The following is a 116,689-nucleotide window of genomic DNA, read 5'->3' as shown; positions in this document are numbered from 1 at the left end:
TAGCCTAGAGGAATATTCTATTCCAGAGTTTTTTTTTAAATCTAGGAGTACTTTCTGATTTCACTGTTTATCAGGAAACAGAAACTCGCATTTAAAAAAAAAAACAATGAATTCAGTTTTTGAGTGTGTTCTTCTGTAACTGCAGATGAAACTGAGCTGTCAAACTGATTTAAACAGAAAAGTTTTTCAAGGAGCCTACAGTGAAACAATTAATTGCGAAAATCCAGGAGTAAGTAACAGCCCATTGAATCACTGGAGATTTGATGGGTCAACCTATGTAAGTTCCCTTGATTCAGTTAGCCTAGTCTATTTGTGATGTACTACTGGATTTCAGTCAACAGATTTCTGTGGTTCAAGCATTTGATAAGCAATCTTTAATGAGTATTATTTAACCATTATTTTAGTTCTGGTTGAAACAATTTCGTTAAAAATCTACAACAAACTTACACTGTGTAAAAAGTTTAGTGCCATTCCACTTGTAGCTTAGAACAAAAAAGTGACAGTTTTATAGCCTTCCATACGGAAGCATCCATAGAAAGTAGCCAGCTATTTTCTTCCAAAGTACTGTAGCAGGTTAGAAGGCAAAGAAACATTTCTTTTAAAGATGGAATGTCCATCCCTTGTGATGGATACAATGTATATGGATTTGTAGTAATGTTTGAATATTGCTGCATGTTCCTGGATTGAACATAAATGTGGTTTAGGGTAAATACATAAGCTCTGCAAACAATTTCAGTTTTTAATTCTTTTGCTTCTTAATTATAACTGTGCATTAATTTATGTGTGATAACTTTCTGATGGTGCAACATTTTGTTTGGCTCAAGGGTGGGTAGGTGTGGCTTTCTGAATACTTTTGTTTCTTCATGCCAGTGGCTGAAATATGAGGAGGTGCTGATACGTATTGAGCCTTTCCAAGAAAAAATGGAGCTAGGAAGCTATAGATTGCAGGGTGTATTGTCCAATTTGTCTGTATTCCATGGTGCAAAAATCAACTGCCTATGATTTTAACTTATCTTTCATGTTCAGGTCCAAAGTTAACAGGGCAGCACCTCCAGAAAAGTTCAGTGTGGAAGAGCATAGGACCATAATCAAGTTCCTGTTTCTCCAAGGGAAAGGTGCAAAGCAGATCCATGATGAAATGTCACAAACTATGGGTGACAAGTGGCCCTTCATATGCAACAGTTAAACGTTGGGTAGTCAATTTTAAAACTGGCCATTTCGGTGTTGAAAATGAGAAACCCAGTGGAAGGCCTGTTTCTGTCTCTGCGTCTGCAAATGTGAAAGCCATCCATGACATGATCATGGAGGACCGCCAAATATCAGCCAAAAGTATTGCTATATATCTGAGAATATCACTTGAGAGAGTTGGTGCCATTATCCACAACGACTTGGAAATGAGAAAGCTGGCAGCAAAGTGGATCCCCAAACTTTTGACAACCGGACAAAAGAGGAAACGTGTGGAGTCATTGGTGGCTGTTTTGGAGCATTTTGCAAGAAATGAGTCAGATTTCCTGGATGAACTGGTAACTGGTGATGAGACATGGATCTACTGTTATGATCCTGAGACAAAGGAACAGTCTAAGGAATGGAGGCACAGTGGTTCCCCCGGGCCAAAGAAGTTCCGAGTGCAAAGGTCAGTGCAGAAGCAAATGGCAACGATTTTTTGGGATAAGAAGGGAGTTCTGCTGGTGGACTACCTCCAACACGGTTCAACCATCAATGCAAAATATTACTGAAACACCTAAAGGAACAACGATTTGGGAGTGTTCTGGAGGCAACTAATGCTGCAAATGAGTGATTACACCAGCAATCGGAAGAATTTTATTTGCAGGGACTTAAGCTGCAGGACAAATATCACACGTGCATTGACTTCCTGGTGGAATATGTAGAATAGTGTGGCAGTTACAGCTTTCTAGCTCAATTTTTTCTGGGAAAGGCTGAATACTTATCAGCACCTCCTTGTATTGGTGTGCATCTCTGTGCATGCAACAGAGATGCACAGAAGCAGCAGCAGCAAATTGCCACTGATTACAGACTCCTTTTGCTGAGTTTGGGGTATACCCATCTCCATCACATTGCATATCAATTGCATAAACTCCAGAAATTGCCTTTAATAGATATGAGTTCATTAATTGTGCAGTAAACAATACTTGCACGCTTTTTATTTAATTATTTGATTAATACAAGTTAGATTATCTATGAAGACTGTTTGCTGACAGTGCAATCCAATACAAGTCTACTTAGAAATAAAGCCTGCTGAGTGTATATAGGATTGCCATCTCAATCTGGATTTGAAAGGACAGCAGCTGGTGCATAAACAGGGAATTCTGTTGATACATATTTACTTCTAAAGTTTTTAGCCTACTTTTTTTAACATAGTGCTCATGGTAACTTACAATAATAATAATTAAAAAAACCCTAGCAAATTACAGCAGGACACTAAAAGTCTACAAAATCATGAAGAACAGTCGGATCCTTATTAGAGGCAATGATCTGTCAGGACCTGTTGAAATAGCACCCATTGCAGAGTTTCATTTATATTAAATATATTGTTTTACATTTCAATTTGTATCCCATGCCTAAAAAGTATGAGTTTCATCAACACATCTAAATATTACAAAATATATGCAAAACATTTATTTCATGAAGACTGATACCATGCTGATAAAAAAATATAGTCCCTAACTTCAAACTGTAAACAGAAAAGTAAAATCAGACCTATCCCCCTGTAAGTGTTGTTGGAATGGCACATACATATATATCTACAGATATGTAGTCTTTCTGGAGTGTAGAAAATGCAAATCTACAAAATGGGTAGCTTGTACAATAGTTTTGTATGAAAGCTGGCAGACACACGGTTTAAAGCACAGTCCTTCCCTCCTGTACCCAGTGCTGATGACATGAGAATGCTGCGTCTCTAATGGCTCTCTGCCAAGAGAGAGAGAGAGAGAGAGAGAGAGAGAGAGAGAACCACAGGCTCCTCCACTGTAGTGGCCACTGATGCTCCCAGAGGGGCCCAAAGCTACAGCCAGTAAAAAGCTCTGTAAAGATTTTCTTAGAGAATGCAAATGTGTGTTAGCAAATTGCTACAGTATGTTGGAATAGAGCCTGTATTCTGTGAATAGTAGCAGGACGGGCATGGACCATTAAAAGTTACATATTCTTATCACATATTTTCATTCTTTTCCAGTTAAATCAGTGGTATTTAAAAGTGTTTAGCTGTGGTTTGTATCATTCCTTAAGTATCTCAGAATAAACCAGAAGATCCAGCAATAGCATCGCCATGAGGTTCAGGTGCCAAGATAAATGAGCCTGATTAGTTTCTCTCAATTTTAATTCAAATCTATTCTAGAACTGTATGAAATGCCAGAAGACACGTTACATAATAAACATGGAATAACTGTGCACTGTTAGCCTATCTACATGAATTTGTACCAAAGCAGTGATATAGTATAATTTTACACAACTTAAGTACCACGTCACTCAAGTGCAGTTCCTTCCCTACTACATCTATCCTGCAGGCTTTCAGCAGTCACTGTAAGTGATCAGGCAAGTACCCCAGTTTGGTGAAGCAGGGTTTTTTTAAACATCTTTTCTTTCCCAGCTATCTGGTTCCTGAATATTTTTGTGTACTTGCCAAATGCACTACATGGACTCATCTGAAGTCAGTTTTCAATAGAGAAGGGGATGTCGCTTTTCAGAGACAACATATAATAATGTCGTCTAAGCTATTATAATGTTTCAATATAAGATAATTGCTCCCTGAATCCTTTTATGGACATTCGTACACTGATGTTTAATCATCATAAATCTATAAATCATAGTACAGTATATCACTTATTCCACATATGTTCAGAAGTCAGTATTCTCCAATGTAACTTGGCTATAGTGTTTCTGGATATATGAAATGTACAAACAATGGAATCCTACCTGTGGATGGCAATTATGCAAAAATATAAGTGGAAAAGATCTTTTCTCCTCTGGAAGGTGTACAACATTTACTAAAATAAAAACAATTTAGAATCTTTAGAATCTCGTCTAAGGGGTTTCATAATTGTAAGTGTACTCCTTACATCCTTTATAATATAAATGCCAGTGAAACTATTTATTTATTTATTAATTATAGACCCTCTATAATATAGTATATTTTACTCTATCAGATTTCACAGCAGCTTACAGCAAAATCAGTGTGAAAATACCAATGGTTAAAGTAGCAGGTGAAACATTCAATCTATTGGTGCCTATGTTTTTTAATTTGGAGAACAGTAATGATATTTGTCAGCCTATTTGCGACACAAAAAACAGGACTGGTGGCAGGAGGAGCCCATACATAGCCCTGACCTCTGTTGTTGGATTGAACATGGAAGTGTGATGGTTTGAAGAGGGAGAGGCTGCTCTATCGGTCACAACTACAGTTGTGGAGGAGAGAAGAAACTACCTATGTGCCATAGCTTCTCTCCTCTTTGGCCAGTTGATAGCCCATATTCAGCATGAAGACAGAGGGGATGGGCTTGCAAAATTTCCTCCTTGCATGGGGACTCCACACATTCTCATAATGGTTGAGTGGGCTTGCAAGTAAATCTGTTAAATCGATGTGATTTACACTGTGACAAAACTATCATTGACTGCAGTAGCTCTTCTCTAAACATGACTACATTTGGACCTCACCAAGAGTCTGATGATAAAAGTATCGTGAAAGCTATACAAGTGATTAATGGTTTCTCACCGTTAAACTGTAGTGATTGCCCAAATTGGTTTTATTTGTTTAATTTATTAAAGGGTTCAGCTTGTTGGTACTGATGTATCTATTACAGTTCAGATCTTTTAACTAAGGGGGATACTGAAGAGCACAATCTCTTGCAAAACCATTGGTCAATGGTTTTGCAAACATTGTTTGAACTTCCCACTTACAGTTACCAATTCTTGAAGAAGAGTACCAGACTAGACCCTCTTCAAATTAGAGGCATGTGGTGGCATTGGAACCCGTGCAGTTCACCACTGGCTGCAGGTTCTGTGTACTATAAGAATAATCAAGTGCTTAAATGCTTAACAAACATGCCCATCACATGTGTTAAGAATAAAATGTAAGTCTGGATTTTATTTACTTGTAATCATTTTTAAGAAACATTGAATTTTGTTTGTTTACATACAGTTTACAATGGCACATGTTTATTTTTAATAAATACATACAATTGAGATATTTATTGCATATAATATTTTGAAAGATGTTTTATTTGTTTTGCACCTTTGGGATATATTGTTACATTTCTGTGTACAGAATATTTGGGTGGTTCTGTTAATAGTAATTTTATGATTCCCAAGTGACCAGTTTTCTGTGCCTTTTTATTATTGGATGCATGATTTCCTATTTATTATTGTATGGAAGTAATGAAGAGGTGTATTTTTGTATGCTGCTGGAAACAATGGTTGATTTTATTGTACATTTATGAGAAATGCCTTTCTTAAAGGGCACTCATGTCATCTTCCTTCTGAAATAAACAGATGCATAAAGTCCACATGAGAATTTCTGAATTTTTGAAAACTTACAAAGTAAAGGAATAAAACGTTAGTAGAGCAATCAGCACAACCAATAGAAGAAGGGTAAGCTGCATTTAAAAAAAAAAAGAAGTTTTGGGAGTTGATCAGTTGCTTTAAAAAAAGGAAGCTGAGTGAACTGCTCTCGAGAGAATTCCAGAACATCACATTTGTCATGGAGAAGATCCCTCTTCTTCTTCAGGCTATTCTAGTATTTATATGATATGGAACCTGGAGCAGGACGTCTTCAGAAGATCTCAAACACCTTGGGGCTAGGGGAGAGTGACACATCATGTCTGATTGTTGAATCTGGAACTGTAAACTACAGAGTCTGTTGGCCAATCTGCTCTAATTAAGAGACAACAAGATGAAAAAAAAACACTTTCCTGGTCTCTTATTTCCTTATACAGTACTTCATTATTTCTATGCCATACTGGATCTTTTGCCCAAACTGAGCGTAGTAGGATCTCCTTATCCGCAAGATTAGTATCCTCTGATTCACTTATCTATGGTCTGAAAATATTAAAAACATGAAAAGAAAAATCCTAGACATGTTTCTAAAGATGAAGTTATCAGAATTCGCCACTAGAGGGAGCCAGTGACCATGTTATGTGTAGCATTATTTAGAGAAATATATTTCAATAATATTACCAGAACTGGCCATGCTATGTATAGTGTTCACTATTCAAATAGTAGTTACTATAATCCGCATTTTTCAGCATCTGCAGCAGGGTGCAGCTTGGAACCAATCCCCTGCAGATACAGAGGTCCTACTGTAATAATAGTTTGCATTCAGTTGGGTGCAGGTTCAATTACTGACATGTACTTGGAGGACATGGAATTATTCTAGACAATTTGAATAACTGACACTGGAATACATTGACCCACTGGGTGAAATCCAGTAGAAAGTCTCAACTTGAGCAGGCCCATTGAATCAAAGGATCTTACGGAGGAGTTGGCTTGCCAAGTCCCCACTGATTCAATGGGCTTCCTCTAGTTTTTGTTTATTACTGGATTTCAGCCAGTGTTTCCCAGCGTATGCAGCAAAAGCAATTTATTACTTAGTCACCTACCTCCCATTTTGCTCTAGGCACTAACTCACTTTGGTTTACTGCAGCAGAATTTCCATGGCCAAGTGTTTGAAACCTGGTCTCCACAAAATCCTAGTCTATAGGTTCTTCACCTGTGGACTGCCAGGGGTCCGTGATGTCCTCAGAGAGGGTCGACAAAGGCTTGAAGAAATGTTATATGATCTTTTGTAATAAAAATTGAAAGAAAGAAAATGTGGGATCTTAATTTCCCCTGCTTGTTTGTGTAAAACTTGGTTTTTCTAATCTATAGCCTCTATTGAAAACAAACAAAAGTAAAAAAAAAAAATCAGTTATGAAAATAACTGTTTGAAAGCATAAAATATTTCTTACATCTGGCCTCCAGCTTTGTACATACAACTTGGGTCCTTGGAGGGCACAGCACAGCTGCCCCAGGTGCCATGAACTTTAAAAAGGTCCTGCTAAACTAACACAAGATGGGGACAACAAGACAATCCTAGCCAGGGTACTGTTTATCATAGGGCTGGTCCTGACTTGTAGAGAGAGAATGGAAAACTAGGAAAAAGGATGAGAGTAATTGAATGGAATGGCAGAAGGCCTGAGCACAAGCACTCTAAAGAAGCCCCAGTTTTATTCATACAGACACCAATACTGATATTAGCCAAGACTGCTTAGGCTTCTGTGGCCAAAGCAAGCAGTGCCTCACCCTTTCAAAAGGATAATATTGGCAGACTCAAGGTTTGCAGAAGCAAGAATGTATTGGGGATGGTCCTTCTCCCATGAGGAAGCACTTTAAGAGAGAACATCCTATCAACACTTGGTGACACATAATGAGGGAGGGACTGAAAATTGGGTTGTGGTGAGTAATGGAGCTGGCTGGATAGCTTAATTAAGAGGGGTTGCAGGGCCAGACTTTTGGAGTTCGCATTCCCCGTGGTGCCTTTCTGGGAGAAGAGACTAACCTTGGGCAACCTGCATCTGTTCCAGAGTGCCCACAGAAGGGAATGGTGAAACATTTCTGAGTACAGTACTCTACTACATGTAGAGTACTCAGAAATGCTGGAAAGCATTCCTGCACTGAGCAGGGGGTTGGACTCGATGGCCTTATAGGCCCCTTCCAGCTTCCTGATTCTGTGGTTCTACTGTACCTTGGAATTGACTTAACTGTATGCAATTCATCATTTTACTGTTAAGTGACTGCCTGGAATCCAGAAGTATTGCATACTGAAACCTTTGGGTGCAACTTGCCCTGACTACATACCATTGCTGCTGTGTTGCCCTCAGGTCAGAACCGATGGTACTGTATAGCGATCCTAATAGGGTTTTAAAGGTAAGTGAGATCTGGAAAGAGTGGTTTTACCCACTCCTTCAAGGTTCCCACTACCGCCAGTGAGCTTCCATGGCTGAGCAGAGATTTCAGCCAGGCTTCCTGAGCCCTCCTCCCTCCCTCTGCCCGCTATGTTCACCGTGCATATCCTGCTACAAGCCATACCATACGATATACAATTTATGTGCTATGCTATGCTACATACATATACAGACACACAAGCTTTTTTTTCTAAACAATTGAACACTACTTCAAGTAAATCTGTTCTGGATTTCTATAGGGCTGGATGAGATGCTATAAATGGAAATCCTATGTGTTTTCTCCATCCCCCCCCCCCATCTGTCACCATACTGAGGAGAGATTAAGACCTCTTGCACAATGCAGGGACTCGCATGACACGGCGAGTGATGTGCAGCGCGCAGGGGCCGGGGGGGGGGGGAGGAAAGGACGAAGCGTAGCCTCTCCAGCGGCCCCTTCTGAGCCTGCGCAGGGACGTCAGAGAGCGGCGAGGAAGAAGACGCCGGCCCGGGGGAGGGGAGGGTGGCCTCTGGCGAGAGCGGACTTGGCGGGGGGGGGGGGGCAGAAGCGCGGATGCAGGAATTGCCGGAGCGGGAGGCAGGGGGAAATGGAAGCCCCGAGTCTCGCGAGAAGAGGAAGGGCAGCGAGAGCGAGAGAGAGATGGGGCGATCCCTGAGACGGTGATGTTGGCGTGCTTTTGGGGAATGAGGCGCGCCTGACGTGAGGTGATTCGCCGGTCGCGGGGACAGGGAGGCCGGCACGAGATTTGAGCCGGGAGGGGTGGGTGGGGGGAGGGGATGCGGTGCGCTCCCTGCCGAAAGCGGCTGAAAGGGAAGCGGCCGAGGATTTTGACCCTTCCCCCCCCCCCACTCCCCGCAGGAGGCTGACAGTTAGCCCGTCGTTGTTGTCCTTTGCCCTGCACGCCCCTCATCTGGGTTGGACTTGTGGGGCGGGGCGGGGGAAGGGAGGGAGGGAAGGGAGGAAGGAGGGGCGGAGGCTCCGCGGCGTTGCCGACCCTCTCCAGCCCCCTAAGGGAGGGGGGCCCCGGCGGCTCCTCTCCCGCGGCATCCTCCGGGACGGCGCTTCCGAGCCCTCCCTTCTCCTCCACCCCATCTCTCTCCACGACCTTTCTCTCCAAAAGGGCCCCGAGAGGGAAAGAGAGAAACTCTCGGGTGCCTCGTTAACGTTTAACAGGGCAAAGGGTGATAACGCAGCTTGGCTGCCCTCTGGGGCTCCAAAAAAGGGGCGGTTGTGTCAGTAGGACGTTTTTCAGCAGCCGTCTGACCCTTCGTGGTCAATAAAAGCAGAGGTAACGTTTCAAACGGGGCAGAGCGTCGGGACTGTTTGCTTGTTGGGTTTGTGGACCAGCAAACGTGTGGCAGAGTCAGTCTGGTCGCACTTAAGAAGTTAATTCTGGTGTCAGGGTAGATAGTGGTAGCAAGAGGCTGCAAATGGAAGAGAAGATGTGACAGGGGCTTGTAGTTCTTTCCTAGCATCAGAGCATTGCACAGTTTGAGATTATGGAGGCATATAAGATATAAACAAATTTCAAAGAAATTAAAATAATTACCAGAAGCAGCTTACTTCAATTGCATTATCTTGGCCATTTACTATATCTTTTTCATACAAGTGGTAGGGCATAAAGTGCATGCACATAAATGCTGCGTTGATTGAAATTCCCCACTTTCACAGGAAATTTGTCCTATATCTAAGTAACCCCATTTTGCTTGATTATTTTTTTGATCTTCTTCCTCTGCTTTGAAGTCTATTAAATGATTTCTAGGTAGTCCAGCCAGAATCTTGTCCTGATGGGTGACACTCTTTGGCATTCATCCACTTGGCAAGGTGTGTTGTTTTTGCTCTTCACAGTTTTAGCCTAGCCTCTTCTAGGGTTTAGTATTTAGAACTTGAGAAATGTGCAGAAAACGATTTCTCAATTTTAGCTATCATCTAGGGCAGGGGTCTCCAAACTACAGCCCGCAGGCCACATCCAGCCCACCTTTCCTTTTTATCCAGCCCAGGTATAAGAAGAGGATGGAAGGGGGACCCAAGCAATCCCCCACCCCCTCTGTATTTGCAAAGACAGTGGGGGTGGGGGATTGCTTGGGTCCCTTTTCTCTCCTTCAGCCCTCAAAAATTTGTAAAATATATGATGTGACCCTCACACTAAAAAGTTTGGAGACCCCTGATGACTTTGGTGCTATATTATCTTATTTCATTCATTATTTGCTAGCCCCTCTCGGCATACTTCTGGAGGGACACTGCTAGCCAAATAATAGACTTTTTCAATGGGGGTAGGTCTCAGGCAGCCATAATAATCCTGCATTATTATTACTTCCAGTTGTTTCGCATGTGCTAATCTATAATGCACAGCAGTAGAATATTCTATTGTGGAATAGCATGGGAAAAAAGCTGTTGTTCTTATTGTTCGTAGGTGTGCACCCAAAGTCTTACCCAGCCAATTTCTTAAGTAGATTATTTCTGACAGAAACTTTCTGTTTTATGTTTAAACAGTGTTTTTTTGTAGGTCAGAGTTCGATCCAGAGTGACACCCAAATACTTTTTGGGGCAAGGCAGTATTCCAATAGGTTGCCTTCCCAGCTAACTACGGTTGGAGTTTTCTCTCTGCTTCTTTATTCTTTAAATGGAAGATACAGATCTGTTTTTAAGGGATTTCGTTTCAGCTAGTTGTTGAGAAAGATCTTATAATGCAGGGGTTAGCTGATGCTCAATGGACTCAAAATTTTCTCTCTGGACTTTCGGAAGTCCCCCTGGACTATGCAAATTCATCAGTGTAAATGAAACTCCTGGACTACAAGAACATTGATTGATCATTTGTGTAAATGTTAAAAACTAATGGTGCCAGGACACTGCCCTGTGAGAGACTGTTTCTTTGATTTCTCTAGTGACTGACCTTCCCTTTATATTTAACAAAAAATCTTGAGTTTTGAAGTACAGTGGTACCTCGGTATACAAACGTCTCAGTTAACGTAATTTTCGGTTTGTGAATGAAAATCTACCGAAAATAATGCCTCGGTTGACAATTCTTTTCGTAATACAAAGCAGGTTTCCCCAGGATGCATTGTGCCTGGGAGGTTTATAGTGCCGCCCCGTGCATGCGTTCCTATGGGAAACCACGTTTCAGTTTGCATTTTTTTTGCAATACAAAACCTCCCGGATAATGAATTAAATTTGTAAAACAAGGTACCACTATAGTGTAGTTATGTTTTTGTTAGTCCATGAGCTTCAATAAGAAAGATAGTGGCTTGATAGAGACTATCGGATGAATTGGTAGTAGAGGGCATATTTGAACCAGGCAGTTCTTGGCCCAAATTGAAACAAGTGCCTCATATTCTTTAGTATCTCAACAGTAAAATATCGCCCAAGAGAGGGCTAGTAGCCCAGTGGCAGATCACTTGTATGCATGCAGAAAATCCAAGGTTCATTTCCTGAGATGTCCAGATAGGACAGAAAGATATCTTGTCTACCAACAGTGAGTATACAAATACTAAAAAGGATCAAATAAATATTATACGAAAAACAGAAACAACACCAAAGCACATTCAAAGCAGCACAATACAACAATCCGTTAAAAAACCCCACTCACTCACGCAGTCAGTCAGTCAAGGAAAGCCTGCCATTTGAAAAAGGCCTTCACATGTTTGTGGAAAGACAGCAAAGATCAGGCCAGCCTTGCCTCCTGTGGGAAGGGTTTCCAGAGTCTGGGAGCAACAACAGAAAAGGTAATCTGTGTACCCACTTGTGAATGTGGCAGGACTGAAACAAAGGCCTCTCCTGATAATCTTGACATTCAAGCAGGCTCATAAAGGGAGATGTGCTCCTTGAGCTAGTGTGGACCATTTAAGGCTTAATAGGTTAGAACCAACTCCTTGAATTCAGCCCCAAAATGGATCAGCAAACAGTGGAAATGCTGTAACAAGGGGGTTATGTGATTCATGTAACCAGCCCCATTCAGCGATCTGGCTGATATGTTTTGGACCCACTGAAGTTTCAAAACACTTTCCATAGGCAACCCCATATAAAGTGCATTACAGTAATCCAGCTGGGATGTAAATAAGGCATGTGTCACAATGGCCAGATCAGACCTCTCCATAAATAGTTGCAGCTGGAGCACTAGTTTTAGTTGTGCAAAGGCATTTCTGTCCACCAGTGAAACCTGGACATCCAGGCTGAGAGATGAATCCAGGAGCACCCCTAAGCTATGTCCCTGTGTTTTCAGAAGGGAGTGCAGCCCCATCCAGCACATGCTGCATCCTTATTCCCTGATCTGCCTTTTGACTGGATTAAGTTCAGTTTCACCCTCATCCAGTCCATTGACATCAGACCCTGCTCTAGAGCAGTTCCAATGATTCTGTGAAGGCACTGAATTCACTACCCGAGTTAGATGTTCCCAAGCAAAAAAAGTTGATGAAATAACGGAACTGATCTTCCTTTCAGCACTCAGACTATACAAAATAGAGCAGGACAAAGTTTTTGTGGTGCAAGGTATAAGGAAATGAACCTGAGGAACCAAACGGAGTTTGAAGATACCATTCTTGATATCTTCTCAAATCATTTATGAGGCAAAGCTGGAGTGTGGTGAATGTCTTACCGAGTCTGTGCAGGGACTTTTTACCTGTTAGGTTTCCAATCTTTGCTTCAGCAGATTGATTGGATTTATACCCCGCACCATCTGGCAACCAGGTCACTCGGGGCAGCTAACAACAAAATAAACAGCACAATATTAAGACACGAGAAAAAATTAAAATAATACATACATTCAAACAAATATAATAACCAGCAAGATAAATTAAAACATGGCAGTGAAGGTGATAAAAGGATGATGAAAAAGATGACAAAAAGGGTGGCACAAGGGAGGCCCCTCTATGTGTGGCTAGAGGGGCCAGAATGAAATGCTTTAGGGAAAGGGTTAATCTGACAAAGCCTCAGATTCCTTGGTAATGTGATTTCAGCAAAATGTTTTTAGCAGGAAAGTTTGTTTTCATGTGCTGTCAAGTTGGAACGGACTTATAGTGACCCTAATAGGGCTTTCAGAGTAAGTCAGATATTTAAGTAGTGGTTTTACCAGTTCCACAGCTTCAGTGAACTTCCATGGCTGAGTGGAGATTTGAACCCATGCCTCATAGTCTGTCATTCTATTCACTATACTGCACTGGGTATCCCAGTACAAAGGTAGCAAGCAGAAATCTGGAATGTTTGGCACAAAGAACATCAGAAGTCAACAGCAATGATGCTATGAAAGAATTGAGGAGAACACTAAAACCGTCTGGGTGCTGAAGCTTTTATTTGAGAAGATGTGAATAAAAGGGATTAGGATCTGGTTCTGTCTGGGTGGACTCCTGGCCAGTACAGACAAAAGCAGGGATATAGGTGTGGTTAGGGTGGACCATAATTTTCCCAGGCAAGGCTTCATGACTGTAAACCTACTCCAAAAAGTGCTTCCCTGGAGTATCATACATACCCAGATGCAAAGCATTGGTAATATATAACTGAGTATATTTGTTGCCCATTTCTGATTGCTAGAAGTCAGGTCTGTGTCGTTTATATGGGTGTCATATTAGCATGTGTACAGGACCTATGCTTTGCTGGTCGTATTCCAATTCCTAAATTTTTCTGGTTGTCACAGCATTTTTCAAGCAAAACTGCCATACTTCTGTGCTGTGGTGGCGGCAACGGATACGCTGCCAGCACCAGCTGCTCTGGATCCGCCTGCCAGATCCACTGCCAGCACCGCGGCTGCAGCCGCCTTCTCAGGTTTGGTGGCGGCGCTGCGGCAGGAACAGATCCGCTGCCAGCACCAGTTGTTCGGGATCTGTCTGCCGGATCCACTGCCATCACGGCAGCTGCAGCCGCCTTCTCAGGTTTGGCTCGCTCCATTGCCCCGATATCACTTCCCTTCCGTTCCTTCATCCCCGCATCGCCCCTTTTCATTCCATCGCCCCCCTAAAAATGAAATTGCCCTCTGGGGGGCGATATCACCCAGGTTAAGAACCACTGTCTTAGACTACGTCTCCCATCAGCTCTTGCAAGCAGGGTCAGTGATTATGTGAGATGTGGTGCAAAGTGTCTTTGGCATACAAGATGGAGGAAGGATGTCATGCATAAACAATACTGGAATATCTCATAAAATACAATACCAGGTTAACACTTTATTCATTTAACTTACATTATGATTTTTACACACAAAAGGAGCTAAGGGTAGCTAACAGTAATAAAATTTAAATAAAGTAAAATCTTAATTGAAATCTAACATAAATAAATTAAAATAAATTAAAAACACAGTGACAGAACCAGCAGCTTTCCAGTTAGAGTCCTTCTTTGGCTGAACAGCTCTTACCCGGGACTGTTCTGAGTAAAAATGCCTTTGTTTGAAAATTGAAGAACATTGCAAGAGCTGAACTAGCCTTCAACCTAACTCTGAACTCAGTGCAACAGCTAATGTTTCCTTGCTGCCATTGACTTAAATTCTGTTGCACAGCATAGTATGTTTCACTAGAGTAAGCACATTGAATCAGTGGGGATTTGGTGAATCAACTCCTCTGTAAATCCCATTGGTTCAAATGGGCCAATTATGGCTAGTTATGGCTGTCTATGGTAAAATAAATCACAACTAGACTAGGCCCATTTGAATGAGTAGAACTTGGAGGAGTTGACTCGCAAAATCTCAACTTCCTTCCTTCCTTCCTTCCTTCCTTCCTTCCTTCCTTATTAATTAATTAATTAATTAATTAATTAATTAATTAATTAATTAATTAATTAATTAATTAATTAATTAATAAATATACTGACTTAGTATTGGGCACTGCTCTACATGATTTACAAAGATAAAATAAGCAATAACCCTAACCACCAAACAGAACCAATAAAATAAATACTTCAAACAGTTGATACAGTTGCCCTACTCTAGTGCAACTGAGGGTGTGACTGGAAGGTCTCTTTTCTTATCTCTTTTCTGTCTGTATAGAGGTGATCCAGCATGAACCTAATTTATCAGTGCAGTGATAAGATGATCTAGTCTTAAACTCAGTAGTTTGTGTAATTAAAAAAGAAGTGTAGGCAACTAGGGAGAAAAATGGTGGGGATAGGTGTTTTTACTGTCCCAAAACACCATGCCCCAGCTTAATATATCATCATAGCACCATAGAGTCATTCTCCCCTGTCCTTTTGTAGACTGATTACTGTTCAAAATTTTTCCAGCATTTAAAAAGTAAAAGTCCCCAGAGGTAGGGGGAAAACTCTGAATCTGAAGCAAAAAGAACTGGGCAAATTCGCATAAGCTTTGGAGTTGTGTGATAATTGAAAATTATTTCAAATTGACTTTCTAATTGCGGAGCAAATCCTGAAGTATTCCTCAGTGTAGTCACAGCCTTATTATCTAAAGCAACAGAATTTCAGTCAGTACATTGTAGTGGTTAGATTGGGTTGTATTTCCAGAGGAGGCTTTTGTGGTCCATTCCCCTTGCTTCAACCAACATTTTTACAAGTGTTCTAGATCTATGTTCTTGGACTAAAACTCCCAGAAGCCTTCACCACTAGCTGTCATGGCCAGGATTTCTGGGTATTGTAGTTGAAAAACATCTGGGGACCCAAGGTTGCAAAGCACTGGCCTAGATAAATTCCTGTTATATCTCGAAGAAGTAGCTGTGTTTGTCTATGCAAGCATAGCAGGCAAAATCCAAAGAAACAAAAGAGGGACAAAAACATGTGGTACCGTAAAGACTATTACAGTATATTTTAATGTGAGCCTTCTGAAATCTGCAAACGCTCACATTAAAATATAATAGTCTTTAAGATACCACATGTTTTTGTCCTTGTTTTGTTTCTTTGGATTTTGCCTTATATTGTCTTCCAACTGTAATCCTTCCTTGCTTTCCCAATATTCCTTCCAGCTTTTTTTCACCCCATGAAAATCCATTAAGGAGGGATCAAATGGAATTATTGCACTATTTATGTGTTTATTTATATATTTACAATATTTCAATGTGGCCTTTCTCCCCAAAAGGATCTAAGGCAGCTTGGGTCTATGCCTTTTGACTGGTACTATCCCTATCCATTAGGAGGCATCCCATAACAGATGAGCAGGGTTTATTAAGAAATTTTGGTGGCCAGTATGGAAATTTACTTGTAGTATACTGGCTTTCTCGATAGTGGATGGTAGCCACAAAGTTTTGTAACAACCAATATTGTGGGTGGGTCAACTGTTATTAAATAATATAGATGTTTTCAAGTTATACTTAATTAACCTTCTAACCTTTTCTCTCTAAAGGAAATGTCCTCCTCTTAAGTACCAGGACTTAGTTCTAGAACATGTGAAACATTAACAAAGCAGAAGAGCACATTTCTTATTGCCAAGTAACCACATTCTACCGCTCCTCTCCATCTGCTGTGAAAGAGAAGGTCTTCAGGTGAGAAGATATAGTTTGTAGCCATAATGTAACCATAACACTTGTTCTTTGTTAAAGTTGAAAAAAAAACCTGTGATGCAGACAACTGTTAATGGTTTAATTTTAATGCTTTGAAAGAGCTTTCTCCAGAACTTGGTTCCTAGGAATGATCACCAGAAATCTTTGAAATTAACTGATATTCACTCAGCTGAAATCCTGTCACTTAGCCTAATAAGTTGTAGCTAGAATAGGCCCATTGAATCAGTGGGGATTTGGTGAGTCAACCCCTCTGTAAATTCCATTGATTTAATGGACCTGTTCAAATTGTAACTTGCTACATGAAGCAACAAGATTTCATCCATTAGGTTACTAATTAATTCTATGAATTAATTGACACATTTTTAGAAAGAGATTTTTGTTCGTGGAACATAGCAGCAGCAAAGTATTTGTACAAGAAATTTCTACACACATCACTATAAGGAAAGTCTATGTTGTTATTTTCAAACTGCAGACACAGAGCTGGTTGTAGAGCACCAACAGTTTTAATAGCAGAGGCAATATTCAAACAAGAATTGTGAATCTCGGATATTATACTACTTTAGTACAGTGGGCCCTCGACTTACGAACTTAATCCGTTCTGGGAGGACGTTCGTACCTTGGAAAGTTCGTAAGTCGACTTAGCATTTCCCATTTGAAATGCATGGGAACGGAATTAATCCGTTCCAGCATTAAAAAAAAAATACAAAAATAAAAATAAAAAGAGCAAGTCCCATGTTGGGACTGCAAAACACACACACACACAAACCACAGAAACATAACCCCCCCAGTCCAAACCCACCCTCCAAAACCCCCACAGAAAAGTTTTTTTTAAAAAGGACTTACCAATCCGAAGCCTCCCGGCCCTCCGCTGGTTCCGTGTGGCCGGGGGCGAGTGGCCAGGTTTCCGGCCTGCTCTAGCCTACCGGCCCTCCGCTGGCTCCCTGCAGCCGGGGGTGAGCTGCCAGGCGCCCGGCCTGCTCTAGCCGCCCGGTGCTCCGCTGGCTCCGCTGCCTTTGGAGCTTTCAAAGGGCTTCCTCCAATGTTGGGGAAAGCCCTTTGAAACCTCTGAAGGCACTGATCGCGGGGGCGAGGACCCCCAGGGAGGTCTCACATGATAGCGTGCAAGCCCTGGGAGACCTCCCTGGGGTCCCTGCCGCCGCGATGGGCGGCTTCAGAACTCTCTGAAGCCAAAAAGGCAGGGAGAAAGCGCGGGAAGTTCGAACTTCTCCTGCTTTCTCCCTGCCTTTTTGGCTTCAGAAGCAAGCCGGCCGGCCAGGGAGAAATCGGCACCCTCCTTCCACCCAATGGTGAGTCCCCTTTGCGCCGGCTGAGACCTCCCTGGGGGTCCTCGCCCCCGCGATCAGTGCCTTCAGAGGTTTCGAAGGGCTTTCCCCGACATTGGAGGAAGCCCTTTGAAAGCTCCAAAGGCAGGGACGAAGGGCAGGAAATTCGAATTTCCCGCTCTCCCTGCCTTTTGGGTTCGTAACCTGATCTGCGTTCGTAAGTAGGGTTTACTACTTGCGATGAGATCGGGTTCGTAACCCGAAATGTTCGTAACTAGGGCCGTTCGTAAGTCGAGGGCCCACTGTATCCAATTTGTCATCAAAGTGTTAATTTAAAATTCCACTTTTTCCATCAAAGTGCAGGATTTAGACTAATATGTGTCTCTTTATGTAACAATAACGTTACACATACATGTGTTTAGATAAACTATCAGCTACAAAAGTGGTTTCTTAACCTGTTTCTACTCTAGATGCCAAGTTCAAATCCCACTCCAAATATTGATACTATATACCTTTATTATACTCTTAGGTAAAGTATTTTGCTTTGCCCATTATTGATTGATTCTTTTAAATCCATTTTCTTTTTGTTAATTATCAGCAACAGTTTGGCTGAGGAAGAAACCTTATGGCATGCAGTGATACCATTCTGTTACTCATGTTCAGTCAGGAAGTAAACATAAATAGCTAGACTAATTTTGTCTCCCATGGAAATGTGAGAAGAGGAAGTGAACTTAGTTGACTAAAATTTATTTTTAAAATATTAGGAAAACAGCCCCCCCCCAGATTAATTTCCTTTCTCACAAGATTGTAATAAAGCAAATAAGGAGTTGCATACCAGTCAAATATTTTACAAACTGTTTGTTTCCTGAAGTTAAAAATTGCCAAATGTCCCATGAAGCCACAAGTGTCACAGTGTTGATAGCCATGTGCCTTCTCTTTGTTTTGTTTTATTTTTTTCCATGAGGGTGTCACTTGTTAGGGAGGGAGGGAGTAAGAGCTGCTTGCTCACCAGTTCTGAAGTGGTCAGAGGCAAAACTAGAGACATAGCAGAGGTTCTCTGAAAGGCCATCTGGAACTGCAGGTATGTCTAACTAAACAGGCTGTCGTCTGTGGCATTGCCTGGGACAGCCCACAAAACATTTTGCTTTCTGCTGAGATGTGAGAGTATACCACCCATTTGATCTGCTTCCCTGCTCTTTAAAGCTCTTGTGAGAGATTGGATTTGGCTCTAGACATTTTAAACTTTTACAGAACAATCCAATGTATGTCTAATCAGGTAGGTTAAGGTAGTATTGCAGTGTTCAAAAGTTAATTTTACTAATTGTACGTAAGCCACTTTGGGAACCTTCCTGAGTGATATACATGCTTTAAATAAAACAAAATATGCAGTTTTGAAGTCAGTGTAAGTGTTGAACTGATTAAAGTATTTTTAAAATATTAATACAGTTAATGCTTGCACACGCGCGCACGTACACACACTCTCTCTCTCTCTCTCTCTTTCACACACACACACACACACACACACACACACACACTACCATGTTTCCCCGAAAATAAGACAGGGTCTTATATTAATTTTTGCTCCAAAATGCAGTAGGGCTTATTTTCAGGGGATGTTTTATTTTTTTTCATGTACAACAATCTACATTTATTCAAATACAGTCATGTCATCTTTTTCTGATTGCTGCACAATGGTGGAGGGATGGGGTTTCACTTAACTAGGGCTTATTTTTGGAGTAGGGCTTATATTATGAGCATCCTGAAAAATCATACTAGGGCTTATTTTCAGGGTAGGTCTTAGTTTCGGGGAAACAGGGTAACACAACTATTTCTTTGGAAACTTAAAATAGAGTTCTTGTTAACTATTGAATATAGTTCAGGAGTTGCTGAAAATTATCTATAGGTTTTTGATGCTTGGAAAAGCTGCATATATATAGGGCTGTGTATGTGAATTATACAATAAATGGAGAAAAGGAGCACAACTCACCCTCACACAGTGTGTGGTATGCATATTATATGTGTTGCTGATACTTTGCTGCTGTTCAATCTGGACTTGTTAGCATCCTTTTGTTGTTTGTTCCATGGTTTCCAGGGGGATTTCATAGACATTCACCATCACCAATATTGATATCTGTGCTGTTCTGGCCAACTCTGACCTCTCTGTTGGTTCAAAGCACTGAAGAGAAACCTGGCATGCTGATAGTTCTACTTCTGTGCTCTGTGTGTTCTTTTAATGTGTGGCTCAATAGCACTATATCAGACTTATTTAACCACAGTGCTTTTAATGAGGCAACAATTTTAAATATATGGCTGTGTGCAAAGGACCTTTCGCAATAGAAGTATAAGAAGCAAATTGGGATATCGCTACTGCTGCAGTTACAGCAGCAGAAGCAGAGGTACTCACAGTGAAAGACAAAGCACACACATTTCTCAGTTGCCTCAGAAGTCAGATATCCATAAGAATACTAAACACCCATGAGAATTTCCCCTCCTTTCAAAGTCTTTTCAATGGGATTTTCCTTTCTGTCTTGAATGAAAAAGGTTGAAATTCTCATGGAAGAATTTTTTTAGAAATTTTAAGTATGCCAGTGAGTTGAAGAAGTGGAATGGTGGGTTGCTGAATCTTGTGATTTGGAGCACTGTATCAACCTTTTTGAATACTTCATTGCTTCTTAGCCAATTAGGCTGTACACATAAACAGAAATTAAACTACAGTGGTGCCTTGCTTAGCGATTGCTTTCTTTAATGATGAAATCGCTTAGCGATGACTTTTTTGGAGCAATCTTGTGCTCTGTTTAACAATGGTTCCTATGGGCGATTTTTGCATAGCGATGTTTGGGACCATGCTTCGCATAGTGATGACAGTTTGGGTCCCCCTGTTTCACTTAACGATGGTTTTCGTTAAGCCTCATGTTGGCTGTTTTTTAAATGTTTAAAAATGTTTAGAATGCTTGAAATCATAAGTGCACTTAATAAACCCTTTGTTAAACTAATTTGACTTTGTTCCGACTCTTTTTAAATTTGTTGTAATTTTTTTCCCCCATTGAGATGCATTGAATAGGTTTCAATGCATTTCTGTTGGGGAACCGTGTTTCGCTTAGCGATGTTTCCTATGGCGATTTTCGCTTAAGGACGGCAATCCGTTCCCATTGGAACGGATTATCCGGTTTTCAATGCATTTCTATGGGAAACTGTGTTTCACTTAGCAATGAAATCGCTTAACAGCGATTTTTTGGGAACCAATTATCATCGTTAAGCGAGGCACCACTGTACTCTTAAAAGATAGTATTTGGCATGTAATATAAATACACATAAACAACCAGAAAAACATAAAACAATAAAAGAAGCATTCTCAGAAAAATATCAAATTGTAAGATTAACTTGAAGAGCTTGTGAAGCAGGCAATGAGTTCCATTTTTCCATGGCTCATTTAATGAATTTAGTAGTCCGATAAGACATCTAGTAGTCTCTGCCAGCTAATGCAGTTGCAGAAATAAAACTGTACATAAAGGAGAGTTGTTCTTGATCCTGGTTTTTAAGAGTTTCAGACATTGACCTCTCAAGTCCGTATACAGAGGGCATTCTGTTAGAAAATGTACCATATCTTCCATCCTGCTGGGCAATATCTACCTTTATCACTTTGGTCTATGTAAAATCCTTGACTCTCTTGCAATTTCAGCAAGCTCAGTCTGCCTTTAATTAGCAGTTGTCTCAGCTCATATTAGCTAATAAGGGACAAATATGTAGGAACCTTTCCAAAAGGCAAGGAAAAGGTTTATATTTTCTGTTTGAGTGTCAGCTAACTACAGATGCCATGATAGTCTGGATGTCAATATTGTGTGATCTTGCAATAACATCTTCTTTAATAATATCTTCTTGGGCACGATCCAGCCAAGATGGTGATGTGAGTACAGGTGCTCTGTTGCTCTGCTTTTTCCTGACAGCCTGAAAAATATTTTAGAGACATTTTACTCCCCTTACTGTAGAGAAATTAATTGCATTTGCAGGACATGGGGAGGAAAAAAAATATCAAGAGCAAGATTTAACTCTTATTCCCCGCTGATCCGTCAGACAATTACAAATCAACGATCTGATCTCAAAAAATGATGAGTGCTTCTTCTGCTATTGCATGCTCAAATAGATATGAGGCTCTCAGTTTAGAATCAGAAACCCAAGGTTCAGCAGATACAAACTCACCTGTAAACAATGAATCATCATCAGGGTTTGAGTCTGCAAGCCCCCAACTGATATTGTATAATCCAGCCAGAAAGCCCTCGGAGAAAGCAGAAGCTAATCAGGGCTATCAAAAGGAATTGCCCCTGGACATTATATCAGAATATTCCCTCCTTACTGCCGAGACTATCAAAAATATTTTTAACAACTTACCTTCATTTCCAGTAAATGTGGTTCATTAGGGCATGCTTTTAATGTTCTTAGCCAGAAGATTACAGAGGCTCTCTCCTCACTTATTTTTCTGAAGAGCCATGTTAACAGCAACTCTCCATTGCCTGATGAGAAGGCACAGACTTTGCAGACTACTTCTCCAGGAAGGAACAACTGAAGGTGTGAGCCTGAGGAGTTGGGGTTGGGGGGAATGTGCTGCAGACCATCCAAATAATGCTACATGTTCTTAATAACTAGATAAATCAAAAATGATGGGCAAAAAGGAAAACTATTCAACATTTACTGAATTAGGTTCTTGTGATCTCACAGAAAGTTGAAAAACTACCACATTTGTCCTCAAGGATACTGACTTTCAGGCAGTCAATTGTATCTTCCAAATTACTAAACATGAAAGGGTTTCTATCCCTCTTTGGTATAGAGTTGTTGGTGATGAAAAGATCTGCCCTCTGACTGAAACCAATACTGTATTGGCGGAACACCCACTCCTTTTGACCTTGAAACCTCAGTGCTTCCAGTTGGCTTAACCAGACCATCAGCATTATCTCAGAATGATGATAAACGAACAGCCAACTTGCTAAAGGACAGAGCTTTGCCAGAGCAACATCTTAACATCTTAAGAACCAATCCTCTGGATGATCAGTGAAGCCTATGGATTTGGAGGTCAATAGGAACCTTCAAAGTTAACCCAGAAGCTGAGATTCTCAGTTCTTCCATTGAAGGGGGAAAAATGGCTAAATCCTCAATGTCTAAGAAAATACATTGGTTCCTGACCTAGCAGCCAACAAGGTAAGTGCTAGATCTGACAAGAAAAACAGCTCAATGCTTCAGCCAAAATAGCGAAGATCCTCCATAGGGTGGCCATTTTGGGATCCCTGTCTTGCGGACAATTGGTCCGGAAAACAGCGGGGAGCCATTTTGCGAACTGCCAGTCAGCTGTTTCTAATCGTCGTCTAGTGAAAAAATGGTTCCCAAAGCAGGGTACTATTCATCGTAAAGCAAAAAAAACATAGAAACATCGTTTTGCGATTGCAAAAAAGTCATCGTAAAGCGATTTTGTCATCAAGCGGGTCATCGTCAAGCAGGGCACCACAGTAAAAGCATTTCAACCTTTCTGGAAAGCTAGACCAAGGCATCCTGGGAATAGGGTGGGCAACCCCTAGTTTGATGATGATTGTGGGCAACTTAAAAAGGAAATTAAAAGACAACATAATTTCCTGAGGAAAAAATGATGTAGTCTATTTGGCACTGCGGAAACAATTAATTTTAGAAAAGAAGCTTGAGTATATCATGCAACAGTCACCTGAATGGTTTGGAAGGTAATGACAGATCTTAATTTTGGCGTCTTATTGCAGCCAGAAGACACACCAGCAAACTCTGTACTGACCTAACCATATCCGCACATAAATAGGAACTCCACTATTATTCCTTGTTTTTTGATAAGAATTGATCACTACTTTTTACTGAAGTGAAAAATATACATCTCCCCCCCTTCTGCTATAATTCTCTTTTTTCTGGCTTTTGTGGACTTTGTGCCAGCTTTTGAAAATTACAGCAGAATTTCAAAGTGAATATTGAGAAAACTAAAGTCTTTTGGTTCATTCAGGCAGTGACCAAAATGCAGTCTTCTTTCTATCTGCTAAATTTGTGGTTGGCCGGCTGCCAGCCTTTTGCAGAGGGAACTGGCCAAGTCACCCTTTGCTCTGCAGGATTGAGCCCTGTTGCTTCTTGGCTGCCTCCTCCCCTTCCCTACATCAGCCACCTGGCTCAAGGGGAAAAAGAAGGCTTTTAAGCCGGAGCTGCTTCTGGGGCCCTTTCAGACCAGCATTCCTGCACTCGGGGGAGCCGAATTTCATCTGCCTTCCGCAGCTCACCGAGTGAGAGACGGTGGGTTTGTGGTTGGCCGGCTGCCAGCCTTTTGCAGAGGGAACTGGCTAAGTCACCCTTTGCTCTGCAGGATTGAGCCCTGTTGCTTCTTGGCTGCCTCCTCCCCTTCCCTACATCAGCCACCTGGCTCAAGGGGAAAAAGAAGGCTTTTAAGCCGGAGCTGCTTCTGGGGCCCTTTCAGACCAGCATTCCTGCACTCGGGGGAGCCGAATTTCATCTGCCTTCCGCAGCTCACCGAGTGAGAGACGGTGGGTTTGTGGTTGGCCGGCTGCCAGCCTTTTGCAGAGGGAACTGGCCAAGTCACCCTTTGCTCTGCAGGATTGAGCCCTGTTGCTTCTTGGCTGCCTCCTCCCCTTCCCTACATCAGCCACCTGGCTCAAGGGGAAAAAGAAGGCTTTTAAGCCGGAGCTGCTTCTGGGGCCCTTTCAGACCAGCATTCCTGCACTCGGGGGAGCCGAATCTCATCTGCCTTCCGCAGCTCACCGAGTGAGAGACGGTGGGTTTGTGGTTGGCCGGCTGCCAGCCTTTTGCAGAGGGAACTGGCTAAGTCACCCTTTGCTCTGCAGGATTGAGCCCTGTTGCTTCTTGGCTGCCTCCTCCCCTTCCCTACATCAGCCACCTGGCTCAAGGGGAAAAGAAGGCTTTTAAGTTGGAACTGCTTCTGGGGCCCTTTCAGACCAGCATTCCTGCACTCGGGGGAGCCGAATTTCATCTGCCTTCCGCAGCTCACCAAGTGAGAGACGGTGGGACTATGGCTGGGCTCTCGCCGGCTGCCAGATTCCCTGAAGGAACCGGTTGGGGAACAAGCTGGGAAACAGGGGGGTCTGAGGGGTCTCTGGGGCAACCAATAGAGACAATATACGGCAGGGGAAGATACGGCGGTGGGAGTAGAGCATGCCCGAGTAGGAGAAAGGAGGTTAGATACCTTACACCTATCCCCCTTTCTAGCTCTACTCCTAGCCAAACGGTACCAGGTGACCATATCAGCCACCCCCCGGGCCACATGGTATTGTTGGTAAATGCCAGGTCGGCAAAAAACAAGACTGCCCTCATCCATGACTTAATTTTGGATGAGGGGGCCGACCTGGCATGCATTACTGAGACCTGGGTGGGAGAAGAAGGAGGAGTTCCTCTATCTCAGTTATGTCCCCCTGGGTACTTGGTCCAACACCAGGGTCGCTCGGAGGGGCGGGGAGGAGGTGTGGCAATAGTCTACAAGGATTCCCTCCATTTTTCCAGGCTCCCTGTCCCCTTGGGAAATGGTCTAGAGGGCCTGTATTGTGTGTTGGGCTTGCGAGACAGATTAGGGATTCTGTTGGTGTACCGCCCACCCTGCTGCTTACCAACAGTCTCCCTACCTGAGCTGACGGAGGTGATCTCGGATCTGGTGTTGAGGACCCCCAGACTTTTGGTACTGGGGGACCTCAATCTCCATGCTGAGGCCACTTTATCAGGGGCAGCTCAGGACTTCATGGCCGCCATGACAACCATGGGGCTGTCTCAACATGTCATCGGCCCGACTCATGAGAAAGGCCATACACTTGACCTAGTATTCTCTGCGGGACAGGGGGATGGTGGTCCGGATGTGGTGGATTTATCTTTGACTCCGTTGTCATGGTCGGACCATTTCCTGGTAAAATTTAGACTCTCAGCCACTACTACCCTCTGCAGGGGTGGGGGATCAATTAAAATGATCCGCCCCCGGAGACTTATGGATCCTGAAGGATTCCTGAATGCTCTAGGGGAGTTTCCAGCTGATATGGTCGGCGCTCCTGTCGAAGCCCAGGTCGCCTTGTGGTACAAGGAGATGGCCCGGGCGGTTGACACGATCGCACCTAGGCGCCCTCTCCCTGCCCGCAGAGCCTATAAGGCTCCATGGTACACAGAGGAGCTTTTGGCCATGAAACGGTTGGGGAGACGGCTTGAGCGCAGATGGAGGAAATATCGCTGCGACTATGACCAAACACAGCTTAGAGCCCATTATCGGGCCTACTCTGTGGCAATACGGCTGGCGAAACGCCAGTATTTCTCCAGCCGTATCGCTTCCTCGGTGTGTCGTCCAGCAGAGCTATTTCGAGTGGTCCGGGACCTTCTTCAACCTAATGGTTCGGTGGAGGTCCTGGACTCCTCAGTGGCTCGCTGTAACGAATTTGTTACGCACTTTGAGGGAAAAATTGCTCAGATTCGCAAAGATTTGGACTCCACTGTTGATGCAGAGCCCATGGTTGTGTCCAGTGCTCCGGACTTATGTCATAATTTATTGGATGAGTTTCAGTTGTTGCGACCTGAGGATGTGGACAGGGTGCTTGGATCGGTTCGTGCCACCACTACACAACTCGACCCTTGCCCATCATGGCTAATAAAGAAATCTGCCAGGGGAGTTTGCACCTGGATCCTGGAGGTCATCAACTCCTCGTTAAGAGAGGGAGTGGTTCCTGCCCCATTAAAGGAGGCAGTGATTCGCCCGCTCCTAAAAAAACCTAACCTGGATCCAGGTTTAGTGAACAACTATCGTCCAATAGCAAACCTCCCTTTTCTGGGCAAGGTGTTGGAACGTGTGGTGGCTGAGCAGCTCCAGGCTCTCCTGGATGAAACGGATTATCTAGATCCATTTCAATCGGGTTTCAGGCCGGGTTATGGGACGGAAACTGCCTTGGTCGCCCTGTATGACGACCTTTGCCGGGAGAAAGACAGGGGTAATGCATCCCTGTTGATTCTCCTGGACCTCTCAGCGGCTTTCGACACCATCGACCATGGTGTCCTTCTGGACAGACTGGCTGGGATGGGAATTGGAGGCACTGTTTTACAGTGGTTCCGTTCCTACCTGGCTGATCGAGTCCAGAAGGTGGTGCTGGGGGACAGTAGCTCTGACCCATGGCAGTTGCGTCATGGGGTTCCTCAGGGCTCTATACTGTCCCCCATGCTGTTCAATATCTACATGAAACCGCTGGGGGAGGTCGTTAGGAGGTTTGGGCTGAGGAGTCAGCAATATGCTGACGACACCCAGCTCTACCTCTCATTTTCTACCAATCCAGGTGTGGCAGTCACCGTTCTGAACTCGTGCCTGGACTCGATAATGGTCTGGATGAGGGTCAATAAACTGAGGCTCAATCCAGACAAGTCTGAAGTGCTGCTGGTAGGTGCCCCGCCAGATAGGTTAAAGGGCCATCTCCCTACCTTAGACGGGATCACACTCCCCCTAAAGGATAGGGTCCGCAGCTTGGGGGTGCTCCTTGACCCCAGTCTGACCTTGGAAGCCCAGGTGGACTCGGTGTCCAGGGGTGCCTTCTTACAGCTGCGGAGAATATATCAACTTCGCCCTTACCTGGATGAGCGGAGCCTGGCAGCAGTCACTCATGCACTGGTAACAACCAGACTGGATTACTGCAATGCGCTATACGTGGGGCAGCCTTTGAAGACGGTCCGACGACTGCAACTGGCACAGAACCGGGCTGCGCGGCTGGTAAGTGGTGCCGCCGCACGGACTCATATCACGCCGGTTCTGAAAAATTTACACTGGCTGCCGGTTGCTGCTCGGGCCCAATTCAAAGTGCTTACTTTGACATATAAAGCCCTAAACGGCTTAGGACCTGGTTACCTAAAGGACCGCCTTCTTCCGTATGTGCCTGCCCGTCCTCTAAGATCAGGCCAGGAGGCCCTTCTGAAGGTGCCATCTCTGAAAGAGGTGAAGGGGATGGCATGTCGGAATAGGGCCTTCTCGGTTGTTGCCCCCCAACTTTGGAACACCCTCCCTAGAGAGATCCGCCTGGCTCCGACACTCTTGGCCTTTCGGCGCCAGGCAAAGACCTTTCTGTTCACCCAGCATTTTAATTAATTACTTTTAATGTTTTAATTGTTTTAAGAAATATTTTAATATATGGTATTTTATACTGTTTCTTAAAATGTTTTTAATGTTTTTAGGTTTTAATGTTGTACGCCGCCCAGAAGCCATTGGCAATGGTGCGGCTAAAAAATATTGTAAATAAATAAATAAATAAATAAATAAATAAATTCTTTTGAAGACACATCAATAAATCTGCCTAGTCAGTGAATTATTACTAACATTCTCCCCCCCACCAGACAGAGACAGCGAGAGAGATCACAATAGTAATGTTTAAATGTATATGATTGAGAGTATGACTACAAAGTGAGGAAAATGTGAATTCACTCACTGTGAAGTCACATTTGGGAACTTGGGTTTCCATAAATCTATTTGCATAAGTGTGGCCACACAGGAAGAGGGGAGAGAAGCATGTTTGTAGCTTGTGTGCTGCTCTGTTGGTTACAGATGTAAACTAGGGTTTTCTACTCTCATTTCTTCCTCTTTTTATCCTAAGCTGTAATTTTGTTTAAATCTTGCTCACAGAGGGAGGATGTGCTCACATTTCCTAAGCTGGTTTTCTTAGAGAAAAATCTTGCCAATGGAGAGAGGCAGTGCTTGCCATCATAAATTGTTTTAAAAAGAAAAAAGTCTTATTGATGAAGATAGGCTTTGCTGACCATTCCCAAGCTGTTTAAAATACAGTGGTGCCTCCACTTACGACCATAATCCATTCCAGAAGATGGACGTAACTTGAAATAGTCGTAAGTCGAAGCACCATTTCCCATAGGAATACATTGAAATGCAATTAATCTGTTCTGGCTGAAGAAAAAAATCACACACACCCCAAAAAACCCACTGCAAGACTAATTGGAAACGTGATCAATCCCTTCCAACCAAAGGGGGGGGGAAGCAATCAAGCATGCAAGACCCATTGGAAATGCACAGAAAACAAACGGAGCAGATTGGAAATGCACAGAGAACAAAGGGGGCAGGTCGGAAATGCAAAGAAAACAAAGGAAAAAGCAAGGGAAGCATGCAGGACCCATCGGAAATGGGGGAAAAAACCCAAAAAAGCAACCAAACCCCCCAAGGCCCATTGGAAATGGAGAGGGGAAGCCAAAAAACAAAAAAGCACCCCAAGACCCATCACAGCACAGAAACATAACGCCCCCAGCTCATAACCATGTTGCAAAAGCACCCAGAACAGTTTTTAAAAAGCAGAAAACAGCGCCTTCCCTTACCAGGCAGCCTGAAGCCTCTGTACAAACACACACACACGCTCGCTCAGAAGGAGGCAGTCCCAAGCCTCCTCTGACGCACACACTCTAACTACTGGGGCAAAAGAGCTACAAAGAAGCAGTCTCGTCGCCACCTACAGTTAGAAATTTGAATTTCCTGCTTTTCCCCCCTTCGGAAGTGGAAGCTCTGGTTGCAAGTAGAAGCAAATTTTGGGGCCGGAGCTGGTCATAGCTCAAAATGGTTGTAAGTAGGGACGTTCGGAAGTTGAGACTCCACTGTAAAAATAGTTTTGCTAGCAGAGGCTTTACTCCCTTTTCCTATGAGTACGTGCTGGCACAGTGGCTTTTCTGCGTTTCTACAAGCAAGCACACCAACTGAACCAATATGAATGAATCTGTTTTTGTTTTAAGTAGAAGCACCGGCAGAGGGGGTAAAAACTCTGGACTGATTCCTTTTGCATTTCCTTTTGAATATGTCATGAGTGGAAAAAATGGGTCAGCCTATCCATATCCCAGAGCATTCCCCATAATTTTTGCCAATCTTATTGCATCCTTAGGGAGTAAACCCAGTAATGTAAAACAGTGTTGTTTTTATATTGCAGATGGGCTGAGCCTTTGACAATGACTTGTCAAAGATTATCTTGCATAAGTTTTAAACAGGCAGTCCTCCAGATAATATTATCTTAAGTCATTATGCAACAGTAGCAGATCAACATTTTTTCTGTTTTCTGTATTGTTAAGGAGATGGGAAAGCATTTTGGAAATATAGAGTTGGTAACTTAGAAGCTCTGAAAACCAGCATGATCCAAACCCCAATCTTCCAGGAGTTGTTCAGTGCAAGGCGTTTATGTTACTTTCCACTTTTTAGTAGCCTCGTAGTGCACTGGTTAAACTGCAGTACTGCAGCCAAAACTGTGCTCACAATCTGGATTCAATCCCAGGGAGCCGTCTTGAGGTTGACCCAGGCTTCTATCCTTCCAAGTCAGTAAATTAAGTACCCATCTTGTGGAGGGGGGGCAATATGTAGCCTGCATACTTGCATTGTAGAGCGCCCAGAGAATGCTTTAAGCACTGTAGGGTAGTATACAGTGGTGCCTCGCTTAACAACGTTAATTCGTTCCAGCAAAATCGCTGTAAAGCGAAAACGTCATAAAGCGAAAATAAAAAACTCATTGAAACTCATTAAAACCCGGTTAATGCGTTCCAATGGGCTAAAAACTCACCGTCCAGCAAAGATCCTCCATATGGCGACCATTTTCGGTGCCTGTATAGCAAGGAATCCATCCCTAAGCACAGCGGGGAGCCATTTTGAGCACCTGGTGGCCATTTTGAAAACCCGACGATCAGCTGTTTTGATCGTTGTAATGCGAAGAATCGGTTCCCAAACCATTTAAAACATCGTTTTGTGATCGCAATTGCGATTGCAAAAACACCATCGTGAAGTGGATTCGTCGTAATGCGGGGTAATCGTTAAGCGGGGCATGACTGTATAAGGAGAACAGTCTCTTTTTTCCACATCACGTTAAGAGAAGGGGGGGGGGAATAGCAGCTGAGGCTTCTAGGCTATTCTTGCATTCTGAACTCTTGGATCAAATAGAAATCCAGACCTATTCTAGCTGCTTTTTAAATCTGTTATCTCTTTGTGGTGAAGTGACAAGGGATTTATGTGTTTGATTCTCTTGGATCTCTCAGTGATATTCAGTACCATCAACAATATTTTCCTTCTGAATAGATAGTCTAATATTAGCATGGAGATACTGTGTTCTGTTGGGGTCACCCTTATCTTTATGGCTGATTCTAAAAGGTAGTAATAGCAGATTATTGGTCAACAATGTAGCACTTACAGTATAGGGTTCTAGATTGTTCTGTTTTGTCCATTATGTGTGGTTTGATATCTTCGTGAAAATGATAAGAGAAGTCATGCAGAACTGTGGAATGAACTACATATTTCTGATATATGTTTGGCACCTAGTTCTTTTCTCCCTTTCCTGTTTTTCAATTAATCCGGGTGGGGCAGTGGGTGCTCTGAATCAGTGGCCAGACACTGTAATGGACTGGGCCCGGGGGGGGGGGATAAAAAAAAGTCAGCCCATACAGATTGGAGACCTTGCCTGGCTAACTTTTGTTTATTGTGTTTCAAATAAAGCTATAGTGTACTTAAATTATCCAGTTTGCCGTGCAGATTTGTTCTTGTATCCAGTGACAATACTGGTTGATCAAATGTCCTCCCTAGCTAAGAATTCTTTGCATAAGTTTAGGCCATCTTTTTCCAAACTGGTGCCCTCTAGATATTTAAATGGTCACTTCTATCAGCCCCACCTACAGTATCCAATGGCGAGGAACAATGGGTTTTATAGTTCATAATATGTAAGGGGCACTAGGTTAGAGATGGGTACCGCTATACCAACTGTAAATAGGTATGCACACTGTGGAGTCATCTTCTGGGGCCACTTCTGGGATCCTCTGTAAAACTTCTTCCCCCTTTCTTTGTAAAACTGTTACAGTTATCATGATCTGGGGAACTAGTTGGAGGACAAAATGAAAACTGCAGTTTCTAAGAATCTTGGCTCTGAATGAAGACTTTGCCTTGTATTCTGATCTTGTACTGTTTATCCTGAGAGGTATGTTTCTTTGAGGAATTAAAAAAAATCAAAACCTTTACTACATTGGTTCCTGTTGACAGTGGAAATTTTGAGCACACTCATTGCGGAGAACTGGAAATATAAAGCTGTAACCTCCCAACAAATAAATGTGGTAGGAAGAGGAGGACTGGGAATGGTGGAAACCCTCTCCCACAGCCTTGATTTTTCCAAGTTCAGGTGAATTTGTAGGAAAATTCCAGGTCTCAAAGAATTCTCAAAAGGTGTGAAACACCCAGTACATTTAAATCCAAGATAGACGGATACATTTTCCTTTTCAAAAATTCTGAGTGTATTGGAGCACTGTCTCAAAGAAGCAAGGCTAAGAAATGTTGCTTAAGGCTCCCAGTGCTGAAGCCAAAGATTACCTCAAGTTACAAAAAACTTGATAGCAAAGTTGTTTGCAGTACAGCATGAAGAAAAGGAGTGAATTTCCACATTTTCCTTTTTTTAAAATGTACATATGGGGATTTGGTGAATAGTAAGGTTCTCTCAATCGACATTGAGAGAGAAATGGACATTGGTGAAAGAAAATGCTCTTGTAAAGCACAGGGAATAGTTGAGATTCTCATTCTGTAGCAGTTGACATATGTATTGAGCAGAAAGGGGATAGATTGGTGATGACAACATGGTAATCATATTTGTGGAACACAAGTTGTTTTCTTCCAACAAATTTAAAAAAAAAATTTCTAGCATGTATTCAGGGAAAGCACAGAAGGCTCTTAAGGTAGATTGTTGAGTCTGTTACACTTGCAGGAAGAATCCTGGTATAATTAGACTGACTAATTATATGGTAGTTAATGGTAAAACTGGCTCACTGGTAGCAGTCACATATTAATTTCATTTTCTCTTGGTATTTAAAAATGTTAACAGAGGTTGATTTAAAATATATTATCTCATTAAGTCAATTCTTTTTTCTGTAGAAACTGCTGAATTCTTCATTGGAAACAAAATTTGTAACAATGGATAGTCCTGTCAGGGTCCAAAGCAGTCAAAGAAAATCTAAAGTAGCAGTGAGAAAGGTAAAAATTCTGAGCTTTAAAAATATAATTTGGTTGTCCTGCTATTTTGACTTAATATTTAACTAAAACTGATTTGTACTGCCATGCAACGATGCAAGTCTTTTTCTTATTTCTTTTGGCAAAAAAGTTTTAAATGATTTGTGTGGTCGTTGAATAATGGAGTTGTAAGGGGCATATAAGGCCATCAAGTCCAACCTCCTGCTCGGTGCAGGAATCCAAATGAAATTAGATCTGACAAATGGTTGTCCAATTTTCACTTGAATGCCACAGTTACGAATTTTTTTCCTGACTTTCAATTAAAATCTGTCTTCTTGTAACTTGCACCCATTATTAGGTGTCCTGCACTGTGGGACGACTGAGAATAGATCCTGCCTGCCCCACTTTTGCATGACAGTATTTGAAAAAAGTGCTTTTATATCTCCCTTCAGTGTTCTTTTCTCAAGGCTAAACATGCTTTTCTCAAGGCTAAATATGTTCTTTCAGTCTTTCCTCATAGGGCTTGGTTTACAGCCCTCTTATCATCCTTATTGCCTCCTCTAAACTTGTTCCAGTTTGTTAAGTGTGGTGTTCAGAACTGGACATAGGACTCAAGATGAAGCCTAATCAGTGTATATAACAATTTAAACATACTTAAAAGTTTGAAATGCAGACAGTTTAGTACTGAGGAGTACTGATACAATAGCCAAAATCATGCTGAAGTAAATTGCATTTAGAATTGGCCCTTTTTGTTCAGTGGAACTTGCAGAGTACTTGGCTCATCAAATCTCAATTGATTCAGTGGGCCTACTCTAGTGCAAGTTATTACTCTAAGCAGCAGGATTTTGGCTAAAGTGTAATAGACAATTGTTGGTACACTCACTTAGTGGGTAACATTCGAATTTTTAGTCTGCTGCATATTGGTAACAATTGGATTTATTATCTAAAATCTAGCATTCCATTCATTAAACTTCTGTTGAATGTTTGTTTGTTTGTTTGTTTGTTTAACTTATATGCCGCCCACACTACCCAAAGGTCTCTGGGCGGCTTATAACAATTTAAATACAGTAAAAAGATAATATAATTAAAATATATACTCTAAAAATAGCAGTCAGGACAGTTGATAATATTTCAGTTAAAGGCCTTTCGGAACAGAAAGGTTTTGACCTGGCACCAAAATGTCATCAGCGTTGGCACCAGACGAATCTCAGTTCGGATGGCGTTCCATAGTCTGGGGGCAGCTGCTGAAAAGGCCCTTTGTCTACAAGCTATCCTTCTTACCTCCTTGAGGGATGGCTCTTTCAAAAGGGCTCCCTGGCTAGATCTCAACTGCCGGGTAGGTTCATATGGAAGGAGGCAGTCCTTCAGGTATCCAGGGCCCAAGTCGTTTAGGGCTTTATATGTCAAAACAAGCACTTTGAATTGGGCCCGGGCAGCAACTGGTAGCCAATGTAATTTAAACAGAATCATCTTGATGTGTCCCCTAGCGGCCCTACCATTCACCAACCGCGCAGCTCGATTCTGGACCAGTTGTAGTCACTGGACCGGTTTCAAAGGCAGTCCCATGTAGAGCACATTGCAGTAATCTATACGAGTGCATGTGTAACTGTCATGAGACTCCGCTCATCCAGGTAGGGCCGTAGCTGAATTTCCGCAGCTGAAGGAAGGCGCCCCTGGCCACCGAGTCCACCTGGGCTTCCAGAGTTAGACTGGGGTTCAGGAGCACCCCCAGGCTTCGGACCATGTCCCTTGGGGGAATGCATCCCCAATCAGGGCAAGGAAATGGCCCTCCAGTCTGTCTGGCAAAGCACCCACTAACAGCACTTCTGTCTTGCCTGGACTGAGTTTCAATTTATTAACCCTCATCCAGTCCATTATCAAGTCCAGACATGAGTTCAGCACAGAAATTGCCTCACCTGGATTGGTGGAAAACGAGAGGTAGAGCTGAGTGTCCTCAGCATATTGCTGACTCCTCAGCCCAAACCTCCTGATGACCTCTCCCAGCAGTTCTATGTAGATGTTAAACAGCATGGGGGACAGCATCAAGCCCTGAATAACTCCATTACACAAACGCCATGGGGCAGAGCAGCTGTCCCCTAGCACCACCCTCTGGACATGGTCAGCCAGGAAGGAGCAGAACTACTGTAAAGCAGTGACCCCAACTCCCAACCCAGCTAGCCTATCCAGAAGGACACCATAGTCGATGGTGTCGAAATCCACTGAGAGGTCCAGGAATATCAACAGTGTCACACTCTCCCTGTCTCTCTCCCAGCAAACGTCATCGTACAGGGCGACCAAGGCAGTCTCTGTACCAAAGCCTGGCCTGAAACCCGATTGAAATGGATCCAGAAAATCCATTTCATCCAGCAGCGCCTGGAGTTGCCCAGCCACAGCCCGCTCCAACAACCACCAGCCTTGAGTCCAGGTTAGGATTTTTAGGAGTGGGCTAATTACCACCTTTTTCAAGGTAGTAGGGACCACTCCCTCTCTCAAAGAGGCATTCATGGCCTCCTGGACCCAGGTGCGAACCCCCCCCGATCTTTCAATTAGCCAAGATGGGCAAGGGTCGAGCAGAGTGGTGGTAGATTGGACAGATCCAAGCAGCCTGTCCACATCCTCAGGTCTTAATAATTGAAACTCATCCATTAATACTTGACCTAAGCATGGCACACTGGACACATCCTCTGATTCTGCAGTAATGGTGGAGTCTAACCCACTGTGAATCTGAGTGATTTCCCCCTCAAAATGAATGGCAAACTCATCACAGTGAGCTGATGAGCAGTCTGGGACCTCCACCAGATTTCCCAGTTGAAGAAGATCCCAGACCACCCGAAACAGCTCTGCTGGACAACATTCTGTGGAAGCAATACGGCTGGAGAAATATTGCCTTTTCGTCAGCCGTATTGCCACGAAATAGGCCCGATAATGGGCTCTAAGTCATGTATAAACAAAGAGATTATAAACAAACAATATACTTGTTTGTTTATAATCTCCAGCTGTGGATAATATCATACCACAGTATTTTTGCTTTTTATATCTTTAAAGAAGAAAGGTATTTAGATTGTAGTGGCATCAGCCATCCCAGTGGTAGCTGGACTTCTTGTACTTGGCAGCTAACAAATGAGACTTCTTCCATAATGAAACTGAGTAGAGTCGATGATAATTAGGAATGGGATTTTCAGAATCGCAGTCTGGGATTTTTATCTGATTTAGACACAATTTGCAGAGACTAAAATATGCTTACCTGGAAAAATTGCCTAAACTGGGAATCATTCTGACTACTCAGTGCTCCAGAGAGTTACCGAAAAATTGCAATGTTAAGCATTTAGCGTGTGTGCCAACCTTGCCAAGTAGGAACACCAAAATATCCACAAAATGTAAAGTATCCAGCAGATGAATTGACAAGGCCCTTCTTTAGTACTTACAAGCCTCTCTTCCCATTATAACTAAACTGCTGTAAAATGTTATTGTTTTATTGAAGTTGCAAAAATTAGTAGAAAACAACAAAGTTCCAGTTTCAACAGACAGTTCCAATAGTTCCAAAAGCTGTCAAAAAAGTTATGCAGCAAATAAGCATACAAATCTTGAGGCAGGAACAATTCCAGAATAGTTCCCACAGGAAATAAGAACACTATTCAAAGCTAATATTCACATTCAAGTAGGTAGGAAGACAGAGGTGGAGCATAGTATTCTCCTTAGAAAAACTAAGCTAAACTAAGCAAATTCTCTTTCCATTTTTATACCCGTTATTCCACTTTCTAGACCCTTCAAGAAGGTGCACCAATCAGACCTCAAATCACCCCAAACCTTCTAGAAGTGAGTAATTTTTCCAAAGTAACTTCTCACCTCTTCCATTCTCTTCAGCTGAAACCAGTTCTGTTAATTAGCTCATATAATGAATGAATTATGGCCCTGAAAATTCTTTCTCACAAAGATAATGGCAAAACCTTAGAATTAACAGGCAGTTTCACAAACACCCTTCTCCTGGTCCACTCATTCCAGACGCAAGCGAACTACCTAGCATTTCAATAGTCAACTGAAACAATCATTCTCACTTTCCCCAGCTTCTTCACACACCTTGAAAACAATGATAATGATAACCTTTGATAACCATTCAACTGCAGAGCTGGAAGGAACCCTATGGATCATTGAGTCCAGCTCCTCTCAAGGAGGCACAGTGAGGAATTGAACTCCCAACTTCTGGCTCCACAGCGAGAGACCTAAACCACTGAACTGTGCAGTAATAACTAGAAGCCAACATGGATTTGTCAAGGACAAATCCTCCCAGGCTGATCTTATCTCATGTTTTCATCAGGTGACCTTGGTAGATTGTTGGAATGCTGTAGATTTAACATATTGTGACTTCAAGAAACCTTTTGAGAAAGTGCCCCATGATATTCTGATTAGCAAGCTAATTAGGTGGGTTGGATAGAACAACTGCCAACCCAGTTGGTTACAGAATCATACTCAGAAAGAGTTTATCAACAATTCCTTCTCAAACTGGAAGGAGTTAACAAGGGTGTACCACAAGGCTCAGTCCTGATCCCAGTGCATTTCAACTTTATTATTAATGATGAGGTTTAATTGGTTGGAATAGCTAACACTCTGGAAGACAGAAACAAAATTCAAAAAAATCTTGATAGGCTTGAGCACTGGGCTGAAAACAACCATATGAAATTTAACAGTGATAACTGCTAAGTTCTATATCTAGGGGAAAGAAACCAAACACACAGTTACAAGATGGGCGATACTTGGCTCAGTAATACCGTACTATGAGGAAGAAGGAGTTGTAGATCACAAGCTGAATGTGAGCCAACAATACAATGTGTCTGCAAAAAAAGGGAAATGTTATTTTAGGTTACATTAACAGAAGTATAGTTTCAAAATCCCTTTAAGTACTACTTGCTCTAAATTTGGCACTGTTTAGGCCATATCTTGTTGTATGCTGTTCTGGAACATTGCACTTTAAGAAGAATGCCAAGAATCTGGAGCAAGTTCAGAAGAAAGCAACAAGGATGGTCGGGGTGTTGGAAACCAAATTCTATGAGGAAAGACTGAAAGAACTGGTCATGTTTAGCCTTGAGAAAAGGAGACTGAAGGGAGGGAGATATGATTAAATAATCAAAAGACTGTAATACATAGGAGGGGCAGGATCTGTTCTTGATCATCCCACAATGTAGGGCATGCAATAATGGGTTCAAGTTACAAGAAGCCAGATTTTGGTTGACTATGAAGAATCTCTTCCTAACTGTTAGAGCACTGCAACACATGGAACCAGTTATACGTTTAAATCCAGTGCACAGTAGTATCATGCAATACAAGTCAGAATAGGGAAGGCCAGAAAGATTTCCTTAAGATGAAAATATGCATCAGAAACTGAAAATGGACTTTGAGAATGTGAACTGTACAATGCAGTTTCTTGGTTTGTTTTCCTTAACATTGTTTATTTTTTTTATTCTGTGACATGGCATGGTGTGGTATGGCATTGTTGATTTTAACACAGGCAGCTGTAAAAAAGGTAGAGGCATTTGAAATGCAGGTTTATTGCAGGGTGCTAAGAATTTCCAAGTAGCCGGTGAAAAAGTATTAAGGAGGAGAAATAGAGACAAAGAAATCATAAAATATATAAAATCCAGAAATTCAGAATACTTCACTAACAATGGGGGGGGGGGGAGGTTGCTGGTGCTGGTCATTGAAATATAAACGGGGAAACAATGCAGGAAGGAGACTTGTATGGATGTGATACAACATCATTTTTAATTGTATTGATACACTATTTTAATGGTACAGTGGTGCCCCGCATAGCGACGTTAATCCGTTCCAAGATTAACGTCGCTATACGGAAACATCGTAAAGCGAAATAAAAAAGCCCATTGAAACACATTAAAACCCGGTTAATGCGTTCCAATGGACTGAAAACTCACCGTTCAGCGAAGATCCTCCATAGGGGCGGCCATTTTCTGTGCCTCTTAAGTGAGGCAAAACAGCAGGCGACCATTTTGAAACCGCCCATCAGCTATTAACCATTGCTTTGCCATGATCCGTTCCCCAAGCAGGGAACCGATCATGGCAAAGCACTGCCAGCTAGCCAGCCCGGCTTCCCCCCTTTCACCCAGCTCAGGTGGATGGGGGGGGAATCCCTCCTCCCCCCTATCCACCCGAAGCCAGCATTTTCGCGCGGCTCGGGTGAATGAGGGGGGAATCCCTCCTCCCCCCCATCCACCCGAAGCCGGCATTTTAGCCTGGCTCGGATGAATGAGGGGGGAATCCCTCCTCCCCCCCATCCACCCAAAGCCGGCATTTTAGCCCGGCTCGGGTGAATGAGGGGGGAATCCCTCCTCCCCCCCATCCACCCGAAGCCAGCATTTTAGCCCGGCTTGGGTGAATGAGGGGGAGAATCCCTCCTCCCCCCATCCACCCGAAGCTGGCATTTTCGCGCGGCTCGGGTGAATGAGGGGGGGAATCCCTCCTACCCCCCTATCCACCCGAAGCTGGCATTTTCGGATCCCCCCACCCTCCCCCCGCGGCTTGGTTCCGAGCCACAGCGGCAACCCCAGCCATGGCCGGACTCCGTAGAGTCCGGCCATGGCTGGGGTTGCTGCCGTGGCTTGGATCCAAGTCGCGGGGGGAGGGGGGATCCGGATGCTCAAAGGACCCTTCGGAAGGGTCCTTCCGAGGCTACCGGCGGCATTTTCCCCCAGCTGAGCGGCGGGGCTCAGCTCGGGGAAAATGCCCCCTCCGAAGGGGAATCCCGGCGGTGGCCTCCGAAGGACCCTTCGGAAGGGTCCTTCGAAGGCTACCGCAGGCATTTTCCCCCAGCTGAGCGGCGGGAGCGCTCCTTCGGAGGCTCCCGCCGCTCAACTGGGGGAAAATGGTGCCTATGGGGAAAACATCGCAAAGCGATTTTTCCCCATAGGCAACATCGGTATGCGATCGCAAAAGCGATGGCAAAAATGCCATCGCTATGCGAATTCGTCGTTAAATGGGGCACTCGTTATACGAGGCACCACTGTATCTGTTTTTGAAATTCACATTGAAAACTGCCTTGGGAGGAATGAAGGATATAAATTGAAGAAGCAAACAACAGATTGTTTAGCACTATCTCATGCCAAGTCGACATGGCTTGTGATAAGACGGGAACCAGAAGAGAGGGGAGAAGTGCCATGTCAAGTTGATTAGATCCACTGGATTGTGTCTGTGGGTTTGCCAAGTCTACCAATTGGTTTCAGGCTGCAATCTGGGAATTTGATAATTTTTTCCGCAGGTTAATTTAAAGTTTAACTTGATGGTTGACGATTTGCAAAGATATAAGCTGAAGCAATTCTCCATATGAAACGTGTTTAAATGTCCTGTTGAGTTAAATTTTCTTTTTTCCAGAACTTTAGTGAATGTTTACTGCCTCCTGTGAAGGCATTGTTGCAAAGTCAAAAAGAATTATGCACAGTGTCAACAGAAGAACTGAAAGAAGAGCAAGACAGTTTTAATGAGGTTTGGCATTGTGTTGGCACAATTTTTATATATATTTGAAAGCTTTTTTCAGATGTGGTGGATGATGTAGCCAGTGTTGATTATGCTTTATTCACAAAATATAATGTATAAATGGTTTCTGGTAGAACATTATACAAATTCTACTACAGGAAATGGAAGCTTGTATTATTTTCATTGCATGATTCATTATTATGAAAACACTGATCATTTTTCACATTTTAGAAAAAACACTGAACTTTTCAAAGGTATTCTTATGATAAGCTAAGTTGTAAGCTGGTTTATAAATCTTCCTTTTGATTGCTTTTCATTATATGGCTGCTTAAGTAGACACTGGACCTATCCTCTGTTAGGTACTGCTGTGCTGATTATTTAGAATAAGAGTTAGATTTCATGGCCAAAACACAGCATTATCCCTTCACACTACTTTGCCAAAAGTTTCCTTTACCATTATTTTAAAAGTGGTATGCAAGAATATCTGCAGGGATTGAAGAACAGTGTGGAATTCTTTCATAGTCCTCTTGAATTTTGACAGTAATACACTTCCCCATTACTTGTCTTTTGCACAGAAGAGAAAAGAATATTGTGTAGTAGCAGTTAAAAAATCCTATATAACATGCATAAAGAAGCTAACTAATAGTGGACACCTATCTATATCCTTTTGTTGTAGAGGCAAAGGCTATCTAGTAGAGAAATTTTTGAGTGTTATGTATTTGCTATGTATTTAAACCTTTTATATATTTTTATTCCATATATATATTTCTCTTCCAGGTCACATTTCTGTGTTTTGAGGATGAAACTGCTGTTGCTTCTAAGGTATGGTGCCTGCATAAGTGCCCTTAATCAACTGAGCCTTTAGATTTGCCTTATATTGTTCAGAGGTGCTGGAGGTGAAATAATACAGTCCAGAAGTGTAGCTGGCTTGAAAATAAATTGAGAGCAGAAGAGGCTGAGCAATGTGTGGCTAAGCAGTTACCACATTCAGAGCTATGCCAGTTCACTACAGGTGGAATTTTACCATTGAATACAGGAGGAGGACTCATAGGAGTTCCAAAGTTGGTACAGCTCTGAGAATTTGTCAGAGAACAAGGGGGTTTAGGATTCTGTGGACCCATGACTTCCCCCAAAAGTCCCATTCATGTCCCAGTTGACTGTAGCCCCATTGGCAGCTTTTATTAATCATGCAGGACAAGGGTTGAGCAGAAAGGCAGTTGACTTGGAGCTACCCAGTGCCCTGGATACTTCCTCTAATGTTACAGGGTCAAACTGAACCAATTGGGAGGAGAGAGAAAGTGCAGTGGTGATCTCTACCTGATCAGCCATGCTGATCTCAAGATCAATCTGTATGGCCTCAGTTTTAGATTTTAGAAAGGCTGCAATTGATCATTGATGAAATCACCAACCAGGCCAAGACCATTACTGACCAGGCTGGATGAGGTTGCAAACCACCTCAAAAAGTTCCACTTGTCGAGTAACTTAATTTTTATCTTTGATCTTAAAGTGTTGGTCATATCCTAATTGCAGCAAGGTTTTGATCCAACTGATACTTCTTCCACCTAGTCTCCAGCCATGTCCTATCTAATTTCATAACTTGAAGCTCCCTGGTAAACCAGGCTTGCAGGACAAGCTCTGAAGTGGAGAAGGCATTTGGGAGCAATCATCCCAGTCATCTCTACATACCATCTATTCAACAGGGTCACCAGACAGGTCTGCTGGATACCTTCCTAAGGCCTCCTGAAACACATTTGGGTCGAGAAGCCTCCAAGGACAGATGATTTTAACAGATCCATTCTCTCTACGGAGAGGGGTCATCATCAACACGTTAAATCTCAACAGGAAGTCATGTGTCCATGACAGTGGGATGAAACTCATGGAACCCCAAATCACTCTCTGCCTGCACAGATGAAAACTCAAGGGCCAGAGTGTGACCTGTTTTATGTGTAGGGCTGATGATATTTTAGGATCAACTTACGGAGGTCATGGACTCCATGAACTCCTGGACTGGACCTGACAGTTCAGATTTGGCATGGATATTAATGGATGTTGAGTTCTCCTGACAGTTCAGATTTGGCATGGATGTTGAAGTTTGGGTGACCTCAACACAGCCACTGAAATCAACTATGTCAGTCCTGGCAGAGAGACCCACAGCTAGGTTGCGGGTAGAGCGCTATAGCCAGCACTACCCTCAAATCTATCCGGTAGCCCAGGCTTGAATTCATGGCAGTCCTTCTGATGTGGATGGAATCCCTGTGGACAGTTGCAAACTCTCACCCATCCTGCCCCTCTGGTTTGCCATGATGCTGAATGGAGTATCTTGGTGGGTACATTGGGAAAGGGCCGACTCAGGTCTCCATTATACAAGCCAAGTCAGATCTCTCATCACTGATGTGATCATGAATAAGATGAAACATTATTAGCAGACTTAGCATTCCTCAGCTGGAGGGTCAGCAGAGCTGGTTACCATATTCTTGCTAAGTGCAGAGAGAGCAGCACGTGTGACAGACACCAATTATCTGTCCCAGGTTCCCCTGTAATGGAAGGCCTTCGTGCCCAGAGCATACTTTCCCCAACCCAACACCACCAGAATGTAGTTCATTGCGACTGTATCTCCTCCCTCCAGATCCCAAGTAAACCCCACCATGGATGACAACAAGAAAAAAAACGGAAGTTGCAACAACAATAATGAAAAAGATCCCCAGCTAAAATATAAGAAGATATAGTAAAGCTAAAAATCTCTACCTAAATATAGAAACTATGCAGCTCCAGAAAATGAAATCATCATAATAAAAATAAATTATAATGGTATAACCAAATACTACACAGCCACCCAAAGTTGTGCCTTGTATCTTACTGTTGTGAACCATTAAAGCAATAAAGCATTACCTATCATGCCAATTGATAGTGCTGGATTAAATCCAGGTTCTGCATGGATGTTTAGGATTAATCATGACAAGCAACAGAAATGATCATTTATGGATGCAGCAAAAAGCATATGGTTTGGGGCTTAACCCTAACTGTAACTCTAACCCTGGGTCTGAATTCCTTGTCCGATTGAAAGAGTCATAGTATAGGTGGTTTCCTGATAACCGTTTATAACTTTTTTCAGCAGATGTCCTGCAAGTTTTGTTGGTGCCCTGGTTTTCCTTTGGTAATCAAATATGACCTGAGCAGTTCCGCCCATCTACTTCTGAACATTCTTTTCCATCACTTTTAAATGCACTTTATTAAACAGTGTGGAGCAGCAAAACTAGGAGCCTAGTGGTGTAAGATTGTAGCCAAACCTAACAGAACATTACAGTGGTACCTCACTAGACGATGACCCCGCTAAACAACAAATCCGCATAACGATGATTTTGCAATCGTTATATTGATTCGTAAAACAGTCATTCCAATGGGCGATTTTCGCTTGACGATGATTTGGGCCGTGTTTCACGAACCGTTTGTTCGCAAGATGAGGATTTCTACAGCTGATTGGCGGCTTCGCAAAATGGCTGCCCTGTGTTTTCTGGACCCATACTTCGCAGGACAGCCATTTTTACAGCTGATTGGCACTTCGCAAAATGGCTGCGCTATGGACGATCTTTGCAAAACGAGGTATTTTCCCAATTGGAATGCATTAAACGGGTTTCAATGTATTCCAATGGGGAAATGGTTTTTGCATGATGATGATTTCACTAAACAGTGATTTCTATGGGACAGATTATCATCGTCATGCAGGGCACCACTGTAGTTGTTGACCACCTGAGAGCCTACTCTATTGCAATTCTGGTAGCAAAGTACTTTACAGTCATCAGATCTGCTCAGTGTTTTTCAACTGTTCTTTTCTAGACAATTAAAGAATTTCCACAAATCCGCTATGACTTGTGATTTGCATGTACTTTGACTTTAATTTATCAGGTACAAACCAAAGAAACAAAACAAAACAAAAAAGACAAAAACATGTGGCGCCATGAAGACTAACTATTATATTTTAATGTGAGCTTTTCTAGATAATTCAACTTCATCAGACATATGGGGAAAAATGACATGTTCTGAGGTAGACATAAAATAAATGTTTTTCTTGCATAAGCTTATTTTCTGAGATACCCTCTGTTTTAGGAGTTAGCAGCTATGTCAAGTGAGCTTCCAGATCTTCTTCAATCACTCCACCTGTGCACTTTACATGAAAATGAAGTTATTTTTCTAAAGGACCTACATAAGCCATTGGGGACCAGAGATATTCCTAAGAAAAAGGTAACAGAGTTAAACATTTCATAACAAACTTGTTAATATGACACAATATTCCAGATTCAATTGAAACATAAAAAGTGTGAATTGGCCTAAGTGGGAGTTCCAGGCTGTAAGAGCCTTTCTCGTGAACTCTACATTTTGTTGTGGGAAATTTATTGTAGTTTTTCCCTTAGCACAGTGGTCAGGGAACAGGGGTAATTTACCCCAAATGGGATAAAAGTGAAAATCCTGGGGGTAATGAGCAGAGCGCTACCCCCCCATCCCCTGAGGCCAAACCTCAAATTGTAAGTCACCTCTCCCTGTTACTTCCTTGGTTGCGGCAGGGCACTTGTAAATCAGTTCTTTCAGACATCAGAGATTAGCCTGCTTGATTGTTTAGGGCTTCACAGCCCCGGGCAATCAATGAAAGCAAGCAGGAGGAGGGAAAGGCTTCAGTTAACGAGGGGAAAGAGATTGACGGCTTCATCAAGCTTCTTTAAATGTACAATATGTAGAAAATGGAGGGAGGGTGGGTGGATGTGTGTGTGTGAGAGAGAGACAGAGAGAGAGACAGAGAGAGAGTAACTCAGAACTATGAAAAAAAGAACAGACAAGCAAAACAGAAGGCTTGAATTAAGGCGGGTAAAAAAGGTTTGTCAAGGTTTGTCATCGCTTTCCTCCCAAGAAGCAGGCGTCTTTTAATTTCATGGCTGTTGTCACCATCTGCAGTGATCATGGAGCCCAAGAAAGTAAAATCTGTCACTGCCTCCATATCTTCCCCTCCTATTTGCCAGGAGGTGATGGGACCATTGGCCATGATCTTAGTTTTTTTGATGTTGAGCTTCGGACCGTTTTTTTGCACTCTCCTCTATCACCCTCATTAAGAAGTTATTTAAGTCCTCTTCACTTTCTGCAATCAGAGTGGTATTATCTGCATATCTGAGGTTGTTATTTCTTCCGGCAATCTTAATTCCAGATTGGGATTCATCCAGTCCAGCCTTTCACATGAAGTATTCTGCATATAAGTTAAATAAGCAAGGAGACAATATACAGCCTTGTTGTACTCCTTCCCCAATTTTGAACCAATTAGTTGTTCCATATCTAGTTCTGCCTGTTGCTTCCTGTCCCACATATAGATTTCTCAGGAGATGGATAAGGTAATCAGGCATTCCCATTTCTTTAATGTTTTTCTGGAACTCTCTGGCTTTCTCCATAATCCAGCGCATGTTAGCAATTTGGTCTCTAGTTCCTCTGCCCCTTCGAAATCCAGCTTGTACTTCTGAGAGTTCTCGGTCCACATACTGCTGTAGCCTACCTTGGAGGATTCTGAGCATAACCTTGCTAGCGTGTGAAATGAGTGCAATTGTATGGTAGTTGGAGCCTTCTTTGGCACTTCCCTTCTTTGGCATTGGGATGTAGACTGATCTTTTCCAATACTCTGGCAACTGCTGAGTTTTCCATTGATGATGATAAAAACAGCGCACTGGTCCTTTGATGTTGGACTGTGGCACCAGAGAGAGTGACATAACCTTTAGCCTGGTTTGTTCCTTTTTGCACACCACACACAGTATGATTAAAGTGGTAGGAAAAGCCCCCCCCCCCAACTCTGCTGTCTCTAGCAAGCAGGTCATTGCTAGCAGCACTCTGGCATCCATTGATGATAATTAAATTCTCTGCGAGCTAGCAAAGATTTAATACAACTTGCTAGGCACGTTGGACACCTTACTAGTCCCTATATTACCCCATGGCTGGTGTGCAATGTGTTCCAGCAAAAATAGTGCACATTTTAATTAAATTTGGTGCATCCTGCTAGTTCGGCACATCACCTGGCAGCCATTGATACTGATGATATATCCTGCTAGTATGGTACACCACCTGTGTAGATTCAATAAGATTTTGAATTCAAATAATGTATGATTTCTTTCCTTTCAAATCAAGGGGGTAATGTTGGCGTATATAAATTTTTTTGGGGGGGGTAAAAGGTAAAAAAAAGTTCCCTGACCCCTGCCTTAGCATATTCCCTGTAATATTTCCCTCAGTGTATGCTTATTATTTTGAAGCATTTACTTCATTTTATATCTTTAACGTATGTTGTAGCAATTTAGGACAGGATTTAGACAATTTTAGAATTGAGAAATTTCATTAAATTTACATTAACTTTTTTTCTCTTTTTTTCCAAGAATTACCCTACACGAATACTGTGTGTGATGAGATTGTCTTCATTTCCAAGGCTTGGAGTTGACTCTGTATTTACATTGCTGAACAAATACACTGCTGGCATAAGATGTACCATGGAAATGTACTCATTACAGAAGGACCTTTCAGATCTACCACAGACAGAGGAGGATGATACTAATCAGTCCGTGTCATCAATTGAGGATGATTTTGTTACTGCATTAGAGCATTTAGATGAAGATGACCCAACAAAGATGATAAAATCTGGTTAGTGTTTCTGCAATTAGACATAATTTGGATTCTACATTGTATGTTTGAATGAATGCAAAACTGTTTAGTGACATGATTATATATACCTTATAATTTCTTTGTTAAAAATTTTTTAGCCCTCTCTCAGTAGGAAAATTGGCTATATTGATGGAGTATTAGGAGAAATCTATATAGATAAAATATCTGGTGGAAATAACTGAGTATGACACCACTTGCAAGTTTTATCAAGACGTTTGTTGCAACTGCAGTTGCACATCAATCACCAGGATCAATATTACTCCACAAATTACAGTGTAAAAATTTACAGTAAAGATTGCTGGGGTCTAATAACAGATCCTACAGTTTTTAAAAATGTGCCAAAACAGACATAGAATGGCCTGAACTCAGTTGCTGATTTATGCCTGTGGGAGGGACATTGCATAAGTCTTGGTGGCAGATGGATTTTGAGTTTGTGTTCCTGGGTATGTATCCATAAATACAGCCAATATCTCATTAATAGCAGTGATTCTAAAAGTTATCCAAGAATTTTACCCATGTAGATTATTATGCTCTTCTAGTGAAAGAAATGTCTGTCAAAGAAAGTATGTAGGTGTCAAGTAATAATAGTAATTTTGGTTATCCTCCAAGTAGAGCTGGGCAAATTCTTCCCAGCTCACCTCATCTTGACTTTGAATAAACTGTGTTCTCCCCGCACCCTCAAAAAAGGTAATTCATTTTCTTAAAAAAGGGTTCCTTCCAACCTTCCTAGTCCCCCAAACACCTTTCCTGCCCACCTCTTTTCTCTAAAATACATTCCCCTCTTTCCCTGTCCTTACTGGGTTAGTGGTGATGTATCCTTTGTCACAGACCACCTCATGCAGCAGGCACATAATGAGGGATACAAGCAGCAGCCTGTTAACTAGCAGCATTTCAGTTTACACCACTGCACTAATGGTGGTGTAATTAGTCACTGACCACTAGGATTTTGAGTAATGCACAGCAGTGCAACAAGGTAATGTTCAGAAGGGAGATGAGAACAGACCCCCCCCCTTAACCTTCCAACTCCTATCACTGTTACTGCAGTTAATCAGGGAGAGTAAAAGGAATGGAATTTGAACTGAGTGAATTCTGGAAATGAGTGAATTCCTGACTGAAAAGAAAGCAGGAATTTTTATTCAGCCAGAATTTCCAAATATTTAGGGCCTGGACATTTCTTTCTCCTTTTCTGAGCATGGATAGAAGGAATCTCACTAGTACCTCTGCTTCTGCAGGTATAACCCTATTTACGTTTTTTTTTTGGGGGGGGAGGGAAGCTCTGTTAAATTGGCTTTTAGAGAAATGTTAACAGGACTGTATGGTGTGTTGTTCAGAAAGATCCAAAGCTAACCTTTCATGATGTTAGGTATCTGTTAGTTACCCTGTAATCGTTACCTTCAGGGATTTTGTTTTGTATTTGCTCATTTTTCCTTTCATTGTCATAGGTCAAGCTGCACCTGAGAAACATCAAGATGTTCCTTCACAGATCATCTCAGATCATCTTTTAGAGTCTGTGGATCAAAGGATTGTTCTTAATTCTCGGCATCAGAAGCCATCTGTCAAATCATCCTTTGTGAACATCTTAGAACATAAGGAATTGTCTTCTCCCATTCGAAATTCTGTCACAACTTCTATTTCTGATCCTTGGATACAGAGGAGTTTCTTCAGATCCCACAATCCTGAGCATAGTGCTAATCTTCTACATAAAACATTATTTTCTTCCTCTCCTGTTGAATCATCAGAATCTGATTGCTCTAGTCCAAGCCCAGTTATTTTTTTAGATGAAGAAGGGTATCAAAAAAGTTTGAAGGCAAAGCTTCAGCTACCAAAAATACCAATAATGAAAGATGGTGTAGAAGATTCAGATTCTGAAGTAAGTGAGTTCTTTGATAGTTTTGACCAATTTGATGAAGAGCAACAAACTCTGGAAAGTGGTTCTAAATACGCTAGGGATCCAGTCCTGGGTAATGCATCTGACAATAAGATTATTTCACACAAAAAGTCATGCTCTGCAAGAATTACAATGAATCCTCAGAAGTTCAAATTTGATCGCCCTATTCTTCCAGCCAACGTGAGGAAACCAACTCCTCGGAAGCCAGAATCTCCATATAGCAACCTCTTAGATATCCCAGATTCTCCCCGTCCAGTGAAGACACCAGGAGATGACAGTAGATGCTTGTTCAGTCCTATTAGGTCATCAGCTTTTAGTCCATTAGGCAGCTGCTTTTCAACAGAATGTCTTTGTCGAACTGGTATCCAAAAGGATGCTGTTAGCCCAAATTACAATCTTGTTTGTCACACACATTCAGAATTTGCAAATAACATTTCCTTTGAAATTCTAAGTTCTGTCTTTAATTCTCGGCCTTCCTCATTATGTCGATGCACAAAGGACATACCCAACAGTAACTTGGTGGTTTCAAAAGAAGAAAAGCATTGGACTTCAAAACCTAAAGGAGGAGTGACTAGAAAAGGACAAAATAAGAAAGGTACATCTAAATACAAATCATTGATGATTAAAGAACACATCCAGAAATTTGCATCGGAACTTGTGGAGAAGAGTTTTGGCAGTGCCTTCAGAGACCTTCAGAAAGGTGTTTCTTCATGTACCAATGCACTTTGTCACTTGGCTGCCAAATTGACTTCTTTAGTATTTCAAATGGCTTTTTATGATATTGGGAGGCAGCAAGCCTTGTCCCTGAAAAAGAGAGCTATTAATGGGCTAGCAGGCCTTTTGGTAAGTGAAGCAATAACAGGTGCTTTAAAAGAGCTACGGTCTGTAAAGCAACAAATATTTACCAACACAGTTGCAAAATTTGCAGGAGACCTTGCTGAGGAGCTGATTTTTGAAGGCATCATGGAGGTCTGTCAGTTTTCATACCCATCAACTCCAGCAGCTTATCAGAATGGTTCTTTCCATTATAATGATAATGTTGTACAGTTATATGCCAAAGACTTGTCTGAGTCAGTTATTCAGGAAGCTTTTATTGAGCTATCACAAGTTGATGTAACATTTACAACACAAGCAGCAATTAGTATTTCGATGGACAATATAAAATATGGAAGTGCAGAGCCAACACAGACCTCCAATGCTTCTACTGAGTTTCAAGATAAATTGCCATTAACTTTCAATCCAGTACAGGAATACAGAAAGGAATATACTGTTCATAAAGCACTTTTCTATACATCTAGCATTGCCAGTTCAATCCCAGTGCCCATAGCTGGAAGCATACTTTGTCAAAACCAGATTTTATCTGCTGACATAAAGGTGAAGAACCATTCCATATCTGGTGGTAATTTGAAGTGTTGCAACGAATCTGCAGAACTGCACTCTTCAACTAAAAAGAGACAAGGTGAAGTGACATCGGTCAGAAATATTTACTTGACAACAGATAACAGTCCAGATAGTGAATGTAATGCACAGATTTTATATAAACAGAGTGATTTTAAACAAGGAAATAATCCTGACTTTTCAGACTTAACTGGTGCACCAAATGTTAGTAGTTTTTCTGGAACAATGGTGGATATGATAGTAAATGAGGCATATGAAGCAGTAACCTCTTCCAAGGTTTCTAAGTCTGCCAGGCAGTACACAGATATGTTAAAAATGAAGAAAATGCCATATTTACAATGTATTGGTGAAGATACCTGTAAGAATATGTTTTCCAATTATTTGGCCAAACGGATCGTAAAACAGTCTGTAGATGAAACAAGATCTGCATGTTCTGCTACAAGTGAAAAATTAGCATACTGTGTGGGATTAGGAAGTAATGCAAACACCAGTAAGACTGAATTGCCCAGTTCAATAAAGCAATCTGAAAAAAACAAAACTGTTCCAGTGATTGTAGGGCAGCAGCAGATGCCCCTGAACAGCTCCTCTAAATTTCATGGAAGTCCAGTTTACTCTAATAAATTTGTGCTTTCAGCATCCAAGGATTGTGTTCAGGAAAAAAAGAAACATGTTGCTTGCAGGTCATCTATGTGCAAATCTTCTCCTCCTTCTGCAGTGAATTTTGTAAAGCATGTGGAAGAACTTCCAGATCCAGAAGGTTGCTCAGCAAAACCCATAAGTAATTCATTGTATACATGTAGTATGTACAAAACTTCAGGATGTCTTATATTTGGTCATGAGAGAGCTCTTGATGCAAACACTTTTAGTTCTGTGATGTCCAGTTGTGAAGACACATTTCAAATAGAAGAGAAGTCAAGTGTCAGAGATGGAAGCCTTTTTGGAATTCCAAACACACCACCGCCAACACCTTTAATACCCTCCCAGGCTAGTTCTGAGTGGAATTTGAGAAAGTTAACAAAGAAGCTAAAAGGTGAGCTAGCAAAGGAGTTTGCACCTGCAACCCCCCCTTCTACACCTTATAGACCAGAAACAGATGGGCCATATGAAGATGAAAGTCATGACCTAGGAAAGGAAGAGTTTATGTTAAAGCTTATGAGGTCTCTTTCTGAGGAAGTTGAAAGCAGTGAAGATGAAGAACATTCTGGAACACTGGTAGAGAGAATTAAAACATCAGTAAGAACGACAGAATATGCAGATCATTTAGCTACTAGTATAATCTCTATGGCAACTGAAAAGGCTGCTTCAGACTTCGATAAAGCTGTTCAAATGGAGAATAATAAATACTTCCCAGAAAGCATAGAAAGCAAAAAATGTCGGTATGCTACCTTCCTGAATGTTCCAGGGGGGAAATTGCATTCATTACAGATTTATGCTGGTGATATGGCTGGAAATCTCATTAGTGAAGCTGAGAAGATGGTAAAATCAAGACACTGCAAAGTTCTGAAGTTGAAGCAAGTTAATTACCAGGCTAATGGTTCTCATTGTAAAAGGGGCTATCATGAATGTTGGACAAAAGACAGGAGATACCTCTTGGCAGACCAGTGGTCTAAAGACACAGACTGCTTTGCACTCTCTTTACCCCCAAGTCTGGAAGCTCCGGGTCTCACTTCCAAATATCCAAGTTGTGAAAGTGTAACTGATGAATATGCAGATCACGTCATTCGGATTCTGAAAAGAGAAGGTGGTCACAGTGAACTAATAATGGATCAATTTGCTAGTAGACTTGCTTACAGATCTATAAAATCTGGTATGCAGCAAGCTGCCAGGAAACTCAAAATTAGGTATAATAGAAAAATAGCTTCTGCCCTGAGCTCTAAGTTAAACAGTAAGCTTGAGCTATACGAGACAGTAAACAATGGTGTGGATATAAAGAATCATAAAAAAGGTAACTGTCATCAGTTTATAAAGCTATCCTGTGGAAACAAATACCAGAATCATAGAACTGAGTGCGCAAGGTTATTAGATTTCTCAGAATCTCTTGCATGTAATATAACATCAGATGTCAGAAGAAGATTAATGTCAGCTGCTTGCCTCCCAAAATCCTTAACTGACTCTTGTTTGTATGAAAAATCTAAAGTTGATGAAATATCTGATTGTAAAACACCATTTTTAAGAATGCTTTCTCCTTTATGTTGCAAACAAAAGCTATATCATAGCACTGGCAGTTTAAATGAGCCTGCTAATAGAGATGGTATTATTAATACCATAGAACAATATGCTAGGAAGGTAGTCGATGACACTTTAGAATTAAGCCTGGAATCTGCTGCTCTACAAACCTCTGAGAAATGGACACATGGAGATAGATCAACATATGCAGAAAAACTGTCTCCATTTTCTACAACCGCTTGTACATATTGCAATATGAGGGAGCATCAATATTGCTCTGAAGATTCATATTTACAGTTAAGTGGACAAAAATTCCACTCCAAATTTCAGCAGATTCCAAATGCAAGTGAAAGTGACACCTGTCCAAAATCTCGTGTTCTTCACCTGGACATTCCCAAAATTCATATTGATACGGATGATAAGGTAATATTTGCAGACAGTTTGGTTGCTGCAGTTTTTGACAAAGCAGGGAGGCAACTTAGTAACACAAGTTTGACAGCAGATAGTGGAATTGGACAGGATGGAGTCAGCTTTGCCGAAAGCCTTACCACTGAGATCTTGACTTCCTGTATGACAAACATTGGTCCAGCTGTCAAAATAAGGTAATGTCTAATTATTTTAAGTATTGCTTTGAATTCCTGTCACATTAAACTATGTCATTTGTTCAAATATGTATAATTTTGGTAGTATTAGTACAGTTTTAATTTATAAAACAAAGGAATCATAAAAATTACATTTAACGTTATTGGGCTGAAAAATGGTTGATGTATAGTATTTGTGCAATCAGATCTACCTTTGGATAATCATTAACTGCATCTACTATGAAAATTAAGGTATATAATAAAACATGTAGATTTTTCCAAATATAGAACTATTGCATATACTGGTTTCATATGTTCCAGTTCCAAGCTACTTACTTACCATATTTTTCAGTGTATAAGACTATACTTTTGTCTAAAATCTTTAGACTAACAATTGAGGGTCGTCTTATACACGGAAGTAAGCTGAGGATAAAAAACAAGTGGAAGGGAAAGCAGGGATCAAAGTGATCCTGCAGGGCTTTGATCCTTGCTTTCCCCTCCACTTGCTAAGCTTTAGCAAAAAGAAAAGCAGGGATCAAAGTGTTTCAGGATTGCTTTGATCCCTGCTTTTCCCTCTGCTTGCTATGTCCCATGGGGCTTAGCAAAAGGAGGAGGGAAGGATCAAAGCAATCCTGTGGCTGTATAAGGGGGAAAGGGATCAAAATGATTGTGCAGTTGTGGAATTGCTTTGATCCCTTTCCCCCTCCTTTTGCTAAGCCACGCAGGGCTTAGCACAAAGGGAGAAAGCAGGGATCAAAGCCATCTTGCACACTTTGATCCTTTTTATCCTACATTTACTAAGCCCCACTTAGATTTCTTAATTTTGGTTTAGAAAAGTGGGGGTGTCTTATACATGGAAAAATACGGTATTTATTTTATTTTACTTATAACATTTATATACAGGCTAGCTTAATGAGTCAAGGCAGTTTACATAACAATGAACTAACAATTATGTAAGATCAAATAAGAATAAAATAAAATTCCCATCATCCCCACACCCGATCAGCCAGATAGATATTGCATGATAAAAAGGCAAGCAAGCAATGGCACCTGTTATAAAATAAAATCTTAACTATGTAATATTACACAAACTAAATATAAAATTGAACAAAAATAACAAAAGCCTAATGAACTAAAATAAAATACAGGTCCTGAGTTAGTCAAACAATGACATCACTGAAGGCCTCCCTAAACAACTTGGTTTTAAGAAGTCTTTTAAAGGTTTGGAGGGAGGAGGCCAGTCTTACTTTCAAAGGAAGTTTATTTCATAAAGAGAAATAACCACCACTGAGCGTGCCTGGTTAATTTTTTTCGTTATTTCTCTTGGGGTTTGCACCCCAAATAATAAGGCCTAAGAAGATTGGGTTGACAAGGTAGATATTCTTGGGGAAAGATCATCCAACATGTAGTGAAGTCCGAAACCTTTAAGAGCTTTATACATCATAGCCACACCTTGAATCTGACATGGAAGCTGTCAGGAAGCCACTGCAGGTGAGCCAGAATTGGGGAAATATGGTCAAATTTCCTAGCCCTGGAAATTAATCTGGCTGCTGCATTCTGGACCTGCTGCAACTTCCATATCATCTTCAAGGGAAGCTTCACATAAAAAGCATTACAGTAGTTAATTCTTAACAATGCATGGATCAAAGTCGTCAGGACTTTGTCACCCAGATAGGGGTGCAAACTGGGCAATCTACCTGAAATGAAAGAAGGCTGTCCTGCTTACAGCAGAAAGTTGGTGTTCCATGGACAGTGCCACATCCAGAAATATTCCCAGATTGTGAACTTGGTCTTTTAGTGGGAGTATAACCCCATTCAGACTATGTAAATAGTCTCTCCTGACTGGAGAGGAGTACCCCCTAACAACAAGTTCTCAATCTTATCGGGATTTAGTTTCACCTTTTTTTGCTCTCGTCCAATCCATTATCAAGGACAGGCAGTGCTCCAGAAGTTGGACACCTTCCACTGCAGATGTAGTAGAGACTGAGCTGCATGTCATCAGCATATTGATGACACCGCACTCCAAATCTGGATGACCTCACTCTGCAGCTTATTGTAGATGTTAAATAGAATGGGGAAAATCACTGAACCATGTGGGACCCCATAAGAGAGGGTTATTAAATATCTGCAATGAAATTGTCAGTACTATAAGGATAACAAAAACAAAGATTTAGGTTTTTAAAACAGTCCTCAAGCAATTTTCAGGAAGTTATTTGTGAATGTGTTTTTTTAAAAAAGTCCAATACTGTATTCAAGATACAAATTCAGGAATTGGTCATTTCGCTGGGTCCAAATCTCAGTTTTGCCCCATTTTGTGGATTCCTTTCTGCTCTTCTGTTTCAAAAATTCAGCAGATAGGAAAAACAAAGCAAACAGAAAATTTTGTCAACGGCATTTTGCTGATTCTCTTTCTAAATACAGAAAACACTAAACAACCAAAGCCTTACAAAAGGCTTTCAGTGATTTGTAACCAATTTTTAGCAGCTTTATTGCCTGATGAAATTTGCACAGGTGTTGGGGGTTGTGGCGGCAAAAATGGCTTTGGGAAGTGTATGTGCCCTTCAAAGTGCTTGTTTTCTATCTACACCCTCAGTACCACATTTCCATTTCGGACCTCAATGACAATATCCAATATTTTGCCAGATTACCAGAGCAGGGGAAGGCATGGAACTGCAGGTAAAATAATGATTATAATATTTTAATTTCTCCGTAGCTCAATGGGGAAAGAGGGATTTAATTCTGCTGAATCCATAGTCAGCCAGCAAATGAGCCTAAGCACTGGTGATGACAGCACTGGCAGCTGGTCCAATCTCAGTTTTGAAGATGAACACCCAGATGAGAATAGCAGTTTTCTCCACCTCAGTGATAGGTAACTAAAATATGTTTCATATGTGATAACAGTTTTATTAGAGTGTTGTAAGCCTCAAACTTCCATTTTAAAAAGTTCATTTTTTTAGAAACTTGAATTTTGCTTCACGAATGTGCTATGTTTTACTTTTAATAGTATGTAAAAATTACAGTAGAGATAAGGAGACAAAATTTTTGTTCCTTTTGTTTTCCATTTGTTTTTCATATAGATCAGAATCCTATTGGTGTTTATGCTAGTTTTGCATATCTTGCTATGGCTCATTGCGGGTATAGGTGCATGTCTTGGTCATGTCTCTGATTATGCAGCCAAGATGCACCCCAGGACTTCATCAATTAGCTGCAAATAGCTTCAGCAACCTGCACAAACCAGTTTCGTGCTTCCTCTAACTTTGGTGTTTTCTGCTGAAATAGCATGACATTTCCAGGCATTCGTCTTCCCACCCAGGACATCAGACCTTCCAAATTTCAAAAGGACATGATACATGTTTTTTGTAGGTAACTTTGAAAGGTGCTCCACTTAGTGGAGACCCAGCTGCATTTCTCCTGCTTTTAACTTCCTCTGTTTCTGAATGGATCAGCATAACATTCCTGACATTCAATTTAAGCTCTTTATTTTATAGTATATTTTATTGCTCTACTGAGAGAGCTGAATTAAATAGATTTCCACTGTGATAATTTAAAGTTTAGTTTTCATCCCCTCTTCCTGTTACTTTTTTGTACTGAAGAGCTGTGGTTTGTTTCTACAAAATAATGCAAAGCAGTTAAGAACAAATGAAGAAATAAGTTTTACTTTTGTTTTCATAAACATTCTCATTTATTCAGGGATCATTCATTTCATCCTTCATTCATCTTGATAATGAAACTTAATAACTTATGTTTTGTATTATCAGTTCTTTATGTATTGTGATTTGTAGCTTTTATATTTCACTTCTGTATTTCATTAATGTAAACTGACTTGGCTTTATTTTTTAAATAGGCATGTTTTACCTCTAAAGACAGAGACTGAAATCATATTGCTTAGTGTAATGAGTTACATCAGAATAGGTCCATTTGAATGGACAGAACTTACAGAGGAGTTGACTCCCAAATTCCCACTGATTCAGGGAGCCTACTCTAGTGCAACTTAGTATGCGAAGCAACAGCATTTGAGCCACTTTGTATATACATACTGTACATACTACTTTCACTTGTGTAAGAAAACTTTATTTAGGGCTACATCAGCACCAGATTATATTCCAGAAATTTGTTTGTTTGTATGGCTAATAATGAAAAGTCTATCAAACTGAATGAAAATATAAATAATTTTTTGGCACAAGCATTAGTAATGCCAAATTTATACCTGAATGGTTGGATGTGAAAAATGTCAGTCATGAAAATCCACAAGCTTCATTTATCATGTAGTAGTCATACTCTGTGGCTTTCACTTTTGAATGTAGTTTATCAATTCAGTTATTTTTCTGTTGCTAGCAATATTATCCACAAATTCATAATTGATTTGCCTTAGCATAGTTTAGCAGAATCTGTTCCCTTTTTAAATTTCATTTCCTTCATCTAAGCGAGAGATCATACTTTTTATTCACTGTTTTCATATTGCTGTTGCTTTCTGTTGGCATCCTTTTTCTACTCTGTGATATTTTTCTTGTTTTTCAATAAATTCTGAGTTTCCAGAAGGGATTTACCCTGCTAAAGTTGCCTTTCAGCTTCCTTTAACTAATTTTCTTTCTGACAAACTCATAAAATGGTGCATTGTATCAGTGAAAATCAGTTTTGTTGCTTTGAAAAGAATGGTCAAATATTTTAAAGTATTGTGAGAAAAGATATATAATAATCAACAAGGTAGTGCTGGTTATGCTACTGACAAAACAAAGGAATTTTCATACAATGATACTAACTTTTTAAAAGCAAAAAATGAAAAGAAATTAGTATTACATTTTCAATTTTATTCCTCCCCCCCCCAAAAAAAAGTGTTGAGGAAGCAAAAATGTATTCACTGCATACATTGTTGTGACAAGAACATTAATGTAAGTAATGGTACAGCAATACTAGCACTAGGGAGTGAGCTAGTATGGGCTTCTTGGTAACAGTCAGGCTTGATTACAATGATCTAATTAAGCCTGACTATTCACACTAAAATGGGTCCTGCCAGTGTTCTGAAGTGGCTTAAAAAAGTGAGCCACTTCAGAATCCCCTTGATGGGGGCCAGAAAGGTGCATATGTTATTCTGAGTGCGAGCTTGTGGACTTTAGCAAATATGTCATCTGATTGCTATCCCTAAGAATGTGCCAGCTCATCCCCCCAGTGTCCCCAAAGAGTGGGCTAAAGAGTCCACATAGTCAGCCTCTCATATCGATACTCTAGTTCAGTGGTGTTGAACTGTGGCCCTCCAGATGTTCTTGGCCTTCAACTCCCAGAAATCCTGGCCAGCAGAGGTGGTGGTGAAGGCTTCTGGGAGTTGAAGTCCAAGAACATCTGGAGGGCCACAGTTCGACACCACTGCTCTAGTTGGTCTGTGTCACCTGATGAACTTCCTGAATGGGTGAGAATTTAATTCTTGGTCTTTCTAGTCCTGGCTCAAGCCATTCAGTAAATAGTGGTCTGTGGTCTGTTTCCCTGATGATTGGTTCCATTCCTTTTTCAAAAGTACCTGTGGATATATCGAGATCTTGGATGCAAACTTTAGTATCACCTCTTAGATGCACACCTGAGCATAGTCAGGGGGGTTGAATGTGTCTGGGATGCTGGGTCAAACACTGTTGGAAGCTAAACTCCACTATGGTCAAAAGCTGGTCAAAACTGCCTGTGGTCAAAGCTGGTCCAAAATTGAGCCATCACTCTTAAGATCTATCAGTCCTCTTCATGAATAATCCAATGAGCAGAAGAGAATTGATTGTTGCAGTGGTGATGGGGACAGAGAAATTCCTGAAGGACAGCTACTGGGAGCAGCAGTCATGGAAGATGATACTGGCAGAGGATCTTTCATAGACAATCATAGTGTTATATAGAGATCCGAATGCAATTATTCTCACACAGCTGGACCTAATGAGGGTTTGGCCCCTGGGGCCAGACTGTCCATGCATGTGTCCTGCTGTGGTGCCGATCCCACTCATACTTCCAATTGTGCCTGGTGTGTTGCTCTTTTTCTGCTTGGCTGGCCACTCCAGGCAGGGGGCGGGAGGATGAGTATGCCTGCACGGCTGTTGTTTTCTCCCCCATAGGAAAGCATGGAGCTGTCAGATTTTGACAGGTCCATTGGTTCCTATGGGCCGAAAAAAAAATTCACCATAAATTAACGAAAAGTCAGATCAAAGCCAAATCAGGTTTGCACATGACTTAGGGGGTCCTCTAACGAATCCAAGCATTTAGAACCGTTTTTGACCCTTATAAGACACTTTTTTAATTGAAAAAAGAAACATCGTTAAGTGAAATTCTGTCAACATAACTATTCAGGACAATGATCCAAGCACATATGATGAAGAAAAAGAAATGTAAAGTTTTTGTGGAAGTATACTGGGTGATCACAGTCAAAAATAAGATGAGTTCAAAATAGTGCTCAAAAATGGGACACAAAGCAGAACCAAATATTACAGTGGTGCCCCGCTTAACGATTACCCCACATTATGATGAATCCGCTTCACGACAATGTTTTTGCAATCGCAAAACGATATTTTAAATGGTTTTTTTCGCTTTGTGAAGATTGGTTCCCTGCTTCAGGAACCGATTCTTCGCATTACGACGATCAAAACAGTTGATCGTCGGGTTTTTAAAATGGCCGCCGGGTGCTCGAAATGGCTCCCCGTTGTGTTTAGGGATGGATTCCTTGCTATATAGGCACCAAAATTGGCCGCCGTATGGAGGATCTTCGCTGGACAGTGAGTTTTTAGCCCATTGGAACGCATTAACCGGGTTTTAATGCGTTTCGGTGGGTTTTTTATTTTCGCTTTACGATGTTTTAGCTCTACAGCGATTTCGCTGGAACGAATTAATGTTGTTTAGCGAGGCACCACTGTATTAGATAATTTGACCTAGAACTCAGAAATAAAGTGGTAGAGCCACAAAGATCTTTGTAAAACCATTTGTTTATTGCAAATACATGCTTCATGTAACCTTAACAGTTGATTGTGCACATATATATTCAGATGACTAGTATGGAAATCAAATAGACTGTATAGTCGGAAATGGAAGATAGATCTCTGTTCTCACTGCAAAAATAAGACTGGCAATGGATCGTCGTACAGATGATGAAATGTTAATGTCAATAACTATAGTGGAACTGGAGAAAACACTAAAACAACCAATGCCGAAATGTATTTTAAGTAAAGTTTCTGAAGAACTTAAATGTCAGGTAAAGAACAGAATTGTGTTACTATACTCAATTGAACATGAAGGAGAAGAACTTTGGATTGAAACCAGACAGGTTTATCAAGAAATAATGCAAGATGTATTCCTGTAGTCTAAAGAAAAGAGAAGCTTCAATAGATAACTGATGAAACTCATAAATTTGTTATGGGAAGCAAAGGTGACTGAAATAGGGTTAGAATTCTAAATGCAACATTTCCTCAACTTGCATGAAGGGATGAACAGAACAATTAAAATTACCATTTCAAAGAAATAGAAGAAAATGATTTAAAGAAGAAGAACATGAGATCTCTCCCATAGGAGTTGAGAAATTGAAAGGAATTTTAAACCAAGATTGAGGTTACCGAAAGATTAGTGGGGAATATCTTACCATATTTTTCCATTTATAAGATGCCCCCCCCTCACTTTTCTAACTCCAAAATTAATAAAACTTAGCTTTTGAGGATTCAGCCTCTGGGCTGAGAACGCTAGGAGTCCCTGTTGAATCTGAGCCTACAGGCTCCACCTCCAATGAGGTGTGTTCCAGTTGGTTTGTTCAGCATGAGCCGACGTCAGTTCCATAAGGCTCATGATTGGAGGAAGCTAAGTCTCCTGACTGTAGGACATTAAACCTCCTAATTGGAGGCAGCTAATTGAAGTGCAGACCATTTTGTTCTCTCTGTGTTCTCAGTTTACTTCCGTGTAAAAGATTCCCCATAATTTTTAGTGTAATGATTTTAAGGAAAAGTAGTGTCTTATACACAGAAAAATACGGTATTTGATGTGGATAAAATAAAAAGAAGATAGAAACAATATTCTGTACAGAAGAGATGCAAGGGACAACCCTTTTGTTGAAGAACAGCTAATGAAGAACCTGCAGTTGTAGAAACTGAACTGATAGCTGCTTGCAAAAGTTCTTGGAAGAAGTAGATTACCTGGGATAGTCTGCATACTAAGAAAGCTATTTCAAGCTATAGAGACTGACTCTTAACAGAACTGTAACAAGAATGTGCCAGTAGATGTATGAAACAAAACAGTGACTCTCAGAGCCACCTTCCATATAATTAGCAGTCCCAAAAGGAGACATGAAAAGAGAGCAGTAGTATGACCTTTGCATTAATTTCCCATGCAAAGTAATACTCAAACTTTTTCAAGACTTACCCTATGTGGAATGAGAAATGCTAACTGTTCAAGCTGGTTTCAGAAAAGGAAGACGCACTAGAGACTATATTCTTTTTTTTCTTTGTGTCAGAATCACCATAGCTTGGAACAGCTTGCCGTCAGAGATCTTCCTGGCACCCTCGCTGGGTGTCTTTAAGAGCCAATTAAAGACTTGGCTCTTTAGGCAGGCCTTCCCTCCTACCAACACTTGACTTTTACTTTCTGCTTGGCCTTTTGTTTACTTTTCCATCTTGATTAGCATTAATATTGTCCCCCCCCCAGGAATGTGCCCTTTAGCAACTGGCTTGGAGAAACCCACTCTTCCCCAAACTTTGAGGGATTGTAGAGGAGGGCCAGGTGAATCTTTCCTGCAGTTTTGGTGTCTCTAGGTACCTGGCGAGGCATTTCATAGCCCAACAAAACAATGAATCAAAAAATCATTAAAAATTCATTGATTCATATTTGTTAGGGACATTGATTTTTTAGGACCAATACAAATCCACAAACAGTTTTTGAATGAATTTAGTGATTCATTTTTCAATTCAATTTAGTTTCTACTAATTAAAATGAGTTTTACTGTTCCCAAGAAAGGTGGTGGTTTATGACCCATCTTGGACTTGAGAGATGTCAATTCCTACATTGAAAACAAGATGTTCTGGATGTTTTGGAGTTTTTTTAAACTTTATTTTATTTTTATTAGTTCATTCAAAATAGCGTAACAGAACAGTACCTATTGTATTACAATAAGAGTACCTTTCTTATTCATACACCCATATATCTTCATATATACCCAATGTTTACATTATCTCTTTCTCTTTTCCCATAGTCTCCTTTGTGGCTCATTATTGCATTTTTATATCTAGTTGATGCGGCTTAAGCTAACAGTCTCTCCCATTGTCTACTTTGTTTATTTTTTGACTCAGTATTGGATTTCAACAGGGGAACCATATCTTCATCAAGTTATCTTATTTAATCTCCCCTCTCTATATTCTGACTTGATTAATCACTTTCTCCATCAGCACCACTGCCCATATTTTATTCATATATATTTGCAAACTGAGGTCCTTAGCATCTTTCCAGCAATTTCATTCCTCACTGCCCCTATAAGAGTTGCCACCAATTCTTTATTTGATAAATTTTCATTTCCTTCAGTAAATACTAAGAATAATAACAAGGTTTCATTTGGAACTAATTTTTGAGTTGTTATTTTTTTTCTAGCCAATTAATTACCTAATACCAGAATACTTCTACTTTGGGGCAAATTAACGCTGTACTGCAGCTAAAAAAAACCTCACGACCTGGGGTTCAAATCCCAGGTAGCCGGCTCAAGGTTGACTCAGCCTTCCATCCTTCCGAGGTCGGTAAGGATGAGTACCCAGCTTGCTGGGGGGGGCAATGTGTAGCCTGTATAATTAAATTGTAAACCGCCCGGAGAGTGCTTGTAGCGCTATGGGGTGGTATACAAATCCAATAAATAAATAAATAATAAATAAATATTGTTTGCAGTAATGCCTCTTTTGAAAAAGAGAGTCTGGTTTGCTGTGATAGACCTGAAAGTTCATTCACTTTGCAGAACAGAATCTGAGTTCAAAGTTGGGGGGGGGGGTTGGTCTGTCAACAGCACTCAGAGCCTTCACCAAATGCGTGGTTCTGGTGGCACTTTAATGTAGAATACATGGAATCAATGTATTTCCATACCTCAATGGTCGATTGTGGCACTCAAAGGACAAAGCCGAAATACACATTTTCTTCACCACGTTCTTTCACAAGCAAATCTGAAAAAAAAAAAATCACCATTTAGGCCAGTGAGAGTAATTCAGTACATTGGGCCAGTTCTAGATTAAATAACAGGATAACTTTAACAATATATATCTTGATATAAGACCTCCTGTTACACAGTGGTCACTTTCATTAGTTCTTCATCAGCTTATGAGATCTCCCTTCAAAGGCTACTACAGGTCTGCAACTGATAACATAAAAGACTGTTCGTAGTGGTCAGCAAGAAGAGCAATGTGTTCTTTATCACAATCTTACATTTTAAAAATTCTATAATTGCAAATTTCTCGGCAGATGTTTCCTTTCTGCCAAAAGTGTTTTTTGATTTCCATATACAGTAAACAATAAGTGCTACCTACTTTCTTTCCTTCACCAAGTACACAAACTTGATATCAGAGAAAATCTTGGTTGTGCTGTTGTATCTTCAGTATGAATGTGAAATCTCATGAACTAGTTACTCATATGTGTCACACAGAGGCCACAAAGAAAAAGGACAGGTTACTTAGCTGTAAATGTAGTAAAAAACCACTCAAAAAGAGTAGGTCATCTGTGAATTCAATGAGGTCATTCTACCTCCCCTCATTTTGTCTTGTGGATGTTAAAATATGATGAGGGGAACTGAGGAACAGTCATTGAATGGGCGAGCGTGTATATTGGGAGATTCCTAGGATATCAGCACAAGCACAGATGGAAATCATTTGTGTGAATTCACAGATAACTACTCAAAGAATCAGTTACAGGTAAGTAACCCGTCCATTCCACCTATTTTTCCCCATTTAACTGAGTACAATTCTCATAAAATTGATGTTTTGAATTTAATTTTGGACATAAATTTTATTTTGAAGTAGAAATGCCTCCTTACAGCCCTTGTTAGATCACTGCTAGTACTTTTTATTTGACCAAACTGGGAGGCAGTGGAAAACAGGAGGGCCTGGCGTGCTCTGTTCCATGGGGTCACGAAGAGTCGGACACGACTTAATGACTAAACATGCCCTCAAAGTCTTCATTGTGTAATTGTTTCACACAATTCCTCTCTTAACAGTGCTAACCGTAACCCCATTGTCTTTTCTGGGACTGACCTCTGATTCCTTTCTGGGACTGACCTCTGATTCCTACATGTTTAAGATTGCTGGATAATTACATTTTGAACAAGGAAATCTTTGCTAATGTGATGAATCCTTGTCAACATTTTTCCTATATAGCAGGTAGTGTGAAATGCTATTCACCAGTGTGCCATAACTCTGGTAGATCACTTGCTTTGTATACAGAAGGTTCCAGATTTAGTCCTTGGGAGTACCTAGTTTAAAAGGTTTTAGTGAATATGTATGGGAAGGAAATTGTACTAGAGATGTTGAAGAATCATTGCCAGGTGAAGTAGATAGATTGGTGAACTGACTAAATGAGGTGTCTTTAGATGGTCATAAAACTAGCTGCTGTCTCAACACATTGATCTTTGAAATTATGCTTTCAAGTAATCTGACTCTACAGATGCCATTGAACTCCCTTACTGTTAGCTGTAGGATCATGTCTTAAGTTGATGGGAATTGGTGTCAAATAACATTTGAAGAGCCACTGTTGGCCCCTCTACTCTAAAAAAAGCCACATGGAATTTACATCTGTGAAAGAAACCAGGATTCATTCAGCATTCATTGAGAAGAAATACTTGGAAATCTAGATTATGCTTTGTATAGCAACTGGAGAATGGAAGTTCTGTTCCATATCTCCCTGATCTGCAAATCAATTATCATAGAGGCTGTGCCTCTGCCAGGCTGTATAAGTTTTATTAGCAAGATACCTACTAAGAACTTGGCTACTTCACCTCTGGGTGCCATCTCTCCCCTGTTTAAAAAGAGAAAAGAAGTATATGCAGTGATAGGTAAAAGTCCTTGTACTCAGGTGCCAAGTATTGACACTTCTTTGTTCTCTGTTGCTAATTCTCCAGACCTATCATCTTTTGGTGACCTTTCCACTCCAAACCCATAACCAACTGCAAAACTCTGTACTTGTTATCTCAGGACCAGTCCCAGCATCATCACTGTCTTTGGCAGTGGGATGAAAGTACTGTGTGAATTGCCTTTTCTTCATCTGAACACTGTGGAGAGTTACTTTTGCATTTTCTTCTTCTTGTGCCCTTCCTAAGAAAACACTGTCATTACTTGGGAATCCAGATGGATGGCATCAAGCAAAACTAAGATTCTGGTTTTAGCTAACCCTTTTTTTCTAGTTCAGCTGTGTTCTTTTCTTCCCCTGGCAGTAATGGTAACAGCAGTAGCTGGAGCAGTCTTGGTTTAGAAGGAGATATGTATGAGGAGAATTTATCCTTTCCAACATCAGACAGGTTGGTCAAACCAAGACATTGAACCCGGCTGGTTCCTCATATTTTAATGCATGAAGTCATTCTCTTTTCAAGGCAAAAGGAACTGGCATATATGAAATGTGATTCATTATCCACATGCTTTCATCTAATCATGGTTTTCCTTAACAAATTCATACTGAGTGGGTCCATTTTACTGTGCTATGGTGTGAATGTCCTGGCAAAATGGAAAACACCAGAATGCCTTTATGCATGTCTGCTTGCTATTCTAGATGCTTCCAATTATTTCTTCATATAAATAAGAGCTTGCTTCCTACAAGATTTCGGAGTTATGTTTTGTGCCAATATATTCATTTTCTCTGCTCCAAGTTAGAGCTTTTCCAAATAATCTAGTGTAAAATGTAGCTAAGTTATCAGTTGAATTTTCTGAACTGTTACTTGGGATATTTGCAAGCCATGTAACAGGAAATGGTGTGAGAAGCAATGCTTCCTTTTCACAATCACTCCTTGATACTTCGGTCAATTCATAATATTTTTCTTGAATATTTTTTTTCTTCAGAGTAGAATATGTTTGCAATATCATAATTGTAGTTATTTTTTTTCTCCACCTCCCACTTGATCCTCAGTGATGGAACAGAAGATAAAGAAGATGATCTTAAAGACAGCATTGAAGGTAAAACTAAATAGGATGAGTGAGTTATTCTGGAAATGGTGTAAGTAAAACCAGGCTTTAAATGAGTTTTGATCTCTTTTTTGTCAGGAGAGAAGGCTCTTCAAGAATAACTCTCATGTTTTATCTGTTGTGCATTGAAATCTGCTGCAGACCACAGTCTGTAGAAATTACAATTTTCTAAGAAATTTATACTGAATATTCTGATTCCTGTTTTCTAAGCAAAGACTGAATAGGAACCCCCAAGTTCCACTTTATGGGCACTAGTTGACACTTACTCCTAAAGCAGGATAACATAGCTTAAATGGCAGGCCCTCAACAAAAACATTCTGAATCATCTGACCATCCATTAGATAGGAAAGGTTTTAGTCATTATATTGTGGAGTGTTTCGTGGAAATCAGGGAAGTTCTTGTTGATGGTTCAATTCAGTGAAGTGATAGCTAAACAACTCTTCTTCCACTTCATGCTCTTCCTCCAAATGGATAGTCTTATTATCTTGAAATAATCCTGACTATCCTACAGTACTGTTGTCAATAATTATTGTGGGCCTCCAAGCCCCGTGGTCACATTGTACCCTGTTTTTTATATACAGTTAAAGCATATGAGGATGCAATTGAGATTTTCTTATAAAAATTGCCGAATGTTTCTACAGCATGTCACATTCTTGTTTTAGGTCAATAACTTGGTTTAACTGGGAATTAAGAGCAATCCCTTTGAGTATGTGCAGAGTAGCTCTCCTTCTTCAAATGTGAGGAATTAGGCTCTTAGCTCAGGAATGTAACTCATTGCCACCTTAAATATTCTCAGAAACATAGGTCCAAATAGTTAAATCCTACACTGAACTGGAGCTGTTTTCCATTATTTCAAACAGCACCATTTCATGCTTTAAAAAAAAAAAAAAAAAGCCTTTAAGCCTTCCCTCTTCCAGTAAAACAGTCACACCTCCTCTTTTCCAGCAAAATAGTTACGTACATCGGTGGGTTAAAAAATCAGCTATCAAATGTATCTAATAAAATCTGACCCCACACATATACACACATTATATTTATATACAAAGTTGATTTGATCTACTCTATACATTGGTTAAAATCCTGTTGTGTAGCTTTATCATAGCATAACACAAATTGGCTGCTGGAAGCATTTAATTTAAAATAATCAAAAGCTTCCTTTCCCCTTCCTTTGTGTCTGAGGTTCCCTAGAGGCTCTGTTTGCCCTGGGTAAGACTTTTGGAGCCTTTGGACATTGGGACGGGAAGCCTTTAATAGTAAAAAATAAAGAAAAGAAAAGGCACTGCCAGGATTGGGACCACTACTAGCAAACCAATGGTGTTTTTTTTTTCTGCAGTGATTACTTTAAAATAATTAAAATAATTACAGTAATTACTTTAAAATAAATCCTTCTGCATCTGATTGGGTTTACACCATGATCAGTTATGCCAACAAGATTTTGCATACTGATTCACTAGACAGATGCTATAATTACACAATCATGGGTTGTTCAGCTGCCAAAGTAGAGAGCAGTGATGTAGGAATGGTTTTCCTGGGTACTGGATTGTGCCCGCAAAGCCGAGAGCCAAGAGATAGATAATGTCAAGGTATCTTGCACCAACCATTTTGGTCCCTTGACATAATCTAGCCCTGCCCTGATACTACTTTTCCTCTGACTTCCCTCACTGTCAGGGTTAAGGCTGGAGATACAAAAGTATTTCCTTTCCTACACTGCTAGTCTTTCCAGTGGGAGCTCATTTGGAGCACTTGCAGAATGATAAATTCCACTGTTGTCCCTTGAGATTAGAGATAGCTGTCTGATTTCCCATCTCCCTCTCACATTCACCATTAGGGATGCAAGTAGGGCAGAGGAAAATCCTGTCATTTCAGATCACAGAATAGCAATAGTGAGAAGGATTTTTTCCAACACTTAAGGTGGAACTTTGAAGGGGGTGAAGCTTTTCCAGATTCCTAATGGGCCACATCTGGATGTAGCACACAAGCTTCCTTATAATACTCCTTCCTTATAATACAGATGTTCCATTCTGTTTGAATACACATACACACACACACACACACACACACACACACACACACACACACGACACAATTGACTTTCGTGTTTATGTTTAAAATAAGCTACTGAGATAACTTTCTGTTATGAGGCAGCATATAAATGTTTTCAATAAGTACAGTATATTAAATATATGCCAATATGACTCATTCATTCGTTAGTGAATTCAATATACCAGCAAAAGTCCATAATTCCTTAACTGTTTCTCTGTGTAGTGGCATACTGTCAAACTAGTTACTGATTGTGATTGTCTATTTGGAACTCTATAAATGTAGTGTTATTTTACAAACAACCATCAACATTACAAGGCCATCTCACCTACTTCCAAGAATTTACTCACTGATGTTTGTATGGCTGATTAAAATATTTTGATTGAATTGTGGAATTTTCATTTTCACTTTCATTCTGTTTTGTTTATAACAGGGTTAGGAAGCACCAAAAGGACACTGGTAATAATAAATCTTGACGTAGGACCACAGATGATTGATTCCCAGCTGAGAATGGCACTGCAGTGGCTGATTGCTTCAGAAATAGATGTGGCTGAACTTCATTTTCATAATGATGTGCCAAAGGAATTTGTTCTTGTAAGTAATGATGTATAAATTGTGGCTGTAATCCTTCTGCTGTGCTTACAACTTTTTAGATATTATGATAACTGCATTGTATTGTGGACCAGATCAAATCTACATTCTACAAGGCAATTCTAAAAATGAGGACAGCCCAACAAAAGCTTATAACTTTGAAACTCAACTTTGGATCAGAATTAAATTTGGCACAGAAGTACCAGACAGTCCGCTCTTGCTCTGTGCCAAATTTGGGGAAATTTGGGCAAAGGATTTCAAGTTATGATTTTTAAAAGTAAAACTGTTCTAACCTTTGTGCAGAAACAAGTGACCCTAAACTGTCACTTGTTTACTTTTTTTAAAGCAAGCTGATTTTTTGAATCTTCAAAGAAAACCTGTCTTTTGACTCTTACTGTGACCCCAGGTTAAGAATAGCTTATACAAATAGAAAAGACCAACCTTGCTTATCCTGAAAGATAAGTTGATCCCACCAACTATTTTTCATTTGGAAAGGATCCAGGCTGCAGATGCTGAAATATTGATCCTCAAAAAATATGTTTTAAAAAGGAAAAACAACTACTTTGAGTGTACGTGTAACAGGCTTACCAACAAGAGCGTGCCAAAGCAGGTCCATTGTTACATGAGCTCAAAAGGCAGATGTTTGGAGGGCAATGAAAGGTCACAGAAACAGTCAAAAGACAGGTCAAAAAACCTATCTTGCTTTAAATAAAGTAATAGAGTAATAGTCCTGCATCAAGGGGGAAATTTTGTTACGTATCACCTGGGAATTACCATACTATTTTGTAACGCATATTCAGAGTGTTCCACCTGTCTTGTCGCTATACAGTTGGCTGGTAATTAAGGGAAAAATATCCAAATATTTTGTTATGTGCCATCAAGTCACTTCTGATGTGTGGTAACTAAATGATTTAATGACTTCAAAAATGCTATATAACTAATAGTTCTACTCAGATCTTGCAAACCAACAGCATGTCATATTAGATCTTTCTGTCTTCCTACTGTTTCTTCCCCCTTCCTAGCTGTATTGTCTTTTTTAGTAACTTCTCTCACGACTTACAGTCTAACAGCTGTGGTTTCCTTTATTGAGACAATCTTTTTCATGTTAGGTCTACCTATTGCCCCCCCCCTTCCCATTTTTCCCAGCAACATTGTCTTTTCTGGTCAGTTCTGTTTTCATACTATGTACATGGTGTGAGCTTCAGTTTACTCATTTTTGCTGTAGTGAGAGTTCATGCTTGACTTGATTGAACATCCACTTTTCTGCCTTTCTGTCTGTCTATATCTGAAATGTTCTTCTGCAACACTACCTTTCAAATGATTTTTCCCTGCCTTCCTTCCCTTTCTTTAACATAATATGGATTTGACCTTGATTTCCAGAGATAAACTTTGCTAAATCCCAACTCTCCCCTTTTTTTCTTTTAAATTCAAAAGGTGAGGGGACATCTGGAAAACATGCACATTACATGGTTGTATAGCTTTTGGTCCAATATTGTTTTTTCTCCTCAGGTTGCCTACCCAAGGAAAGGGTTTGGAAACTGGAAAATGGCTTTCTAGTCTGCATTCTGCAGATCAGACATAACAACATTAGGTTTCCAACCAATCTTCCTACACCCCTCTCGGTTGTCGCAGATGGTCACACTCCTTTACTGTCAACAGATGACTTCTTTGGTCAGCGTTGTTATTTGTTTTTGGTCGCCGTGTAGCCACGTACTCCTCTGCCATGAGGGCTTATCACCACTTATGGAGTTTGGTTCTGCCCACCCTGCAGGTAGCTCATGTGCACGCTTACAGTTCAGGCCTTCCGCATCACTGGGAGGCACTGTTGCAGGTGCATCACGAGCGCACTGCTGCTTGATACGCCTGAAAACCAGTGTCTAAGCAACTGACAGGTTAGGACCTGCCATTTCTTGGTGTATGGCTTTTTAGCCAGAAAAAGGTTGTTATTCTTGATAACCTGCTCAGGCTCTAGAAGGTGACACATTCATTGTGTTGTAACATCTGCAAGAGCCTAAAGATGTTCCCATCAGCCTATGGCATTCCGGGAACGTTAAAAGCCTCAACCCCAAAGTTACCAGCCGCCACCCCTAGACATGTGGGGAGGCAGTGCCTTGACCCGCAGAACTGGTGGTAGGACTGCAAACTGAGCGGGCTCTTTACTTCTCTGTTGTTGACCAGTCAGTCCGTTTGACTTCTTTCTATCGTAGCTACCAGCTTTGCCACTATCTTCGATGTACGTTGAATCCATTAGGATCGACCTCAACATGGAAAAGATTTTTGTTCTTTTTCTCTACCATACAACACTTAGGCAGGAAAAGATGCTTTCCAAATTCCAATCCATCTCGTGTCAAGGCCCATTATGATTGAGCACGACCGGTCCTGGCTTCGAGTTTGCCAATTCTGGACATAAGCTCGGATCTCACTCCTTGAACGAATCTCCCTCCAATATGATGCAATCCATTATCATCCTCTGTCACCTTCAGTGTGCTTCCTTTCATTCGCACAGCTCACTTCTCGGTTCACTGCATCCCGTCTATTGGGAGTGGAGGAACCGCCTTTTCCAGACCCAGCCACCACTTAGCTGAGCATTTACACTAACTGTGCTGAAGCTAATAAAGGATTCTTGCACCAAGCCACTTCCTATTAAAGATCTAGGAAGAATGTATCACAGGTACAAGGTACGAGGAAATGACATAGAAATTTTGGGATGACTCCAGTCCCATTTCTATCATCGTAGAACAAATTTATCCAAAACGAGAAAAGATTTCCCTGAACCCTACTAATAAGAATACGGAAACATGGATGTCTTTGGCAGGGAGACTTATTCCCTTCATTCACTTCTGCTGCATGTGGCCAACCATCAATCACAATAGGCGCCTACCTGGAGCAATTTTGGTCTCAAATTCTACCTCTCTTGAAATCCATTAAAACAGAGCTTAGAAATTCTTGCTCTGAGACCACGACTCTAGCAAAGCAACACAGGATTGCTGCTTGACATGCAAAGGGCTTCAGCTATTATCGCATCCTTAGTATCTATAGAAGGCTCACCTAGTCACGATCCACTGGCTCATCAAGGACACATAGGACAGAATTGAATGTCTTCCATTACATGGTACCAGTCTCTTCAGTCTTAGACTGGTGACACTAGAAATATTATTATTATTTACACAGAATAGGAAAACAGCTAAATTATATATGGGCCGACAGCCCTTTCATCCCTCTTTCAGTTCTACCCATAGTCCTTTCAACCATATCTGGAGTTTCAGCCTCCCAGACATTTCAGTCCATACAAGAATGTCACCACATCTCTCAAGGTTACATTATATAATTGTCTTTGTTCCCCTTTGAGTAACGTTAGACTCACTCTTTTTGTCTATATCCTCCAGGAAGAGACCTCTGCCTCCTGGGCAAACATGCCATAATCCAAGTTCCTACATCTGGCTTATGCATGGCTTCTATTTCTGTGCTATTATATACATAGAAAGGACGGAGGCATCCGTCCCATCCTTGGTCTCAGAAATCTTTTCATGTGTATTCTACCGCAAGTTTCCAGCCTCAACACTATTATCTAATCAGTAATTCCTAAGGTTTCACTGCCATTCAATTTTTCAACATTTGCAAGGTCTTTCAGATGGTACAGGACATCAGTTTGATAATAACCTTCCCCTGCGAGATATGGACATCTACCTGTACTAGTACTATAGCGTATGTTTTTCTTTAAAAAAAATTACTAGCAATCATCTCCCCAAATTCATGACCTCCACGGCTTCAGTGCTAAAGCAATCCAGACTCAGCCTCGAACCACTCCAATAGCGGTATCTTTTCTTTTTGACCAACTAGAGGATCCCTAATCCAAGTAACTGCAAGTTCGGTTGTATCACCATTGGAAAGTATCGACCTTCAATGTATTTATTGGGGTCTGTACGCCGACTACAGGTTTTATTGCTCCTGTGCAGGTGCGGACGGAAACACTGTCGGGGACATATTCATATGGCAGTGGACAGGGAATTTGCCATAACTCTTCCCTCCGATACATTTCATTCTACGGAGAATCTTCCATCACCATCACTCCTAATCAAATGCGATCCAAATACCTTGAGGTACTTGGTCCTAGTTCGCCTGTCTCAGATCGATATAGACAGACACATGTCAGTTCCCTCTGGTTCCTCACCTCCTAACTTCCATGAACTTGGCAACCTGGGAAATACTCCCACTTTGGCATCAGTGCTCAATCGAGCTCAAAAACCATGAACTCAATGTCGATGTGTAAATAAATAAATCTTTAATAAATATACTGAAACAAAGAACTACCTTACCAACTTTCTTAGAAACTTTTGCCTACCTGGCTTTCTGTTTATGCTTTAAAATGTTATATATCTGCTATTGTTGCCCATTAACCAGATGATTCTGGTAGGTAGGACTTTTGTCTCACTCTAGGGTCAAACATCTTTTCACAGGACTCAGTACCACCCGTCCTCCATGTAAACGCATTGTTCCTCAATGGTCTGTAGATTTCTAAATTCACTCATGTGCCCGCCATTTGAGCCCATTTTCTCTTCAAATGCCAAATTACTTACTTTGAACAGCCTTCCTAGTGGCTGTCATATCTGCCAAGGGAACACGCGAAATAGCTGGATTGTGATTTGATCCACCTGTTATTCAATTTTCCTGATAACGTGACTTCCTACTTTAATGTCTCATTCCTGACGTATTCGACTAATTTTCATGTTTATCTATGCTTCATCTTACCATCATTCTTCAGATCACCATCATCTCCTTTAGAGCACATGCTCCACAATATTTATGTAAGATGCTCACCAGCATTTTCTCTGGACACTACCAGAGCTTCTAAACAGATGACAGGCTCTTTTGATGCTTTCATTCTTTTCATTTCAAAAGTCCAGTTTCTTCCTATCCATCTCTAGATCGATGGTCCAGGCTGTATCTATGGCTTGCCAGCGGTCAGACGAGTCACCGTCTAATTAGCTTTAGCCTCGCTCCACGGAGTGCTGTCTACCTCGGCTGCATCCAGAGTAGAATCGAGACTCTCGACATCTACCGTGCACCAATATGATCCATGCCATCTACCTTTGCAGAGCAATACTGGCTACATGTAGGTACATGCAATACCACTGGATTTGGCAGAAATGTGATGCCATCCTTCCTACCGTGACGTCCCACCTGCCAATAAGTAAGCTTGCCAGTCACCCATATGTGTGTATTCACAGAGGCCATGAAGAAGAAAGAAAGGTTACTTACCTGTAACCATGGTTCTTCGAGTGGACCTCTGTGAATTCACACTACCCACCCATCCTCCCCTCTGTCGTCACGGGTATCTTATTGTTGTATAACTCTCATGCCCGGCGGACAAATTGCAAGAACTGAGGGGAATCTTGGGTGGGAGGAGCTTGTGCCTCATGGGGGATCACACCATAAAATTGTTACTTTTAGCTCTAGAATGCTCTGAGAATGTCAGCGCAGGCGCAGACTAAACCCATATGTGTGAATTCACAGAGGTCCACTCGAAGAACCATGGTTACAGGTAAGTAACCTTTCTTTTTGGCTCTGCCCCCCAGGACCTCATGGTCCGCCCGCCCTAACAGTTAGCTCAGTTCCATTTTTTCCGCTGCTGCAGTTAGGTCTCCTAGCTAGAGCTCCGTGAATTTTGTGGAAGTTATTGAAGATTTCTCTTCATTCGGCTCTGTCTGTACTTCAGGGAAGTACAATACTTTGTTTTTGGAGGGGAGGTGTTTTCTTTGGACTTTGTTTGCTTTCTTTCCCTTCCCTCCATTCCCCCCAGATTTTCCCGCCTTTTTTTTTATGGCCTCCAAGGCCCCTAGATCCCCCAAGGTCACTTTTAAAAGCTGTGCAGCCTGTGGGAAGAAGATCCCTTCCACGGATGGTCACCGTTTGTGTTTGTTTTGCCTTGGAGAGTCGCACGTTCCTCAATCCTGTCGACATTGCGAAAGTTTTACCAAGCAGGGGTTGAGACTTAGAGAACAGCGCCTATGTGCAGCTCTTTGGGAGAAATCGTTGCGACCTCCAGATATGGCGGCAACTGCTTCAGCCATGGACCCCGACCGTTTACCGGACTTAAAATCTAAAGGGAAGGCAAAAGCTTCTAAAAGCAAAGCCAAGGCTAAACTGCCGCCCAAATCATCAAAAGCCGAGGCTCTGGCCTCGCCACCTCCTCCGCCTCCGCCCTTGCCTCCGCGGGCCACTCCTATTAGTGCCGCCAACGTCCCCGTTGTTGCCGGTGCTGACCCCACAGTCTCCTATTGAAATCCCTTCCCAGGGTTCTTCGCCGCCATCTTCTCCTTCTCCGCAGGTTCCACTTCCATCTACACCGGTGCTACCTTCGTCTCCTAGAAAGAAGAAAACGAAGACCAAGCATTTGGTACCATCTGCTGGAGATTCCCGGTCTCCGAGACAATCGGGACCGAAGGTCTCCCCCCATGGGGCTCGACATTCTCGCCCCAAAAGCACTAAGAGGCATGCGTTACCAGAGGAAACACTGGCTCTAAAGCTCTCCAAGAGCTACCTTAAAAAGTGGAGAAGGCAGATGCAAAAGCTATACGATCCGCGCCTTCTGTATAGCCTCGCTACTTGCAATTCGTCTTCGGACTCCTCTTCCTCAGACGAATTCTCGTCGCCTCCGGTATCGCCCTGTCCAGATACCGGCAAAAAGAGACACCGCTCAGTACCGGGCGATCCTCCGGTACCGAAGAAAGCAAAACACGGCGATCCGCCCAGCTTTCCAATGCCACCTCGCACGTCGATACCAACGAATGGCGACTCATCTTACCCGATTCCCCGGGACGATACCGTACCTTCCAGTACCGAACCCACCAGTACCGTGCCTCACAAACGGAAGCGGTCTAACCCGTCGATACCGCAACCGAAGAAGAAACATCGTCACCTTTCGTCCGATTCTGACTCATTTCAGTTAGATCTGATCGGTACCGACCGGGACTCCGATACCGATGATGGTCCTGATACCGGGAACATAAACCCTCAGGATACCAGTGCTCCGCAGGGTCACGGTACCGACCCTCCTCGGGAACGTGACCATAAGAAGTGCCCCCCCGACCCTCCGGTACCGAGGCACTCGGCACCGCAGATGCCTCAACCTATCTATTCTGAGGGCTCAGATGACTCCGATACTGGTTACAGCTTCTCCAACGCCTCAGCACCCAATGATAATACCCCTGACTCGGGGATCATTGACAAACATCCTGTCTCACACGCGGCGGATTTTCCCTCCGATTCCGAGATGGTCCATCGGATCGCCACCACACTCGAACTTCCTGTAGAAAGGCCTCCTGAGATGTCTTCGGACAAGGTTTACGGGGATATTGATGAGGACCAGAACTTGCTGATGCGGCTGTCCTTTATTCCGTCCCTACTGAGAACTCTCAAGCAGCATTGGGACAAACCATGTTCCGCCCCCCAAATGTCTTGGAGGGTGGAAAACCTGTACCGCATTCAAGGCTCTGAACTGGACTTCCTAATTAAACACCCCCCTCCCAATTCCCTCATAGTGGATGTGGCTCAGTCTAACTTGAGGCCTTCCTCGGCTGCTACGCCTAATAATAAGGATGGCAGAAAGATGGACATCTTCGGACGTCGGTCCTACGCCTTTGCTTCTTTGGTAATCAGGGCTGCCAATTACGTGGCAGCCATGGCGGCATACCACCAACACTTGTGGAACAGGGCATTGCCTTCTTTGCAAGCTGCACCTGATGAACTTCAACCTAGGGGTCTTTCTTTACATCAGGAAGCCATGCAGCTTATACGTCAGGAGCGGATTTCGCTAAGACATATCCTGGATGCAGCGTCACGTAACTTGTTGACCAGTATTGCAATGTGGCGACAAGCCTGGCTGACGTCTGCGGCTATTTCGGACAATGCTAAGGCTCGGATCTTAGATCTTCCCTTTGATGGATTGGGACTATTTGACCCTAAGACTGACGAGATTCTCAAGGGTCTCCATGAAGCGAAGAAAGCAGCCAGGGCTTACGTCCCACAACCTTACTATAGACCTCGTTACCCCTGGAAACGCCAGGTCCCTGTAACCTCTTCCCAGTCTGGGAAGTTCTACCCTGCCAAGCAGAAGTACTACGCTGCTCAGACTAGCTACACCACTAGACATGACCAACGACAAAGGACACGCTCTGCCTATAAAAAGCCTGCCCGTAAATCCAAGCTTTGTAAATCCAAGCCCGTAAATCCAAGTGCAGACTTTGACTCCTTCTGCACCACTTTCGTCTCTTCTTGCGCCACCCGCTTGTCACCCTTCCTAGCAAATTGGTTGCTTATTACTTCAGACAAATGGGTACTTTCCATCATAGCCAATGGCTATGCCATATAGTTTTTAGAGAAGCCTCCTCCTTGGCTCGTCTTCACCCAACCATCTCCTCCTTTAAGGGAGGAAATCAACACTCTCCTCAAAAAGTCGGCCATAACCTGGGTATTTCCAAATCCTTCAGATCCCGGTTTCTTCTCCAGGTATTTCTTAGTTCCAAAAAAGGATGACTCCTTTCGTCCTATTCTGGACCTCAGATGCCTCAACAAGTTCATAGCCTATCGTTGTTTCAGGATGGTGACTTTGGAGAGAATTCTTCCGCTCCTTCAACAAGGCGACTGGTTCGTGGTGATAGACCTCAGCGACGCCTATTTTCATATAAACATCAGGCAGGACCATCGCCGTTTCTTGCGTTTTTCGCTGGGACCAAAATGCTACGAATTCTCCGCTCTGCCTTTTGGACTTTCCACCGTGCCACGAGTCTTTACGAAATGTATGGCGCCAGTAGCAGCGTTCCTTCGGACGAAGGGAATCGCCATTTTTCCATACATAGACGACTGGCTTTTGATGGCGCACTCCAAACATCAAGCCGAGCAGCACACCATCACTGTTCTCCGTCTCCTCAGAACTCTGGGTCTCAATGTGAATTACAGGAAGTCAGTTCTCATTCCCTCGCCAGTTGCATCGTACATCGGCGCTATACTGGATGCTCGGGTCGCAAGAGCCTTCATGCCTCTAGAAAGGGCCGAGAAAATTGCTGCTCTTGTCAAGCGGTTTCGACCCCAGGGTTGGGTAACGGCGCATCTCGCTCAGAAATTACTGGGCCTTATGGCTTCTACAATGTCGGTTATCCCTCACGCGAGGCTGAAGCTTCGATCTCTCCAAGTGTGGCTCCTCTCGCTTTTCAGCCCATTGACAGACTCTCCCAAGAAACGTCTGCTGGTGACACAGGAACTTTATTGGCAGCTAAAGTGGTGGACCAATCCAGCCAATCTCTTCATGGGTCATCTGTTCGCTCCCTTAACGTTGACTACCAGAATCACAACGGATGCGAGCAACACTGGCTGGGGTGCGGACTGCAACCGTCTGCAGATCCACGATCTGTGGTCCCGCAAGGAGCAGGACCTTCACATCAACAATCTGGAGCTACTGGCCATATTCAAGGCCTGTCGAGCTTTTCTACCTCTCATCCAGGGCACGGCCCTTCAGATTGTCACGGACAACACAACAGCTGCTGCATATATCAACAAGCAGGGTGGCACCCATTCACGCTCACTCCTATATCTCACTGTCCAATTTTGGGAGTGGTGCCTCAACCATCATATTTTTCCGTCTGCGGTGTACATTTCCACTCACAAGAACACACTTGCAGATCGACTCAGCAGGACTGCTGCGCTAATGCACGAGTGGACGCTCGACCAGCAGGTCTTCCTAGCTCTCTGCGCGAGATGGGGTGTCCCAGTAATAGATGCCTTCGCTGAAGTCTGAGAGTCGAGAGGCGGTCGAGGTCTACATTCTCGAGGCGATGTGCTAATGAGCTCCTGGAGGGACCATCTGATCTACATGTTCCCACCATTCCCACTGTTGGGAATGGTGATAGTGAAGATCTGCAAAGACAATGCCGATGCCATACTGATAGCGCCCTTCTGGCCACGCCAGCCGTGGTTTGCGAGGCTCATGACCAGAGCAAAGGAATTCATGAGACTCCCTTATCTGCCGCATCTTCTGACTCAGAACGAAGGGACAACCTTCCATCCGGATGTACAGTCCCTCCATCTCACAGCCTGGAGGATACTCCCGAGGTAACCTACATTCTCTCACATTGTCGCAAGGCATCTACAGATACCCTTTATAGTAACAAATGGGTGTCCTTCCAAAAGTTTGCCTTACCTCGTGGACTCCCAGTATCACCAACCTCTCTTCAAGCCGTTCTACAATTCTTGGTGTATGTATTTGAGATGAACCTGTCGCATTCTACTCTCAAGGTTTATCTCTCTGCTATTGTGGCACATCAGCCTCCTGACTCTGACAGTGCTCTTCTCTTTAGGCACACAAAGGTGAAACGTTTTCTGAAAGGGGCCCTCAACCTTCATCCCCCTCGGACTAATCCTGTTCCTCAATGGTCCCTGCATACGGTGCTGAACTGCTTCACACACTCACCGTTTGAACCATTGGCGACCGTCTCCGACCGTCTACTCACATTGAAGGTCGTCTTTTTGGTGGCTATAACTTCGGCTCGGAGAGCCTCGGAACTGGCCGCTCTAAGAGTTAATCCCCCTTTCCTGCAATTTTTCCAAGACAAGGTGGTGTTATACCCAGACGTGTCCTTTCTACCAAAGGTCACCACTGACTTTCATGTTTCCTCATCCTTCTTCTCCTGTTGAGAAGTCTCTGCATTCGCTCGATGTTCGCCGAGCATTGGCCTTCTATGTACAAAGGACTTCAACTTTTCGACTATCCAAGAGTTTGTTTGTTTCCCATCAACAACCGCATAAAGGACAGCAAGTGTCCCCACAGACTCTCACGATGGTTGGTTCAAACTATCCGCCTTGCCTATGACCTGGCGAAGAAGCCACTGCCGTCGTCAATCAAGGCCCATTCTGCTAGGGCTGTTGCAGCCTCTACTACCTTTCTACGTGGTGTTCCACTGCAGGACGTTTGTAAAGCTGCTACGTGGTCTACACCTTCCACGTTTGCATCCCACTACAGGCTCGATCTGCGAGCAAAGGAGGATGCGCGGTTTGGTCGAGCTGTCCTGTCTTCTGTGCTGCCGTGACAGAGCGTCCCCACCTGTCACAGGTAAGCTTGCTAATCACCCATTAGTGTGATTTCACAGAGGCCACGAAGAAGAAAGAGAGGTTACTTACCTGTAACTTTGGTTCTTCGAGTGGTCCTCTGTGAATTCACACAGCCCGCCCGTCCTCCTCACTTTCCGTCACAGCTGTCTCGCCTTCAGAGCAGCAGCGGAATTTGGGGAACTGAGCTAACTGTGAGGTCCTGGGGGGCGGAGCCAAAAGTGTTACTTTAAGCTCTAGAACATTCCGAGACCATCTGCGCACGTGCAGATTAACCCATTAGTGTGAATTCACAGAGGACCACTCGAAGAACCAAAGTTACAGGTAAGTAACCTCTCTTTTACTCTCCATATAGTGAGAAGCCTCAACATTTAATACAGTGGTGCCTCGCACAATGGGTGCCTCACACAACGATGAATTCACACAACGATGCCTTTTTCTGTTAAATTTGCCGCCTCACACAACGATGTTTCCTATGGGGAATTTTCACACAACGATGCCTCTTTTTCGCTCCTGTAAAAGTGTCTTACAATGTTTGGAACCTGTTTTAAATGCTTGCAATGGTTAGCCCACCTCCTGAAACCTATGCAAACTTATTTTGGTGTTGTTCTGACACTTGGTTAATTTGTGGTGATTTTTGTTTTTCCCCTCATTGAAATGCATGGAGTTCAATGAGGGGAAAAACAAAAAATCACCACAAATTAACGAAGTGTCAGAACAACACCAAAATAAGTTTGCATAGGTTTCAGGAGGTGGGCTAACCTTTGCAAGCATTTAAAACAGGCTTCAAACAGTTTAAGACACTTTTACAGGAGCGAAAAGGGGCATCAGAAAGAGCTCTTTGATCTCCGTTTCCCTTTTAAAGCTCTTTCCGATGTCTCTTTTCACTCATTTACTTCTATATTTCGATCCGTCCATCTCATCAAAAATTTCTCAGATTCCAGTTCAACAACATCGTGTACCCATTCTGTTCCCTACCATTCGGATTTCCCATAGCACCAAGGACTTTCACGTAGTGTATGGCACCAGTTGCAGCGCATCTCTGCCTTCAGGGTATAGACATCTACCTATACATAGATGACTGGCTGATAGTTGCGACATCGTCCCAAAACGCCATGAGAGCTACAACCATCACGCTCAACACTTCAGAATCTCAGACTCTAAACTATACAAAATCTCATCTTGAACAGCCACCTATATTGGAGCCCTCTTCAACTCCATGCAAGCGAGATGTCACATTCCCAGGGGAGTTTAACAGGCAAACGTCCAATAAGCCAGTCCAGTATCAGAAGTTTAGAAGATGCAAAGCAGATACCAAAATGCCAAAGCCAAAACACAAACCGTAGCCAGAAGTCAAGAGTCCAAAGCCAAGGGTCCAGAGAACAAGGTCCAAGATAAGCAGGAGCATGGATGTGAGCCAGTGTTGACTTGTTGCTTCCTCAAACTTCCAAGCCTCTGAGTGCAGATTTTATAGCAGCAGCAGTCATCCAAACACTTCATCCTGCTAAAACTCAGGGCTGTCTACCTGAGGTTCCTATGGGAAGCATTCATGTGATCCTCCGCCCTTCTTGTCATGAGTCTTTGCCAAAGTTTAGCCCTCACCCTGGCAACTGGGGGAGGAGAATCTGGGGGTGATTCAGCTGTCTGTTCTTCTAATTGCCCAGCATTTTCCTAAGCTGTAATTAACCCCTCAGATTCCAGATCTTCTTCGGCTGAACTCATGACACCAGGGCTTTCATCCCCCTGGAACGAGTTATAAGGTTAAAGAAGGCAATTTGCCCCTTTCAGTCTCAAACGTCTGTTCCATCCCATCATGTTCAACACCTCCTTGGGCTCAAGGTGTCCACAACATAAGTAATCCAGCATGCCCGACTCAAAATGAGGTCACTTCAGTCGTGGTACCTGCCACTATTCAACCCAGTGATAGACCCCCCATCCATAAAATTGACTGTGACACCAGAGTTAGCCAATCAACTCACTTGGTGGACATCAGTGTTGAACCTCTGTGTCGGATGACCATTCCTGCTCTTCCATCCGACAGTGGAGGTCACCACCAACTCCAACCTGTCTGGCTGAGGAGCACATTGTCTTCATCACAAAATTCATGGCCTGTGGACGAGACAAGAACAATCACTTCACATCAACCATCTCAAACTCTTAGCGATCATTCGAACTTTCCATGCCTTTCTTCCAATCATCGAGGGTCGAGTGGTGCAACTGGCAACGGAAAATAAAACTGCCCTATATGAAGTAAACAAACAGGGAGGAACACATTCTTTATCCCTCCTGTGCCTAGCCATCAACCTGTGGGAATGGTGTTACCAACATCCCATCTTCCCTATTGCAGTACATATTTCCATGGTCGACAATTACATAGCAGATCATCTCAGCCGTATGACACTGAGGACTCACAAGTGGTCCCTCAACTATACCATTTTCGATCAACTCTGCAACCGAGAATATCTACCATCAATGTCTTCACTTTGAGTGCAAATGCCAAATGTGGTGTCTATTGCTCTCAAGCTGGAGCAGATGAGAACTCCATCGGGGTTGCGTTCATGACTGATTTGAACAGGGAATTACTTTATCTATTCCCACTAATACCATTGATACAACCGATAATTATTCGCCTCGGACACTTTCAATCGAATGCGATCCTCTTTGCTCCTTTGTGGCCGAGGCAACCGTGGTTCACTCACCTCAGACTGATGTCGACGGACTCGTTTAGACTCTCTCCAGTTCCCAACCTCCTAACTCAGAAGGACGGGATGGTCTACCATCCAGATCTTCCATTGTTGAACTTGACAGCTTGGAGGATACTCCCGCCTTGAAATGCATCTTGGATCGAGCACAAATATCATCAACTCAGCTTCTATATGCAAATAAGTGGAAAGCCTTCCTTAATTATACGGAAATAAATACCTTACCTGCAATACCTGTTTTCCTGAAGACACTACTTACCTTCTTACTTGTCTCTTCGTATGTGGACTCTCACATTCCACTTTAAAAGTCTATATATCAGCCATCATTGCCCATCAACTAGATAACTCCATGTCAGCAAAAGTTTTATCTCACCCTACGGTTAAAAAATTCCTCAAAGGACTCAATAACATCTGTCCACCAAGTCAATGTATTATTCCCCAATGGTCACTACAAATTGTCCTTAATGCTCTCATGCACCCACCATTTGAACCAATGATGACTATAACATCTGCTAAAAGAGCCAGTGAGCTTGCTGGTCTTCGTTCTGATCCACCCTTTTATCCAATGTCATCCAGACAAGTTGACTTTGTATTTTGATTTCTCTTTTCTGCCCAAGATTGTACAGTATCAGAATTTCATCTAAATCAACCAGTTATATTACCATCATTTTTCCCATCACCATGAATCTCTCTAGAGTGCATGCTCCACATGCTGGATGTAAGATGTTCCCTTGCATTGTATATTGACAGAACTAAGGCTTTCAGGAAAACTAACAGACTTTTCATATGTTTCCATTGACCTCAGAAGGGAGACCCAGCCTCATCGCAATCCATTTCCAGATGGATAGTCCAACCTATTTCTCTGGCATATGAACTATCAGGCAAACCACCTCTTGATCATTTGAATGCACTTTCCACTAGAGCGCTGTCAACATCTACTGCTTTCCAGGGTGGGATCGAGATTTCTAACATCTGTTGTGCTGCAACGTGGTCTACTCTATTGACCTTTGTCAGGCATTACCGCCTAGATGTGAGAGCACGCAATGATGCTGGATTTGGCAGATTTGTATTCGCATCCTTCCTACCGTGACATCCCACCATCTGGTAAGTGAAGCTTGCCAGTCACCCATTTGTGTGCATTCACAGAGGCCACGAAGAAGAAAAAGAGGTTACCTACCTGTAACCATAGTTCTGCTAGTGGTCCTCTGTGAAATTACACATCCCACCCATCCTCCCCTCTGTCCGTCACGGGTTATATTAAATGATTCTTCTGCCTGGCAGACAAATTCTAGGAACTGAGGGGAATCTTAGGTGGGCGGAGCATGTGCTCCAGAGGGGAACGTCCCACTAAATTTGTACTTTTAAGCTCTAAAATCTTCTGAGACATTCAGCGCAGACACAGAACAACCCATTTGTGTGAATTCACAGAGGACCACTAGAAGAACTGTAGGTAACCTCTTTTTTTCTTCCTCAGCTTGCCTATCTCAAAGAAAGGCATATGAAATTGGATCATAGCTTTCTAGGCTGCATTTGATGGAGAAGCCATGGCAACGTTCCTTTAAACTAGAGGTTAAAGCATGAGTGTGTATCTGCATTATATGTGTTGTACCTATTCACATCTTTGCTTCACCATTTCATTAAGTCCAAAACAGCCCTTCTTTAGGCACGCAGGGACTACAGGCACATTCAAGCAGTTCTCACTTCTGTCTTCTCCAAGAATCATAGTGCCGATCCTATGCTCATCTTCTGGAATCCTCTACCACTACAAATTCTATATGATGGAAATTTCTGATTGAATTTGTAGAGGGTGTGTATATTTAAACATCAGAGGAGACTGGAGGGACAGGGTGAGCAGTAACCATTGTATTTATTTATTTATTTATTTATTTTTATTTATTTAATTTATATCCCGCCTATCTAGTCCCGAAGGACTACTCTAGGCGGCCAGGTTTTTTGTAAAAAAACTTAGGGGCTGTCAGGCTCTCTGCTCTGGCAATTCCAGGCCTGGAAGGCCCTCCATGTGTCTTTGGGGGCAATGGATGTACTTGGAATTCTACTGGTGTATCATGCTGCCCATGAACCAGCACTTTCAGGAGCTGCCAAACTTCATCTCGGCTGCTCTGTTGAGGTCCCCCAGGCTCTTGGTTCTGGGTGACTTCAACATCTATGCTAAGGCTGAAGTTTCAGGGCAAGGTCTTGAGTTCTTGGAAACCATGGCTTCCTTAGACATGTCCCAATTTGTCAACTACCCCACACATGTGGCCGGCCATATGCTGGACCTGTTTTTTTCCTCAACAGGGCAGGGAGAGGTTGACTGGTCTGTCATCTGTCCCCTTGTCATGGTCACACCACTGCCTAATAAAATCAAGCCTCTCAGTGGCTCTTCCCCCCCCCCGCAGGAGATGGGACCCATTAAGATGGTCTGCCCTCGCAGGCTACTGGATCCAGTTGGTTTCCAGGACATGATGGCAGGGATACCAGCTGTTTGGTGCTCCTGTCAAAGCTCAGGTCACTGGATGGTATGCCACAACAACCTGGCTGCTGACATTATTGCACCCACATGCCCTCTCCACTGCCAAGCCGATTCTGCCCCATGATACTCTCAAGAACTACAGTGTTTTCCCGGAAATAAGAACTATCCTGAAAATAAGCCCTAGTATGATTTTCAGGATAAGCCCTACCCCCAAAATAAGCCCCCGTTAATTGAAACCCTAACCTCCACCATTGTGCAGCAACCAGAAGATGATGACATGACTGTATTTGCATAAATGCAGATTGTTGTACATGAAAAAAATAAAACATCCCCTGAAAATAAGCCCTAATGCATTTTTTGGAACACAGTACGAGCGATGAAGCAAAATAGTATGTAAAATAGTATGCTAAAGACTATCTGGAGGTGGCCCCTGACAGAGTTGCAAAAATTGCAAAATAGGAGAATGCTAAAGAGTATCTGGAGGTGGCCCCTAAACTAAGAGTTGCAAAAATTGCAACCAATGCCTACTCAGCAACAGTGGAAGCTGCTCAGAGGTCTTTGGATAAGCAAAATGCAAAATGATTAGGCAGTTATTCTGCTTTGTTTATGATTTATCCAGGGCTGGTCAAAGTGATGGTCTTCCCACTAGTCTCTATTGTCCAGTTGCCATTGTTCCTTTTTAAAGCAAGTTGGTGGAAGGGGGGCGACCAACTTCAGGCACTCTTGGATGAAACCAATGCCCTCGATTAATTCCAGTCTGGATTCAGGCCGCATCATGGCACAGAGACGACATTGGTCGCCCTGTCATCTTGACCATCTGAGGGAGAGCGACAGGGGTAAAATGTCCCTGCTGGTCCTTCTTGATCTCTCAGTGGGCTTTGATACTGTCAACCACAATATCCTCCTGGGGAAGCTCTCTGGACTGGGGATCAGTGCCCTGCCTTTGTCCTCACTCTGGTCCTTCCTGGAGGACCCCCCCCCAGAGTACAACTTGGGGAGATGGTCTCTACCCCTTGGACTCTCGACTGCAGAGCCCCTCAGGGGTTAATCATTTCCCTGCTGCTGTTTAATAGCTATATGAGACAGCTAGGGGAAGTCATCTGGAGATTCAGAGTAGTGTGTCACCAGATATGCTGATGACATGCAGCTCTATCTCTCCTTCCACCCTTCTGCAGTGGATGCCGTCCCCTCCCTTGAGTGCTGTCTGGTTGCAGTACTGGAATGGATCGGGGCCAACAGATTGAGGTTGAACCCGGATAAGACAGAGGTCTTTCGGGTGGATGCTCTGCCTTTCTGCAGATTGAGTGCCTCCCTGTCTTTTTGGGGTGGGGGGTTTAGGCGTACTTCTGGACCCAGCACTATCAATGGAATCCCAGGTCTGTTTCCATCTGAGGCAGATCGCCCAGCTGCATCCCAACCTTAATACTGGGTCCCTCACCATGTTGGTTCAGGCACTGATAGTCTTAAGTTTAGACTACTGCAATGCTGTCTACGTGGGGCTGCCTATGAGGCTGTCACGGAAACTTTAACAGGTCCAAAAGAAGGCAGCCAGACTACTGAATGGAGTAAATAAATATCAACATATCACTCCAATTCTAGCCACCTTACACTGGTTACCTGTCCATTTCCACGCCAGCTTCAAGGTAATGGTTTTAACCTATAAAGTCCTAAACAGTTTGAGACTTCACTACTTGGTAGAAAGCCTTCTTCCAACAAGATCTGCCCGTCCTGCAAGAACATCCCAAGCAGGCCAGCTGAGAATACTAACCCCGAGAGAGGCCCGTAGGGAGAAGATAAGAAACTGGGCCTTTTCAACAGTTGCTCCTTGACTGTGGAATGAACGCTCCCCTGCAATTTGCTTGGCCCATTCGCTGGTGATATTTAAAAAGTCACTAAAAACCTGGCTATCTAGGTAGGCATTTGAAAACATACCCGCAAGCTCAGCTCAATTTAATTGGCCTATCTGTGCAATGTCTGCTATTTTAAATGTTTAAATGTTTTAATTGCTTTGAATGTTTTTGAATGTTTTGTTTTGATATATTTTTATGTTTTGAGTTTATTGCTTATTTGTATTTTATTATTTCTATTTTTTCTGATCTTAAATGGTACTTGGTGGTCTTTATATTCTGTAAACTGCCCAGAGTGGCCTCAGCCCAGATGGCCAGTAAAAAAAAATTTGAACTGACTAACTAACTGACTGACTGACTAACTAACTTCCATTTTAAAAAGCCAAGAAATTGAATTCTTTTAAAAATCTCCAGTTTATGTTTGTGAGATATTGTATTTCTGTATCCATGATTCAAACAACCAGGAAATGGCTCAACTTTGCCAGCGGGAAAAAGGATGGCAAGCTTTACATAGCAAAGGCCTGAATGTTGATAACACCAATGGAGGCAGTCAAGATGGTCTACAACAGCAGTCCCCAACCTTTTTGGAACCACAGACCAATTGGGGGGGAGGCTCTGTGGGGAGGGGGCACGCTCGCACAGGAAGCGTATTGCACTCTCAACATACCCCCTGCGTGAGTGCAACACGCCCACCAGGCAGGCAGGTGGGGGGAGCGGAGATCCATCTCCACAGCCCAGTTCCAAGAAGCCCATGGACTGGCACCGGGCCATGGACTGGGAGTTGGGGACCCCTGGTCTACAGGATACTCTCTTCTGCTCATTCTCATTCACACTTGTTGAAATACAGCCCTGACAATTGCTTTGTGTTTAGGTGACAAGTGGCGAACTGCTGAAAAAAGGAGTCAGCTTCTGGGATTTTCCCTTGCATGGTGCCACTTTGTGAACAGCACTGGAGCTGGGGGACTCCTGTTCAACACCTTGACCATTAGCCTGTGTACTGTCTCAGGTTCCCATGATTCCCCAGACTATTTCACATATACATGAAAAATCTGGAAAAGGCTGCCCAGAATTTTGTGCCCACCAGTGTGCTGATGACACTCGACTTCATCTGCTTTTTAAGATCTTCTAGGAGACATTTCTCTCAGTCTGTCTTTCAGCAACTGTGAATGGGAGTAAACAGAAGAGAGTATCCTGTAGACCATCTTGACTGCTGCCATTGGTGTTGTCGACATTCAGGCTGCCCTTTGCTATGTAAAGCTCAGCATCCTTTTTCCTGCTGGCAATGCGGGCATGATATTATACAGCAATATTGGGCCGTCTCCTCGCTTTTTGAATTGCGGCTACACAACATCTCACATCGATAAACCCAAGTTTTTTTAAAAAGATGTATTCTTGAAGGATTTCATGGCCAGGATCCGATGGTTGTAAGTTTTCTGGGCTGTTTGGCCATGTTCTTAAGGTTTTTCTTCCTAATGTTTCGCCAGTCTCTGTGGCCAGCATCTTCAGAGGACAAGGAAGAAAAACTGTAATAACACGGCCAAATAGCCCAGAAAACTCACAACAACCATTTTTTGGAAGAATTGGATTTTTGGATTTTTCTTTTGTCATCTCTCTAAACGTACATCTGTTGGCTATCCTGCATATTCGAATAATGTCTCAGAACCTTCCAGAGCTGATATGAAGTATTTTGACAGGGGCCCTGCCCTTTCCTGAAATATGATCCATCCGTCCCCTTTGCCTCATTGAGCTCTTTTTTAAAACCCATGGTTCTGTGCAGGTGTCTTAGAACATCTCTCTTTATATCCAAGTGTTTTTAAAAAGTGTGTCTCTTGTTCTGCAAAGATACCCCTCTCTGGTGGATACTCGAAGTCTGCACAACACTTAAGCCTGCATGCATTATAGGACCTTTATTCCCTAGAAGAAAAAGTATCAAGAGGCCAGGCTTCATAAAATACTGTAGGCAAGGCTGTCCTTTCTTTGGACTCCCTAACTAGACACCCACGAACTTCATTCTATACCAGTTACATTCAAGACCTCCACCATGGCCTCCACATTGACACAGACACCACCCAAGACAACCAGGGTTGTGTTGGTACTGATGCTTGCCACTCCATCTCCTTTCTCTTTGGCCCTGCTGCTGAAGAGGAAAGCAGCTTCTTCTGACCATGAAGCAGACCATAAAAAGAAATAGAAGCATAAGAAAACCAAGAACATGCCCCCATTATCAAAGGTATCTCCATACTACTGTCACATATCTGAGTATCAGACACAGTTCTGGTTCCATTCTCTTTGGAAGACTATGAAGGCTGTTACTGGTGTGAACAGTCCCACCACCCGTTTAGACTGAAACAGACACTAGACACTACAGCTCCGGCTCAGCCTGCAGTGAGCATATCTCAAGTCGGTGTCAACCCAATGGGTCGTACACCTTCGGCAAGGCATATTTGTTTTCAGCAAATTTATTTTCTAGTTTTGTCTTGGCATTTGCCACTAGGCAAGACTGAGAAGGCAAGACTGCAGTTTAAAAAAAACAGTATTTACCATTGAAACGGATGTAACAGGAATAGGAAGTAGCTTTCTTTGTGCCCACTCTGTTCTCTTTCACATGCACTTCTTTGAGGGTGGCACTTTGATTTCTCAGTGAAATACATTTTAAAGCATTGTAGGTAAAAACAAAATAAAAATAAGTAATAATAAAAGAACAAGTAGAAAAGACAAAAACATAGTGGCACCTTAAAGACTGTTATATAGACTAGATGAAAGTCCTGTCCCCAGCTGGCAGGCTAGCTTTGCCTACTTCTGCCAGAGCACCATCATTAGTGACATGCCATTATACATCCTATCCTGAGGACACTTCAGTTTTTCAACTGAAACATGTTCTCCACGCTTGCTTTGAAAGTATTGGTGGTATTGTGATGTGCAGCTTCTAATGTGTTATTCTTCCAGGATTATTTCTGGGATTGAGTGATCCATATATATAATGGATCAATCCAGCCTTCATCTGTGTGACCACTGTCTGGGCTTCCTTCTCCTTCTTGTTGAATGATAAGCTGAAATTCAGCATGTGAGGGTTTTGCTGTCACTGTATTCTTGTTACTGCAAAAAAGCTCTATCTGTTGAATATTGTCCTATTAAAAGTCATTAAAGGCTCATGGAACCCTGGAGGTCAGAGCTACACAAACCAAGACAGATGAGATAAGAAAAAGTCAGTGGGAAAAAAAATCTGCACTGAAACAAATTCAAAGTGGAAAACAGAAAATAAGGAACAGTAAAGGAGTCCAGTATACAAGATGTTAATCATCTCCCTGCAGCCTGTATTGGAACCTGTGTGATCAAAGAAAAGATTGTTAACTCTGTGAATTGCATAAAGTGACACAGGCCCCAGTTCTCACAGACAGAAGCAGAAATTGCAACCCTAGGCTTGCATGCTCCTCTCAAATCAGTTCTGTCTATAAGCATATCACTGAGGTTGCAGCCTTCTTCCTGGAATCTAGATCATTTTGTTTTGCTTTGGTTTTTATGCAGGAACTGTATTAGTTATTTTGTGTAGGAACACACAACCAGTCATGTGAGACCCTACAAGTGTTCTGATGATTTAGTCTTAATCTCCTGTGGATTTGTCTGATCTATTCAGTCATAAGAAACAGCCAGAAATTGCATAATTCCAGGGTTTTTATTCAGAGTTGGAAGTAGCTTTGATTTGTTAGTGTCTCGCTGCCTATCTCCTTCTACGCACATGTGTTTCTGTTCAAACTACTAGACAAGGAAACTGCTTTGCTCAGATCCTTTGAGGAGAAAAGTGATTGAACTACATGAACTTGGCTTGTAGCTGGAAATTTTAATTTTCTGCTTTGTGGACCTTTACGCCTCCTAAATTTGCAACTCTGGAGTCAGTGGTTTCCATTGAAAATACAATACATATACCAAGGAAACCACACTTTATGTCATGGAAGAGCAGTAGAACTGAGAGACACACAGAGAGGTATCTTTTAGTTTGCATTTGTGTAATTGTTCAGCACCAGTTATTGGGAAATTTTGATTACATGTATTAATTTTGTGCTCAGAATCTTTTGCTTCTGTTGCCCATTGCCCACAGAACTATGGACCACAGGGTTGCTGGATATGCCACTTTGAAAAGCATCTTTAAGAAATCCAAATGAAAGAAAAACATCTGGACTTTGAGAAGCCCTTGTTTTGACAGCTGTAAAATATTAACCTTTGCTGCCTTGTGATTTTAATATTGTGGTTGTCAGTTTCCTTTTTTTTTGTTTTGTTTAAGGAAGGAAGATTTAATATCTACCCCGAGTCTCCCTGAGTATAAGACAACACAACTAAACAAAACAAAGATTAATGGCTTGCTTAGAAGTACTCCCTTTCTTGAAGGAGTGGGTTGGAAATTAAGCAGAAGAAATTTGTTTGCTTCATTGATCATAATTTATAAACACAAGGGGGATGGAGAAGAGACAGTAGGAGAGAAGAGTGGTTCATGAGATAGGTCAGAATTATATGTCAAAAGAGAATTCTCTGAAACTTCCCTCGTGCTTAGAAAGCCAGCATTATGACATATCTTCTCTTTCAAGTCAATGCTTTCCTGCAGAGTCTCTCAAATATAAGTTTTAAACTTAAATTCAAACTGGTTTTTGTTTCATTCCTAGCTTTCAAAGAGTTTGCAAGAAAGAGGCTGGAAGGTAGGAGACCTCTTTCAAGCAATGCTGAAGTACTGTGAAGTAATGGAGAAAGCTGATGGGGAGAGAGCTTTGGAAAGCAGAACATTCTTTGGATGGCTTCAAGAGCATGTCTGACAACCAGGAAAAAGGCTGCTCCTTCTTAATTTCATACTTCCTTTGGAAGGATGGAAATATGTATCTTATACTTCAGCTAATGTCATGTTTGCTGTGTAAAAAAACTTTAGGGTGGAAGTAAATGTACCTGTATTGTCAAAGTGCTTTGTGATGCTCTGTATGCTTTTTATACAATGCATATCTTCATAATGAGTATCTTCTCCATTCAGTTTGTTCAACAAACTTTATACCTATGCTGTGATCAGTCTATTGTAGTGGTAAGGAGAACTTTGTTTGTCATGTATATTAATAAGGATTTCACTCAATCTAAGACACAAGTTACACAACCTCAATCTACTATACTATTCTCCCTCTATTTCTTTGCCTCTTTTCCTTTCCTTCCTTTTCTTAAGTTCCAGGAAGAATTTAGTGAACTGGGGCCATAGCCCATTCATCAGTTCTCCACCCTCCCCTGTAGTGGAGCCGTATTGCTTATTTTTCTCTATTGCATCTAAGGAGCTCATAGCAGTTCATGGTCATCTAGTGAAATATGGAAACAAAATAGGACCAAAAGGAGATGATGTGGTGATTCCTTTAAGGAGCAAGGAGGGTTGCTGTCCTTAAAGTGAGGAATCTAACTACACAGTTCTGTAAAATAAATTGTATTCTTTCCTCATTTGTGAAGGTTGGTGATAATTGAAGGGATGGGACAAATATGTGTTCTACAGAGCTCCAACAGTTTGATAACTTATTTAGTATCCTTTAATAAGAGCATTTCAAAAAAACTGGTCCGTGTTTAGAATTTTTTTCTTTTTGCAGAAGGAGGTGCCTGGAGTTAAAGAAATAGACTCAGGTCACTAGAATTATTAATCAACCAGTAGCTGGACGTTTGTGCTTCATTGAATGATATCAAGAAGCGTATCTGATTTTCAGTCTCTAGAAAATCAGTACCAATGTTGAATGTTTGTTTTTCTTTGAACTTTTTCTGTAAACAGCTTAATAAAATTTGCATTAAAGGCAGCTGAGAAAACAGCAGTTAAGAAATTCAGTTTTTCATTGAAACACAATAACATTGCATATCTCAGTTTTGGAGATTTTAAAAACTCCATACTATGATCTGGATCAAACTAAAGTAGTTTAAACTAAATGCATTAATAACGTGGAGAGCTGTTTCCACTTGGTTCTCTGAGCATATCAGTGATTAATTCAAGGTCCACCCTATGTCTCATCTTTACCATTTAGATGGCAGCACTGTAGATAAAGTGTTGCACTCCACTAAACAGAAGAGGCTTTTGTTAATTTTCTTCCAATAAGAAGTGAGACTGTCTATGAGCAAAGAACTAGTGGCTGCTGTTTCCCACATTACTTAATTCAGGTTAAAAATCCATTCACATTTTTAACTGAACATCTCTATTGCCAATATTTTTGTTTGCAGGCCCTTCTGATCATCATATTCACTTTAGTTTTAAACTTCCATAGTACATTGCCATTATATCTTAGTTGTATGGTAATCAATTACTGTTCTGTTGTGATATTTGGACATAATTTTAAACCATTTAAAAATAAATAATTACCCAGCAAAGGAGTTGATTGGGTTAATTGTGCATAATTTAGTAGCTCACAGACTGACTTCATCTCGGGTATTGAGTTTGAAAGGAAATTGCACTGAAGTCTCTGGACGTTGCGATTAAAGTACCAGTTGGCTATTGATAGAGGTTAGCTGTATTAAAAAAAATTCCATTTAGAGACTTTAATTAGGAGTTCAAATGAATTGCTTTAAATCTGTAAACAGTTCCTGTTGAATCTATACCATGTACCAGGTTCCTTTATGGGAAGTATGAATCCTTCAGGGTGATGAATAACACAGCTATGACAGTGGCTGGTCATTGGTTCTTGAACTCTTTCCTCCATGGCAGTATTGCAGTTTCAAATTAAGTCTGTAGGTTTCCTTGGCTCCTCATTAGTGAAGTAGAGATCCTGGGTCTGCAGTAATAACTAAAAATTCACCAGGTTGAATTTCTGAATGCATAGAATATAGAATAGTAGTATAACCTGTTTTTATTTCCCCCCTGGAATGCAGGAAAAAAAGAAGCTGTGTGTCAGAAGAATAGGGGAGAAGGAATGGTAAAAAGCTTTCTAGGGCCCTGTTCAGTCATTATGAAAGCATATGTGCTCCACGCACAATGAGGCCCCTCCATTATCACTTCCATTATGCACATACTAAGAGAGGGAGCTTGTTCTGTATATATTTTCCATATGAGCTGAACCTTACTTTTGTTGAGCCTACATGGCTAGAATAGGTTTTCCCTTTTCAGACTGTCACTTTTGCATGATGAAGATGATGACAGAATTTGTGGCTACCATGCTGACTTCATTCTGTTGAAAGTACACATGTTTTCATGATGACTGAATAGGGATTCTGCCTTGTGAGGTTCAGTTAAACTGCTCACTAAATGGAAAGGATGTGTAATATATCTGTGTCACTATACGCAGAGCTTTCAGGAACAGGAATGGAGCTTTGGGAACAGGAACTATACCTAAGCCAGCTTGAGTTTTTCCAAGATTCTTCACTGAATTTTCGAAGGCTTTCACGGCCGGGATCTCATGGTTGTTGTGGGTTTTTCGGGCTCTTTGGCCATGTTCTGAAAGTTGTTCTTCCTGACGTTTCAGCAGTCTCAAAAGAGCATGGACAGAGTTCCTACTCCTGTTCCTCTGAAGATGCCAGCCACAGAGACTGGCGAAACATCAGGAAGAACAACTTTCAGAACACGAAAAACCCACAACAACCATTCTTCACTGAATGTAAAGTTTCTGAGAAGGATATAAGTGCTTCTGTTCTGTGTCACCTCTGAGCTCAGTTGCTTTGGTGGAAGGGGAAGTTATGCTATGGTCTTATTCCGGTGGTTCCCAGCCTTGGGTAACCCAGGTGTTCTTGGACTGCAAATTCCAGAGGCCTTCACCACCAGCTGTGCTGACCAGGGTTCCTAGGAATTGCAGTCCAAGAATACCTAGGTTACCAGAGGCTGAGAACCGTTGTCCTGTTTAAACAAATCTAGAAGGAAATGGTTTAAGTTTTGCAATTATAGGGTACTTTATTTCATATTGTTTTATTATTTTGTTATGCATTTCCTATATGGCAAGAACTGAATGTGGTATTTACTTGTCTTTTCAGTACATAGCGTCACAATGAAAGACACATGAGAATGATGGCCAGGTAGTAAACTGCATCCAAATATTATGCTTCACCCTGCACATTGAAGTGTGTCCTATTCAGGAAATACATAACGTGACCCTTAGTGTGGCAATTATAAACATGAACACAATTTGAATAATTATAATTGTTACATATACCTCTCACAAAAAAGCTAACATGAAGGTCTCTCAATGTGTAATAGTGACATTTTGTTGTTTTTAGAAGTGTGGTGATACTGTTGTGATGCAGTTGCACTAAAATTGCATTTGTTTGAGTAGTATCTTAAAATAAATTGCATATAAACAAATTACAAGTTGTGTAATGATTTCAAATTGTATGCTGAGTAATGATTTGTCATATAACTATTCAGTTTACTTCTACTTTTTTAGAACTAGGATCTACTGGATAGCTCAGCAGTTTCGGTGTCTGTCTGTGGAGCCAGAGATTGGAAGTGTGATTCCCCACTGTGCCTCCTTGACTGGGGCTGGACTTGATGATCCATAAAGCTCCTTCCAGCTTTGCAGTTCTAAGATGCTACTTACTGCTGATGGTTATGCTTTGGATCCTCTAATAAGAAGGCTTTGATACTTTTGAACACATTTTTTAGAAAGTAGTTACAGAAAACTGGAGCTGCAAATGAATTAAAGTGATGCCTCCACTGGAGTATTTCACATTATTGGCCCAAAGTAAACATCTGCTCCTAGAAACCCTGTTTATAATGCTAAGGGTAGTGTTTTCTCTAGCTGTGAATAAACTGTATCTCTATAGTAGAATGGTAAAAACTGTAGAGATCCACACAAAAGAAACTTTGTCTAGGATCCTAAGGTAAGTTGTCTCAAATATAGCACATGGAAGAAATATCTCCCTGTTTTCTTCCTACATTATGGGAGGGTGAGAGCAGCTTTCTTAAGAATGTGATAGATTGTGGACAGCTGCTGGAGAGGGCGGAGTTGCCCCCAGTTAAACCTGGATCTAGTTGAAAGATACTCCTAGAGTACTTCTCGTTCTCCCAACAATAGTCCCCTTGCACCCTATCCTACATTGTTTTGAAGGGCCCCACAACTTGAACTCTCCAGAGATTTATTTTAATGTTTGAAAAGGGGAGTTCTTGGAAATTCCTTACCTTAGAAAATGTAAACCTTATTTCCCAAACAGACTCTGGGAAAGCCAAACAGACAAGGGGCTTACTTTTATATTACCTTGGATTAATAGCTGCCACCACCTTTACCTTCTTCATCTTGCCTGCTTTACAAAAAAATGGCTAAAGACAACAAAGGGGAACCAAGACGGACTCTGAGGCTAAGGATTTGTTTTCCTCTTCCTTAACTGGGGAACTCTGGTACATCAACCAAGCAGATGGGCAATGGACAGTCTGGATAATATTGAAGGAGCAACTAAACCTTCTTTTTCGTGGCCTCTGTGAATGCACACAAATGGATTGTTTTTGCGCCTGCGCTGAATGTCTCGGAAGATTCTAGAGCTCAAAAGTACGAAGTTATTGGGACGTTTCCCTGTGCAGCACATGCTCCGCCCACCTAAGATTCCCCTCAGTTTCTTTTTTCCACCATGCTGATCAGATCTCCAGAAGAATAGAGCATTTTCTGAGTGATTTTTAGTGACTATATTAGTATTTCCTCTTCTAATCAACACCTAAATTGATACCTTCCTATTTTCCAATCAACTATTCTTCGTTCCCCTGTAAGTTGGTTCTGTTTCTTTGCCTTTCCCGCTTTTGGCTTCCCGCCCCTCCCCCCCATCTCTTCAACTGTCTCTCCCTCTGCTTTATCACTCTTATGGCCTCAATAACTCCTTTTAAAAGGTGTGTCACCTGTTCAAATAAGATCCTATTATCTGATGGCCACAAATGCTGTTTATTCTGGTTGGGCAAGCAACACCCAACCCATTCTTGTGCGGCATGTAAAAAATTGACCAAGCCGGCACTTAAGCAAAGGCTCCAAAGGCTCTGATCTCACCTTTGGGAGACGGCCATGAACAGAAAAGGTGAAAAGAATCAAGTGAGTCCATATCGAGCCTTCGCAAACATTACCTTCAACAGTTCTGGAGGAGTCCTCGAGAGAGGCTCAGGGATCTACGTCAGAGAGGGAGGAGATTCATTTACCACTGGCTCACGCTCCAGTGTCAACTGGTAGCCTATATCCCACACTGGCATCTCAATGGCTGATGCACCAGCCAGCCAGGCCTCGGCTCATTCTAGTTTTGCATCAGGGCGGACAATTGAAATTCAACTTTCAGGATTGGACTCTCCTCAACACTCTCCCCCAAAACACTGGTAGAAACAGAAGCATATTTCTCCTCCTCGATATATGCCTCCGTACGGGGAGTACTACCAGTATACCAATTTTCTACGATACCATCTGTAGCGTTCAGCCCTGCCCTCACCTGTCCATCACAGCTGAGCAGTGGAAAAGGAGCCAATGAGTGAACAGAAGGTGGTGCTAAAGGGGGAGGGGCTTGGATATAAAGGAGGGGTGTATGGAGTATGAGAGAGGAAAATGTGAGTCTGTGAGTGAGTGAGCAAGTAAGTCAGTGAGAGTAGGGCTCTGTGTGTCAGTGAGTTCAGTGAGTGAGAGAGATTGATTAGCAACTTGTGATTTACCTATTACATATTACTGATCAAATAAACAAGTTTAAGTTTCAAAGTAACATATGTCTCATTGAATAATTGGTATTGAAACAGCAATACCTGGTGGCAGCAACTTGGGAAGAAGAGTGAGCACTTCCTGGAAGCCTGAGATAATAGAGGCTTCAGCACGCTCGCTACACCATTTTGACGTGGAGGAAGATTTCCTATATTGTGATGCATATCACATGGAAGCATACCAAGGACATTCATATCATCAAGTACCAAAGCGTTTGCAATATGCACTACCTTACCAACAAGGATATCCTCAATCACCATCACCACCGACACCACTCCCAACATCCAGTATTTGCTTCTCCTGCTCCCCATATTTCTAAACCAGCTCTGAAATGTTTGACATCGTCACATACCAACCATTCCAAATGCCTTACATAATCTTCTAAAACTCAACAACCTCTTCAGGTTACTACCACATATACCACATCATCCTCAGTCTTCCCTCTGAACTCAGCCCACTCTTCCATAACAAGACCCAGAATCACGTCATCATCTTCCACATCCTCTTCTGAACAAGAACTAGGATCCATATCATCTGAAGAATCACCATCCAACTGTCCTACACCAACCTCAGATGCTTTCGATTATCATCCTCTATACCCTTCAGAGGATTTCACTTCTTATTCACATATGATATTCAGAATGGCTAAATCCCTACAACTACATGTTGAAGAACCTCCATCACCTGATACAGATCTAATCTTAGACGACATCAATCAAGAAAGGACACCTCCACTTAGTCTTACTTTTATTTAATCGATGCTCAAACTAATCAAGGAAGCATGGGACAAGCCACCATCTACACTACAAATCTCAAGATGGACTGAAAGCCTGTACAGGACGCATGAAATGGGCACAGAGTTCTTGGCCAAACATCCTACTCCCAATTCTATAATTGTTGAATCCAACCAGTCCAGAGCCAAAAATAAGTATTCAGTGGCCCCTACTATAAGGAAGGTCAGAAAATTGACATCATCGATAGAAGAATTTATTAGCTTCAATCATTTTCACTTAGAGTCACCAACTATCAAGCGACGATGGGCGCTTATCAGCGTCAACTTTCGAACAAAATTCTCCTGATACTGGAATCTGCACCTGACTCAATCAAAACTGAACTGATTAATGCCTATACCAAGGCCACCTTGCTGGCAAAACAACAAAGGATTACGGCTAGACATGCGGTCAATGCGGCATCGAAGATCCTAGCATCCTCGATAGCGTTGCCCTGACACACCTGGCTTAGATGCATCGGACTGTCTGATGATGTCAAGTCAAGGACAGAAGAACTTCCCTTTGATGACACAGGTCTCTTTAATCAGAAAACAGACGAGACTATGGAAAACCTGTAATAAAATACGGAAAACGGCAAGATCATACACCAGCCAACAATCCTTTCAATACCAATGACCTCAATACAGACAGATTCAATTCTATCCACAATCATTTCAACAACAATCGTATCAGAGATTCCAGCCATATCAACAATTCAGATCACAACCAGTTGACAGGTCCTGTCACGGTCCACCACCATTCACCTCATCCTTTCAGAATTGAAATCAGTCCCATCAACGCCAACCTTTTTGAAAACCCCAGATAAAGGTGAGAATGGTTTGTTGTGATTGGTCTACAGGACGCTTACTTCTATATTTCGATCCATCCATCTCATCAAAAATTTCTCTGATTCCAATTTGACAACATCGTGTACCAATTCTGTTCCCTACCATCCTGGCTTTCCACAGCACTGAGGACTTTCACGAAGTGCATGACACCAGTCACAGCTCATCTCTGCCTTCAGGGTATAAACATCTACCCATACATAGATGACTGGCTGATAGTTGTAATGTCATACTAAAAAGCCATGATAGCTTCAACCCATCCATGAAATTGACTGTGACACCAGAGTTAGCCAATCAACTCACTTGGTGGACATCAATGTTGAACCTCCATGTTGGACAACCATTCCTGCTCTTCCATCCGACGGTGCTGGGGAGCACATTGTCTTCATCACAAAATTCATGGCCTGTGGACGAGACAAGAACAATCACTTCACATCAACCATCTCAAACTCTTAGTGATCATCAGAGCTTTCCATGCCTTTCTTCCAGTCATCGAGGGTCGAGTGGTGCAACTGGCATTTGAATGTACATTCCACTAGAGCACTGTCAACATCTACTGCTTTTCAGGGTGGACTCAAGATTTCTAACATCTGTTGTGCTGCAACATGGTCTACCCTATTGACCTTTGTCAGGCATTACCGCCTAGATGTGAGAGCACACAATGATGCTGGATTTGGCAGATTTGTATTCGCATCCTTCCTATCATGACATCCCACCATCCAGTAAGTGAAGCTTGCCAGTCACCCATTTGTGTGCATTCACAGAGGCCACAAAGAAGAAAAAGAGGTTAGCTACCTGTAACCATAGTTCTGCTAGTGGTCCTCTGTGAATTCACACATCCCACCCATCCTCTCCTCTGTCCGTCATGGGTTATATTAAAGCAAAAGCAAAGCATGCTGCTTATATACCGCCCCATAGTGCTTCAAGCACTCTCTGGGTGGTTTACAAGTTAATTATGCAGGCTACACATTGCCTCCCCAGCAAGCAGGGTACTCATTTTACCGACCTCAGAAGGATAGAATGCTGAGTCAGCCTTGAGCCGGCTACCTGGGATTTGAACCCCAGGTTGTGAGCAGTTTTGGCTGCAGTACAGCAGTTTAACCACTGCGCCACGAGGCTTAAATGATTCTTCTGCCCAGCAGACAAATTCTAGGAACTGAGGGGAATCTTAGGTGGGTGGAGCATGTGCTCCAGAGGGGAACATCCCACTAACTTTGTACTTTTAAACTCTAGAATCTGAGACATTCAGCACAGGCACAGAACAACCCATTTGTGTGAATTCACAGAGGACCACCAGAAGAACTATGGTTACAGGTATGTTACCTCTTTTTATTATACCTAAAAGAAAGGAATTAGAATGTTATTTTATCATGGTGCTTTGTAATTTGCACACACGGTTTCCTTGCTCCTTTGCGGAAAAGTTTCAGAACATAAAAGCGTACAAATTTTCAATTTCAGAATGTGTAGTTAGAACATAGACTTGAATGATGGTTATGTTAGTGAATATTATTTGGTTAGATCTTGCAGTATAGCTCCTAACAGCCTGTGCTACATCTTGCCTCAGTATTAGAGCCACTCTATTTCTTCTCAATTCTTTCATTTTCAGAACAGAACACTTTGTGACTAAAAATATTCCATTGCAGTCCACTTAAGTTCACTGACATCAAGCACTGGTATGTTTATATGTTCCATTTCTTCCTTTACAGTTTTCAAATTTCCTTGATTCATATTTCTCACATTCCATGTTCCAATTTCACGTGTAGTCCAGCATTGGACTTTCCTTTAATTTCTCTACACCTCAGCATCCTTTCGGCTTTAATCTAGTTGTGTCATTAGCAACAGTGCTGTTCATATTAGTCTTTTGCTCATTGCCTGTAGCTGATAGATTGCTTTCTGATCTGGGGGTTTCATCCTCCAGCACAGTCTCTTCTTTCATTTTGGACTGTATGGTCGTTGAGTTTTCTTTCTAGGGAAAGTTCAGTAGTGGTTTACCATTGTCACCTTCTGTACAGTACTAACAAAATTTTAGTTGAGTGTCATTGTCATAGCCTCTGTCAGTTTCACCTTCAGCCACTACTGCTGCCCAGTAGCCACTCCCATCGCTATTATTCATTCTCTTCTGCTAATATGGCTGTTACCCTTGAAGAGCATGGATGCATCTTAGTCTAGTGTCTCATCTGTAACCATTTTGCCTCTGGGTGACTGCTAGGAGTTCAGGCTCAACATGGAGTCTGATCTGACAGCATTGCTGTCAGCTTCACTGACACACTTAAACCCCTTCGCCATATTAAGTTGTCCATCCAAGAAGGGGTATCAACCTCCTATTAAATTTGATAGTGACTACAATGTTTAGGTTCAATATCATGGTGATCTGAGAAGCCCATCTCCACAAGTGAAACTTAATATACCAATGGAATTGCCTCCTTCAGTAAAATATATCCTAAGAAGGCTTCTCCTCACATGAAGAAGGAGGTCAGTTCAAATAAAATCACAATCAAGATGATCTTCAGCATCTAGATCTCCAGTTCAGTATACTCATCATTTTTCCCAATTACCATAGAGAATCATAATATAAACAGATGCTTCCACCTCCTTACTTCTATCTACCACAATATTTTTATGGAATGATGGCTTAGCCATGTAGGTGTGACCTTTTAGAGATCAAGGAACCGGAGAAGTAGAACTCCTTCGGTAAGATCCATGAGTAGACAGCCTAAAAGAGAGAGGTAGAGGTCAAAACTACCATAAAAAGCTCACCCTTGATACTGTGAGTGGTCCACTCCACAAACAGGCTCAACAACCTTTGATATCAACAACTATGATGGGACTGACCTCAATACCAAGTTTTTTTTACATCCCTAGACCCATCACTAATTCTATCATCTGCTTTTCAAAGGTATCAAATATGCCCATTTGCTATATTGGCTAAGTTGAAGGATGTGGACACGACATTGAAGACTATGGAATCAACAGAACAGCAAACGTTTAATGTTGCTCAGGGTCTGCATGAAGCAGAACAACACTCAAAACAAAATCTACTGACTTTTTTAATACAGATACACAACAGCACCAAAATTCAAATTTGGGGTTTGGATTTGGAATTACTGTACAGCCATTCAGATTCAGGATTTTGAAAATTTGGACATTTTGGATATCTAGAACTTGCTTACAGTCAATATGAATACTATATAGTTATTTTTCCTGTAAAAAAATGAACAGGCAACACATTTTTAAAAGATTTCCCCGTGTCCTCTGACACCTTTCCAATGACTGTGCCAAATAAAAAGATTGCACAGCAGCAGCCAGCAGTGCCTAGATGTTAAAAAATGCCTGTAATGGGTATCCTGATTCGACCTTGAACAGTGGGAACTCCAACAGGAAATGCCAGCAGCACTGGGGAAACAGAGGGCCAATTGCACTGGGGAGCTGGCAAATACCCGTGCAGCACTGGCAGGCAGATAGGAGCAGCAGATAGCTCATGGTGGATGGAAACAGCATGGGGCACAGCACAGTTGAATGAATGAGCACAAACTTGGAGTGGCAATTGGAAGAATAAAAGAGGCAAAAGGAGGAGGGGACAGCAGACAAGCATGGCACGCCTAGTACTGTGAGCAGAAGCCTGCCATCCTCAATCACTTAAAAGGAACTTCAGGAAGGCCCAGCAATGGTAGGCTGATCATAAAGAAAATAAGTTTTTTTTACAAATCCAGGCTCCCAGAGTGAGCAGTGTAGATTGGCAGTGTCCCCGCCTGAGGGAACACTCTCTCACTGGGCACAATAGTTGGTGGCTACAGAGCAGTCCCACTGCCTACTTGGCCAGACGTCTCCAAACAGACTCTCTCTCTCTCTCTCTCTCAGTCCTGTAAGACAATAGATTGGTGTCTTTGGCTTGCAGGGCTGCCTCTACTTCTGCCTCTGTCATGTCCTTCCTCTGATGTTGCAGGGATTGAGGTACTTGAAATTTAGAATACAACAACTGGTATTGATGTTTGGGTTGCTGTGAACATGGCTAGTTTCTTCCTGCTCTGTGTGACCCCACAGTGCTCGCTGGATCTTTTTCACCAGCTATTCCCCCTACATTACCCACATAGCCTGTCCACTCCTTCCTGCTGGCACTCTGATTACTCTGCTACCCATTTGGGTCATTGCAAGTCCTCTTGCCAATCTTTCCCAGCTTTATAAGCGGGCAGCTACAGCTATGGGATCTTTTCTTCCTTCTGTGCTGTGGAGAGAGCGGGGAGGAAGAGAAAGAGAAAGAGGGGCAGATATTTTTAGGGAACAGCTTGGCCCCTGCAGATAGACACTTGGTCTGCAGTTACCCACTCTCCCTAATTGATAGGAATGATACTGAGTCCACACAGGACTAGATTTCTTCTGGGGAAATTCATATGGTAGGTAGCTAGCAGCCTTTATTTTTCAGATGGTCAAGATAAATGTGAAAAATTTAAACATTTGTGTATGCAGCAATATTTGGGAAGGTTTGGGAACCATGGCAAATACGTAATTCTAGGACCAGCAGCATAGAACTACATATTTATGCCTATAGGTGTCATACTGCTGGTTGTAGAATGTTATTGATCAGACATATGAGATTCTGGAATTGCACAACAGTTTGACATAAAACTATGGACAAGGAGAATTTGGTTACATTGCCTAGTGGTTCCTATAGCCACTGACCAATATTATAACACCATCTTAGGGCATTCGGTCATTCTGCTTATTTACACAAGCCTCGATCTTAGCCCGGAATATTTCAACAACAACGTTTAAAGTCCCTTGTTAGAAAATAGCTGCTGCCCTGTTCTTTGGTACATCACTGTTCACTGGGCAGATGCTGCAGCTGGAATGGTTAACCACACAATCTGTCATGCTTTTCCTGCTACTTCAAGAGTTATAGGAACACAAAAACATTGAAAAATGCTAACTGGCCACCTCTGCACCATGGAAACTTCAAATCCACAAGAGATTATACATGTTGGTTTTGAAGAGTGGACTGGAAAAAGGAAAAAAGGAAAATGACCAGACAAGCATGTCTCCATAGAAAATTAACTGAACTCCATGCTAATTAGAGCATAATTTCTCAAGGAAATCTTCTCCACTCTATCCGATTAAACTCTCTTCCACGGATGAAGAAACATCAATCAAGCACATTTAATCTGAAGAAAGGAGGAGAGTAATTTAGATGATGCTTTAACATTCTTAATTGTAAAGCATTTCAGGCTGTGAAACAAATTATTCTCAATCTAGAGATGATGAATTTAGGCAGATCATTTAAAAAAGTTGGAGAGAGCTCTTCGTAAGAGCACAGAACACGTTAAGGTTGCACAGAGGTAACTGTCACAATCTTTCCATGTTCATGACATATGACTTCAAGGAAACTGCTTAAATCCTGCAGACCAGTCATCAGACAAAACAGGCTAATGTGCGTAATCCCAGAGGTGGCATGCTGTGGGAGCTCAGATGCACACATTAGCTACTTTTCTGGAAATAACTCTCAGGATTTCTAAGAGAATGGCATAATGCACCTAAGCATGCCCTTTAAAAGTACCTAGAAAAAAATAGTAATTTTATTTATTACACTTAGGCAGAATCTCAGTACGCAATTCCTTTTTTCATCAGTTAGCCATTTATCACCCAAAAACAATTGTAATGTCAGTATTCTCTAAACACATACTGTTTGCCTAAAAGACTCTGTGACTACTGTTTTCTGTTTTTGGATCTGAAATGCTATCAATGTGCAAATGCAAGGTGATGGTGCTGAAATCTCTAACAGTGGAGTAGGCCAAGTGAATAGTTGACATTATTTACTGTTCCAAACAGCTCCGAACATTGAACTGCCAATCACACGAGAACTCTGCCCCTACATATATATTATACAGGCATTCAAAACTGTTCACATACAAACCTGGTACAGTTAATTATAGATATATATATACATATATACATAAAGGTTTAAAAAAGGGCAGAATAGCCACAATGTTTGCCTGCCTTCCAATAGGATGACCACAAATGGAGACTGTACACCAGCACACCACCTTGAGTATTTCCAGTCTTTGGTATGCTTAGTGGCAATGCAACCACAAAGCACCAGGTGCAGCTCTAAGCACAGAGACAGTGTTTTTTGAAGGCACAATAGTTGAGCTGGTTAATGCTGCCTCTGACACAGACTGAGCTGATTTAAGCTTCCAGGGTCTACATTATTTTTTCACCAGAAGCCACCAAGTAGCTTCTGGTGAAATTTCCGGAAGGTAATCATGGAAGTGGAGAATAAGGTGCCTTGGGGAGCATGCTCAAATAATGAATTTGCTTTCTGTACCAGAATGCCAATCTGACATTCTTTATTCACCAAACTTTCTTGATTTCAGCACTCTAAGTTAGGAGCAAGGGGTGGGCACTTTTTGTTGCCTTGATCGTAAATTGCTGGTAGTCTCAGAAATCCTGGGTCATCTCTTGCAAATCCCAGTTCATCAGTCTACCAGCCCTCCTCTACTGGCCCGTTTTTGTCTTTCAAGTGATCTTCACATTCTTGATTGGGCCATGTTACATGTTCAGTTGCCAAGGGTGATCTGAAATATTTTTAGCTACACTTCAGACATAATTCTGTTGTTCTGCTCTGTCAATCATAATTCTTGAGAACATGATAGAAATGTTTACATAGCCTCCCACGATAGCAGCAACTCTTTTGGTTGTTTCCAGGGGAAGCAGAAAAAGCAACAGCAGCATTTCCAGAGATTCAAGCTTAAGTGTTTAATTTGTACACAACTGGATCAGAAACCAGGGCAAGTTCTGTTGTTGCAGATGGATATGTTCTCAGTGTGCCACTGAATTGAATGCCAAAGTGTGTACATTTTCAGGCTTGGAATTAACGGAACACTCTTATGAAATACATTTCTATAATATATATCATTAAATCGAGATAAATTGGATTTATGGAAAATTCTGTGCCCCAAGATTTGTTTTGAAAGTCAGATTTTATTGCATTGCTATGGTAAATAAAATCAGAGCTTCCTTTTGTCCTAGGCATCTGCTTCCACCTTGTAAAGTGCCTCATGGGATCATCTCCACCTATATATGTTTATAATTGCAGAGAGAAGTGGAAGAAAAGCATTTGTAAAACAAATGAACAGTCTGGTGGTATAGGTTCCACTATGAATTTGAAATACAGTTATGTGAAAAACTAAGTATACCTTATGACTCACTAGTTTGTAGAACCACCTTTAGCAGCAGTAACTTGAAGTAATCATTTTCCGTATGACTTTATCAGTCTCTTACATCATTATGGAGGAATTTTGGCCCACTCTTCTTTACAGAGGGATGTGGTGGTACTGCGGGTTAAACTGTAGAAGCCTCTGTGCTGCAGGGTCAGAAGACCAGCAGTCGTAAGATCGAATCCATGCGACAGAGTGAGCTCCCGTTGCTTGTCCCAGCTCCTGCCAACCTAGCAGCTCAAAAGCATGCAAATGCAAGTAGATAAATAGGTACCACCTCGGTGGGAAGGTAACAGTATTCCATGTCTAGTCGCGCTGGCCACGTGACCACGGAAACTGTCTTTGGACAAATGCTGGCTCTATGGCTTGGAGAGGGGGATGAGCACCTTGCCCTAGAGTCGAACACAACTGGACTAAATGTCAAGGGGAACCTTTACCTTCTTTACAAACATTGAGGTTTGCGGGCATTTGTTTATGTACAACTCTTTTAAGATCCTGCCACAGCATTTCAATCAGGTTGAGTTCTGGAATTTGACTGCATCATTGCAACACCTTGTTGTTGTTTTTTTTCTTTTTCAGCCATTCTGTTGTAGATTTGCTAGTGTGCCTGGGCCCACTGTCCTGTTGCATGACCTGACTTCAGTCAAGCTTTAGCTGTCGGCCTCACATTTGACTCTAGTATACTTTGGCATACAGAGAAGGTTATGGTTGACTCAATAACTGCAAGATGCCCAGGTCCTGTGGCTGCAAAAGAAGCCCAAATCAGCACCCCGCCACCACAGTGCTTGAAGTTGGTATGAGGTGTTTGTGCTGATAGGCTGTGTTTGGTTTTTGCCAAACGTGGCGCTGTGCATTATGGCCAAACATGTCCACTTTGGTCTTGGCTGTCCAAAGGACATTGTTCCAGAAGTTTTGTGGTTTGTCCAGATCCTCTCTGGGCTCAGGGAGTGGGTGGCCAGGTCTCAAGATGCCATCTGGAGTCTGAGGGAATCAGAACCAAACCTTCCTTCCTCCTTCCAGGCAAGAGACAATCTCTCAGTGAGCAATGCTGGAGGAGGAGCATGTTTGACATCACTATATATGGTGGCATTAATGTCTGGACAATAATCTCCTCCCCACACCCAGCTGCTACTACAGATCACTAGACCAATGCAAAAGTTTCTAAATGGATGCATATTGTGCACATAATATTTGGTGTACACCAAAAAGTTGGTGTGTTGGTGGGTTATTTCATCTGCCAGATGTTTTCATTCTGAATGGAGCCCATCTTGGAGGGAAAGGAATACCCTTGGTACAGTGGATGCAGAGCCTTTACAAATGCCTGGCTCCAAGGTCCTCTCTTGCTTCCACAGAGGTTTTTTTTTTTTTTTTTTTTTGCAAGTCGGGTAGCAGGAGTGTTTACTGAGTCTTCCATCAACATTGACCCATAGTATTAGGCTTGCTCTGGATGGATGCAAACCTGTTTTCACTTACCGTATTTTTTCCGTTTATAACATGACCCCCCCTTTTCTAACCCCAAATTAGAAAATTTGATCTCTGCTTTCCCCTTCCTTTTGCTAAGCCACGGAGCTTAGCAAAAGGAAGGGAAAAGCAAGGATCAAAGGGCTCCCTATGACTCCCACTTTTCCTTGCCTTTTGTGAAGCCACAGGGCTAAGAGCAATCCTAATACTATGGCCCTGCCACAGGGCTTCACAAAAGGAAGGGAGGGCTCCCTTTGGGTAAAGGCTGCACAATCGCAGCCTTTTGACCCTGAAGCCTTTTCATGGCTGCTTTATCCACTTACTAAGCCCCACAGGGTTTAGGAAGTGGATAAAGCAGCTGTGAAAGAGCTGCATGATCACAGCCCTTTGATCCTGAAGCATCCATTAAAGGGCTTCAGGATCAAAGGGTTGCAATCATGCAGCGCTTTCACAGCTGAAGTGGGTAAAGCAGCCTTGAAAGGGCGATCGTGCAGCCCTTTCACGACTGCTTTACTTGCAGGGAGCCTTCCCTTTTTGTTAAGCCCCCTGGCTTTGCAAAAGGCAGGGAAAAGGGGCTGCCTTCCGTGTGTAAAACGACCCTCCTTTTTTTGTCTAATTATTTAAGGAAAAAGTGTCATTTTATACATGAAAAATATGGTAATAATAAGCCCAATGAACTAAACAGGATTTATTTGTGAACAGATAGGTATAGGATTCCATTGTTATCTACACTATAATATATGTATATCTTGAACAATTTCTGTATCACCAGTCCTTCAACGTATACCAAATCTCACTCCTTCCTGGTGAAATACCAGGTGAAGTGTACAAGCTGTGGTTGACCAGTAAGTACAAAATGGGGCATAGAGTGTTTTTCTGATATAAAAAAGAAGCATTTTAAGAGAGCTGTGACATAACACAGTCCTATGGAATCCTGAGATTTGTCATTGGGCAAAGTGCTCAGAATTCACCACTGGAGAGCTCTTGTACCCTCCCCTGAACTACAGTACTAAGTGGAGAACTCTAGTATCCAGTGAAGAACCCTCTGAACTTCAGATCTCACAGTTCTAAGCTGTGCTGCTTAAAGTGGTATCAAACTGTCACTTTGTGAAAGATAGTGAACACAAGAGGTATCCTGTAGATAAAATCCATGGCAGCACTCAATGTGGTGTACAATATACTCTCTCGTGCTCACCACCATTCTCAGACACTAAGTAAGGGAAATCCCAGAAGCTGACCCCTTTTTTCATCAGTTAATCACTTCTCACCCAAACACAAAGCAATTTTTAAGATTGCTTGTTGACAAGTGTGAATGTGAGCCCAGATGGATGTCTTGTAGACCAGTGGTCCCCAACCTTGGGCCTCCAGATGTTCTTGGACTGCAACTCCCAGAAGCCTTCACCACCACTTCTGCTGGCCAGGATTTCTGGGAGTTGAAGTCCAGGAACATCTGGAGGCCCAAGGTTGGGGACCACTGTTGTAGACCATCTTGACTGCTGCTATGGTTATTGTCAACATTCAGGCTGTCCTTTGCTATGAAAAATTGCCATGCAAAATTTGGCATCTTCTTCCTGCTAGCAACAATATTGGGCCATTTCTTGATCATTTGAATTGTGGATATAGAAGCACAACATCCCACATTCATAAACTTGAGGGTTTTTTTTTTTTTTTGGAAGAACTGAATATACTCTAAACCAAAGGTTCCCCACCCAACTTTGGACTAAGTCTCTGAGATGGCTTCACCACTAGATGTGCTGGCCAGGATTTCCCAAGGTTGGGAACCAGTGCTCTAAACCAATGGAGATCTATTGCAACTAGCTGTTTCTAAACAAACTAGCAAAACTACCAACTACGCTAGACAAAAAACTTTGCATGATTAGCCCTGCTTTCTCATACTTTATCTTCTGAAGACTATCTAGGTCAAAACGGATGGGTATCATCAGCTTTACTGTAATAAGCCCATGAAAGATGGATAACAAGGGCCAAATATCAACTGAAACAACATTGATCAAACTTAACAAAAATAAATAATTGACATAAAAAGCAAAATGTCAAGATATCACCATGAACAACATATTTTCCAGTGTGGTATAGTGGATAAAGTGAGGGACTTGAACTCTGGAGAACAGGGTTTGAATCTCCATTTGGCCATTGAAACTCACTGGGGGAGTGGAACTGTTAAAATCACTCCTAAAATATTTCATTTACCTTGAAAGCCCTATTTGGCTGGCTATTAAATCAGCTCTGACTTGATGGTACAACACACACACACACCATATTTATAACAAAACCAAGATACTGTATATGGACAATTCAAAACATGTAATTAAAACAATATTTGCTATAAAGCCAGTTGTATCTCATTTTGATTCCTCAGAATAGACAAATCAGTATTATTTTAAATCCCCAAGCACAATTTCAAAACAAAGGAGCTTCTAATCCAGATCAAGTGTAATGTAAAATCCTATTTATTAGAGTGACAAACTAGGATTAGGAGACCTGATTTCTAATCCCCACTTGGCCTTGAAAATTCATTGCGAAGTGGTGGAGTTTGTAAAACTACTCCTTAAATATCTCACTTACCTTCAAAGTCTTGTTAGGGTCACTATAATTTGACGGCACATACCAAAAGTTTAATCAGAATGTGGGTGAGATGCACATCCACATTCTGCACAAACTTCTGTTTTGTTGATACTCACTCCTGAGGCAAGTGTCCATTCCACTGGAAATAGTACTCTATGGTGATAAACATCAGCATTGCTTGGATGCATGCCCAAGGTACATGTGCATTTCTTGATCCAACAATTATACATGTACACAAGTGTGCATTTTATCACTTATTTTTAAGGGACATCTTTTGGAAACCATGCACACAACATTTTTGTAGAGCTTTTGGTCTGATATCTCTTTTCTTCCTCAGGTTGTCTACCCAATGAACTGAACCATCTCAGTTGATGCAAAGTGAACCATCACAGAACTGTTGTTCTGATATCATAAGAACAATTTGCAATCGTTTTTGGCATTTAGTTATTATGCCAGAATGATGGAACTTTTTAAAACTTTCTCTACTGTGGTTCTCAGTACCACCAGGAAATCAGCTACAGAGGATTTCTCAGCCCCCACCCAAGCCGTTTTCTGGGGTTTACAGTACTGGGAGATTCAGTGAGAAGATTGCTCCCTCCCAGTTCTACTGATAAAGCAGTTCTATTAGCAGTAGAGACTAATTTAGCCTAATGTTGGATTTAAGATATAATTCAAAGGGACTATTCATGACTAAACATACAGTCAAGGCTCACTGCACCATCCTTAAAATAGTCTGAGTTTCTGCCTTAATTTCTAATTTTCACAAAGCAGCTGCTGTTTTAATAAGCGTCAATACTCTCTTTTTATATAGAATTTTAATAAGGCACTGACCCATAATATCAGGAAAATGTTTTAAAATGGGACACCTGAATCCTTTCCACCTCCGTTATAATATCTATAATAAAGTATTATATTGTGATGAATGTCTTCATCATTATCATTACAAGAGCATTTCACTTACTCTCTTTCACACACACACACACACAAAATATTCCTTTAAAATTTAAAATCATCTGAGTGGGGAAACAGTTTAAATTAATGCACCTGGCGAAGAACTGCAGCAAAGCAGTGTGAGACCCCTTCAAAATGCAAAGAAAATGTAAATAGGTATTTATCTGTTTTTAAAAAATCAAATTATCTAGTCTTGAGTTTGCTGGAAAGCATGTGCCAACAAAAGAGGACCCTCTATATCACTGAGCTTTTGTTTTAGATATACTTTCACTCTTTCACATCCAAACCCTATGGAAGTATCTACAGAAGTTTTTTTTTTAAAACCCACTTTAAACAAACCAAGCCTCCTCAAGTATTTGCAAAGATATTTTATAGGTACAAAGTCAACCATGCACATTTTATAATGGAATGCACAGCCAATCCTTAAGGGTTATGCCTCATATAAATGTTCAGAGAAAGTTTCATTTAGTGCAAAATACATATTTCAGAGTTCCCAACATTTTAACCATAAAAATCTCCTTCTACCCTTTTAAAAGTGCCATTAATGCATCTTCTCAAAATAGTGGCCACAAACAGCAGTCGGGATACAATGATACAATCTTGGTCCTTTAAACATGTGGCTGGACCAAATGAGGCACATTTAATCTAGAAAAACAATTACAGCTTGAGGTGTATGACCTGCCATGGTCATAGCTTTTTAATGTGGATTTTAGATGGACTACATGTATCCAAATGAAAGAATAATGGAAAAGAATCTGCAAATGTTAGAAATATCACACTAGCTCTAGTAAATGCCATCCATATCTAAAAACAGTTCTTCAACTAAAAACAACAGGTCTCACTCTTATCAGACTTTATAACCAAACTTTCTCTGCTACAGCATACATAGAATTTCTTTACGTATAGCTCTGCTGAGACTCAGGCTTGACATATAAACCAATATGGCACACAGTAAAAAGCTGACAGGCTTCCCAGTTTGGAGGCAAGAGTCCTAGGATAATTATTCAAAACGTACCAAATCATGCTGATATTAACCAAAGAAATATGGACTTCAATATATCCTTAATGAGTTATCTTATATGCAATAAGATCTTAAGAATGATCTTATGACCCACATCTAAGTTTTATGGTTATCTCCAAGTTACAGACTTCTAGTCAAATATAAAAATAGAAAACTATCTATTATTTCCTTTCAATTTCTTTTATAATTTCCTATGCAGCTATACTAACTTTAAATCAAGAAAGTGCTGATTAGTTGCTATGTCCCTGGAGTGACATAAGATAATCCTCCGCCAATGGGATAAATAGGATACTAATGTAAATCTATCCTGAAATCAATCTGCCTGAGAGTCAGAACATTTGAAACCTCAATCCCATTTTTATGATACTGTATATCATATTATCATAGAATAATTGAGTTGGAAGAGGCCTAAAAGGCCATTGGGAAACACTGGTGGCATTCAAGAGAAAATTAGACAATTATCTGCCAGATTGGCTTTGATTTGGAATGAGCAGGGTGTTGGACTCGATGGCCTTATAGGCCCCTTCCAACATTCCAATAACAGAATGATTCTATTATTGTATTCACGAAGGCTTTCACGGCCAGGATCCAATGGCTGTTGTGGGTTTTCCGGGCTGTTTGGCTGTGTTCTGGAGGTTTTTCTTCCTAATGTTTCACCAGTCTCTGTGGCCGGCATCTTCAGAGGACAGGAGTCAGAACTCTGTGCTATGTTGCAATACTATCCGACAAACTGCAATGGAGCAAAGGCAGAGTTCTGACTCCTGTCCTCTGAAGATGTCGACCGCAGAGACTGGCGAAACGTTAGGAAGTAAAACCTTAAGAACATGGCCGAACAGCCCAGAAAACCCACAAAAACGATTCTATTATTCTTTTCTTCTATAGAGGAATCATCCCAGCTTTACTCCAGCTTAGTAGCATTCTTCTTCAATTGTAAACAGCTGCTAGTAAGCTGCCACGCAAAAAAACCCCCACCATGTCAAGTTAAAGCTTTCATGCAGTAGACCAGTCAGTCATATAGCCCCTTGGGGGGCCCCTGACGCATCTGAAGGGGACCATAGACTGGAGACAATTCTTCACACACCACCTTGTAAAGTTCCTTAAGCGACTTATGCAATCCTGATTTGTTCTGTATTTCTTTCATATTGTGTTTACGGCTGTGGCCAAAAAAAAAAAAAAAATGTTGATAATGGCTGCATTAGACCATTGAGTCCCAATGCCCTACCTTCCTGCACATGGCTCATCATGTTTTTCATTTCCAAATGACTAACATCAGGCCAATAAAAGGCATTTAGTGTCCAAAGGACTAACATCCTGCCTTTAACTCTTTTAAATTGGGTAGTGTTATCAAACCAGATAAATGTAATAGATCATTAAAAATACTGAAGAAATGATTTTTTCTCTACCTGGGCAGGAATATGACATTCCTGTCACAAGCCCAGTTATGGCACATAAGCAGACAGCACAACTACCATTCTTTCAGCCCACCTTGGGTCCTTTTAAGGAGAAAGGCGGGGTAAAAATATTTTAAATAAATGAAATAATTAAATAAAACTCCTGCATCATGTCTCCAAAGAGAACAAGGCATCCCAAGGATGCTGCAACCTACAGAGAAAAACATGCCAAGCTCATTTACTGCCATCAGGCTCATATCAGCTGAACTCTCAGCTCTCTCTCTCTCTCTCTCTCTCTCTCTCTCTGTGTGTGTGTGTGTGTGTGTGTATGTCCCTTCAGTAGAAATAATCTTGTCTGTTTCCCCTTGTGAAGGAAAGCAGGAGGCAAGTCAGCCGTCCTCACTGACAAGACCATCAAAAGAGGAAAAGGAAACCAGTAAGGGTGATTTAAGGGATACAAAAGGAATATTAGCAGAAGAGAGCATAGAAGTTTGCTTAGTGGAGGAAGGAGAAGGAAGGAAGGCGGAGGAGTTAAAACTCTTGATGTGGGAGGAAGATATGAAAGAAGGAGGAGAAAAGAGTAGTAGACTGGAAAGGGAGAGTAAGGAGAATAAGATAGAGGTGGAGAAAGAAAAGAGCCATCTAGAATATGAAAAGGTGTGCGATCTACTTAAAGATTTCACAAATCTGAAAGTTGGGGGTTTGCTACCTGACCCGGAGACCTGAAGAGAGGGAGAGACCGTTTACGAGATGAAAGAATGGACCGTGATGGTCTTTCCGTGTGGACAAGGATGCGGGAGGAAGGTGATACGCCCAGATCCTATCTATAATACACCACCAAAGGAGGGCCATTGGGCACAACACCCATGTTGTGGAACGGTCTGCGTGATGAGGAGTGCACCCCTGTGCAAGATTATGGACCACAAACAGTTTGGTTCAGCCCCACAGTACAGTAAATCTTTCATTGGTACCAGAAAGATCAACGTTGACAAGTTATGGACAGTTACCTGACCTCTTCTGTTTTGACCCTGTCAGTATAATGGTTAATACCCCACCAGTTAATACAGTTCTTTTCCCCGCCAAAACTGAGGAACTGTCACCAGTTTCAAAAGAACCCAATCACATCCCTCCAGTCTCTTATCTTCATTGTTTGTTGTTATGTTGTTTTTTTGTCTAACTCTGCAGGAATTCAGCTACATGCAGCAATGTTTTAATACCACGTTTTCCCGAAAATAAGACAGGGTCTTATATTCATTTTTGCCCCAACAAATGCATTAGGGCTTATTTTTAGAGGATGTTTTATTTTACAGTTATGTCATCTTCTTCTGGTTGCTGCACAATGGTGGAGGGTGGGGTTTAACTTAACTGGGGCTTATTTTGGGGGTAGGGCTCATATTACGAGCATCCTGAAAAATCATAGTAGGGCTTATTTTCAGGTTAGGTCTTATTTTCGGGGAAACAGGCTATGTGTCAGAAGATCAATTAAGAAGCAATTAGTACTAAGATTTTCAGGAGAAAGCATGGAGCATTGTTTTAAAAGAAATTCAGAGCTCATTCACTGTTATTTTTTTTAAAAAGCAAATTGTTAATACTACTCATTAGGTAAAGGTTCCCCTTGACATTTAGTCCAGTCGTGTCCAACTCTAGGGTGCGGTGCTCATCCCCGTCTCCAAGCCATAGAGCCAGCATTTGTCCAAAGACAGTTTCCGTGGTCACGTGGCCAGCGTGACTAGACATGGAATGCCGCTACCTTCCCACCGAGGTGGTACCTATTTATCTACTCGCATTTACATGCTTTCGAACCACTAGGTTGGCAAGAGCTGGGACAAGCGACAGGAGCTTACTCCGTTGCGTGGATTCGATCTTACGACTGCCGGTCTTCTGACCTTGCAGCACAGAGGCTTCTGCAGTTTAACCCTCAGCACCACCACATCCCTCAAATTATTAATATTACTCATTACTTGTTATTTTAAGAGTAATATTTTTAATTTACTTTTTTAAAGTCAAAAGAGGTCCCTTAATCCCTGAAGATTAACCGTGTAAAGCAATGTTTTAGGAGTGACAAAGGCATAGCTATTTATTTTATGAAAATTTCGCACCAGCAGCTATGGTATGACTTCATTAAAAAATGTATTACAAAAAACAAATGTTGCTACTTCATTACTACCAAAAAAAGCAATGTGTTCTGTGCAACATTACTTGTTATGTATTACATCTGAGCTCAGAATCATACTGTCACCCTGCTGGGCATTTGAGCCAGACTTGCTGAGATGTGTTGTAATGTATGAGTGACAAATGTTGACTTTAGCAAAAACACCACCACCATTTGGGTGGCTCACGTCATGAAAATGCTGATTATGTTCCATGTCCTAAACAAGATAATGGGTTTCTGTCCACAGGTTACTCAGGTTCCTGTTACTCAGGAAGAAAGCTTCCTTCGTCTCTATGGACTGTTTTATTCTCAGTGGAGATGGCAATCTTAGGTCTTTGCATGTTGCTCTGTATTGAGACTTAATAAAAGGAGTGAGTCTTCTTCGCTGCTCCCTCAAGCACCTGAAGCTACTCTGTATGGACAGGGCCCGGCAGCCACTGATTATTGTCTTCCCCTGTGTGGTACTAAGTTCACCTGGCACCATGTCAAGAGGCAAGGCTGCTATTCTCTTCCCTCCTGTTTCAGAACACTCAGTTCATCTTCTATGTAAAAACAAAATAGAATAAAAAACCCGAAACAACAACAACAAAAGCTTCTATTGTTGAAGCATCTTGTGAAAACATAAACAAACCCTGTTACCTTAAGGCATTATGGGGAAATGAGTACATGTTGATAATTATTGGTTTGAGTTCCACTTTATTCAATCTTGTGGTGAAGGAATCTTTGTTTATACCTAGGCTAAATAGCTGTACTGCAGACCAGGTCATGATTCAGTCTTGATATTAACTGGATGGCCTTTATGGATGAAAATCCAGAATCATACTGTAATAGATTGGACCAGAAACTTTTGGACCATAAGGGCAAATATCTAAGCATTTTCACACTTGGCTTCCGTTTTGTGTGATGAACTGTGGTACCAGCTGCTTGACAAATCCTACAAGCAGTGAGACAC

General features: G+C 41.8%; 1 protein-coding gene across 10 annotated transcripts; it reads left to right on the top strand.

The window, feature by feature from the left end:
• The first annotated feature begins 8,439 nt into the window (after positions 1–8,439).
• AKAP11 (A-kinase anchoring protein 11) lies at positions 8,440–95,002 on the top strand. Of its 10 annotated transcripts, XM_078390708.1 has the most exons (15): positions 8,526–8,654; positions 9,694–9,774; positions 16,217–16,355; positions 32,568–32,666; positions 36,405–36,458; positions 40,020–40,130; positions 40,899–40,943; positions 44,226–44,360; positions 46,517–46,778; positions 48,242–52,853; positions 55,546–55,701; positions 65,227–65,310; positions 65,913–65,959; positions 68,442–68,602; positions 91,377–95,002. In XM_078390708.1, exons 4-15 carry the CDS (start codon positions 32,607–32,609, stop codon positions 91,521–91,523), a joined length of 5,874 nt encoding a protein of 1,957 aa, XP_078246834.1. In that variant the 5' UTR covers positions 8,526–8,654; positions 9,694–9,774; positions 16,217–16,355; positions 32,568–32,606; the 3' UTR covers positions 91,524–95,002. The 10 variants fall into 10 exon arrangements, with proteins under 10 accessions (XP_020659916.3, XP_020659910.3, XP_020659917.3 ...); XM_020804251.3 differs by lacking the exon at positions 9,694–9,774 and having other exon boundaries at positions 8,481–8,654; XM_078390710.1 differs by lacking the exon at positions 36,405–36,458 and having other exon boundaries at positions 8,493–8,654.
• Positions 95,003–116,689: the final 21,687 nt, after the last annotated feature.

Source organism: Pogona vitticeps, chromosome 3, assembly GCF_051106095.1.
Source record: "Pogona vitticeps strain Pit_001003342236 chromosome 3, PviZW2.1, whole genome shotgun sequence".
NCBI classification, from domain to species: Eukaryota; Metazoa; Chordata; class Lepidosauria; order Squamata; family Agamidae; genus Pogona; species Pogona vitticeps.
This window is presented reverse-complemented; position numbering and strand designations above follow the sequence as displayed.

Bases quoted from the DNA above. Each gene is read 5' to 3' on its own strand.
- AKAP11 (XM_020804251.3), top strand. From the start codon at position 32,607: ATGGATAGTCCTGTCAGGGTCCAAAGCAGTCAAAGAAAATCTAAAGTA. The intron at 32,667-36,404 runs GTAAAAATTCTG...TCCACTTTCTAG, and splicing joins CTAAAGTAGCAGTGAGAAAG to ACCCTTCAAGAAGGTGCACC. The intron at 52,854-55,545 runs GTAATGTCTAAT...ATTTCTCCGTAG, and splicing joins GGTCCAGCTGTCAAAATAAG to CTCAATGGGGAAAGAGGGAT.